The 143,153-nt window shown below is 36.4% G+C and overlaps 11 protein-coding genes and 1 pseudogene across 15 annotated transcripts; 10 read left to right on the plus strand and 2 right to left on the minus strand.

The window, feature by feature from the left end:
- Positions 1-434: 434 nt before the first annotated feature.
- Positions 435-3,912, plus strand: LOC107614118 (glucan endo-1,3-beta-glucosidase 5-like). Its single transcript, XM_016316346.3, has 2 exons — positions 435-1,247; positions 2,724-3,912. The coding sequence occupies exons 1-2, from the start codon at positions 904-906 to the stop codon at positions 3,832-3,834; spliced, it is 1,455 nt and encodes a 484-aa protein (XP_016171832.1). The 5' UTR covers positions 435-903; the 3' UTR covers positions 3,835-3,912.
- Positions 3,913-6,906: 2,994 nt separating this feature from the next.
- LOC148549932 (uncharacterized) lies at positions 6,907-7,650 on the plus strand (annotated as a pseudogene).
- An 8,747-nt stretch (positions 7,651-16,397) lies between these two features.
- On the plus strand, positions 16,398-19,539 carry LOC107613695 (basic helix loop helix DNA-binding superfamily protein). Of its 2 annotated transcripts, XM_016315803.3 has the most exons (4): positions 16,398-16,826; positions 16,949-17,155; positions 17,472-17,528; positions 17,631-19,539. In XM_016315803.3, the coding sequence occupies exons 2-4, from the start codon at positions 17,142-17,144 to the stop codon at positions 19,303-19,305; spliced, it is 1,746 nt and encodes a 581-aa protein (XP_016171289.1). In that variant the 5' UTR covers positions 16,398-16,826; positions 16,949-17,141; the 3' UTR covers positions 19,306-19,539. The 2 variants fall into 2 exon arrangements, with proteins under 2 accessions (XP_016171289.1, XP_016171290.1); XM_016315804.3 differs by having other exon boundaries at positions 16,398-17,155.
- Positions 19,540-21,168: 1,629 nt separating this feature from the next.
- Positions 21,169-29,874, plus strand: DCAF1 (DDB1-CUL4 associated factor 1). Its single transcript, XM_016314419.3, has 14 exons — positions 21,169-21,816; positions 22,009-22,090; positions 22,213-22,329; positions 22,410-22,588; positions 22,806-23,661; positions 23,753-23,850; positions 23,986-24,409; positions 24,484-25,086; positions 25,169-25,351; positions 25,487-26,050; positions 26,201-26,311; positions 26,815-26,933; positions 27,060-28,632; positions 28,976-29,874. Exons 1-14 carry the CDS (start codon positions 21,566-21,568, stop codon positions 29,678-29,680), a joined length of 5,865 nt encoding a protein of 1,954 aa, XP_016169905.1. The 5' UTR covers positions 21,169-21,565; the 3' UTR covers positions 29,681-29,874.
- A 2,411-nt stretch (positions 29,875-32,285) lies between these two features.
- LOC110266093 (uncharacterized) lies at positions 32,286-33,848 on the plus strand. Its single transcript, XM_021109959.2, has 2 exons — positions 32,286-32,891; positions 33,261-33,848. The coding sequence occupies exons 1-2, from the start codon at positions 32,286-32,288 to the stop codon at positions 33,846-33,848; spliced, it is 1,194 nt and encodes a 397-aa protein (XP_020965618.1).
- Positions 33,849-41,552: 7,704 nt separating this feature from the next.
- Positions 41,553-42,935, plus strand: NAGK (N-acetyl-l-glutamate kinase). Its single transcript, XM_016316448.3, has one exon. It carries the CDS (start codon positions 41,641-41,643, stop codon positions 42,682-42,684), a length of 1,044 nt encoding a protein of 347 aa, XP_016171934.1. The 5' UTR covers positions 41,553-41,640; the 3' UTR covers positions 42,685-42,935.
- A 154-nt stretch (positions 42,936-43,089) lies between these two features.
- Positions 43,090-47,400, minus strand: LOC107614502 (DDT domain-containing protein DDR4). The gene is made up of 11 exons (XM_016316695.3): positions 46,984-47,400; positions 46,692-46,802; positions 46,081-46,167; positions 45,950-45,987; positions 45,785-45,866; positions 45,547-45,653; positions 45,310-45,469; positions 45,134-45,226; positions 44,897-45,017; positions 44,289-44,331; positions 43,090-43,888 (listed from the first exon to the last, which is right to left on the minus strand). Exons 1-11 carry the CDS (start codon positions 47,089-47,091, stop codon positions 43,426-43,428), a joined length of 1,413 nt encoding a protein of 470 aa, XP_016172181.1. The 5' UTR covers positions 47,092-47,400; the 3' UTR covers positions 43,090-43,425.
- Positions 47,401-58,720: 11,320 nt separating this feature from the next.
- Positions 58,721-87,817, plus strand: LOC107612622 (zinc finger FYVE domain protein). Of its 4 annotated transcripts, none has more exons than XM_016314316.3 (36): positions 58,721-59,762; positions 63,059-63,203; positions 64,243-64,521; positions 64,737-64,904; positions 65,006-65,221; positions 66,462-66,556; positions 66,795-66,969; positions 67,707-68,131; positions 68,221-68,338; positions 68,508-68,582; positions 68,678-68,749; positions 69,107-69,244; positions 69,817-69,970; positions 70,153-70,526; positions 70,813-71,276; positions 71,715-72,050; positions 72,723-72,947; positions 73,333-73,423; positions 74,771-74,848; positions 75,075-75,365; positions 75,482-75,679; positions 75,875-76,363; positions 76,679-76,840; positions 77,021-77,350; positions 77,435-77,517; positions 77,656-77,760; positions 78,079-78,313; positions 78,513-78,881; positions 80,646-80,747; positions 81,422-81,565; positions 81,886-81,974; positions 82,542-82,624; positions 82,730-82,845; positions 83,690-83,775; positions 86,073-86,172; positions 87,020-87,817. In XM_016314316.3, the coding sequence occupies exons 1-36, from the start codon at positions 58,921-58,923 to the stop codon at positions 87,083-87,085; spliced, it is 7,518 nt and encodes a 2,505-aa protein (XP_016169802.2). In that variant the 5' UTR covers positions 58,721-58,920; the 3' UTR covers positions 87,086-87,817. The 4 variants fall into 4 exon arrangements, with proteins under 4 accessions (XP_016169802.2, XP_088352066.1, XP_088352065.1 ...); XM_088495940.1 differs by having other exon boundaries at positions 58,754-59,762; positions 63,064-63,203; positions 64,737-64,887; XM_088495939.1 differs by having other exon boundaries at positions 58,786-59,762; positions 64,737-64,887.
- A 2,929-nt stretch (positions 87,818-90,746) lies between these two features.
- LOC148549933 (uncharacterized) lies at positions 90,747-92,506 on the plus strand. Its single transcript, XM_088495856.1, has 3 exons — positions 90,747-91,101; positions 91,185-92,270; positions 92,481-92,506. Exons 1-3 carry the CDS (start codon positions 90,747-90,749, stop codon positions 92,504-92,506), a joined length of 1,467 nt encoding a protein of 488 aa, XP_088351982.1.
- Positions 92,507-101,865: 9,359 nt separating this feature from the next.
- On the plus strand, positions 101,866-108,171 carry LOC148549934 (uncharacterized). The gene is made up of 2 exons (XM_088495960.1): positions 101,866-103,315; positions 108,128-108,171. Exons 1-2 carry the CDS (start codon positions 101,866-101,868, stop codon positions 108,169-108,171), a joined length of 1,494 nt encoding a protein of 497 aa, XP_088352086.1.
- A 1,623-nt stretch (positions 108,172-109,794) lies between these two features.
- Positions 109,795-115,976, plus strand: KAT3 (potassium channel protein). Its single transcript, XM_088495857.1, has 13 exons — positions 109,795-109,949; positions 110,227-110,442; positions 110,672-110,833; positions 111,205-111,262; positions 111,365-111,682; positions 112,841-113,080; positions 113,154-113,252; positions 113,333-113,365; positions 113,889-114,074; positions 114,364-114,441; positions 114,892-114,961; positions 115,504-115,656; positions 115,873-115,976. Exons 1-13 carry the CDS (start codon positions 109,795-109,797, stop codon positions 115,974-115,976), a joined length of 1,872 nt encoding a protein of 623 aa, XP_088351983.1.
- Positions 115,977-116,189: 213 nt separating this feature from the next.
- LOC107611626 (polyamine-modulated factor 1-binding protein) lies at positions 116,190-117,069 on the minus strand. Its single transcript, XM_016313533.3, has 3 exons — positions 116,994-117,069; positions 116,413-116,464; positions 116,190-116,337 (listed from the first exon to the last, which is right to left on the minus strand). Exons 1-3 carry the CDS (start codon positions 117,067-117,069, stop codon positions 116,190-116,192), a joined length of 276 nt encoding a protein of 91 aa, XP_016169019.1.
- Positions 117,070-143,153: the final 26,084 nt, after the last annotated feature.

The following is a 143,153-nucleotide window of genomic DNA, read 5'->3' on the forward strand; positions in this document are numbered from 1 at the left end:
ACCAAATTAGATTAATTTAATAATTATTTTATTAGTTTAATTAAATAAATATTAAAAAATAAATTTTATTTTGTATATATAATAATTTATTAGTTAATGAGAAATTTTGAAATAAAGTTAAAATTTATAACAAGTTAGTCTTTTACATACCGGGGAGATACTATTAAACGAAAAAAAAGGCACATCTCCACGCTCCACTCTGACGTGCTCATCACTGTGGTTTGTGAAGTGAATTTCTTCTCATTTCATGAGAACAATAGTCACGTCAAAATAATAATAATAATAATAATAATAATAATAATAATAATAGTGATTATAAAAGCTGGTACTACATTACACGTAACCATGTGACATATTCTAGAATTTCTTTGAAAAAGTCTAATTACTACTACCACTCTTTGCTGTCTAATAAGCTTCCCTGCTTTGCTTACTTCACTTCATTTTCTTAAAAAGCAAAGATTCCATTCAACCTTCTTTCTCATTCTCTCTCTCTCTCTCTCTCTCTCTCTCTCTCTCTCTCTCTCGTTTTTAGTTCACAGAGGAAGCTTAATTACAAAGCAACTCTGCAACTTCGATTATCCAAATTCCAATCTGTCTTACTTTAGATTCTCGCTGTTCTTCCTTTTTGTCTTTGTATATATCACTCCACACTGCTTCAGTTTGTGTTTCTATATCTCTTATATTTTTGGTCTCTTTTATATATATGCAGAGTCTTAAAAAAAAAACAAACTTCAATTCTCAAAAATATAAACTCTGCTCTCTAAGCTATCATATAATTTCAATTAAGACTTGCTTTATTTATGTTTAAATGAATCACTAAAATTTAGGTGATGAAAAGTTGCTTTGAGCTACGAATTTAGCATACCATATAATATGCCAGCATTAGTTTGATTTATTTCTCCGATGGAAGGTGAAAAATCTAGTCTCTTTTTTGTTCTGTTGTTCTTGAATGTGATATGGTTAGTGGGTTCAGTGAGTGGAATTGGTGTTAACTGGGGAATACAATCAACACACCCTTTGCCACCATCCACAGTTGTGAAATTGCTGAAAGACAATGGAATTCAGAGGGTTAAGCTATTTGATGCTGATCCTGATATCTTGGATGCTATGAAGAAATCTGGGATGCAAGTTATGGTTGGAATCCCAAATGACATGCTTTATACACTTGCTAATAGTGTTCAAGCTGCTGAAAAATGGGTTTCAAAGAACGTTTCTGCGCATCTCTCTTCTGGAGGAGTTGACATCAGGTATCATGTATACATACACTGATTCACCCTATTTCCATTTTTTGTTGACAGATTCATTCTAATGATTCTATTCAACCATTTTGGATTGGTTCTAGAGTGCTGCTCCATGCAGTTAATTTTAACTGTTGTTTGACTTTATTGATTCATGAAAATTAGTTGTTTGGGACTAAAATGAGCAATTTTTTTTTTAAAATAATAGTTTGTGATCGTTGAAATTTTAAGGAAAATGAGAAGGAAAATATATGGGTCCTACATGATTTATGTTCTCCTTGTTAAGAAAAATAATAATGGGCGTAGGGATGAAAATGGCTGTCCAGTTTTGACTTTGATAGGTTAAGTCTAAGTCAGTTATTTTTTATAGACTTTAAAGTTCCACAAGCGCATGAACCTATTTAAAAATATGTTTTGTGAATTAGACTCCAAAAAATAATAAATTTAAAATATTTAAATAGAGATTAAATGAATTCTAAAATTTATAATTTATAATTTATAAAAAAAATAATTATATATATCGATTTTTATATCATAACCATATTTATAATTTATAAATTTTTTTTAAAAAAAAATTATGATCTTAATTAGCATTGACTATTGATTCTTTTTAGTGTTATTTTGTGTTTAATATAAGTAGATGTTTTTTTGTGACTAATATAATAAATATTTGAAAGTCTAAATTAAGAATAACTTCTTTTTACAAAGCAAATATTTTGACGAGTCGACTCAACGAATTTTGTTAATTTTTTTTAGTTTATGACATGACCTTTTTAACTAATAGGTTTCATAGAAGCTCAAGCCTAGCATGTTTAATAAAACGAGTCGAGTCACGAATTCCAGTTTAGTAGCCCGCCCAACTCGTTAGAGTTATTTATATTGTTATATTCTTTGAGTAATTATGGTGTGGATTTTGCTCATGCTGTCTCTTAATTTGGAAGTTCTAATTTTGTGTAGAAGTAGTTAACATTTTAAAATTAAACTAAATGTCATAAATTATCTGTATAAGTTACCAATTAAAAAATTTATTAGATATAGCCACAACTTTCAAGAACTAACAATTAAGCTTTCTTATTGCACTAATATAATTGTAGATTGTATGCGGATGCTAAGTTCAACTTGTTAGATAATTGTCATGGTTTCTTGGTTGTTTTAAGTTTTTAAAGTTTAGAAGAAGTACAGAGTTACAACTTAATTGCTTCCAAAATATCTTCCAATAATGATCTCTGTGATTTTTTTATCAGTTTGCTTTGTTTTGCCACGGGCTCTATTGCGTGATTACCTACGTTACCAACAAGAATTCTACTAACTTCTGCCAACTCTTGTTTATGATTGTGTTTAATGAAAGTGTCTTTGTAGATGTGTCTAATAAAAATGTCTCTTTTATAACTGTCTCTAATAAAAGTGTCTTTATAAATGTATCTTGGTACCTTATACTTTTCCTTAACTAATATAGGAACATTTTGATGTGATTTTTTTGCAAAGGTATGTTGCAGTGGGAAATGAACCATTCTTGTCAACATACAACGGTACTTATGAATCCACAACGCTTCCGGCTCTGCAAAACATTCAAGCAGCTCTGACGAAATCCGGTCTGAGCAACCGTGTCAAAGTAACTGTCCCTCTAAATGCAGATGTATACCAGAGCTCATCTGAGAAGCCTTCGGACGGAGACTTCCGGCCGGACATCCATGATCTCATGCTGCAGATTGTCAAGTTCTTGAGCCAAAATGGTGCACCATTTACTGTGAACATCTACCCTTTCATTAGCCTCTACTCTGACCCAAATTTCCCGGTAGACTATGCCTTCTTCAACGGCTACCAACCTGCCATCAATGACAATGGAAAAAACTATGACAATGTCTTTGATGCAAACCATGACACACTAGTTTGGGCCCTGCAGAAGAATGGTTTCACAAATGTCCCTATAATCATAGGCGAAATTGGTTGGCCTACTGATGGAGACAAGAATGCTAATCTTCAACTTGCGCAACGGTTCAACCAAGGCTTCGTGTCGCGCTACTATGTATCTCAAAAGGGTACTCCAATGAGGCCTGGTCCGGTCGATGCTTACTTGTTTAGCCTCATAGATGAAGATAACAAGAGCATTCGACCGGGTAACTTTGAGCGCCATTGGGGAATATTCTACTTTGATGGACAACCTAAGTACCAACTTAGCCTTGGACAATCGAAGGGGTTGGTAGCAGCTAGTGGTGTTGATTATCTGGCTAAGAAGTGGTGTGTGTTGAAGCCTTCTGCAAATCTTAATGATGACCAAGTTGCACCAAGTGTGGCATATGCTTGTGAAAATGCTGATTGTACTAGTCTTGGCTATGGAACTTCATGTGGTAACTTAGATGTTAAAGGTAACATATCTTATGCTTTCAATAGCTATTACCAGATTCATGATCAATTGGACAGTGCATGCAAATTCCCTGGCCTTTCTATGATCACTGATAAGGACCCTTCTGTTGGAACTTGCAAGTTTAGGATCATGATTCAGACAGATTCTGCTGAATGGATAGATGGGAGAACTTGGTTTCTAAGAAAAGTGTTCTTTGTGTTATTGTTTTATATTATTACTATTATTATGTAAACCTTGTAATTTGGCTATAGCCTTGATTTATTTTCTGTGGTACAAAATGTTGATAACAAATTCAATTACGCTTGATCCTATGTATCTACTGTAATCAGTGTAGTGCAGTTAGTTAGCCATGTATCTGTTTTTCTTTAGGGTCACACACATCAAGGAAATAACAATAGAGTATGTGGCATATACGTCTTTAGATCATAGTGATGCATGGTACACCATACTTTGTGTGGTCTACTACAACTTACGCCTACTTAAAGAAGCTTAGCTTCCTACAACACAAGTCCACAACCTATGTCTCAAGTTGTCGCTACTTAGTAGACTTAGATTTGTGTGGTAACCCTTTGCGTTTAGGAGAGAGAGCCATAGAGGGAGGGATCTCGTAGCTCATAAACAGTTAAAACCAATTGAGAGTACAAAATTTAAAATTTAGAATTTATTATTTAGAGTTTAGGTTTAGCTCATTTTTTATTTATTTTTTTTTCAACGTTGATAACAATGTTATTCTCTATATTTTATCTTTGGATTTAGATCCTCTAAAGTTTGAATTTCATTTTAGAGAGTAAAGTGTGATCTCTCACTATTAATTTTATAGGTGGGACTAAGAATAAATATGAAAGAGAAACTATTTAAGGATAGAAGATCACACTTTCTTCTCTAAAGTGAAATTCAAACTTTAAAGGATCCAAATCCTTTATCTTTTTATAGGTGTCTTTCACCTTCTATTATTATTTTGGGTAAAAAACCAAAATAAGCCATGGTTGGTTTAATATTACACGAATAAGCCAATGAAAAAATTGATTCAGCAATCAACCAATGTGCATAACTATGTAATTCGAATCACCACGATTCGAACTCAATTTGAATGTAGTTCGAATTAGTGCAATTCGAACTACTTACACCCATGCATCCAACGTAATTCGAATTGGCGCAATTCGAATTAGCTTCACTTAATTCGAAACATGCTGATTCGAATTATGCACGTTTCGCCACAAGTAGTAATTCGAATTGGGGTGTTTCGAATTACACTAGATTTTCCTATAAAAGGAGTTCGAATCCACCCCATTCGAACCACTTCCTCACTCTCAGACCCCACCAAATCCCAGAGAAAATGACCCAGTTTCGCTCCGATAAAGGCTGGAGCAGAGTATTTAGCTGATGGAGGACGATCCAGGCAGACTATATCGGTTGGATGGAGTGGCTCATGTTGCTGGGGTCATCAACGAGGAGGTTAGTTTTTTTTTTTGTGTTTTATTTTTGTGATGCTGCACATGGTTTTTGTTGGTGGTATTGCATGTGGTTTGTTGAAGTGGTTTTGTTTGTGGTTTGATAGGCGGTTTAGTTTAGCGGTTTAAGTTAGCGGTTTGTGTTAGTGGTTTTTTGTTAGTGAAATTGTAAGCGGTATTGTATGTGATTTATGTAAGTGGGTTTAAATGCGGTTTTGGTAGTGGTTTATTATATGGCTTTTGTATGTGGTTTATTATATTGCTTTTGTATGCGATCATTGTTTTGGCAGCCCCAGCGTTGCATCTCGAGCATGCGGCGGCAGCAGGGCATGCCACTGGATGAGAGATACGTTCCGTACCTACAGATGGCCGGATTATACCATCTTGCGAGGGTGAACGATAGATGGTTCTGATTAGATGAGCCCCTTGTTAGTGCATTCGTCGAGCGGTGGCGTCCGGAGACACACACCTTCCACATGCCGTTCGGAGAGTGCACGATCACACTTCAGGATGTGGCATACCAGTTGGGGTTGCCAGTGGACGGACGCTATGTCAGTGGTTGCCTTACGGATTTCCATATATACATCGAGGGTGGCCGTCCTGCCTGGGTGTGGTTCTAGGAGTTGCTTGGAGTGGTTCCTCTTCCGAGCCAAGTTCAGAAGTTCGCTGTAAACTGCACTTGATTCCAGGAGACTGTGCGGCGCTTCGCTCGTGCATATATCATGATGTTGTTGGGTACTCAGCTGTTTGCCGACAAGTTCGGCAACCGCATTCACATCAGATGCCTTCCATACGTTGCTTGGCTTGAGGAGATGGGTACCTACAGCTGGAGGTCTGCAGCACTAGCATGGTTGTACCGGTGCATGTGCCGAGTGGCGAACAGACATGTGGTAAAGTTAGCGGGCCCACTTCAGTTACTTCAGTCCTGGATCTTCTGGCGCTTTGCTAGGTTTAGGCCTGCTGGGTATGATACGTGCAGCTGGCCCTTGGCCTCGAGGTACCGTTCTTAGACCTTTCTATTTCAATTTAAAATAGTTGATTAAATGTTCGCTTCTTATGTTATACAAATCTGTCACACTTTTAATTAGCTGTGACACCGATGTGAGATGCAGGTGGTCAGGTTACAACCCTCCCGGTGGCGAGAAGGGACCTAGAGTGCAGAACTGGAGACTGAGGCTAGACATGTTACAGGCCACCGATGTGAGTATACTAACCGGCTATGTTTATTTAATTAATTAAACTTTATGACTTTAGATCATGGATTGAACTGAATGTTAGAATCTTTCTGCAGTTTATTTGGATGCCCTATAGCTCCCCCGAGGTACTGCAGGTTGTGCATCCGGAGGTGTTGGAGCCTCGGCATACGGCAATGTGGCGATCTGTGACATCACTGATCTACTTTGCCGTGATAGAGTGACATTAGATAGATAGGGTTTTACCGCAGTTCGGCGGAGTCCAGCCCTGTCCACATCCCGCCCTGAACATCGACTTTCTGATGTCAAAGGACGGGAGAGGGGGTGATCATTGGTTCCCGTTGGCTCTTCAGTTATGGCATCTTCATTGGGAGAGCCGTGCCGACCATGTTCTTCGGTTCGATGTTGTTGCAGACCCTGGACCATCACATGATTACTTGCAGTGGTGGAGTCAGCATGGAAAGAGGTTTCTGTCACTAGAGATGTATTTGGGTGATCCGAGAGCCGTTCCTATTCCTGTGGAGGCATCGCAGAGGGGTGCTGGGCGAGTTCCCGACATAGATCATGTTGACGACGTCCCGGATAGGCGTCGGGTCGAGAGGAGAGCTCGTGTGGGGACACGTCGGAGCCAACGCGAGTGGAGGTGGCTGGACCAGGCTATGGAGGAGGGTGATGGGGACGGCCGCCCTGGAGGAAGACGACGAGGCCACGGAGGCAAACGGAGAGGGCGTGCTGCGGCCGACGATCACGGACACCATGGTCATGACGACGACGACGATCAGCACGGGCCCGTGGGTGGGGACGCTGGAGGGCATGCTGCAGTAGGGGGTGTTAGTCCCCATCATATAGGGCATGGAGGTGAGTGATACGGCTCCGGTATGGGTGACGGGATAGATCAGGGTGATGGTGGACTTGGCTCAGGGCCGCTAGGCGATTACTTTGTTGGTGTCCCTGCCGATGATCAGACACTTTAGGAGAGTACGCCTTGGGTTAGCCCGGGTTCGATGTTTTCAGACTTCCTGGCAGCTGACGGGCTTGATGCGGCATACGACGGTTCACACTTTCTAGATGAGCTTACTACCATCATGCAGAAGGATGATGCGGCCCGTCGGCGTAGTCAGAGTTCCGGCACGCCTGCACCTTTAGCAGTCGATCTTAACGAGCCTCCTTCGATGCCAGCTACTGACCCTTTTGCATTGGGTGGTACTCCTCCTTCCGCCTATATTGCTGCGTCACATTCAGGTACCGGGCCGTCTGGGGCCTCCGTCCAGCCTAGGCCACCTACACAGCCTGCCCCGGACGAGGAGGATGATGAGATTGAGGACGAGGAGCCGCTTATCCAGAGAGGCCAGAGGACACGGGTACCCCGTCGTTGCTTCACCAGTTCGCATCTGTTTAGATGATTGATGTATCTTGTATGGCTTTTTTTCATGTTCATTGTTGTATTTTAGCGAACTTTATTATTGTATTTTGACTATTTATGTTTCAGTTCGTTAGAATTTTATCATGATGTTGTACTTTAAAAACGGCATTTCAATGCTACTTTCGGTAACTATGTTATTGTCCCCCACATGTATGCATTTAATTTGTAGAGCTTTTCTTTGCCTTATGTTTTCAACAGACTTCTCGAATAATTTTTTCTCTTAATCGATCCTCTGTGGTGAACCAATATTACAAAACGTGAACATCCTCACTAATTCGAACTAGCACATTTCAAATTGACCAATGTGTAATTCGAAACACCCCAATTCGAATTACTACTTGTGGCGAAACGTGCATAGTTTGAATCAGCATGTTTCGAATTTAGTGAAACTAATTCGAATTGCACCAATTCGAATTACGTTGGATGCATGGGTGTAAGTAGTTCGAATTGTACTAATTCGAACTACATTCAAATTGAGTTCGAATCGTGGTGATTCGAATTACATAGTTATGCACATTGGTTGATTGCTGAATCAATTTTTCTATTGGCTTATTCATGTAATATTAAACCAACCATGGCTTATTTTGGTTTTTTACCCTATTATTTTCGCTAATTTTATCATTTCATTTTTTTCATGTATTTTATCTTTGTTTATATGAATTTTTTACCAGTTATTTTTTTATATAGAATATTTTTTCTTTATATTATGATTCTATTAATTCTATTAGAATATTAAAGAGTAATAAGAATACTAAAAATAATATTAAAATTTATTTAAATATTTAAAATAAAATTATAAAATAATATAAAATAATTATTTAAATTTATATCATTTTTAATAATTTTTATTATATGTGATTTTAAATAATATTATTCAAATAACATTTAATTTATTATAATCTATTTTACTATAAAAATTATCAAACATAAATCACATTAATATCAACTTATTTTTTATCAAAATCAATTTTAAAAAATCAATTCCATACAAACTTTCATTTAAAAATTTTAATCCAAATACATATTACCTAATTAGTAATTACATATGAAGCACGAACACTTTGTTGAGTTGTCGTGTCCACGTGTCAGATCGGGCACGACACTCATCGACACTCGTCTGACACGCGTGTCTGCGGTGTCTAACCGTGTCTTAAAAAAATAAAAAAAAAATTTTCAGACATACTTGGACACACCTAAATACCATCACGTGTCCACGTGTCCAACTTTATTCTTAACATATATGGTTGAAATGAGTTTAGAAATAGGAAAAGTATAGGGAACTAAGTGTGTAACCAGCCAAGAATTGAACAACTCAATTAATTATAATTATTAATAATTAATTTTAAAATTTTTAAATTCAAAATTTAAATAATTAGAAACCGATTAATTAAACCTAATTAAAAACTATAAAAACCCTCTCCTTCTCTTCTATATTAACCTGCACACTCCCAACAACAATACACACAGATTCTCTCTCTCAAAAAGTTCGCCGCCGAATAAGCAAAACCATGCATAAAGACGATCTTGTTCTTGGCCGATTCTTTTGGAACACCAAACTCTTTGTACGCCAAACTGTTTCAGGTGCTTTTCTTGGATGCTGATGTTGTTCTACCCGATCTAACCACAGTCGTAGTGAATGATAATGCAAATGAAATTGAAAGTGTCTCCACTGAAAGTGCTTCACCTGAGGAGTTTTATGAAGTGAAAGAGATTTTTAGCAATGTAATTGATGGACAGGAAGGTAAAGGTGAGTATGATTCTCATGCTAGTAATGACAGTGCTGTCTTTAATGAAAATCATAAAGAGGTTTGGAAGGGGGAGTTGGATTCTCACGGCTTTCAGCATTGTACGCCAGATGATGGGCTTCAAAAACGGCTTGATGAGATGGATTCTGGTATTAATGAAGTAAAAGACATCTTTGTTGATGATGTGAAATACAAGCTTGATGAGAACATGGATTCAGATCCTCATGCAGTGAAGGACATTGCTGTGGATGATGGAAAAATTAAGTCAACCGCTGCAATATTTCCAGACATGAAAACAATTGCAAAAATATATTAAAAAAACATCCATTTAATATAAAAAAAGACATCCTAATGCTTAACAAAAGAAATGTCCAGTTATAGGATTTAAAAAAATCATTTAATTCTTAAAAAAATAGAAATATCTACATCAGTAATACAAAAAATTTGAAAAATACATTAAAAAACATCTATTTTGTAACACCCTATTACACAGAGCTTTACACCTAGGATGTAAAACAAAGGTGGCGAGGCGCTATGACTGCTAAAATAAAATACATACATATAATAGTAGAAAGAATATAATAAACTAGGAGCCTTGAAAAATGGGTAAAACAAAACTCGTAAAATAAAAAGCGCAACGCTCCGAAACGGAATAACTTGCGTACGAAGAAACCTGAAGATTAAAGATATGAATAAGTGAAAGAGTGAAAAGAGAGCCATGACTACAGCATAACTAGCTCCTGACTCAGCCTGCGAAGCCAAGGCACATATATATATATATATATATATATATATATATATATATATATATATATATATATATACACACACACGTACATATACAAGTATCCCAAAAGCCAAAATACAAAAATAAAGTCCTAACTCTCCTGTAATCTCTATGAGGAACAAAATAATTGAGTTTCATGGAGAGAAAGCTAAGTAACTAAGTACATATATACATAAGCTGATAAACCAAAATATCCCAGGACTACTCCGCTTCAGGAATCCAGACGCCTAGCGAGAAGCCTTTCTACCTACATCTGAAAATAACAACACAGTATGGGGTGAGAACCGGAGGTTCTCAGCATGGTAAATGTGCCACAAATATAATATATAAGGTCCTGGGAATGCCAGAGACAATCCTAGAACTCCAACATACAGTTATAAAACTTAAACTCTAAGCAGAAGCCATAAAAAGGGGTAGATGACCTAGATGTCCTAAACTTACTTACTTTAAACCTAACCATTCCACCATTTCCTCCGCGCCTCCATAATTCAAGGATTCAGCAAAGACAAATAACCAAACAAGTTCACGCACAAGTAGGAAGCAGATAGTACAGATAACAAATGTAACAATTAGCAGGATATATGATCAGTGAGGCAATCCCAAGTAATGCAAAGCAGACAAACAAACAAGATGCATATGATGTATGCCTATCTTATGGCTGATGATATCATCTGTCAGTTATATAGCCAACTCGACATGTCCTGGTAGCTAACCATGGACTGAAACACCCATGCAGAGTAAGTGGGTTTGAGCTACAACCCCCTTACTACTGCCCGCTTAACCCAGAGCCAGTGGAATAACCACTACTGCGGCTACTACCCAAGCGGATGTTTAAAAGCTGAACCTGGAGCAAGTGGAAGATCCACTACTGCTGCTACTACTCAGGCGTCACAAACATACAATTATTCAATTTAAATCAAGCATGATCATTATCAATTCTCAAACATTAACTTGGAACAAGCAGGACGAACCACCATCCTTGCTACTACCCAGGTGTCTCAAGCATACATTCATTTATTCCAAATGAGTTCAATCATCCATCAACATATCACTATTACAAGTGTTCATCATTTTTCATAACATTTTCACCCTTCTTATTCATAATCCATCATTTTAACCTTTATTTCACCCTCAAGTTACCTTAATTTCTTAACTCCAACTAATTACTAAGCTTACTAATAAGTTCTAGGGTTAAAAGGATAAAAATGGAAGCTTAGAGGTTCGGAACCATGTTTGAATTATAAAAATACAGGCGCTGGAAAGTCAGAGTACGTGCGGATGTACACAGGTGTGCGTGCGCACAAGTGCGTGCATGCGCACACCAGCCAGGAATTACTTGGTGTGCGTGCGCCTCACTTATGCGAGCGCCACCAACAGAAGGCATATCCTGGTGTGTGTGTGCGCACAAGTGCATGCGTACACACACTTTCTAAAAACACCAGGTGTGCGTGCACACAAAGGCGTGCGTACGCACAGGTAAAATTTCTGCTTCTGTTAGGTGCGTGCGCACAACAGTGTGCGTGGGCACACACCAGAAAAATCTGATTCTGCTGCAACATTAAAAATTTCAGTTTTTTGCACCGATTTTCTGGTGTCCATAACTTCCTCTACAGAATTTGGTTTTTCGCGAACCTTATATCAATCTCAAGCTTATAAAATATTCTTTAATTCAAAACAAACTTCATTTTCATCCAAAATTTGAGGAGCAAGTTATGGACTACCAAAATTCATCAAAAATCAAGTTTTACTAGAACATGCCAAACCCCATCTTTACCCAAAATCACATTCCTTTTTTCAAACTCAATATCCTTTAGCTCAATCATACCATAACTATCAATACAATTTACTCTTCACCATAACACAACAGTTCTTGCAACCCTTGCATTTTCTTAACTCAACAACACCTCATTGCAATCCAACTTTACAAGTTTTACTGATAAAGTCACAACTAACATATTATTTCATACACATGTTGTCACCATCATAAAATACTTCAACCATCATCACAACATTAATCAATATAACAATACCAACAAATCCACATAAACACCACTCAATCTCAACCATATCATTACATTGCCATAATTATAAATCCTTCATCCATCATCATTATACTAGCATACATATATATGTCTACATTCAACCCACATTATCAATTACTCAACACATGCCCACATCAACTTATCCATCAATATCATAAAGACTAATCATTTAACACATTTAATCACTTCAACTTATCCTATAGTTCTCTAGCCTAAGTTTTTACAAAACCTTATATATTAAACGCGCGAAACTTAAACCATACCTTGGCCGATTTCCGCGTATTTTTCCAAGGAAACCCACTAGGCAAGATTGCAAGCCTCAACACCAAAAATTCAGCATTTAGTTTCCAACTCCAAGCCTCCAATCAAGCTTCCAATGTTCTCAATTAGCTTCATACATATATACACCTCTCCTCACCAACAGAGAATTGGGACAAGACTCGGCAAGTCTACCAAGTTAATTTGATCCTTACGATGTACGGACTTTGTAGAATTCGACGCCGCGGACGCGTGACCGCAAACAGTGCGACGATCGGAGCTTCGGATCAAAAGTTACGTGAATTTGAAGTTGAAGTGAGGGTTAGGTTTTGCTTTTATTCTTCTCCCTCCATGAAATGTTTCCCAGCGTGAATAATGAAGAAGAAGAGAGATAAGAAGCTGTGTCTCTTTAATGGGTTGGGTTCGGTTGGGCCTTGGGCCCGTTTTGGATCCGGTTTAACCGGTCTGGTCCATCCGGCTCAAATTTGGACCAAATTCTTTAAAATTAGTGTCGAAATTCTCATTTTAACGAGCTCTATCTTATTTTAATATTATATTTACATTTTTAATTTTTCATATTAAAATTTAATTTATAAAAGTAGATTCACTTGGCTGTATTTTATGAAATTAAAGAGTGAAGCTAGTGAATTAGTCAAGAATTTTGTTAAAATGATTGAAACTCAATTCAGAGTAACAATTAAGAAGATCCGAACTGATAATGGAAATGAATTCAAACTGAACAATTTTTATGCATCCAAAGGTAATATTCACCAAACTTCATGTGTTGAAACTCCCCAACAAAATGGCATTGTAGAAAGGAAGCATCAACACATTTTGGAAGTCACAAGAGCTTTAATGTTCCATTCTAACATGCCAAAGAAATTTTGGAATTTTGCAGTAGCACAATCAGTTCACATTATTAATAGAATTCCTAGTGTGCTATTGCAAAATCATTCTCCTTATAAAATTTTGAAAGAAAAACAGCCTGATATATCTTACCTCAAAGTCTTTGGATGTCTAGGATTTGCTTCAACAAATTCAGCTCATAGATCAAAATTAGATCAGAGGGCTATTAAATGTGTGTATTTGGGTGTCAAAGAAGGTGTCAAAGGGCACGTTCTATATGACTTGAAAAGCAGAAATATTTTAATGTCAAGGAATATATCATTTTATGAACATGTATTTCCTTTTTCATTGCAAAATTTAGTTGACAATAACATTGCTATTGATCCTGCACCTATTACTACATTAAACAATCTAGCATTTGATGATCCATTTTCTGAATTTCATAGTAGCATTAATTCTCATGCATCACCATCAGTCAATCATTTAGATGAACATCAACATGAGAATATTATACCTGACATCATGCCTGCATCTTCACAGTCCAGTGATTCACCACATCTTAGCATGGCATCTAATTCACCTCAAGAGATTAGGAAGTCTACAAGAAATAGAAAGCCCCCTGCATATCTAGAGGATTATCATTGCATGCCAGCTGTGTCATACACCAATTGTTCCTCGAATTCAACTCTTAATTCACATCATTCTCATCAAATTTTCTTGGAAAATTTTGAAAACATGTTACATGAGCAAACAACAAATTTCTTTGATCAGTCCACAATTTTATTTTTTGAGTCAGAATCACCTTCACCCCTCCTCCCAATTAATGCATCTTCAATTCTATCCACCACACATACTTCTCAACTCAAACACAAAGAGCCAAAATGCTATGCCGAGGCCGTTTGTGATCCTAGTTGGCAGGAGGCTATCAATGCTGAATTAACTGCTCTAAAGGAAAATAGAACTTGGACACTTACCAAGCTTCCTGATAGAAAGAAGGCTGTCGGGTGTAAATGGGTGTTCCGGTTGAAACTAAAGCCTGATGGTTCAATTGATCGCCACAAGGCCAGGCTGGTTGCTCAAGGGTTCACCCAGACAGCAGGGGTGGATTATTTTGAAACATATAGTCCTGTGGTGAAAATGAATACCTTTCGAATCCTCATGTCCATTGCTGCAGTGAGAGGCTGGTTTGTCCACCAATTGGATGTCAACACAGCTTTTTTGCATGGTGATTTAGCTGAAGAAGTATATATGCGCCTTCCCCAAGGTCTCCAACTACCCTCACCAGATTTGGTCTGCAAATTGGACCGTTCTCTTTACGGCTTGAAACAAGCCAACAGACAATGGAACACAAAATTGTGCACCACACTACTTCAAGCTGGATATTCTCAATCACGACATGACTATAGCTTTTTCACAAAAACAAACAAGGGCAAATTCACAGCCATTCTGGTGTATGTCGATGATTTAATACTGGCTGGAGATGATATGTGTGAAATAAGGTTCATCAAGCAACATCTACATGATCTCTTCAAGATCAAGGACATTGAGGACCTGCAATTTTTTTTGGGACTGGAGGTAGTTCGAAGCAAGGGGGGAATTGCAATATGTCAAAGAAAGTATTGTATCGATCTACTCCAAGACTACGGGTTAATGAAAGCCAAGGCAATCTCAACTCCAATGGACTACACCAGCAAGTTGACAAAGAATACTGGAACTCCGCTTAGCTCAACATCTGAATATAGAAGGTTAATTGGAAGATTACTCTATCTAACCAATACAAGGCCAGATATATGTTATGCGATTGGAAGATTAAGTCAATTTTTGGAGTGCGCTACTGACAAACACTTTGAGGCAGCTATAAGGGTACTTAGATATCTCAAGAATGAGCCAGCATTGGGGCTGTTCTTTTCATCTCAGACAGATTTGGAGCCAACCGATTTTTCAGACAGCGACTGGGGCACCTGTTCGGACACAAGAAGATCAGTATCTGGTCATTGCTTCTTCATAGGTACTTCTATTGTGTCCTGGAAAAGTAAAAAATAAGGTACAGTAGCCGTATCTTCATGTGAAGCAGAATACAGAGCTCTTGCTATGGCCACTAGGGAGGCCCAATGGATTACTTACATCTTAGAGGATTTGCAAGTGAAACTTCAGAAGCCAATTGCTATGTATTGTGACAGCCAATCAGCCTTGCATATTGCGGCAAACCCCGTCTTCCACGAGAGAACCAAACATATAGAGATGGATTGTCATGTTGTTAGAGATAAATGGCAAGAACAAGTAATCAAGTTGTTGCCTATTACCACAATTAACCAAACAGCTGACATATTAACCAAAGTATTAGCTCCTAACATGTTTCAAAAATGTTGTAGCAAACTCAGAATGGTTAATGTCACCAATTCTGGTTTGAGAGGGGGTGTTACGTGAGCTAATGAGTCATGTGTAGTGGTTAGCAAGCCAATTAGTTAGGAGTTGCGGATATAGGCAGAAAATTAAAGTGAATCAATTCTTTTAGCAAGGCCCGTTTTGGATCCGGTTTAACTGGTTTGGTCCATCCGGCTCAAATTTGGGCCAAATTCTTTGAAATTGGTGTCGAAATTCTCATTTTAACGAGCTCTATCTTATTTTAATATTATATTTACATTTTTAATTTTTCATATTAAAATTTAATTTCTTGACTAGTTATTCGCTAATTTCATGGGGTTTACATATTTAGTATGAAAAAGAAACATCATAATATTTAGCATAAGAAATATCCATGTATATTAACTTACCTTTGTTAAGACGGGTTTCGAAATCGGATCCATTAAAAAGTTGGCAGAAATTGGCTAGACTCTAGTTAGTTCTCTAGCAAAACTCAATATTGTTTATTAAAACAAAAAATATTTTAGATACTTTTATATAGTTAAAAAAAGACATTAAAAACAGTTAAAATTATTTTATATTTTAACAGTAATAAAATATAAAAAATCATTATAATTTATTTAAAAAATACATATATATATATATATATATATATAATTTTAACATGTTGTGTTGTATCGTGTAATTTACTTTGGGCTGATGTCTCTGAAGGCACCGTCCATTCCAGACCTAATTTTGATCAAAGCCATTAGCTCTTCTCGCAGCCACCGGTTCCCGCCGCTTTAGTTCCTCTGCTTCTGCCTCTCCTCGCTTCTGTCAACCAGATTCTTCTCAACAAATTGAACCAAAAATACGACTTTTGGTGTTCTTCTTCTGTTCTTGATTCGCAGGTTTCGTGGTAGCCGAAAAGAAAATTAGTTTTGCATTTTATATTTCCTACGTTTTCAACTTCTAATTTTTTAGGAGGGGCCAGCATGGATAGTTGCTACCGTTGTAGCCATGGATGCTGGGAAGGATGAATGGTACTATAAATCTTGCTGGAGGTGTTCCAAGAATGCATGGGCAAAGGGAAGTTATTTCGGTGTGAAAACTGCAAGGAAGGTGCATACGTGAGGTACCTAAATTCATTATCAGTAGGTTTAACCTAGATATATACAGCAATGATTTAGATTTCAGAAATGTGGCCAATATGCCAGCATGGAGATTTTTCTAAATTAGATGTGGTTTCATTGACAGATATAAGTTGAATGTATATTTGACTGATGTCATTGGCAACTTTTGTACACTTGAATCTTTAACACATCCAAAAATGAAAACAAGGGATCAGTTTTGGGTCTTGCAACTGAAAGGAGTATAGAAAAATGGGGAGAGCTCCTTGCTGCTAGAAAATTGGATTCAAGAAGAGTAACAAATTATCAATTTGCATAAAATGCACAAAATTAGGTAAAATTCATCGGTTTCTTTTTGCAAATGATTGATAAAAAAATATTATTTGTAGTTGCAGGTACTAAACGAGGATAGAAATTGTATATCAATTGAGTTCTCTTTGTCATGGAACTTTTTAATTGAAGTGGGAAAGGAAGCCTCTTTTCTATTTGTGCTACAGTTTGCTTTTGTTTGCAAATTAATGTTTATGTTTACGGATGATGTGCTTAAAGTATACTTGCTTCTAAGATATAAAACCTACTTCAAGTATCATAGTTTTCTAAGGAGCTAATTAACCATTTCTGTGCACATGAAAATTGAAAACCAAATTAAGCATACAGGTACACTGGATCAAGATGCTTATGTTTGTGAATGTTTGCTACTCAGAGAGGTTGGATTAAGCTGATTATACCTTTTTCTTGCCTCAATTTAAGATATCTAAAGCAATGTTGCTTAAACACTGCTCAAATCCGAAACATATTTTTCAACACAGAAATGTGCACACCCTCAAGGAGACAATTCTTGGGCAGATAAAGGGATGTGTGACAACAAAAACACTGGAATTTGTCTATGCCTCCATGATCAAGACCAATGCCAACCAAGATTGCTTCTTGATGAACCAGTTTATAAGTGCATGTTCTCTATTTTCTTGCATAGATTTAGCAACTTCAGCTTTTACTTGGATGGAAAGTCCTAACGCTTGGGTTTATAATGCATTGGTCAGAGGCTGTGTTCATTGCTGTCACCCAAACCAAGCGTTACTTTATTATACACATATGTTGAGGAACAACGTCAAGCCTACCAGTTATTCGTTTTCATCTTTAGTTAAGGCCTGTACTTTGTTGATGGATTCAGTTTCAGGCAAAGCTGTTCATGCCCATGTCTGGAAACATGGATTTGATTCTCATGTGTTTGTTCAGACTACGCTCATCGAGTTTTATTCAATTTTAGCCGAGCTGCGTGACTCCATAAAGGTGTTTGATGCTATGAATGAAAGAGATGTTTTTGCTTGGACTACAATGATTTCTGCTCATGTTCGAAATGAGGACATGAATTCTGCGCGCCAGTTGTTTGATGAAATGCCTGAAAAAAATATTGCTACATGGAATACCATGATTGACGGGTACACAAAATCAGGGAATGTTGAGTCTGCTGAAATCTTGTTCAAGCAAATGCCTTCTAGAGATGTTATTTCTTGGACAACCATGATGACTTGTTATACTGGAAACCAAAGGTATGGTGATGTAATAGCACTTTTTCATGACATGATCAACAATGGAATGATCCCTGATGAAGTGACTGTGACCACTGTCATTTCAGCTTGTGCCCATCTAGGAGCTCTTGAATTGGGAAAGGAGGTACACCTTTATTTGATGCTGAATGGATTTAATCTTGATGTTTACATCGGCTCTTCGCTTGTTGATATGTATGCAAAATGTGGGAACATTGATAAGTCTCTTTTGGTGTTCTACAAATTGCAAAGGAAAAACCTGTTTTGTTGGAATGCTGTGATTGATGGGCTTGCAACACATGGATATGCAGAAGAAGCATTAGGTATGTTCGGCGAAATGGTGAGGAAAGGAATCCAACCAAACGCAGTTACATTCATTAGTATCCTAACTGCTTGCACCCATGCTGGGTTCGTAAACGAGGGTCGTCGCTGGTTTATGAGCATGATGCAGGATTATTGTATTACTCCTCAAATTGAGCATTATGGATGCATGGTTGACTTGTTGAGCAAGGCAGGGTTGCTTGGGGAAGCTTTAGAGATTATTAGAACCATGACATTTGAACCTAATTCCTTTATTTGGGGTGCCTTATTGAACGGGTGTAAGCTTCACAAGAACTTGGAGATTGCTCATATTGCAGTTCAGAATCTGATGATTCTTGAGCCGGGTAACAGCGGGCACTATAGTCTTCTTGTTAACATGTATGCTGAAGTAAATAGGTGGAATGATGTTGTGAAGATCCGGAAAACCATGAAGGATTTTGGCATAGAAAAGAAATATCCTGGGCATAGCTGGGTAGAAATCAATAAGAAAATTCATCTATTTGCAGCATCTGATAAACATCATCCATTGTACGGTCAAATTCACTTGTTGCTAGCTGAACTCGATGAGCAGTTGAGGCCAGCTAGCAATGTCTACGATATGGAGCTTTTTGTATAATGACTTGGACTCTTTAAGCAAGAGTCTTTAGGAGTTAGAAGGAATATCATTGTATCAAAGAAAGGTATAAAATGTGATGAAATTTGTACATAGCTAAACAGTTGAAGAGTAAGCCCAAAAGAATGCTTAGCTTCCTTTATGTGCTGTTAATTATTGTCTTTTGGCAGCTGATATAAGTTTGGTCTATACGAGGCTTTGATTCATTGTTTTATGAAAGACCTTGCATTAACGGGATTTATTATCTCGATGTATTTGATGATTGATATGTGAGTAAAGTACCAAAATTACCCACAAAGTTCATGTCACTAATAAAATTACTTCTAAAAGAATGTTGCTGAGAAAACTACTTATAAAAGCCAAAGAAAAATCGTCCAGAGCTCCCAAAACGTTTGATTTATCTAACAAGCTTGCTTGTGTTAATTGTGGCCTACAAATTAAAGAGACTTTAAATTTAAGAAAGTCCCAAATTTAATAGAGTTTATAGCCCATCCACAATAGATGGGTAGAAATTATAGAGGATATTAGCAAGTTTTATCTAATGAATACAATTATAAAAAGAAAAATCATAATTATGGTAACCATGCATGAAAAAATAGAGAAAATGGTGGTAACTAAAATAGAAATACTGATGTAAATTTTGTAATTTTAAGAAAAAAATATTTAACGAAAGTTGCAAATTAACATGTGATTATCACATGGTTAACAAAAATGTTATGTGCATACAAAAAAATCATTCACCAAATATTTGTGTATTAATACATATATTGTTTATCTCATTTTTAATATGTATTTTATATTCTAACATATAATCATGTATTCTATACAAATGACTAATTTAGTAATTGACTTTTTATGTACAAATAATATAATTACATAGTTATTCTAACAAAAAGCTAAATTTTGTTCTTCTAATTATAAGTTACTGTAATGTAACATTAAAATTTAGTAGCTAAATTAGTTTTATAGTTTATCAAATTAGTTTCTTAAAGTTAACATTAACTGGTCAATTTACAAAAATACTAATTACATTTACAATTCAAAATTAAAAAACTAGTTTGCTCAATTTAAAAACTAAAAAAATTAATTTAATTATCGCATAAAAAAACTAATAGACTAATTTAATTATTATCTCGTATGTATGAAAAAAACCACATTTTTTTTTTCATTGCCCATCCCCCGAAGAACAAGCATCCACTGATTCCACTCTTAACAAAAAACCCACTCAACGTACAACACTCTTTTTTTGGGTAGAGTGAGAGATACGGGATTTTGTAACACCATAGAGAGCGCACTTTCAGTATCAGGGTGTGGTTCAAAAACTCTAACTCTTACAACAATCTTGGTCACTGATTTTGATTTTGGATCCTATGTGTTTTTGGACAAGGATTTTGGCTATCTTAATTCGAAAATAGATTTTCTCAATTTCTTTTTTCAATTATTGGTAAAGCTTCATATTTTATCTTACATTTATTTTAAGTGGGACAAAAAAATATTAAATTATAAAAAATCATATTTTATCAAACAATTAAAAAAAAAATTGGAGAGAATTACTATAGAAATCCTAAGAATTTGAGCAGCAAATGTAAATGTATTAAGTTTTTGAGCAGCAAATAGTCATGATATGGTCCTGTAAGCAGAATATCTATTTTTTGGGAGTTTGTTTGTTTGGTCTTGTGTGTTTTGGGAACTTTGTTCAACCAAATAGAACATCAGCATTATGATATGGGCTTTCAGCGTATGGGCTTCACAAGTTCAGTGGTGGACCAGTAGTTGTTGGGCCTATTAGGGTAGGGTTCAGAACCGGGCGGGTTATATCGCGAAGCTTCCGACCCATCTATCATCATGCTCTTGGTGGTATCGTGCACTTTCTCACTTCCTCTATTTCCTTCTCCGTTTATACCAATTTATGCTCTTTTTTCTTTCTTTCTTTCTTCCTTGCTTCTTCTTCTTCTCCTGCTGTAACTCCCCAACAACACAAAAACCTCAATAACACAAACCACACCCTATCTCTCCCTTTATATTAACAACACCAGATCACTAATATTAATAATTAATCACCGAGTGGATCAAAAGGTTCCTTCGGAGCAAATAAATTTTCGCACGGGCTGGGGACATGATGAGAGCAGCAAATATGGCTCTGGAATGTGTACCTTATCACCCTAACTACTAGCTCTAGATCAGGAGAGGAAAGAGCCCTCGGTTTTTCTTTTCTTTTTAATTTTTTTATTTGCACTTTTCTACACTCTTTTTGATAAACTCCATGGAGGACCAAGCGAATCAGAACCAAGGCCAAGGTCCTCCACCGCCGCAGCCTCCACCACTTCCGGCGCCGGAATCTGAACCACCGGTGGAGGAGGAGGAAGAGGATGAAGAAGACGATTCCAAGAAAGAGGAGGAGGAACTTGTCGCCAAGGTTAACAGGCTCATGGAGAAGATTATCTCTGCGCCCGATAACCCTAAGCCCGCGGTTCTCCACGCCCTGGCCTCTATCCTCGAAACGCAAGAGTCACGGTGTGTTTTGGCTCTTTTCTTTCTTTCGTTCGTTCGTTCGTTATTGTTATTGTTTAAAATTCGCGGCGGTTTTCAGTGTATTCGTTGTGTTTAGGTTTTCATAGAAAATATGAATTCAATTGTGTTTTTATTGTACCTGTATATGATCATTGATGCTAATGTGCCGTTGATGATTTATATTTTGGAATGTAGATACATGGAAGAGAATGGTTATTCTTCTTCAAGTAATGCCCGTGCTGCCCATAACATTGGGCGCCTTGGGAGCTTAATTCGGGTATTTTCACCTAAATGGTCTTTTTTTAAAAAATCTCTTTGATGGAGCTTTTAATGGAGTTAAGCTTTGATGTTAAATGCTAAAATAGAAGTTATCTGATCTGACGTGACCATTGTCCACAGGAAAATGACGAGTTCTTTGAGTTGATATCTTCGAAGTTTCTGGCAGAATCGACGTACTCAACTGCCGTTCAAGCTGCCACTTGTAGACTTCTCTTATGCTGTTCACTGACTTGGATTGTAAGATTTATTTTTCATGCGTAGTCTTTTTTTTTTTCCAATGTATGTTACGCAAGATGTGATAGAGTGTAAATGCGCAGTATCCTCATGTTTTTGACGAACCTGTACTGGACTGCATCAAAGAGTGGGTGCTGGATGATAATGGTAGACTATCTGCTGAAGAGCAAAATCTGAAGCATAACTCAGGGAGAAGGGATGCCTCAGATTCTGAAATGTTGAAAACCTATTCAACAGGAGTTCTTGCTGTGTGTTTGGTTAGGTATGTTACTGAATCACTAGGCAATTTCTTAGAGTTTAATCACAAAAATCTGGCTTATTTTACTGTGATGTATTATTATTATTATTATTATTATTATTATTATTATTATTATTATTATTGCATGTAGTTCAAGTGGATGATGCTCCTTATCTTGCTTATCCATGTATGTTTAGTTCTAATTTTCTCAATTTTGCTTATTAATAATGAATGGTCTCAGCGGAGGTCAAGTTGTGGAGGATGTATTGACATCTGGATTGTCAGCTAAGCTCATGCGTTATCTCCGTCTGCGTGTGCTTGGTGAGACAAGTAGCAGCCAGAAAGAAATTACTCATGCAACAGATAGTAGGCATGCATCAGGGAATAGTTCAGTCAGAGTTAGAGATGATGGTCGTGGAAGATTTCGCCAGCTCTTGGAACCTTGTCATTTAGATGATTCACGGATGGTTGATGATAGATCTTTAGATGATGTATCTCTTGAAAGGGGTCTTGATAAAAGCATTAGTGGACAAGAAGATTCCTGGGTTGATGGCGAGCCCCCTGACTTGCTTGGCAAAAATGCTGATATCCGTGAGGCAGATGCTGATGATGAGGATAGATGGCACTGTACAGATATAAGTGATGGAAGGATGAAATATGGCGAGCATGATGACAATTTGAGAGATGATTCTTCGAGAAGGCGCACAAATCGTGGATGGGGAAGATCCAAAGGAAAAGGAAGGGTCAACGAAGGGACTGTAGAAAGTGAAGCCATTGTTTCATCACCTGGTTCTGGTAGTCGACTAGGGCAGGGACGTAGTGTCAGAGATAGGACCATGCAGAGGAATGTCGATGTTAGAAGGGTGCCTGATTCTAAAAAGAATGCTAGGACAACTTCAGATGCTTCTGTTTTGGAAAGAGGGGATAATGATGATTGCTTCAGAGACTGCCGTATTGGAAGTAGAGATATTTCTGATATTGTTCGGAAAGCAATCTGTGCTGCTGAAGCTGAAGCCAGATCTGCCAATGCACCTGATGAAGCTGTTAAAGCAGCTGGTGATGCGGCTGCTGACCTTGTTAAAACCACAGCTTCGGAGGTATGATAATATTTGGATTCAAATGCTAAAACTGTAGTAGTTTATACTTTGCATTCAAATGTTAAAATTGTTGCTTCTAATATTTTTTCAGGAGTTTAAATCCACTAATGATGAGGATGCTGCTGTTTTGGCTGCTTCAAGGGCTGCATCCACTGTTGTTGATGCTGCATCTGCAGTTGAGGTTTCAAGGTATCCTACGCATATTTCATTGTTTTATGTGCATGATCTCGGTGCTTACATGACAACTGCAAGGATAGTAGGATAATACTTTTAGTCATGGTAATTGCCTAATTGGTTATAATGTTCTTCTCTGGTTGGTCGCAGGAGCTCCATTAGTATCAATACTGAAACAGAGAATGTGAGTGGCGCAGAACCGGAAATTGTTGAGGATGTTGAAGAGTACTTCATCCCAGATATCCAATCCCTTGCACAATTGAGGGAAAAGTATTGCATTCAGTGCCTTGAGTTACTTGGAGAATATGTAGAAGTTCTTGGCCCCGTGTTACATGAAAAGGGAGTAGATGTATGTCTTGCTCTTCTGCAGCAAAATTCCAAACATCGGGAGGCATCCAAGGTTGCTTTACTGTTGCCTGATGTCATGAAGCTGATATGTGCTTTGGCTGCTCATAGGAAATTTGCTGCACTATTTGTGGACCGTGGGGGAATGCAAAAGCTGCTAGCTGTCCCTAGAATGGCTCAAACTTACTTCGGCCTATCGTCTTGTCTATTTACCATTGGTTCCCTTCAGGTACTTACTTGTTTAATAGTCATACCTGATGAGTTATAAGCCCAATAACACTATATCAAATCTTGTAATTTCAGGGAATAATGGAAAGGGTTTGTGCTCTTCCGTCAGACGTCGTTTTTCATGTTGTTGAGTTGGCTCTCCAACTCCTGGAGTGCAACCAAGATCAAGCGCGCAAAAATGCGGCATTGTTTTTTGCCGCTGCATTTGTCTTCAGAGCAGTTCTTGATGCTTTTGATTCTCAAGATGGATTACAGAAATTACTTGGTCTTCTAAATGATGCTGCGTCGGTAAGGTCTGGAGTAAATTCTGGAGCCTTGGGCTTATCAAGTGCAGGATCTCTTCGGAATGATCGATCATCTGCAGAAGTGCTGACATCATCTGAGAAGCAGATTGCCTACCACACTTGTGTTGCTTTGCGACAATATTTCAGGGCACATCTCCTTTTATTAGTTGATTCAATTCGCCCAAACAAAAGTAACCGTAGTGCTGCTAGGAACATCCCAAGTGTAAGGGCCGCGTACAAGCCACTTGATATCAGTAATGAGGCCATAGATGCAGTATTCCTACAATTACAAAAAGATCGGAAGCTTGGTCCTGCATTTGTAAGAACTCGCTGGCCAGCTGTGGAGAAATTCTTGGCTTATAGTGGCCATATTACTATGTTGGAATTGTGTCAGGTATGATACCTTCAGTTTGTGCATCAATGGATATTGTAATTATTGTAGTTTATCTATTTATTGTTCATTTGGTTGTTTGTAGGCCCCACCTGTGGAACGATATCTGCATGATTTGCTCCAGTATGCATTGGGTGTTCTGCATATTGTGACTTTGGTACCTAGCAGTCGTAAGATGATTGTAAATGCAACACTAAGCAATAATCGTGTTGGTATAGCAGTGATTTTGGATGCTGCAAATATTGTTAGTAGTCATGTGGATCCGGAGGTAAGTGTCTTACGGTAGCAACTTTAGTGTTTAGTACCCTAATTTTTTGTATAGGAAGTTGTTAGACATTTTTTTGTGCCTGTTCCTCTAGTATATGATATCTCATTTTCCTCAGCATATGCTTCTGCATTTCAGATCATCCAGCCAGCATTAAATGTTTTGGTCAACCTTGTTTGCCCTCCACCTTCAATCAGCAATAAACCTGCTTTGGCTTCACAAAGTCAACAGTCTGCTTCTGCCCAGACCTCAAATGCTCCACCCTTGGAGAGTAGAGACAGGACTGCTGAACGTAATAACCCGGATAGAGTGGCTGCTGTTACCAATCAGACTGATCCTAGAGAAAGGAATGGGGAATCCAGTGCTGTAGATCGAACAACAACAATATCTAGTTCACAAACACTGAATAACACTCCACAAACTCCTGGTTCTGCAACAACCTCAGGATTAGTTGGCGACCGGAGAATCACTCTGGGTGCTGGAGCAGGTTGTGCTGGCCTAGCTGCACAACTAGAACAAGGATATCGTCAAGCAAGAGAAGCTGTTCGTTCTAATAATGGTATAAAGGTTCTTTTGCATCTCCTCCAACCTCGCATATATTCACCACCTGCTGCTCTAGATTGCCTTCGTGCTCTAGCATGTCGAGTCCTACTTGGATTAGCTAGAGATGATACAATTGCACACATATTGACGAAGCTTCAGGTGAGAAACAATCACTGATTTTATTGCCCTTGATAATTCCGCTTAACTTCTACTTGCGAATCTGTTAAATTCTATTCTTATGATGCTTTTAGAAATTTGAAACAAAATATTGTGGAAATTCAAAATCCAAATTTGGTGGCTGTGTCCTAGGTTGGGAAAAAGCTTTCAGAGCTAATTCGCGATTCAGGCAGCCAGACAACTGGAACAGAGCAGGGCAGGTGGCAAGCTGAACTTTCCCAGGCTGCAATTGAGTTGATCGGGGTGAGCGTCTCCACTTTTTTGTTCAGGAGCTAAGTTGTGTTTGCTTCAATATTTTTCTTGTGCAATTGTTTTCATAAAAAAGTTTTCTCTCTTTTTTTCTTTTTTCAGTTTGTCTTTTTGCTGCAACTAATCCGATTATTTACCCCTTTTTTTACTTTTTTGGTATTGGGTTTTGATTGTTGTCAAGGAGAGTGTGTGTGAATTTGCTTTTCTATTTGTGGTCTTGAAAGATATTTGAACCATGCTGCTAGCTAGTCAGCTAGTCTCAGTTTTGAAATTTTAAACTCTTACTGCAAACTTGCCATAAATTAAGAAAGCTTATTGTGTCAAAGTCTTTATCACACATTTTAGGCGAAAAAAACTCAGTAGGTTATAGACATTCTAGGTTTTATGGGCATTAGAATTCAGAACTCATGCTTAACAAAGATATATCCATATATATATCTTCACTTCTAAGAGGCTGGAACTGAAATACTGACATTTATATTGAAATTTATTTGTAGATTGTGACTAATTCAGGGCGTGCAAGTACATTAGCTGCTACTGATGCAGCTACTCCTACCTTGAGGCGCATAGAAAGAGCAGCTATAGCTGCTGCTACTCCTATTACATACCATTCAAGGTATTTTTTTTTTTTCAGTTGATCATTCAGAATTTTGCAAGACTACTTTATCCCTCTTTCCCTCCTCTCCTCCTGCGTGTCCCTTTGTGACCCTTCTGATGTCACTGATATGTTTTTCTTATGCAGGGAACTTTTGCTCCTAATTCATGAACACCTGCAGGCATCTGGATTGTCACAAGCTGCTTCTACGTTGCTTAAAGAGGCTCAATTGACTCCCTTACCATCATTGGCTGCTCCATCTTCTCTTGCACAACAGCCAACAACACCAGAAGTTTCCTCAACATCAATTCAGTGGCCATCTGGCCGGGCCCCTTCTGGATTTCTCAGTAATAAATTAAAAGCTAATGGAAGGGATGAGGATGTCAGCTTGAAAATTGATTCTTTCTCTGCAAAGAAAAAATCATTGACCTTTTCATCATCTTTTGGTTCACATTCAAAACGTCACCTTGCTGATTCACAGCAGCCCCCATCCAGAAAATGGTTAAGTGCTGGGAAGGAATCTTCAGATACTAGTATTCTAGAGATGGCATCTGAATCCTCAGGGAAACATAACATTGATACTGGATCTCACTGTAAGACTCCAGTGAACATGCCAACAAAGCGCAAGCTTTCTGATTTAAAGGATATAGGAATGTTCTCATCATCTGCCAAGCGGTTAAATGTTGGGGACCAAGGACTTCGCTCTCCTATTTTTTCAAGTTCAATACGGAAAACTACTCAGCATGCTGATTTTGCCGGGCTTTCTACACCAATTTCTAACCTAAGAAGTACAGCTGACAATGGGGATGAGAACCAATACAGTATTTCAAATCCAAGTCAGATGATGCCATCCTCCCAAGTGTTAAATGATCTTCAGCCCAACAACCCAGAACGAGTTACCCTTGATTCTCTAGTGGTTCAATATTTAAAGCATCAGCATCGCCAATGCCCAGCTCCTATTACCACTCTTCCTCCACTCTCTCTTCTTCATCCTCATGTTTGTCCTGAGCCAAAGCGAAGCTTAGACGCGCCTTCTAATGTGACTGCTCGGCTTGGTACACGTGAATTTAAACTTGCATATGGAGGAGTGCATGGGAATCGCAAGGATAGGCAATTTGTTTACAGCAGGTTTAGGCCATGGCGCACTTGTAGGGATGATGCTGGTGCCTTGTTAACATGCATTACCTTCCTTGAGGACTCTTCTCATATTGCTGTTGGGAGCCACAATGGGGAGCTAAAATTGTTCGACTCTAACAACAACAACGTGGTGGAGAGCTACACCGGTCACCAGTCTCCTTTGACGCTTGTTCAGTCTTTTGTTTCTGGTGAGACGCAGCTGTTGCTTTCATCAAGCTCCCAAGATGTTAGGCTGTGGGATGCAGCATCAATTTTGACTGGTCCTACCCATTCATTTGATGGATGCAAGGCTGCCAGGTTTAGCAATTCTGGGAATGTCTTTGCAGCCTTGTCAACTGAATCTACGCGGCGGGAAATCCTCCTGTATGATATCCAAACTTGTCAGCTAGAATCGAAGTTGACAGATACATTTGCAACTTCTACTGGGCGTGGTCATGTGTATTCTTTAATCCACTTTAGCCCCTCTGACTCAATGCTGCTTTGGAATGGTGTCCTGTGGGACCGGCGGGTTTCTGGCCCTGTTCATCGTTTTGATCAGTTCACAGACTATGGAGGTGGAGGCTTTCATCCTGCTGGTAATGAGGTATGCAATCTTTTATCCGTCTTAAGCTAAAGTCCTAATTTTGTTGGAAGATTATCTGAAGATGACTAAAAGTGGTAAGATAGTTATATAGAAGGTATACGTAATCTCTATGGGAGGGATGAATTGATAAAGGATTAACTCAACTTCTAATGTGCATCCATAATGTATAGATTGTGGGGGCGGTTTATCAAATTCTGCCCAGTTATTTAGATGGTTGAGCTCAACACCAAGAAATGATTCTGTAGTTTGTTATTATTATTATTTGTTAAATTTACTTATATTTTATTATTTCTTCAAGTGTGTTTATGACCTTTCATTTATTGGGGAAAAAATGTTTAACCAGGTAATTATAAACTCAGAAGTCTGGGATCTGCGCAAGTTCAGGCTACTACGTAGTGTTCCTTCATTAGATCAAACATCAATAACATTCAATGCACGTGGTGATGTAATGTATGCAATCTTGAGGAGAAATCTTGAAGATGTGATGTCAGCAGTCCACACACGTCGTGTCAAGCATCCTCTTTTTGCTGCATTCCGAACAGTTGATGCAATTAATTATTCTGACATAGCTACTATACCTGTGGATCGCTGTGTCCTTGATTTTGCAACTGAGTCAACAGATTCATTTGTTGGGTTGATTACTATGGATGATCAAGATGAGATGTATGCATCGGCTAGAGTCTATGAAATTGGTCGCCGGAGACCAACTGATGATGATTCTGATCCCGATGATGCAGAAAGTGAGGAGGAAGATGAGGATGACGACGATGATGATGGTGATGTAGATCCACTGTTAGGCCCTGGTTTCCGTGGTGAGAGCGATAGTGATCCTGATGACATGAGCAATGATGAAGATGATGATAGTATAAGTGAACTTGATGATGATGAAGATGGTGACTTTATGTTGGATGATGTCGAGTTTGACGGAGGACCTGGGATATTGGAGATTTTGACGGAGGGGGAAGAGGAGGATGATGAAGACAGTGAAGTACTCGAATCCTTAAGTAGCGATGAAGAGGATTATGTGGGTAATGGCTTTGGTTATTAACTGTTAATCAAAGAGGCTGTAATTATTATTTCTTTCTTTTCATTATATTCATTTTTGGCCGAAAGGTTTTTCTTTTTATAATTTTTGCCTCAATTTTTCTGAGATCTCTTTCAAATGATGTCTCCTTCGAATTGATCACTATAGTTATTATTATAACAGAAAGGTCAAGAAGCGTAATTGTACATGTTTCAAAACAACATTTTTCCCCCTTAAGAACAACGTGGCTTCTTTTTTTTAGTCCTAATGTTTGAAACAGACATGTCCTTCCCGGAAGGATGTAATATTGAGAGGGAGAAAAATAAAGTAGTACTTCATAATACTAAATTAAGAGAGTTAAGTTTTAATGTAGTCTTTGAAGTTGCACTCGAGTTTTATAGTCTGAACTTAAAAATTATTCATATTCATCTCTGAAGTTGTACTTCGGGATTTAAACTTGTCCTTCCGGCAATTTCTGGCCATCTGGCGCTACCGAAAAGCTGAGCTGGCAGGCTTCGTGACACGTGAGCATTATAGAAACGATGCCGTTTTTGCTGTGGCGCCAAAATGACATGAAACGATGTCGTTTCATGCCGAAAATCTCCCCCCCTCAACGTTACACTAACATATTGTCTCCCTCCTCGCAAGACACAAAACAAACACAACACAAAGTGAGGTTTCTTCTTCTCCGATACAGTCACCAATGGCGCATGTGCGATTGCATTAACCGCACCGATTTCAGTCGAAAATTTAGGTTCTGGAGCATTGCTGTTGTCATCTTCTTCATACACAGAGTTGGGAAGGCTAGTTTCTCTGAAACAGGTAAGCCAAAAATGAAAAAAATATGTGGTTTCTCTGTTTTTTGATATTGTTATTTTAATATTCACAAAAGTTCAGGTCTTTTTTTTATTGTAAGTTATGGGTATGAACACTTCTGTTTTGTGCTCTGTGCTAGAGTTTGATTAGAACTGGGTTTCTTAGTGGTTTGGCCAACAAAATTATAGACTGGGAATGTTTCTTGTGTTTTGATGATATGGAAATTTGTTCTTTATGTGTTAGGGGTTTACTGCAGTTAGTTATGGAGTTTCCAAATTGTTAATGTGTTTCAGGACAATGACTCTGATCAATGAATTTTTTTTTTTTAAATTGCAGATGGGTGATCCATTGATTACTATCATATTTCACCATGGAGGGTTGTTTATCACAGAGACTGATGGAAGTATGTTTTACAACGGTGGAGAGATTATCCGAGACTATCACAAGAAAATTGGGTATGACAAGGTTAGCCAAACTTGGTGGCTGGTGCCTAATAGGTCTTTGCAAACTGGTTTAAGAGCAATAACAGATGATAAGGAGCTCATGGAGATGTGTTACCTGGCTCAGGAGAACAAGGGAGTTATTCATGTGTACTATGAACATGGAGTATCTGAACCTGTGTATATTGAGGAAGTAGAACCAGTGGCATCTAAAAGCAAGGAGCTGATGCTGATACCAACCATTTTTTCCACCCCAAAATCCACCACCAATGCCACAACCGAACCAATTCCACAACCGAACCAATTCCCACCACAACATCATGCACTCCAACTTCTGAACCAAAAAAGCCTACCGATACAACAAAACCAAAGGAGCCACCTTCTTCAGTTTCTGCTGGTAATCGAAACATACCAGAAAAAATTCCCCCCAACCCACTGCAAGTCTTGGATCTAAGCTCAATCCACCACCAAAAACAATGGCCCAACCTAGTAAAACCAAACCCAAAATTTCACAAAAAAAATGGCCCAACTCACTGCAATTTCTAAACCTTGGTCCAAAGGGAAAGAAACCAAGAAGGCTATACCAAAGAGAGGCTGTAAGAATGTAAAAATAGCAGCAGCATATGGAAGGAGGCCACTGACAAGAGCTGGTACTACTGGAAATATTGCAAGAACAATTTGTAAGGAAAAACAGCCAAAAACAGCCTTTGTTGCTTTGTCTAGCTCAGATGAATCCTCAGACAGCCATGACAGTGATGATAGTGCAGAGGATGAACCATATAGGCCTGGTGGTGATGAGGTGTCCAGTGAAGAAGACTTGCCTCTGGATAGATCAGCAACAAAGACTAATGTGAAACTGAGAACTAGGACAGAAAACTTACATAACTAAAGAAGGCTATTATGGTTGAAGATGATGGTCCTGTTTGTGCAGGCTCAGATTCTGAGGATGATGAAATAATTTTTGGACCGATTTCTAAGTTTGGATCATCAGTTGCTCCTTATCATGATGTGCAGGATGAAGCTTATAATGATTCTGATGGTGGAGAACTGGAGACTCATGGCACTCGGAAGAAATGAAGACTTCTTCGAACTCTGAGGATGAGTTGGAGGAAGTTGATTCAGATGACGTCTTCCTTGCATTCAAAGAAGGAGGGAGGTTTGGAGAGCTTAGGCTTGAGGTTGGAATGACATTCACTACGAAGATGGAGTTCAAAGAGGCTGTGCGTGAATATTGTATACAATAGGGTAGAAGGATTTGGTTTAAGAAGAATGATAACGTGAGGATGAGAGCTGTGTGTAAGGATGAGAGCTGTGGCTAGCTTGTGTATGCTTCTAACAATACTGAGAACAATTGCTGACAGATCAAGACGTTCATGGATGATCACACCTATGCAAGAGAGACCAAAAACAGACTAGCTAATAAGAAGTGGCTAGCCTGCAAATTGGTGAAGAAACTAAGAAAATATCCGAATCTGAGACACTTCGAGGCTGCACAATATTTTAAGACAAAATGTGATTTAGATCTAAACAAGTCTTCACTGACCAGGGCCTTAGGAGATGCTAGATCTATTGTGTACGATGATGCTGCTGCCCAATATGGCATGGTGAGGGATTATGGGCTGACACTGCTGAAGAGCAATCCAGGCTCCACTGTCACAGTTGGTGTTATACCTCAACCCAACCCTGATGATAATCCAATATTTGAGAAGATGTATGTTTGTTTGGAGGGATGTAAAAAAGGATTTCTGGCTGGTTGCAAACCCCTGATAGGCTTGGATGGAGCTTTTCTAAAGACTCGGCATGGTGGTCAGATCCTGTCTGCCATTGGCCAAGATGCAAACAACCATATATATGTGATTGCCTATGCAATTGTCCCTGTTGAGAACACTAAGAACTGGAGATGGTTCTTGGAATTACTTCATCAAGACTTGGGGGATTATAAGAAGAACAAGCTGTGTTTTATCTCAGATATACAGAAGGTATGCAATATTTGTTGTCTTTATTGGTTGTTACTTATTAGTTATTACTTATTAAGTGTGAATCTATTGTTACTTATTAGTTGTTACCTATTGGGTGTTCTTCAACATGTTGTTTATAAACTGGGCTGCTATTTATATATGATGAATTATTCCTGGGCTGATGGTGGTTATACATGCTGCATAATGTCCTGTTTGTATGTAACAGTGCTGTTTAGGGACTAGTCTGATGTCACTTGCATAAGTTTAAGGACTAGTCTGATGTCTCTTGCATAAGTTTAAGGACTAGTTTGATGTCACTTATAAAAGTGTAGGGACTATTTTGGTGCTCGAAAACAAGTGTCTGACACATTTTTTTTATATCTCAAACAGGACCTTATAAATGCAGTTAAGGAGGTTTTTCCAGATGTTCATCACAGATTCTGTGTTTGGCATTTGTGGAAGAACTTCAATAAGCAATGGAAGGATCTCCAGCTTAGAGGGCTACTATGGGATTGTGCAAGGTGTACTAGCCAAGATGGATTCCTTGAAATCATCAAAAGGATTGAGAAGGTTAATAAGGAAGCCTGTGAGTATTTGAACAAGTGGCCTAGAGACTCTTGGAGCCGGGCATTCTTCAGTAATGCACCTAAAATAGACAACATCTGCAACAATGTCTGTGAAGTCTTCAACTCTAGGATCAAAGATGCTAGAGCTAAGCCTATTATCACACTCTTGGAAGAAGTCAGGATGTATGCAATGAGGTCGATAGCTAGGAACAAGGTGAAGCTTAATTCAAACACTGAAATTCTACCTCCTATACAGCGCAGCAGGTTAGAAAAGATACGGAAGGAATCAAAAGTTGGGTCCCGATGTGGTCTGGTGACCCAGACTATGAGAAGTTCGAAGTTCATAGCTGGTCAACCAACATGGTTGTGGAATTGGGAAAGAGGCTCTACACATGTGGTTTCTGGCAATTGAGTGGTAATTTTTTTTAAATTCATTGTTTTAATCTTATTATCATTATCAGCCTTTGTTGTTGGCTTACTGTTGTTGTCTTTGTTGTTGTGTGAATTGTAAGACCCTAATTAGCCTAAGCCTTACCTCGCGTCGTAAAGCAAATGTTAATCAAAAGTTACGATAGTTCTAAGCTCATACATATAATATACAGAAAGAATTAGTACAATCTAGAATCCCGATGAAGGATATAGCTCAAAAACAAGATTTGAAAAGCGCAAAACGTACTAACAGAGCTACTAACTTAAAGCACAAGATATAGGTATAATATAACAAAAGATAAGAGTTTAATATCATAAGAATCTAGCCACGGCTCATGGAGTTTAAGCCGGCTAGCCATATATACAGACAAAACAAAATCTGAAGTTTAAAATAGCTTATACAAGTTTTTCTCTCTCACTACAAGCCTCTAGGAAAAAGCAAAATACAAAAGTGAGAGATATATAAATAAAATAATCAAAAAGACTCTAAAAAGTATCATGATCCTCCGCTTCTGTCATCATCCAAACAACTCACCAAGGTGGGTTGCGACCTGCATCTGAAAAATAACAACAGAATATGGTATGAGAACCAGGGGTTCTCAGTATGGTAACAGTGCCCAGTGATGTAAGATATAAGACCTCGGGACGCCAAAGGCAATCCTAGACTTCATATCCATCACAAGATTCAATCTTAGGGCATAACTAAAAACAGTAAAGCATATATAAAACCTTAACATAACTTAAAAGCTTAACATAACTTAAGGGGCAATCTAACTTAAGGGATTTTCTAGTCTAACAGTCCAACGCTGTCCCACAGCCTTCACCAACCTATCCTTCATGCGATCTCATCGCCACTGTCTTCTGAACCTCCTCAATCCCAGTAGAAAACACAATTAATTACAATGCAAGTAAAACACAAGTATAGGCATATATTTCAGGCAATTCAAGTAGGCAATTAGACATGTTATACAAATAGGCAATCAATTACAAGTCGGCAAAGCATACAAACAGATAGAAGATGCACATGATGAATGCCTGTCCTATTGGCTGTGATATCACATTGTCGGTTCAACTGCCAACCTGACACATCTCCATGGAGATGTCGCCCTTCAGAATCATCATTGGGAACCCTGAGATATAGTGCTTGGATCGCCGTCCAGGATTTTTTGCCTGCACACTCTATTGATCCGAAGGGATGCGAGCGGGATACTCTTGCCACAGACCTCACATCTCAACATAAGCGGGATTAACCACCGTCCTTACGCAGGCGGGATTAACCACCGTCCCTATCGGGCGCATAGCGTCTCAACAATCTCAGTATAAAATGATACATCAGTGGTTTTTCAGAAAACATTTTCAGTATATCATGGATCCATCATCTCTTTCCGAGTCCTCGACTTATCTCAACCACTGTCAAATTCAACATTTCCATTCCGAACTCATTAGTTCATCCCTTTCTCAATTCATACATCTTTTGCCCTTCTCAGTCCCCCAAATCCATCCTCAGTACACCAGAAACCTAGCCTCTGTTCTCTAACATTTCAAAGAAAATACCAACTAAAATCTCCTAAGACCTTTCCTATGTTTTAATGCTCGATATTAAACCCAAGAGTCTTAATTAGGTGTCATAGAAGTATACAAACCTGTTGGAAAAGTGAAATAGTTTAAAAACAAGGTTTAAGTTATAAAACAGGGTGTGTGCATACGCACAGGGGTGTGCATGCGCACGCTCAGGGAGAGTTTCAAAACGTGTGCGTACGCATAGGGGTGTGCGTACACACAAGTGCAATTTTTCACAATTTTGTTCGCTCGCACAAGCTGTGCTAGCGCCCCCAACAGACTGTCTTTCCCAACGTGTGCGTGCGCACAAGGCTGTGCGTGCGCACAGGTTGTAAATCTTCATTGGTTGTGTGCGCGCACAGGCTGTGCTAGCGCTGCCAACAGCAAGCCTTCCCCCGTGTGTGCATGCGCACAGGTTCGAAAAAATCACAGGGATGTGCGTGCGCACATACCAGAAATCACAAAATTCTGTAACTTCGCAGAATTTTAGATTTTGACACCAAAATTTGAATAATCATAACTTCCTCTACAAAAGTCCAAATTTTACAAACTTTATATCAATTTGAAGGGTTTTCAATGGACTTTAATTCTAAACAAAATTCAACAACTTTTGAAAATTGAGGCACAAGTTATGACCTGTCAAAGTTCACTAAAAACCAGTTTTTACCAAATTGAACAAATTCTCAATTCCTTGCAACACACAACCAAAACCAATTTAAACCATTCCAAACTCAATTTCCTATCAAAATCTACCCCTTGTATCATATTACACCATTCTTACCAAATTTTCCTTCACATTGCATTATTTTCAACCTCAACATTAAATGTATAACACTATAATCGATCCTCATTCAAATTTTCTGTCCACATTACCATTTCATCAACCTCAACATCACATATATCATACCAAACAACTTTTCAATCCTCACAATCATTCATCATCATTATCATTATCAATCATCATAATTAAACTAAAAAATCATCAACCCATCATAAATCATCATACATCATCATTCAACAACTCAACAACCATTTTAATTCAAATCTATCCTATGGGTCACTAGCCTAAGTGTCCATGAATACTATATACTACATAGAGAAAACTGAAACCATATCTTGGCCGATTTCCAATATGAACCAAAATCCCAAATTGAGCACAAGCAAGCTTTCAACCACAATCCAAGCCACCAACAATCACCAACAAGCTCCAACAATTTCCAATAATCACAACTTCAAGCTATAACACACATAATTTACAATAATTCAACCTAGGACTCATTATAATTAAAATTTCACAAGAGTTCAAGATCTCTTACCTTTTCCAACAGTTTCCATAACCAAAATTCAATGCTAATCAAAGGCTAGAGTGTACCCAAACACCCAAAACACAATATTTCACTCAAAACCAAACCCCGAAATTCGAATTTCACAAGGGCACGAAAACTGAGCAAGAAATCTCGAGAAAATTACCACAAGGTTTAGATAGAAGTGACGGGCTCGGCAAGAGCTTCGCGTAGCCGCTGACGGCACGCGAATCGGAGCACCGTAGCTCGAGATATCGCGGATTGAAGTGAGAAGTGAATAGTGTTTTCCCCTTCTTCTTTCTCTCTTCTCATGCAGCTGTGCGTTTGTGTAATGGAGGAGTAAATGAACTCATTTGGGTTCATTTAAGTTTATATATATGTTGGGCTTGGGCCCAACTTGGGCCCGGTCCAACCCATTAGCGTTTTTAGTTTGTTTGGCCCAACTTTGGGCCAAACTTTTAAAATTAACGCCCGGTTTTTTATTTCTAATATTTTTCTAAGGTTTTTTACTATTTTCACTTTTTCTCGCGCAGCACCGGGCAGACTTGAACCGATTCAACCGGTTCGACTATCGGTTTGCAGTTTTTTACGGTTTTTTGCCAAGAATACATTTTCTAACTTAGAAAAACCCACTAAGTCCAAAAATCACATTTAAATCCTTAAATTCTCACTCTAAATTTTCGGAACCTAATATGGACAACTTAATTATCTAATTAGGTGGTTAATTAGTCGCGGTTCTTACATGAATGCTGTTTAGGGATGCCATGTGTGCATGCGTGTGCTGCACTGGCAAGGGTTGGTAAGAGACCGGAGGAGTTTTGTCATCAATGGTTGACCATGGAAGCATATAATAACACATATGCCTTCCATATCAATCCAATTCCAAGTTAAGTACTATGGAAAAAGTCACCATATAACAGACCACAAACACCAAAATTTAGAAACAAGCCAGGACCACTTAAGAAAAAAAGAAAAAATGATGCAGATGAGGAGCCAAGTGGGAGTAAGGAGTTGAAGACCAAGATGAAAAGAATTTATAAAAAAAAGGTCGATGTCGTTATTGTGGCGAAACAGGACACACCAAAAGGAACTGTCCAAAAAGAGCTTCTGATGAAGAGGCTACTGCCGCTGCACAACCCACTGCTGCTAATGGTGGTGAAGGTGAGGCCAACTCTGCTGCCCCTGTCCCACAAGCCCCAACTGAAATCAATCTTGACCTAAGTGAACTACCCTTGGAAGCAACTGATGACTCTCAACAGGTTCACAAACTTAGATGACTTTGAATTTATTATATTCATATCCTTACCTAGTTTACTAACTATCTTACATATTTTCGCTGATGGGTTTTACCCTCACCGGTTAGGCCACCAAAGCTCCCTCTAAAAAGAAAGTTCGCCAAGCATCATGAAAAAATAGCTTCAGGGAGTAGCAATCCACTAGCAACCACCCCACCTGATGCTACCCCACCAGGAAGCAGTCAACCAGCAAGGAATCCCCCACTTAACCCTATGCAAGGTGCAACACAGGGGACTGCTACAAGGCTTGCAAACTTCATGAAGTTTGTACCCAACCCTGGATTCAAAGCATCCAGACACAAAAAATGAAGATTAGGATGATTATGTTTAGGGACACATGGTGTCTTTGTGTATCTATTTTACTGAAGTTTTTTACCATGTATGCTTTCTTAAACGTTGTCCTAGTGTTGGGGATTTTAGTATTTGAAACTTATGAGGTCAATATGTTAACAACTTTGATATACTTGGTGTTTTGGCTCTATAATGTCTTTTTGGATGAAACAGTACCAATATGAATTATGACTTTCTTGAATTGAGTTTTGTCAGCTTTTTGGTTATATTTTGTCCTCTGTTACAGACTTAAGAGTAATTCAAATCCTGTCTATTTTCATTTCATTGAACAGAACACCAGGAACAGAAGTATGCATACAATCAAACACTTTAATTTGCATTTCTTTCAAACAAAAGGACAGGAACAAGTACATGAACAACATATGCATATAACATGCATGTCATTTGTTTTTTGCTAGATACAGTTGACCATGTTGTCTATCCAACCTTAATACAAGAACACCAACTACAATCAGCAGCATGAACACAAACATCAAAATCTCCCCCACCCCCTCCCCCAAATTTTTAGAACCCTAATTTCAGCCTCTAATTTACCAAATTTCCAAGCAATCTTCATCTTCCATTCTTCATTATCAACTGAATATCTTGTTCTATCATCACATACTATGACATCTTCTTCCAAAACTTTATCAACCCACAAAAACAATCCACACCATTTTTTACCCACAGTCTGCACAGCCAAAAAAATTGAATCAACAAAATTTATATCCATAAATACAGCAGTCAACAACAATAATACTTACATTATAGTTTGGGCAACCCAGAAATGGTCTTCCTAGATTAGAATCCGTCCCTGACCACCGCAGCACTGGTCTCGACCCGCAGCCACCCCATTCTGGCAAACGCGCTTCTCTGTTTCTATTCATTCTCCTCATGATGCTTCCAAATGATCGTGGGTTGTTCGAGCTCCCAGCTGCATTGCTCGCACTTGCCATAACCGTCGGGTTTCAAAGATGGAGAAGACAAGAACCGCAGAAAAGAGAATAGAGTGAGCACTGTGGGCTTCAAAATTGAGGATTAGGGTTTTAACTTAATTTGAGGGACCAACTTGATTCAGGACAGTTTACTCTGCCACATCAGCTAGCCGTTGTAATGTCCACATGTCACGAAGGCTGCCAACTCAGCTTTTCGATAGCGCCAGATGGTCAGAAATTACCGGAAGGACAAGTTTGAGTCCCATAATGCAACTTCAAGGATGAATATGGGTAACTTTTAAGTTCAGGGACTACTATGAGACTCGAGTGCAACTTCATGGATTACATTAAGGCTTACCTCAAATTAAGAAAAGGAGTCGAAAATTCATGTATCAGTTCCTCACTTCCTCTACTAAAATAATCGGAATAATCATGTTATGTGAATAGGAAATTCTAGCAGGAAAAGAATTTCTCCTAACATGTCATTTGCTTAGAGTGCTGGTTATAGTGTAACGGTTCTAACCTCTTTTTTATTTTTTAAATGTTGGAGTTATTAGAATTTATTATTTTTTATCATTATTTAGCTATTAACTCAATTTTTTTAATCTAATTCTTTTAGTGTAATAATCTAATAATATATTTATTCATATTTTAACCCAAAAAACATAGCTAGACTAAAAAAGAATAAAAGCTCACCCAACGAAGGTGGCCTCGACAGTTCAACCTTATTTAAATGAGTAACTAACTCCTATAATATCTTCTATCTATCTAGAGGGAGATTTAAACAACTTCCCTAAAAGAGGGGAACGGTCATCTACCATTTTAGGTGGAACTCTATTCTTTTAATTTAATAATCTAACAACATATTTGTTCATACTCTGGTCCAAAAAACATAGCCAGACCCAAAAGGAATAAAAGCTCACCGATCCAACGAAGACAGCCTCATCTATTCCTATCCGACCTCATAGAGATCGGACGCGACGACAGCAATACAGTCTTACTTATAAGTAGCTAACTCCTAAGAATCTCCTATCCAACTAGGAGGAAAATCTAAATAACTTCCCTAAAAAAGGAAAACGATCATCCATCATTTTAGATAGAATTACTCTAAAAGGTGGTTATCTTTTTTATTATAAATATACTGACACATTTAGCTATATTGAGAACCCAATCTAAAAAAAAAAACTACTTCAAGTCCTTGTTAACTTAAGCATTAGAATCCCTTTTTCCCACCTGCTCACAAGGAACTCGGACGGCGGCACTTCGGCATCAGCAAAGTCGAATGATGCCCTAAAAGGAGTCTGGACTCTGGACTTCACGTTCAGGTCTAACTCCATCCGTTACAGATAACCATCAGAACAATACTTTATTCCATATTTTTAAATATTGATGGTTAATTAATGACCAAAAATAATAAATTCTGATAATCTTTTAATATTTTTTTATTGATTGATTTTCACTATAATTAGAAACTTTTGAGTCCCTTTTTAGTTCTTACTTTTGAAGAAAACAATTAATTTTTGTCGGAAGGATGAAAATGTATATAACATAACCAGTGAAACTTTAAAAAAGAAAGTTGGTAAAGTAAAAAATAAAAGTTTAATTATAATTAAAAATAATGTAAAATGCTAGGTAATTAATATTAGAGATTAATTAATGTTTTTATATTTTATTATATTTATATAATTACTAGTATATATAATAGTTACAATTATCTTTCCATTAAAAGTTAAAACTAAATTTTTCTAATGCAAAATCTCCGTTCAAATCCAATGCTTATGTTTAAAAAAAATGCTTCGTCAAATAATAAATTTCGTCTAATCAGGAAAGGTGTCAGTGAAACAACCAACAAGCAACTCGAGATGTAAAGTATCAAAATGATTAAACAAACAGAGACTCACGTGGAAGGAAAATGGCTTTAAATAAGAGATTTTCTTTTCTGTATATGGTGAATTTATTTTGAAAATAAAAGAGATAATAAGTTTTTATTTAAATAAATATATAATAAATGTATTAAAAATTTAAATTTATATATTTATAAAAAAGTTTAATAAATAATATTAGATGAAGTGCAATCGACTTTACGTGAAGTTGATATCTAAAAATTGTTAGATAATTTAACTGATTTAACTAAATTTTTATTTAACGTCTCTCAAATATCAAAAGCGACTTAGTTTTCACTATAATATTAAGATGTGTTCTTAAAATAAAAACACCTGTTAATCAAACATGATTTCAATGTAAGAATTTCTCTTTAAATGGTAAAAAGTTAACGGTGGTCACTATGTACGCTACTTGTAATTCTGAGCATATGCAACTTTCGCCTCATACTCTGACAGTGAGAAAACACAATGTTGGGAGTGGCACCAAAAACCCTCACAAATTTGCCTCCTCCTTCATTGTTCCCATTCAGCTCAAAAACCCAAACCACATTACCTTCCAATCTCTCTTTCCCTTCTTCAACTCGCTTCACCCACAAATACCCAACCGTTTCAGCCGTCTCCAACCCGGTTCACGAACCCAAACTCGCTGAGTCACTCTCCCCGGGTCAGTTCCGAGTCGACATCCTCTCTGAATCGCTCCCTTTCATTCAGAAGTTCCGGGGAAAAACCATCGTCGTCAAGTATGGCGGTGCCGCCATGAAGTCACCGGCGCTGCAGGCATCCGTGATCAACGACCTCGTACTTCTCTCCTGTGTCGGCCTCCGCCCCGTCATGGTCCACGGCGGGGGGCCGGAGATCAACCACTGGCTCAGCCGACTCAACATCCAGGCCGTGTTCCGCGACGGACTCCGCGTCACCGACGGCGACACCATGGAGATCGTGTCCATGGTGCTCGTCGGAAAGGTAAACAAGACGCTGGTTTCACTCATCAACAAGGCCGGCGCCACCGCCATCGGCCTTTCCGGCATGGACGGCCGCCTCATAACCGCCTGCCCCAGCCCCAAGGCGGCGGACCTGGGGTTCGTCGGAGAAGTGGAGCAAGTGGATCCGTCGGTGCTTCGGCCCCTGATTGCGAGTGGGTACATCCCGGTGGTGACGTCAGTTGCGGCCGACAAATACGGTCAGCCGTACAACATCAATGCTGATACAGTGGCGGGAGAATTAGCGGCGGCGCTGGAGGCGGAGAAACTGATTCTGCTGACTGATGTAGCTGGGATATTGGAGAATAAGGATGATCCAAAGAGCTTGGTGAAGGAGATTGATATAAAGGGAGTGAAGAAAATGATGGATAATGGGAAAATTGGTGGTGGAATGATTCCCAAGGTCAATTGCTGCGTGCGATCGCTAGCTCAAGGGGTGAGGACTGCCAGTATTATCGACGGCCGCGTGCCGCATTCTTTGCTGTTGGAGATTTTGACGGATGAAGGTGCTGGAACTATGATCACTGGCTAAATTTTTTAGATTGATTTTGTAGTGTTTCTTGTTTTTTATGTGATAAATGAAGCTTGCAATGAATGATGCAAGGTTTTGCTGCTTTTTGTGCCCAGCTTCTAGTAAATCGTTTTGTACTTCGCTTTTAGTAATGCATAAGGAAAATATTGATTTGGTTTCCTTATGTTTTCGTTATGAAGTTTTGGGTCTTTTGGTTGAACGAAATACTTGTTACTTGCAAATCATTTACCAGGAAAGTTTGTGTTCTTGCCTTTCGGTTCGAGTTCCAACTCTGAGGAAATTACAGTTACGGTTGCTCATCGAATGAAATTAATCCCTATATTGTATTGTAAGCAGTTAAAATTGGCAAAATCAAATTAATCGATTGCTTAGTAAAGGTTTTGTTGCTGATGAAAAAGTGCAAAATGCATACAAATGAAATCCTCGGATAATTAAAATTTAAACGGAGTATATACATCAGAACCAGTAGAAATTACCAGCATATAGGTTTTTATCCATCTACATTTATATCCCAAAATATAGTTCAGAAATATCTCGCACAACGCCACTTAAGCAAAGTGTGGTGCATGGATTACCAGACAATACTAGGTGCAAAAAATATCTAAAAATCCTAAATTGTGATTGACCTAATGCTGGTGTTTTTCAAGCTTACAAAAATGTGTTGACTGTTGATGCAAGCATATTCATAAAACCACTGCTAAGCTTGCATACTTTGTCAATATCTATGGTAATACCAAGGGCCTAATTGGACTCCGAAATGTCTTCATTCTCTTGTTCTTCATCATCTGAATCTGGAATAACAATAGATTCTAAGGCAGAATTTCGAGTGGGTCTCTGTCTCAGTCTTTGCTTTGAGACCAAACCTCTGCTTTCTGCAAGGGTATGGCTAGGGACTCCAGCTAACCGCTTGCTGTAGCGAACTCCCCTTGGATAAGAAACTGCGTGGCTTGAATGCACTTCCTTTGTATAAGGAGCTGCACGGCTTGAATGCGCTTCTGAATTTCCCAGCTCACTACTATCAGCATCATCATCTTGCTCCTCACTGTAACCACAATCCTCATGTTCATAACCAGTATCATCACTGTCTGATATGGGAACCACATCCTGTTTGGAATCACTCTCTGATGAATCATCCTTGCTGTTGGATTTATCTTCTGATCCTGTGTTTTTGTCTCGTTCAGTGCCTGAAGACCTTTTCCTTGTACTAATGTCAAACAAGGAAAGTAGAAAAGCAGCATTAGATTCAGAAATGAGGACATTATCTATTAGATAATTGGGATGAAAAATGACAGAATCCAAAAATATTAAATAAATAATATATGTTACACCAAAAACATCTTGGGCTAGCCAGTGCTAAACGGCCATGCCATTCAACAGTCAACACAGGACTATCTACTTGACTACTTCCATATCGATGTGTATGTATAATTACATATGTATATATAAGGCATGAAGCAACCCCGCAAAGTGTAGGCTGAAGATAAATTTAAGTTCGCTAATCTCTTTTTTTTGGTTTGGTTATTGACTTATTATCCAAACAAACCCCTGGACATCGTTAGAAGTAGAGCATGAACCAAATATATATATATATATACACAACATACTTTATTAACTGTATAGCTTCCTTCATGGTACGATCATAAGCTTCTGCAATATTTCCGAAAAAGAATTTCATTAGCTTCAAATATCCAATTCGCATCAAAAGATGCATAAAGAAGAAATCAATCATTCGCATCAAAAGATGCATAAAGAAGAAATCAATCAAGACAAGTTAGATGCAATTTCAATTGAAAATTCACTAGGCATTTAACAGAGAAAAATGTAAAATTCACCAGGAGAGTGTCAAGGAAAAATGGTTAAACAAATAAAATGTAAAATCCAAATTCATAGAGCGCCTTAATATTAGGCAACGTTCTCAACATACAAATTAATGCAACGGCAGCATGTCACAAATAATAGTCTAGAGAGAAAGCCGACATCTCGTTTATGCAGAAACATCTCACCCATTTAATTCACAAGACATACACACTACCAATGCAAGTAATACGTAAACCAAGAAAAGAACAAATTCAACTCCATTAGTATGCACTATGCAGGATGACGTTGACAACAGTATTGTGCATCAGAACAGGTAGATCACATTGATTTAGGAATCATCATTCATCAAACAAATGCGAATGCCACATAATTGAACATACAATACCCATCTTACCAAGTGAGTAATTAACAGGCCTGCGAGTGCGACAAGAGCGTGTATTTCCTGAGCAATAATTCCGAAAATCAGTTGATAGCATCTCCTGTCGTTGCTTTCGTATTGCTGCTCTTTCTTCATTCTGTGAAATTTGAAAGTGATGTTACTTCAAATCAATACAACAAAGATATGGACACGCCGCTAAGTATCATGAAAGACCTATCAAACACTAGACAAGATTACTAATTGCTATCATACCTTTTTAAGCTTTTCAAGAACAGGAATGACATCACTTTCAAGTTTCTTACTAATAGCAACTTCAACAGAAGATTTGCTACATGAAAATGTTTCCTGCAACCAACATTCAATGATAGTAAATTAAGAACTGAAATTTAGGATGTAGGAAGAAGATAGGGCAGTGAATTTGATCTTACAGCTGCTTTTGAAAATTCTTCCAGATTGGAGGCAAGTGTTTCCCATTGAAAATTGATGGGAATTGATAAACAGCCATTGACATCATTCTGTGAACTTGAGTCTGATGTGATTATTTCCCTATACAATCTGTGACTCTTGCATTTTGCATTTGCATCATACCTATGATCAACAAAGTGGTAATCAATATTTTGAGATTTAGAGAAATATGAAAAGACCAGAACATTTCTAAAGATTACCAAATGGAAGTGTCAGTTCCATCTCTTCCTAAGGCTACTTTGCGAAAAGAGGTAAGTTCTGTTCCTTCTTTTAAAGAATCATTAATGTATGATACTGCATCATTTTGCTGAAGATAAAAACAAACCAGCAAATAAAAAAGGGGACATTAAAACATAGACTTTGAGGATAGATTGTCTAGCCAGGAAAATGCAAAAGTATCCTATATATTAATGAAACCACAAGAGGAGATAAGAATACTTCAGCTCGAACTTCACATAGTGCTTTTAGCAGTCGCAAACGATCCAGTGGAGTAAGTTCCTTGTATTTGGATATCTCCTCTCTGCATAAACCATCCATGACATCAATTATTAACATTTTGCAGCAATCATTTTCAGCACAACATTATTGGTACATTTCCAGTACCCGTTAGACGGCACAAGTGGAATCTTCCCCTCAGCAACCTATGAAAAGGAGCCGAAAAGCATCAGTGAGACAATGGGAAGAGATAAAAAATAATTAAAATGTAAAAAGTCAAGTAACAAGCAAAGACTCACCCATGACCACCACATAGCTAGTTTCTTGCAAAGAGCAGTCACCCATTTGTCAGAATTAACCAAATTTTTATTCACTGGTGGTATCCCCTGTGAAAAATGCAAACAAAATTTAAAATTTAGAAAGAAACCAACGATGGACCAATATCCAAATAATGATAGTATAGGATAGGAATACTATGGACTTAAAAATACAAACCATAAAGGGTAAGGTAAGGATGGTTGGTTTGATTTGAAAAGTTTGCCAATTTATCATCATATTCATATTCATATCTTAGGCTTTCCTCCCAAAACATATATCCCAAAATAATAATAGAAATAATAAGAAAATAAACCCGGCTTATCTCCCTGCATCACTCCTTAATTTGGTGAAAATTGTCTTAAACAGTATTTTATCCAAAAAAAATTATGAACACAGTAAAGCTTTGAAGTTGATGAGTTCAATACATCCCTGTTGTAAAGGTGAACGCAAAAAATTAGCTCTTTTTTTGTACTAAAATGATTCGCTTGAAATGAAAAGAAATGAACAGTCACGTTGTTACTATAATCTATACAAAAGGTCATAAGTTTGATAAATTAAAAGATAAAAATAATAAATAAGAATAAGAAAGTACCTTCAAAAGTTGAATGTGAAGCTGAGCAAGTGCAGAGTCAGGCTTGACAATCCCAATTTCTAACTCTTCAGCAGAAAGCTTGAATTCTTTGCCGAGTATTGAGCTAAACACCTGAAATCACCAAAACCACCTTCACTCATTGATTTATACCCTACTCTCACACTGAATCCTACATTTTAACCCCCCAAAAAAATTAATAACAATTATAATAACAACGTCTACGATATCATGACCTAAGAAAAATTAGAAAACAACGATTTTTCTTTTCAGGAAGCGCGAATATGTTTCTTACGTCGAAGAAGTTGAGAACAGAAGCGAGTTCCCATCGTCCTCGTAGCCTCAGAATCTCATCCTCCATCGTATTCTCCTCGCCTCCACTGTGTTCTTCTGCGTTCGTCATTTCTCTTTCTCTCTCTTCGTTGCGATTTCTGAGAGAAGAAACGTTAGAGAATGATCGAATAATGGAGAATTAAAAGAAGAGGAAGCGTGATCGACAGGGCAAGACGCAAAACGGTGAGTTTTTTCTTTTTCCCGCCCGAAGCGCTTTTTACTCGCTTTTATTTTAACCTGCTCTGAATCGCAGTGGACAGTGTGGAGTGGAGTGGAGTGTTGGATTTTTTATTTATTTTAGGGTTAATTAATTTTGGGTCGCGCCCTTTTGGATCTTTTCCCTCGCGGCTTTTAAGGGTCGTGTATTGCTTGTTTGCTATGGGCCAAGGTGAAAATGAGATATGGGTCCTTTAATTATTTTCAGGATTTTTTTAACTAAATAAAATAACAGTTTTATTAGGTAACCAACTAGGATAATAGTTAATTGCACAACTAATATATGAACTGTAAAAGAAGTCCAATAAAAAATTACAAATTTTAAATCAAGAGTAATTTTAATTTCACTTTTACTTTTATTTATAGTGAAAAAATAATTACAAAATTTTTTTCCTTCTCTCCAGGTCTTTTGGTCGCACTATTTAGTATCACCTCTAACTACTTTAGTCACCGTGTCACGTAATAACTGTGCTGTTGCGTCAGGCCTTCCATCGCTCAAAGCGACAATAGACGTTTTTTTTAAGAATGTACAATAAAAATAAATAAATAAATTTTTTAAAATAAGACATCATTTTGGATGTTTTTTATACCTAGATTTCGGATGCTTAAATTTTAGAAGTATCGAATAACAAACAAAAATTCAAAACATAAGAAAAAGAAATATTTAAAAACTAAGAAAAAAAATCTAAAACTACTTAAAAAATAATCTAAAATTAAAAAAAAAATATTCAAAACATAAAAAAACATCTAAGACTTATAAAAAGACACATTTAAAATCTTGGAAAACGAAACATCCAAAACTATTAAAAAGAATCATTCAAAACCTAAAAAAAAAGCGTGGAAGCTGCTTTGAAAAAGAAAAGACGTAAATGAGAGACGGGAGATGCCAAAGGATTGAAAGGTGTTGCAGTGAAAGGAGTTACAGGCGAAAGGTGCAACAGCACGGCAAGACGAGTTAGAGGGGAAGGACGCGGCGAAAGGAGTTGGAGGAGGAGGTCACGACGTGAGAAGTTGGATTTGGGAGAGCGCATGTTTTTTTTAGCTCAATCCTAGTTTTCTTAAATTTTAAAATCAGTATTTTGAAAAATCTACTAAGTTAATTAGCTAGCTGCATATAGATTTGGTTATTTGTACTTTCTCATAAAATAAAGGATAAAGTATTAGTTTGGTCCTCCAACGTTTGAGCCAAATTCTAATTTTGTCCCTAACTTTTCAAATGTCTAATTTTTGTCCCAAAAAATTTCAAATTGATTCAATGTGTTATCCTATTGTTAAATTTGACACGAATAATTAAGAGAATGATTGACGTAGGTGCTAACAACTTTATTATCAAATATTTTCTTCTATGTATTAGAAAAACATAACCAAAACCTTTTCATCGATCTCCTTTGTGTAAAAAAATCCCAAATCGTATCAATCAATCATCAACGCTCTGGAATCAAAGAAAAATTTTATGTTAATGATTATTAGTGGATTAATTTTATTTAGGTATCGAAATCAAATATAATATTGACTCTTCAATATGTTAATTGTTTATTTCAAGTTTAATTGTGAGACAATATTGAACACATTTAAAATTTTTTGAGACTAAAATAAAAAATTTAAAATTTTTTAGAACTGAAATAGAATGTTTAAAATGTTAGATATCAAACTAGTACTTAGTCCAAACATTAAAAACTAAAATATTATTTTATCCTAAAATAAATTAATTGTTTAGATTGGATTAAATTATATATCATCCGATTTCAAGGTCTATTGTAAAGTGTTCTACCAAGGTCTATGTTTAAATAAATAAAAGCTCACAAAAATGGGTTAAATCGTGCTTTGAAATTATTTTAGATCTGAAACAAAAAATTTAAAAGTTTTTTAGTCTTTAGACTTATATACAGCAAAATGTGTTAGTATGTAGGTTTTGAAAACTTTGTTTTTGAAATTCTTTAAAATAGATCTTGAGATACCTTGATTTTTGTTAAACATCTTTTGAAATCTTACCAAGCTTGAGAAAAGTTTTAGAATGCTTTTTAATATATCTTACATTAAACTAGAAAAGTGAAACACCAACTTGTAAAATAATAAACTTTAAATGAACAAAGATAAGAGTTCAAAAAATATATACAAATCATATAGTAGTAAAATAGCTATGTCCAGCCTTCAATCAAACTTAAGAGTTTCACTATTAGAATAATTAATTATATAAGAGATATTGTTTTCCAAATCTTGTCAACCTAAATATTGACTTACGCTAGAGTGAAACACCACCTAGGGTCAGTTTGGCTAAATTTTTTAAATAAGTTCTTTTGAAATATAAGCTTAAAATATAAAAATTTTTATTAATAACAACTTTTAAATAAGTTATTTTATATTTAGAAAGTTATTATAGAAGTCCTTGTTTTAAAGTTGTGCATTAAATATGAGTGATAAAATAGCTTTTGAAAATAGAAAAAGTTACATTTTTTAACTTCTTCAAAAGCTCTTAAATAACTTTTTGAAAAGTTAAAAGTTTATCTAAAAAATTGTACCAAACACTATTAATGTAACTTTTTATAAGTCAAAAGCTAAAAAAATTAGCTTTTAGAGTTTCCCAAACGGATAACTTTAGATATTATCTCTTCAATAATCTTAGAATTTTAAGGCTGCGTTTGTTTCTAAAAACTAAGAGATTGAGATTCAGTATTATGTTCGGTAACTAGAGACTAGAACTAAAATTTCAATCTAGATACATAAAAGTTCAATTCCTTCAGTACTTGCAGAACGTGAAAATTCATGGGACTAAAATTTTTGGGAATAGAGACTAAAACTTTAATAACTTTTATTTACCAAAAATACTTATTAAACTTTTCAATTTTAAAGTCTATCCCTCATACACACATTAAAAATATAGAGAAGAGAGACATCATAGAACAGAGAGGGAGAAGAATGAGAGGAGGGAGAGGCGGTGGGGGGCCATCAGCCACCACCACCACCACCACCACTACCACTACGACTCCTCCTCTGTTGATTCCAAGCCATCCGCTTTGTCGCCGTGACGCGCCCCCTCGAGGTTCATATTTGTGTACGTGGGTCAAGAAGGCAAACTTTTCGTGATACCCGCAAGGTTCCTTAACTTGCCGGTATTCGCTAGTCTCTTCAAATAAACTGAAGAGGTTTTTGGTCTTTGATGCAGCAACAGTTCGCTCCTTCCTTGCAAACTTGTGTTCTTCAATAACATGGTGAAGCACCTCGAGAAAGACGAACACACGTACAACAAGCTTTTTTTAGAAGTTTTCGTGAAATTGTTTCTGACTCGGCTTCTCATTTTTGCTGCAAAGAAAGCATTGTTGCCCTCACTCCTCTCTTGCAGAAGTAAGGGTTTAGTTTCAATCCCACTAGGTAACCAATAGGAGTTTTGCCAACTCCTACCAACTTTTATTGGGATGGACTCTAGAGCCCATTTCAGGAAAAAAAAATATATGTCCAATCATCCATGGTAAACTTAATTCAACTCCAATTATCACTAGTAAACATAATAAACCCTATCTTTTACAATTCAAGTCTAACCTCATCCCCCAACCCTGACGGCTACCCCTTTCCGACCTCCCTTCTCCATTAGAAGACACACCCATTTAAAAGACACATCCACAAAAGACACCTCCATTAGAAAACACATGTATAAAAAGACACTTTCTAAAAACACGTGCATAAAAAGACACATCAATTAAAAGAACATTCATAACCCACATCAATTGATGATGCATTTGTTCCTTCTTCTCCAAATATACATTCCATCGACGAAGCTGTCGGAAGATGCAGGATTTTTGTTTGCGACTTTGGGACAACGTCGAGAGATACACGTTAGATGGCAATCGGGTGATGGAACACGCACGCGTTTTTGCGATATCAGATTTCACCGTCATGAAACGGCGGTGCACTAATGAACCGGCGACGCAGCGGTTATTGCGGCTGGAACGACAGCGCACCGCAGTGGCGGCGAATCGGCACCTGAGTCACAAGCTCAGCGTACTTCACCTTTCTAGGGAGGGCTAGGATGCTGAAGCCATTGTTACGGAGCATGGCATCTCTGAGCATCAAGCGCATGATAGCAAGCTACACCGAATTGAAGTATTAATATGTTGACCAGAACGATGATCTGGATGGAATGGGAACGAGAGCGAGGTCATCCTCTCCACGTCGCAAGAAAACGGAGCGATGAAACCTTGAAGGCCATGAATAACCATCATGCCGTTGTTGAAGAGATCAGGTTGCGTGATCTCCACCCCCTCCGAAAGAAGATGCCGCAATGATAGGAAGAAAACAGACGCTGATCACAGTGACCTTGTGGGCAGTTACTTAACACAATCCTTATTATTCAAATCTTTTATTAATGTCATTTTTTGAAAATTCAAATTTCTTAAAAATAATTTAAAATTATTAAATATTAACTGAGTTGTGAAAAATTGGCAGATTGACTCTTGGTGCCCAATACTTTTCCTGATAAAAATTTCTTATTTCTTTCTATTTTATTTTAAGAGTAATTATCTAAATCAGTCCCAATGATTTTAAAAGTTGACATTTTAGTCCCTTAAAAAATTAATATACAAAAATATCTCCAAAGTTTTACTCCGACAGACAAATTAATCTCCAATCTATTTTCCGGCGGAATAATTACCCAAATCAGTTTTCAAAGATTTTAAAAGCGAACATTTTAGTCCAAAAAAGAAATTAATACACAAATCAATCCCAACGTTTGTCTTTGTCAGACATAACAGTCTTCCATCAATTTTCCGACGTAAGTCACTAACGGAAAATACAAATTTGACACATTTTTTTATTAACATGATTTTGGCGCATATTATAAATCAAAGGAAAATAATTTGTATGTGCCACATGGATGTATATGTTAAGTTAGTCTAATTATGGAATAGAAATTCAGTTAACTTTTTAAATTAATTGATAATTTGGTGATCAAGTTAAGATTCAAGTGAAAATAGAAGAATAACTTTGATTATAATTAATTCCTAATTATCCGACCAAGCTAAGTTATATTAAATACAAAAATATTAAATGGTTTCAACCTTGAGTTTTTTTTTTTTAAATAATCTCTAATAACTTTATTGAACATTATTATTATTATTATTATTATTATTATTATTATTATTATTATTATTGAGTGACAATAAATATATATGTATATATGCTTTTTTATATTTTTTATCCATTTTTTTATATTATAAATATATATATATAAATTTAACGAATAAATTTATCATTATTTTTGCTCAAAAACATGCAAAAAATTATGGCACATTATTATTGTGTAATTACTAATAATAATAAGAATAAAAATTTTATTTTATTTTATTTTTTATGTAGTATAATTGATACTAATGAATATCACTAAATATGTCTTTGATGATGATGATTCTATAAGCATGTCTACTTATGACCAGTTTGGATAGATCCATAACCAATTTTTTTTTTTTAACTTGTGAAAAGTTATAACATTAGTGTTTGGTGCAATTTTTAAAACTAAATTGTAACTTTTTAAAAAGTTATTTAAGTACTCATGAAAAAGTTAAAAAAAGTGATTTTTATAATTAAAAACTTTTTATCACTCTTGTTTTAAAATAAGCACTTTTAGGACTAAAAAAAAATCAAACACAATATAATTTATCTATAAGTTATTTTTAATTTAAGCTTTTATATTTTAAGCCTTTTTTCCAAAATAGCTTAATTAAGTTGTTTGTCCAAACTAGTCTTTGCAATCTTACATAGTGCATACATATGTATATAATCAATGTTTGGGCCACTTCTTAATGAAAGACATATCTAACTTGGAATTAGAGAATACTCAACATAACAAAATGAAACGTACAAACAACAAAATATGAAACTAAACAAACCATAATAATATGCTTTTAATAGGTTAAGTACGATTTTGGTCTCTAACGTATAGGTCGAAAATTTTGTTCGTCCCCAACTTTTTTTACAAACAAAATCGTCCCTAAAGTTCGAGTTTGTTTTAAAATAGTTTTTTCGGACAATTTTACCCCTAAGTTCGTTAGTGTCCATTACTCATTGTTTTAACAAATAATTATAATATTCATAATAATAATAACACTAATAATAATAAATAGATAAATAATGAAATAAATAAATAAGGGAGCAGTTTGTGAAGAGGATAACATGATCGTCTTCTTCGGAAGCTCAACGGAGGGCAGCATCGCTAGGGTACAACAAAACAGAGGTAGGGAACAACAATCAGTCGTTCATGGCTTTTTAGAGTTCAAGATATTCTTGATTTCATTCACCTGCGAAAGAGTTGCTATGTAGACATGGAGAGAGGCCAATTCTATGAACTTTATCAACGAAGGATAACCCAGCGCGAAGATTTTGGGGTTGCGTATACTACGAGGTATGTTGTTGTTCCTCATTTGCGAATATGAGTTCGGGGATTTGAGGTTTTTTCACCTACATTTCTGGCTTGTGTCAGGTTCAGGATGGTTGTGATTTTTTTCGTTAGGTAGATCCGGAACCTGAAGGAGCTCAGCATCACACTGAAATTGCAAAAAACAGGAGAAAAATTATAAGCTTAAAATCAAGATTGAAGGAGGTTGAATGGAAGTTTAGGATTATTGTTGCTTTAGGGATTGTTGGCTGGATTGGATTTTTATTTTTGTTGCTACAAAATCTATATAAGTTAAGGCAACCATATGGAATGTACCCAAATTATAGATGATTAGTTAGGCAATTTTAGGAGATTGTTGTATTCTACGGATAAATTTTGAGGATAATTTGTGATGTTACAATAGTTTAATGTTGTATCATTTGTGAGCCTATTTGAAGCAATGAATGAAAGTGATGTTTAGGGGTGTATCATTTGTGAACATGTTTAATGGTGTATCATCTGTGATGTTTTAATTTGCAATCTTAATGCAGAAAAATAGTAAAGCAATATGTAGGAATGAGATTTGTAACTCCAATAATGACCTAATGACCAATTTCAATTAGAGACATGTTAAAACAAACACAAATCAACCTATAAATTACACAAGTCTAAATTGATACCATAGCTTACAATGGATGTCATGCCACTAAGACAAAAAAACAAGATTCAAAATAGTGTACTGAAATACCTAATACCAAAAATCAGGATTTAAGATAGTGTGCATAAAGCATTGTTTCCAACTAAATAACACAGTGAAAACAAAAAAATATAACAAGCAATATCTAAAGATTTTTCTATTCACTAGGAGATAATTTTGTCATTAGCTTGAGCTTCTGCAGAGGAACATATGGTGCACCAGTCTGGATGACAGAAAAATGTATCTTTCTCTCAGTTGGTTGACTAAGTGACTGTTTCTTGTTGGAAGAGGTTACTGCTGTTGTACTCTTGTTCTTGGGCAATGGTTGAGTTGAAAGTGCTTTAGGGTTGGACTGGAGTTGGTTGTTAGGCTGAGTTGATACATTCTTAGGTTGAGCTGTTGATTTTTAAGGCTGAGTTGCTAGAAGGTTGGGTTATGAGGATGAATTCTTTCTCTTCCTTCCTATCTGAATTGTTTAACTAGGAGGTTGTTTGGATGTAGGCTTCCTACCTCTCTTAGGAGCTTTGACAGCTTGTTGTGTTGAGATTTGGGCCTATGAAGGTAATGACAATTATATAGAAAAAATCAGAATTAAATACGTAAGTAAATAGTGAAATATATACATAGCATAATATAAACTAAACCTTATAATATAATGGCACATTCACTCTTGTTAGGCTTTATGCAGCCGGTCTTGTGTCCTACATCACCAAAGTTGGAGCATATTTGAATTTGATCCCTCTGTGACATGTGATTTTGGCTTCTGTTCTCCTTATCTCCAGGTCCTCGTTTTCTCTTCTTTACAAGTCTGTGATTTGGCCTCCTATATGGAGGTGGCATGACATTATCATATTGAATTCTCTTCCATAAATCCAATCCATTCACAGGGTGTATCACCTCCTGGTAGCACTTTCGGTAAGCATCCTTTTTGTAGCAGTCATCCATATAGGATTCCAAATCAAATCCTTTAAAGTTAATGCAACTGATGGCATGAGAACATAGAATGTCACTCATCAAAGCATACATAAAGTCTCTGGAATACGTAGTAATTCATGAAGCTTGGATTTTGGATCTCCTGAGCAAAATCCGGGAACCGAATCACTTTCAGGTAGACGGATGATTTTGGATTTTCTCTTAGAAGTTCAGAACAATAATCATTAATCCTTTCATACTGCTACCTAAATGCATCCTAAATCTGGCTTAATGCCTCTTGCTTGGTTTTTGCTATCATTGATTTAGTCACAATCAGATTCCATTTTTTATGTGTCTTTGTCACCAACTCATTTATCTTGATTATTGGATTTGACTCTACCTTCTTCTTAAATTGGTTGTCTAGCCATTTAAAGTGTATTATGCCAATCCTGTGTGTCTGCATGCAAGTGTGTTGTAAATTTATGCTTTTTAATTGCCATGTTGACTCCTATCCAATCCTGTGTACACAAAAAGAGCATTCTTTGTGACAAACAGGCTTACCCTTACCAAGTCACACTTCTTGAACTTGATATTCCTAGCTGTCTGAACTGCATTAGCTGCCACAGTATCCTTAAACTCTTGCCTAGATTCATAAAGTGTTCTCACCTCCCATTTGTAGTTAGTCATATTTTTTGAGGTTTATGGATTGAAAATCTTTGGCCCTCACATTCTGATCCACCATCAGCATCCTCCTCTGCATTATTACTAGGGGTGCACATGACCCGACTCGATCCAAACCCGAATACTTTGGGGCTATGTTGGTATGATTTCATCAGGTCTAGAACTGGGTAAGGGTCTCAAAATTAGACCCGGTCATTATTTAGGGTCGGGTCCGGGTCAATAGTTCACCCAGCCCATGTGTAATCTAGGGGACTAAAAAAGGTATATATGTTTTAAATTAATTCCAATATTATGTTATATTAATTATAAGCTTATTGTTTTGTTTTTAATCACATTTGTTGAATTAGGAAATAGATCAAAGAAGCATGAAATTAGAATTTATGGACAAATTCAAGTTCAAGTATGATTATCAACTTCTCTATAACAAGTATTTTTTTTAATAAATGAGTGCATCATACTTTTTTGACATAAAATTTATCAAGATTCGGACTTCACCCGGTCGAGACCCGATTTTAGTGTGGCCTAAAAGTAGTGTGATTTCACCAGGTCTAGGGTCAAGTAAAGGTTTAAAAAATAGACCCGGTCGTTATTTAGGGTCGGGTCCAGGTCAATCCAAACCTAGTTTCACCGGGCCCCATGTGCACCCCTAATCATCAGCCCCTAAGTTATCTCCACCAATCATATAGTCTACTTCCAATTCATCACTATCTGTCCCTTCCACATCACTTAGCTCACTTGTAACAACCCTCTTGCCCTTGGCCGTAGTGGCCATCTTTGGCACAGAATAATTTTTTTCAAATCCACAATCATATTCATACTCTTCCTCACTGTCAGTGAAGTTGATGTCTTTGGCAATATCCCCCTCCTCATTAGATGGCAAATATTCAGGGTCATCACTGTCTTCATCACTATTTTCATGGCGATCTCCTCCAATCTATCATTTACCGTCTAACTCTACTGAAACACCCTTATTCTGAAATTATATTTCAACCACATTCCCAACTGCATCAGTCACGGGATCATCATCCTTTGCTATCACATTCTTTTCTTGATCTCCTACAAATATCACTATCTGAAGACCACCACTATTAAGTTCCTCAGTTTCAACAACCCCAGTATCTCTCCCTACGTCAATATAACCAACTTTCGAAAATCCATCCGCATCCCCAACATCTGCACCACAATCAAATCCACTAAGCCCATCATCTCAGCTATTTTGCACATCGCAATTGCATCTAAGTCACCTTTCAACATCTTCAAGTTATTTTTAGAATCATTCGCAATTGGATCTTTACCATAATGCTGCAATGGCTGACTCCAAGTATTCAAAGTGCCTTAACTCTTCATATGCCTCAAACACATACCACCAATCGCCATCAATTTATTTGATGATTGTAGTTTGCCCATTCAAATACTTAAATACCCTGTTCTCATATCCGAATGCACTTCCATGATGCACCCTCATGTTAAAGTACACAATCTTCTACTCAAACAACCCTATTATTCAACACAATACATTACTAAAACAAACAAGAAAAAAATAGATCATCACAAACCCTAACTTTATTCACAGTCAATGCAGCCTACATTAAGCTCTATACAACTTAGATTCATCAACATTGTTCTAAACCTCAAACCACAAAAATGTAAGAAATAGTTGAGGTGAAACAACATTGCATGGATAGCAAGTTTACCTCAACAACGGCTATCTGTAGCGATGAAGATGAGTGACGAATGTGACAACACAACCTCGATCGAACTCCCAACAACACAATGTCTTCAACCAATAGCGTAGGTCGTCCTCACAGGAACGTTTTTGTAGGGTATGACGCAAACGTTTCAAAGACCAAGTGTGTTCTCAAACATTGTGATTTATTTGAGGAAGACGAAATGATTTCGCGAGAATAACATGAAGAAAAAGAAACCATCAAGGGCAAAATCGTCTTTAAAAAAAGTAATTTTTTTGTCCGAAGAACGATTTTAAAACCAACTCAAACTTTAGGGACAGTTTTGTATGCAAAAAAAAGTTCAGGACGAAAAAATTCTCGACCGATATGTTAGGGACCAAAATCATACTTAACTTGTTTTTAATTTAAGAGAATATGAGACTTAGTACATATCTTTTTTTTTATTATTTGAAATTGTGTATGTAATGAGAATGATTCAATATTTTTTTTTTTGAAAAAATACAATATTAGAAACCAAATAGATTTAACTTAACCTTAAAGGTTAATTTGATTATAATATCTACTAATATTATTTTTCTAATAAATACTTCAAAAATTTAGTGGTTATGCCGAAAAATGGACAGAAGACTATTATGTCTGATGGAAAAAAAATTAGAGATTAATTTGTGTATTAATTTTTTTGGGATTAAAATATCTATTTTTAAAACTTTTGAATACTGCTTTAGATAATTACTTCGTTAAAAAATAAATTGAAAACTAATTTGTCTGTCAGAATAAAACTTTAAAGATATTTTTGTGTATTAATTTTTTTGGACTAAAATATCTATTTTTAAAATTTTTACAAATTAATTTAAATAATTACTTTTATTTTCATATTTACTTTTCTTCTTAATTTATTTAAAATAAATATTCATATACAAATACCTTTGTAGAAAGATGATAATTAAAAATCGTTAAATAATATTTTAGTTAAATTTATTAAATTACCCTCTACTAATTTTTAAATATCAACTTCACATATTTCGTATACAAAAAAAATCAAGAAAATAAGGAATGTTTTGGGGATTCACTTTTTTCTTTAAAAAACGAGACTAAAAAAAAAATTAATAGTCAAATTCATCTCTACAAAATTACTTATTCCTTAAATTAGTCGCCAAATAAAAAAACCGGACCCAAAAAAAGAGGAATACTCTCTCTTACACACTCAGACACGCAAGTCGCTGCCCAGCAATACTCTCGCACACAATCACAATTCATAAAAACAAGATTCGGTAGAGGAGATTCATGCAGAAATTCAATCACAGCTTCGGATGAAGTGAACCGGCAACTACACCACAATCGATGTCGAAGGAAACGGAGTTTCTCTCTCGCCTCGCCGCGAACCACCTCCACCTCGCGCAATTCGAGCCCCTCCGCGCCGTCCTCCTCGCCCTCCGCCCTCGCAACCGCGACCTCGCCCGCCGCATCCTCCAAACCCTCGTTGCCCGATCTGGCCGCTTCCACAACATCCTCTGGTCCCCCTCATGCCCCTCCCCTTCCCTCCTCACATACCTCTCCACCCTCGAATTGCTCCAACTCGATAACGCCTCTTCCCCTTGGGGATTCGATTCCGAAACGCTGCGTTTTCGCGCCGAGTTTCTGCTTTTCGTGCAGAATTTGATCGACCTGGTTCCAGAACCTTCGGATGATGAAGAATTAAGGTGTAGGAGAGTTCTTGATGGTGTTTTGGAGCTTGGTGTGAAGAGGTTGAGAGTGGATGGTGACGATGATGATGTTGGCGTTGGGGATTTTGAGAGGAGTGAAAGTTCTGCTAATGCGAGCGTTGCGACTGTGGTTGAGGAAGGTGAGTTGATGAGTTTGAGGAAGATGGTTTTGGATCATGCGGGTGTTTTTGATGCTCTGTGTGGGAATGTGTATAAGCAGATTAAGCGGTGGGAGAGTGAGGACCGTGGATTGGAGGTCACTGTCAAGCGAGACGAGGGCGGCGGAGTGGTGGTGGAGGAGGAGGAGGAGGGGGCGGAGGAGGAAGGGGATGTTAGGGTTCTTGGTTGGATACTGAGGACTATTCAGGTTATTCATTTGGGTGCTATGAGAGAGAGTCTTGAAAAGGGGGATACACAAGGAGCGGTTTCCCATATTCGTTTTTTACATTTTGATTATGGAGTGGAGCAATCTGAGTACCGGTATGTTGACAATTTCCCCCCTCAATTTCCTTAACTTTTTGCTACATGGAGACTAATTCTGATGAATTTGATGTTTTTGTATACATGATGAGTTTAATTACTATCTACTGAGAGTGCAGAGATTGTTGGTAGATTCTATTAAATGTTTTTGTTTTTTTTTTTACACTGGCATTGTGTGCAAAATAAATCTATATATAGTATGATTCCCATTCAGATGAGGAATTCCAGTTAATCTTGGTGTGTAGTTTAGTAGTTTTGCTTCATATAATTATGCCTGTAAGGTAGGACATCTAGTTTAGTGTGGTATCATGCCCTTTTGTATCTTCTTTATTTGGGCTGCCCTACATTATCTTCTTTCTACGCATGTTTTGATGGCACAATAACTTCGTTTGATCTGTATGTTGTTGAATATAGACATAAGGGTATGCTTGGTTCTTGTTTTTAATTGTGTTTCATGTCTTTCGTGAAATAAGGAGTGAAAACATCTAAAACAATAAAATACCTGAGGAGATTTAAAACAAAAATATTGTTTCAATTTTCATCATTTCCTTCACAAATCTTGTTTTCATTATTTTCTTCAAAAATTCATAGAGCAACAACAACAATAAAACCTTTTCCCACTAGGTGGGGTCGATTATATGGATCAAACAACATCATTACGCCCTATCATAAATCATGTTAGAAATTAGTCCATCTATAAGTAAATCTCTCTTGATCGTCCTATTCAGAGACTTCTTAGGTCACTCTCTTGACCGGATGCTTTGATGGTCTTCTCCCAACAATCAACATGCTCAAACCACCTAAGGTGAAATTTTTCAATCTTTTTAACAATAGGTCCACTCTAACTTTCTCCCTCATATTTTTGTTCCTTATTCTATCCATTTGAGTGTGACTACTCATCTATTAAAACTTCCTCATTTTTTGCCACACTAAACTTATATTCATACTTATCCTTTACCCCCCTTACACTCTGGCCCATACAACATAATTGGTCTAATTAGAATGCGGTGAAATTTATCCTTAAGTTTCAGATAAACCTTTTTGGTTGCATATGAAGGAAAACGCATTCCTTCATTTTGACAAATCTGCTTGAATCCTTCAGTTCATATCGTCTCTATCTCTCAATTATATTCAATAATATAACCAAGATAGTTAAACCTCTTGACTTTTGTTAGGGTGTTTTCTCCAATTTTCATTGCAATGTTTGAGTTTACCCTTTGTTTGTTGCACTTACACTCCATATACTCCTTATTGCGGCTTATGCGTAAACCATGTATTTCCAAAACTTGTCTCTAAAATCCAATTTCTCGTCCAAATCTTCCCTCGATTCGCCTTTAAGGACGATATCATCGGAGAAAAGTATGTTCCATGGTATGGGTTTTTGTATATGCTCAATAAGCACTTACAAAACTAGTGTGGAAAGATATGTGCTTAGAGATGACTCCTGGTGTAATCCTACACCAATGAGAAATTTCTCTGTTATACCACGTGTTTTTCTTTTGGCAATTTCTTCTCACCTTTCACCAGACTCGGAAATCTATAATAAGAACCCTATGTTGAGTACTTGAGTGGTTTAGCTCTCTCCTGGATTAACTTAGCACTCAATTATTTGATTACTGCAAAGTTTCTATCAAATTTTCTCAACAAGAAAAAATCAATTTGAGAGCTTGTGAGTCTACTCTTATGTGTTATAAGGTGATCTTCTTGTTTTCTGAAGCGAATGTTTGCTATAAGAAACTCAAATGTTAAGGAGAAGTTCAAGATGACTTTACCCCGTGTTCACTAATCCAAAACCATGACCTTGGTGTATCCCTTTTGTACATGCTCCCATCCTTCCTATCATGTCCGTTTAAATCTCCTCCAAAAAAAAAATCTTATCTTCCAATGCCTTGGATTAAACCTATTGGATCTCCCTAAAACTTTTTTTTTTGTGGTCCTCTTCCAACCAACTTGTGGTGCATAGGCACTAATAACATTAAAGGTCTCCCCATCAATAGCCAGTTGGAGTGATGATCTGATCACCCACCTTTTTAACATCTACCACACCATTCTTCTAATGTTTATCAACAATAATGCCTACCTCATTTTGGTTCTTCTCGTTTCCTATTTGCCAAAGCTTAAAACTTGAGATGTCTAATTCTCTTCCTTTGCCCTCACCCAAAAGTTTTTTTCTGTAGGCACATAATATTTATTTTCCTTTTTGTCATGGTATCCACAGCTTCCATTGATTTCCCTGTACGTGTGTCTACACTCCATGTCCTAAATTGCGACTTACCCACCTTTACATTTGTGAATTAGCTTATTTACCCTTGCTTGTTTACGAAAACATCGGAACCCTTGCTCATTTTGCACTACATTTGCGGCATTGATGCAACAACCTTTACTCATTTGACACTGTATTCGAGCCATACAATGTGTTGCTTCTGAACAACATAGGTTTAGTGCAATCCTGTGTTTGATCTTTTGTTATTGGAATTCAACTGAGTTTTATGTTGGCTATTGATAGCCTAACACAACCCTTCTCTTTTATCCAGATTTGGGACCATGTAAAATGTTTGCAACAAAATGAAAATAGAAACCACGGAGTTCCTAGCTTCCCTTTTCATATTCAATAGAAAGATGAAACTTTAAATGCATGGTTTGCACTTGGGGACTTGATTTTATCATGAACTTCTATAAGCCTCATGTCTATTGTAGATACCTGTAAAAGCTTAGGGATCTAGGCTTATTTGACTGATGTAATTTGTAGTGGTAAGCACTTATTTTAGTGAACTACTTGTTTGGTCCTTGACAATTTCATTCCTCACTACTTCTATTATACTTTTAAGTCTCCAACCATGCAAATAATGGGACAAATAGTCTTCAAGATTTGAAAATAACGAGTTTATCCGCAACCACTTCCTAATTGAACAAGTGTATCTCATTATTAAAAAATGTGGACATATGAATTCTTCATTGTGTATGGCAGGACAAATTTGTCACCATTTTTCAATTGGTGGTGGATGAGTTTGTCATATTAAATCTTTAATTTGTCTCATGATTTATGGTTAGGGACTTGAAAGATAAAAAGGTTATGAGGGATGAGATTGTCCAGCCTGATAATTATCAGGGTCTAGTTGGGTCTTGCCTCTTTTTCTTTTTTAATATTTTTTTCATTCTTTTATTTGTTATTCATGAAGTGATGGAAGAGGTTTCTTCTTTCTTATTTAGTTAATTTGTTTTTCCCTCCTTTTTCTCATGCAAGCTTTTCCCTATCCAAGATGTTAAGATCTAAATGTTTTATAATCTTTTTGTAGCATAGTTTTGAAAGATCTCCTGAAAGTGGTTTTATCAAGAACTGAAGAGTTTGGGGACTCTTGGAATACCATGCGTAATCAGTTACTAGGGATTTTTAGTGAAGCTCTTTCATCATATTGCAATGACATCGTTCAAATGATACAGGTACAAGCTCTCTTTTTTTCATGAAGATATTATCAGAACAGAGCTTTTAGTGAGTAGCATATATTCATGGCACCATTGCTAATATGCTATTGGATCTCTTCGACAAATTGTATTCTTTTATTGCTTAAGTTTAGTTTTTATTTCTCTCCTGAGTTTTTCCCATGTATGGTAATTAAATTAACATTTTGGAAGTGCCAAAATTGGAGAATGACTTCATCATAGTATATTTGCTTCGCTCGGTTTGGATAGTGTCATAATAAATGAAACGGAGGGTGCTAGGAAGGTTACAGAGCATGTAAACTGTAGTAAATGCACCATGTAATCATAGGGTTAAGCTTGTGAAACTCCAGAAGCATAATAAAGCTGCTACTGTATAGCCTGTAGCTAGCTCCTACAGGTTGTCATAGTTAGTTAAACTAGGCTACTAGCTCGAGTCACTATCTAGTTAAAATCAACAGAAGTTTATATATTGAAATTCTCCATGTTTTACATTAGAAAGCCTCTATCTTTCTTTCTTTCCACCCCCCCCCCCCTTTTCTTCATTATACTTTCTTATCCTTTCTCACATTTTCTAATCAATCCAACAAGACTTTTACAAGTACATATATACTGTATGCACAAGACATTGCTTCAACAGGGAAGCATGAAAACAGAGAGCAGAAAATAATTAGAATTCTTGAGATGTAATTTTGAGATAGCTCATTTCAAAGAAGGGCAAGGCTAAATTATTGCTGAAGCAAACAGAATCTTATGGAAATGCTTATTTAGCCTTTTAAGAGGAAGTTTGACAATGTATTATAGCATTCCAACTTGATCAATGAGGCCTTTTTATCTAAAAAATACATTTTCTGGTATCTTTGACTTTCTTCTATGATGAAACCAACTAGCCAGAATCACTACTCCTGATGTAAAATTAGCGTCTAACAGTTGAGAAAATAGTTTTTTTATGCTATAATTTTTTCCATTTGACATTTTGATGTAAATGAAGAGTTTGCTCATTTAACTTCTTTAAATCCTAAATATCAATTATTCTCTCCAGGGTATTCATGACGAGCTACTGTCTGAAGAGATAGAATTGGATAGAGTTCAATCTGACAAGTTTATTCCACGTCCTCTTGTACGTCTTCAAAGATATGTAGCAGAACCAAAAGCTAGTAAGAATTTAGATGGTGAAGCATTATTCCCAAGTGAGGTAATCAGATCTTTTAAGACAGATATGTATCATTATGCTCGTGTTTCTGGACTCCATGTTCTTGAGTGTATTATGGATACAGCCCTGTCGGCTGTGGAGAGGGAGCAACTGGAAGAAGCAAGCAATGTATGTGCCTATATTTTTGTTACTCTGCCAATATGCATATGTATGAATATTGTCATTCTATTAGATGTTACATTACATAATTTTTTTCTGGTTGTGGGGTTTTTTGGAAGAGGGGGGGGGGGGGGATGGGTCATTTTTAAACTTCTGAACTACCTAATTTAACCTACCATGCGGCTGTACTTTCAAATTCAAAGTTATATGCTTCTTGTTGCCAGGTCCTCCAATTGTTTCCCCATCTTCAGCCTTTGATAGCTGCCATGGGTTGGGATTTGTTGGCTGGTAAAATATCAGCACGGAGGAAATTAATGCAATTTCTCTGGACAAGTAAGTCACAAGTAATTCGGCTTGAAGAATCTTCTCTTTATGGTAATAAATCAGATGAGGTATTTTTCATCTTTCATTTTCAAAACGTGCTTCATGGGTGCTAATTAACTAAATGAAGTACTAGGTAGAATTCTGCTGAAAATTTTGATATTTCTGACAGATGTCCTGTGTCGAGCATCTATGTGATACCTTATGTTATCAGCTTGATCTTGCTGCTTTTGTTGCCTGTGTGAACTCTGGACATGCTTGGAGTTCCAAATACTCATTAAGGTTCTCCGGAAAAGAACAACTGGAGCTTGGAGATGGAGATGTTTATTCTGATCCTTTTGTTGAGAACTTTGTCTTGGAAAGACTTTCGGTCCAAAGTCCTCTTAGGGTAATAATCTATGTCAAATGTATGATACTGTAATGAGTGAGCTTGATGTTTTGCAGTCTTTGAGTAATACAACATTTGCTTATTATGACAGATGTTATCGACTTATATGTTATTTTATTCCCCATCTTCTATAAAAGGTCACCCTTTATACTGAGCACTTGAACATTCGAGCTTTATGCTTTTAGTGATATATGATCTATCTAGAGTGGCAGTTGTGGTACTGTTGGGTTTGGTAGTAGAAAAGGGGCAAAGTTTCAGTGGCACTGTGTAGTTTTTGCCACTATTTGGTTGGAGCTGATAGATTTAGGTGAACTAGAGAAAAGGTGAAGAAGATGAAGAGAAGAGGTGAGAGCAGAGCAGAAAGAGAGAGAGAGATCCAGAAATGTGAGTGATGATTCTGTTATTATGATCAATGATACTGAGCTTACAGCTTTATATACATGGGGACCGATTTTAAGTTAGTTAGGCTCCTAATAGATTCTAGAAGCGACTTGCCTAATCACTCTCTAACTGCTCAATTTAGTTAGGGTCCTAATTCTGACTCGACTCTTCTAGAGCTTCTCTAGCTCACTCTATTAGGAGCTAATGCTTGCACCTTCAATGACATATTTACTGACAAGCATGTTTTGTGGGATAGGATTAGATGCTTAGCATCTTTTTGCTGTAAAGCTCATGATCTTTATAGGGGCTTTTCCTCTCAGACATGCTGAGAGATTGGAAAGTTATGTTTTTATAAATTGATCTGTTGGTTGTTTTTCTTTTGTATAGGGGAACCTTATTCCCAATAATAGTGATGTTGTTTTGTTACCTTTATAATCCTTTGGTAATACTTCTTGTCTCAATCTGTAACACGTTCTTAGGTGATTCTTAACCATGTAGTACTTGAATGTTGACTTGTGCATGGTAAATATACAAACTGGGATTTGAGAATTGATTAGGAAAATATATATTTGTTAATATGTAAAATACAAAGGACATCACTCAAACTTAAAAGATCTTCTAATAGATTGGAAAGCTATGCTTCATTGTTAGCATTTTGTTTTTTATTTTTGTTCCTGTATTAGATGTCTGTTGTTCTAGTCTTCTTATATTGTATCATTCTTCTTTCATACAGAAAAGAACGGTATATTGGTTTCTAATTAAACATTTCAGATTGGGATATATTATGCATGGATATTTTAATGTTCATATGCTAGTCTTATCTTCTGTTGTACAGTCCTGACTTTACAGTCTTTGTTAGGTACTTTTTGATGTTGTCCCAGGCATAAAATTCCAAGAAGCCATTGAGTTGATCAGTATGCAACCCATTGCCTCTACTCTAGAAGCTTGGAAGAGGTGTGCTTATGTTTTCCTTTATCTCTCTGCATGGTCTTTAGAGTCTCTTGAGATTAAGATGGATATTTGCAGTTAAGGTGGCTGGATGTCTTATTATTATTATTATTAATATTATTATTATTATTATGGATTAATTAAGCTACATGGGATTATGCAAGCCGTGTGTGGCTAGAATTTCTTGACATGAAATGTTAAAATACTTACTCTTGTGTTTACTCTTAACTGTATATGTGTGTAGGAAGCAAGATGTAGACCTCATGCACATGCGTTATGCTCTAGAATCTATTGTTCTTGCTTTAGGAGCGATGGAAAGGAGTACATCTGATGAAATAGAGAATCATCAAGCTGTGCCATTATCCCATTTGAAGGATTTGCAGAGCCATTTGGATGCAATTAGTAATCTTCCTCGCAAGGTTATTCTCTTTTTAGTGATCTTATCATTCTATTGTCCCACTTGCAGTAATTTTCTTCAGTTGGTTGTGTAAGGCAGGTTCTATTAATATATCTTATACTTATCAATCATGTTGTAATTTTCCTAGTTCTATCTAGTTAAATTTCGTTGTGTCATTCACACGGAACATACCACCACACACCAGTGATGTGAACTCATGTTGTATTGGCCATTGGGATCTTTTGTTGCTTTTTCCCCCATTTTAGACAAAAACAGTTGATTTGTTCCTAACTTACTTTTTGTTTTGAAATTTGTCTTTTTAAGTAGTAAAATATTCCAAATTCGTTCTATGAATAATACAACAAACAACAACAACAACAAAGCCTTGTCCTACTAGGTGGGGTCGGCTACATGAATCAAACGACGCTATTGAGCTCTGTCATGTATCATGTCTACAGAGAGACCGTTTACATATAGATCTCGTTTGACCACCTCATGGATGGTCTTCTTAGGTCTTCTTAGGTAACTGTAAGGAAAAAGTTTTGCAGGATATAATATGCTGTGTGTCGGGAACTGGATGTTTAGTAATTGATAATGAGCATCCATGCAGTAGGATAAACATTTTAAAAGGTTTCCATGTGCCATTGTTTTGATATTTCTGTGATTTAAACTGTAAATTTCAGTGTCATCATAAAGTGTTCAAAGTCTAGTAATTTTCTGTCAGCATACTTATCTTTTGGGAAATTTTCAATGATGCAGATTTTTATGGTGAATGTGATTATTTCGCTATTGCATATGGATAATGTTTCTATTAACTTGATGCATTGTGGATCACCATGGAGTGATTCTAAATTATCCAGTGCTTGCTCTTTGGAAGATGATTATCCAACCAGAACTGAAGGGGCAAATAAAATGGTTATATCTTTCACTTCTTTGCTACTTGATATATTGTCTCGCAACATTCCGACATCAGAGATTGAATTAGAGAACACACTATCTGATAGTGTTAATACAGCCACTAGACAGGCACTCGAGTGGAGAATCTCAATCTCAAAGCGTTTCATTGAAGAGTGGGAATGGCGTTTGTCAATTTTACAGCATCTTCTACCATTATCTGAACGCCAATGGAGATGGAAGGAGGCTTTGACGGTTTTACGTGCAGCTCCATCTAAGCTACTTAACCTGTGAGCTCTGCCTTTCTAATGTATAAAATAGCAAATAAAATGTATCTCATGTCATATTTGAGAAATCAAATCTTGTGTTTCTTCTGCAGTTGCATGCAAAAAGCTAAGTTTGATATTGGAGAAGAAGCTGTTCATCGATTTTCATTATCTGCTGAAGACAAAGCTACCCTTGAGTTAGCCGAATGGGTAGATAGTGCCTGCAATAAAGTATGCATATATTCTTTTCAATTTTATGTGACAAATGTAATCAGTATTAGCTGCTAAGAGTCGTAGCGGTTACAGTCTTTTGGATGCATTCCTATTTCCATTTCTTAATGGCCTTCGATTTCCTGTTCCCTGTCTTGGAGGATGATGTAGCATTTTCTTCCATATGTAGGAAGATGATGTGGTATCCCGTGTACATGATCTGGATTTTTCCTCTTTACGTTCCCAGTTGGGTCCCTTGGCTACCGTAAGTGCCTAAGCAGTTTTCATTTTGTCATTTCAACATAATAAAATGAGTAAATATGTATTTCGTTGGTTTTGAGCATTTGCATTTCTTTCCAGATTCTTCTTTGCATTGATGTTGCTGCAACTTCTGCAAAGTCTGCCAAGATGTCGCAGCAGCTACTTGATCAGGTGCTGCTATCCTTTGTTCAATAGATTCCACTCCTTTCAACTAAATTTTCCTTGCATTATAGAGGGAAGGAAGAAAGAGCAAATCATATGATGTAGGATAAAAGTAATCCCCTTTACAGAAGCATGATAACAAAACAGAGTGAATCCAATCTATTTCGTTAGTATTACACTTCTCTAAAAGAAAATTGGAATGCATAAACAAGGGGAAATAACTAGAGTGAAGGAAAAAAATTATATCACCCAGGCAGTTTTGTGTTCATCAATTGTTGAAACTATTACTAACTTTTATCTCCTGTTATTCTTTACTCTTGCAAGGTTTTGTCCTGCTGACTAAATCTTATGCTCAACCATTTGCAGGCACAAACTATGCTTTCTGAGATATATCCTGGAGGATCTGCCAAAGATGGATCCACTTATTGGGATCAGATCCTTGAAGTGGGAGTCATCTCTGTGTCACGGCGTCTTCTAAAGCGCTTACATGAGTTCTTGGAGCAGGTGAGGAATTTTGAGTACTATTTATTGGTCTAGGAATCATTTTCATGTTCAGCATTGTGGGCCTTGAAAGCTATAGTTTAAACCTTTCTGATTTTAGTCATTGGCATAAGCCAACTGTATCTCATTAGCTTTCCTACAGTGTTCCTCTTTTATGTTGTCTGGCAGACTCAAAAAAGATGAAAGTTCCAAGTTACTCATTCTACAACATCACATGCATTACCTAAATAACTCATTGATTGCAGTTCTTCATTAACTAATTTATTAGGCGAATTCTAGTATGCCTATGTTTATGGTGGCTATGAAGTGGTGTTAAAATTAAAATCACATTTTTTTTTACATTTTGGTAACACTTTTTTTTAGCAACACTTTTTAAAAAGCGTTGTTAAATAGTAAAAAAGCATTACTTTAATTTTAGCAACACTTTTTATAACACCAGAGTCACCATAGCCACCGTAGCATAGGCATACTAGAATAACTCAATTTATTATTACCCACATATCTACCATCTATATTTTTTCAATCTTGTAAGAAGGCTGTCTTGGCAATGATGTTTATATGTTCTTCCCCTTCAGGACAACCCTCCAGCACTTAAGGCAATCCTATCTGGGGAAATTATTATCACTTCCCCGAAAGAGTCTCACCGGCAAGAGCAGAGGGAGCGTGCTCTTGCTCTGCTGCATCAGATGATTGAAGATGCTCATATGGACAAGCGGCAGTTTCTCAGTGGTACTTCTTTCATGTTTCATTTGGCATGTTATTAGTGGTGTTATTAATTATTATGCAAAAATATGAATAATTTTATCTATAGGCATTTCATTCCTCATCTTCTTTGATTTAAGCAATTGGGTAGAGACCACCTGGTATTCCTCTCTTCTGATTAGAACACGTTTTTTATGCATAAATCATAGGTAAGCTTCATAACCTTGCAAGAGCTGTCGCTGATGAAGAAACTGAACCAAGTACTACTACTAGAGGTGAAGGACTGTATGCTGATCGGGGTGTTATTGCCACACACAGTGACAAGGACATTATACTTGGGCTTGGTTTAAGAGTTGCTAAACAAATACCTTTGAGTTCAAGTGGAGGAGAAACAGGCCAGCACTCTGCTGGTTATGATATTAAAGATTATGGGAAGAGGATATTTGCTCCCTTGACTGCCAAACCTATGACATATCTATCACAGTTCATTCTTCATGTTGCTGCGATTGGTGATATAGTTGATGGAACTGATACTACTCATGATTTTAACTTCTTCTCTGTCGTGTATGAGTGGCCTAAGGATGTAAGGTTCTCAAAATGTTTGAATTATTGACGGAACATTTACCATGATTTTGATTTACTTCAATGAGTACCCATTGCATGTGATGGTTGACAGCTTATCAATTTTGTAATCAGATGATGCTTGTTTATTCAGCTACCCCTCTTTGCTTCTTAAGGAAATCATAATAATTTATTTTAAAAGATATAATTATTATTTATTCATTTATTAATGTATTTTTATGTTTCATGTTATGAGCAATATTGCTTTAATTTAATCACCTGTGCTGGTTTTGCTTTTCTATTTACAGCTTTTGACCCGGCTTGTTTTTGAAAGAGGCAGTACTGATGCGGCTGGAAAGGTAGCTGAAATCATGTTTGCTGATTTTGTACATGAGGTGATTTCGGCATGTGTCCCTCCAGTTTTCCCTCCGCGATCTGGACATGGATGGGCATGTATTCCAGTTGTTCCTACATTCCCCAAGAGCTGCTCTGAATATAAAGTACTGTCTCCATCATCTAAAGATGCTAAACCTAGTTGCTATTGCCGCTCTTCAGCAACACCTGGTGTTGCTTTATACCCTCTACAGTTGGATGTGGTGAAGCATTTGGCAAAAATTTCCCCAGTGAGGGCTGTATTAGCATGTGTATTTGGGAGTACTATACTGTACAGTAGCAGTAGCTCTTCAATTTCAAGCTCCTTGAATGATGGATTACTGCAAGCTCCAGATGCTGATAGATTATTCTATGAGTTTGCTCTTGATCAATCTGAAAGGTGCATGCCCGTTCTTTCGATTTTTGTTGGCAAGTGGCAGTTTCATATAAACATGTGTCGAACTATTTCACTGGCAACAATCTTCTGGGTTCTTTGGGTTTGCTCAACACCCCCTATCTCTTTTTCTTCTTTTTCTTTTTTACCAAAAAGAAAAATAGCATTGAGTTGTGCATTCAACTTGTCTTGTGCATTATAGGATGAAAATTTTGTAGGTTAGAGTAGTGTTATATATATATATAACCATCCATTTGTTTCCTTAATTTGTTCATTTCCCATGTTTCCATAGGGTTTTGTTTCCTTTGCTTTTTGTAAGGGAGGAGTGTAACTAACTGTTTCAAGAATGCATCTCGCCCTCTTCTTTTAGTTTAATATACACGGTTTGTATGCTATCAGTCAGTCTGTGTTATAAATACTTGTTTATCCTTATCTTCTCTCCAGGTTCCCAACCTTAAACAGATGGATACAAATGCAAACTAACCTCCATCGAGTTTCAGAAGTTGCAGTAACTGGTCAAACAGCTGATGACAGCAATCGCGAGGCAAGAACTTCTATTAAGAGAATTCGTGAACATGACACTGAGACAGAGTCAGATGCTGATGACATTGTTAGTAGCAGTTCTATCCCTGTGGCTCTAACAGAACTGAATGGCCATGGAATTGAAGCCACAGATTTCTCGCACGATTCCTCAAAATATGAAGCTGGTCAAATTGATACCACAATATTCCTTTCATTTGATTGGGACAATGAGGAACCATATGAAAAGGCAGTAAGACGGTACAATTACTTCAAAATTTTCTTCCCTTTACTATATTCAATTGTTCTTGCATTAGAATTGTAGAATAAAGAGAATATCATATAATGTGTTAATTATATTTTAGAATATATTGATGAATATTTCGTTGGATTAGTTCTGATGTTTACTATTATTCTATGATTATTTCCTTATTTGAATAGGATTAGGGTTTCCCTATTATAATAAATAGGGATAGGGATAATGCCTTTCCTCTTGTAACATACCACACATCAATCATTTTGTATTTTCTTCTAACCTTTCCCTTCTCTCTTCCCCTGCTTTCCTAAATCCCTAATCTCGAGAAAGAATGTTGCCTACATTGTGTAATCAAGCAAAGCTCAGAGCTGTTGTATGAGGTTTTTCCCTAAATGACATGCTGAGGATTGGAAAGTTTATTTCCATTGTTTTTTAATTCTTTGGTTGCTTTATTTTCCTCTGTTTCCTGTTCCTTCTTTGGTTTACAAAAATCCCCCCCCCCCTGTTCCTCTGTTTTTTAGTTTATATGCTGAGGATGCCTAATTCTCCTCACTTTTATTCTTTCAATTCGTATAAAAAAGAAATTTTTTTTTTTAAACTGAGGCTTACTCTTTCTTTAGCGATTTACATGTTTCACGTGCTCTTTTCTTTTCTTTTCTTTTTTTTTTCTGTTGTAGACTTATTGAGGAAGGAAAACTAATGGATGCCCTTGCACTCTCGGATCGCTTTCTACGTAATGGGGCCTCTGATCAGCTTCTTCAGCTACTCATTGAACGTTCAGAAGAGATTCACTCAAATTCTGCACAGCATCATGGGTATGGAGGAAGTAATCTTTGGAGCAACAGTTGGCAGTATTGCCTAAGGTTGAAGGACAAACCGCTGGCAGCTAGACTTGCCTTAAGGTGTGTGAATAATTTCATTTTCTTGATTTAGCAGACTATATATCTGGTAAAGGATATATTCTGTTACCGTAAGTTCTGTTAAAAATATAGAACTGTTTCTTGTCTTCACCTAACAGCTTAAAAGTTTAGGATAGCTAGTTCTTAATGTAGTTTGTCAGTTATTCAAATCGATAGGGTCTTTCACTAAAGGCTTGATAGATATATGAAATCATTTATTGCAATCCTGTTGGCGAAGTAAGATATTATGTTTCAGCCAAACTTCTAGTGCTGCTTTCTCTTCATTTTTTTGGCATGTTTACATTAGAGAATATGATAGTTGCCTAATTGCTTTTTTAAATTCTCTCAGCCTATGATGGCATTCTCAAATTTCAGAATTTTATAATAGGTATGTGCACACTTGGGAATTAGATGCTGCTTTGGATGTTCTGACAATGTGCTGTTGCCACTTGCCTCAGAATGATCCTGTTAGGCAAGAGGTACTTTTCTTTTCCTATCATTCTTTCCATTAATACTATATTCTTACATCAACATCGCCATTATGGTGTGATGCTTGGATACTCTTTATAGTGTTTGTCATACCCATGCTGGATGCATCTCTGTTACGATTAACTGGTGGGTACTCAATACTCATGGATAGCTAGTTAGCTACACATGAGTATCCTATATATATGATTAACTCTACTACAAATATGTTGAGGTACATCTTGGTCAAGTCTTACCATGAGTTGATATTATCTAAGTAGAAGCCAGTGAATGCAAAATGTCCTAGTTGTTTGGTTTACTACTAAATATAGCAAACCCATAGTTTTTGAATTTTGATGGTGGATGGCGGCTAATGGCGGAAGGGTAAAAAACCGCCATGAGGTTATAGCGGATGGTGTTGCGTGAAATGGCAGATATGGTGGATACATTCAAAAAAATATAAATTATATACAAATATATACTAAATAATCTATAAAATTTAAATAAAACTACTAAAAGACAAAAGAAAATTATATCTAAACTACTAACTACTAATACTTTATCAGTAATAATGTGAAACTATTTATCCACAATCAATATTAAAGATTAAAACTAATATCAAATTGACATAAATAGTAATATCAACACAAATAAAGCAGTAGCAAAAGCAAATTGAGGGTTTTTAATATAAAGTACAAAAATTGAGGGGTGAGAGTAGAAAAAAAGAGATTAGAATGGAAAAACAAAAAAACTCTAGGGTTCAAAATATAAAGAAAAAAAGGAAGCAGCTTAGAGAAGCAGAGTTTCACAAACAACGTTCAATGTCGTCGTCTTCCTCTGCAGTTCGTGGTGCCGTCGTTGTCAATGTTCTGTGCCTCTGCAGAATAGCGGTGATGCTATTGTTGGTGATGAGTCGGGGTCACAAGTCTTCGTCTTCCTCAAGCAGCAGAGAGGGAAAGTGAACAACAAAGATTATAGAGGGGCGTGAAGAGGCAGTATACGAGAGCCAATGAAGACCCTCTAATTTTTAAAAAGAAAACTCCAAACCAACCCGCCATTTCTGCCATACCTGTATCAGACCGCCATGGTGCCACCGCAATTGCGGCCACCATTTCCGCAACACCACAAACTTAAAATGGCGGTTAGCCCAAAAACCGCCGCGCTATAATGTCATGTTCCGGCCATGGCTGCAATTTGAAAACACTGAGCAAACTACTGTCTTTCAAAAATTTTATCTGTTCTACGGTTTGATACTTTATTCTTTTTGTTTTTATATTTCCGTATTTACCTGTATTTAAAAAAAAAAATCTTTTGACATGCTTCATATGGTATTAAATTACGTTATTCTTTGTAATGTTTAGATTTTGCAAATGAAACAAGCTCTGCAGAGGTACAGCCACATATTAAATGCGGACGATCATTATACAAGCTGGCAAGAGGTTATATTCTCTTCTGTAAACTGTTAAAATGTCCAATGTATCAGTGCTTTTCTTTTCTTTTCTATTTTTTTTTATTTATTCAGAAGTCTATGTTGTTTATGTATACGGGTTTACATGAAACCACCAGTAAATGATGTATTAGGATTTAGGAATATGCTTATAGTAACTTATTTTTCTCTCTTGATTATGACAAATCTTGGCGTCATGAAAAGATTGTCTGTTTCAGGTTGAAGCAGATTGCAAGGAAGATCCAGAGGGGCTGGCACTTAGATTAGCTGGAAAAGGAGCTGTATCTGCTGCATTAGAAGTGGCAGAAAGTGCAGGGTTGTCAAATGATTTACGAAGAGAGTTGCAGGGACGACAGCTTGTGAAACTTCTAACAGCTGACCCTCTTAATGGTGGGGGACCAGCTGAAGCCTCACGCTTTCTTTCTTCATTACGGGACACAGATGATGCCTTGCCGGTTGCGATGGGTGCAATGCAACTGTTGCCCAATTTGCGTTCAAAACAGCTTCTTGTAATCAAACATTTATCTATCATATTGTTCCTTCATTTATTGATATAAATTGTTGTCTCCGAACTTTTGGAATTCCCTCAACATCCTGGTAAATTTTCTCTATGCATTGTTTGAAGGTTCACTTCTTCCTGAAGCGGAGGGAAGGAAATTTGTCTGATGTTGAGATTTCCCGGCTTAATTCATGGGCGTTAGGGCTTCGTGTGCTGGCTGTCTTGCCGGTACCGTGGCAGCAAAGGTGCTCTTCCCTGCATGAGCATCCTCATCTGATTTTGGAAGTGTTGCTCATGCGGAAACAGTTGCAATCAGCAGCACTGGTACTATAATTTAACTTTGGCTAGGTGCTTTAATTACATGCATTAGTATTCATTTTTCTTTTTATGACTTCTTTATATCTATTATTTTTTATAGGATATGCAGTATCCTTTTTGTTTTTTAAGAAAATCTTTTGTATTACTTATGTACTCATAAGTCACAATCAATGCAATGTTTGTTTGCCTTTGTTTCTACAGATATTAAAGGAATTTCCTTCCTTACGAGACAACAATGTAATTACTACGTACTCGGCTAAGGCTATTGCTGTAAGCATCAGCTCACCTCCAAGGGAACACCGGATATCTGTTTTAGGATCCAGGCCAAAGCAGAAGGCTAGACCGGGTGCCCCTCCCAAGATGTCTTTTACAAGCAGCCTAAGTAACTTGCAGAAAGAGGCTCGAAGAGCTTTTTCATGGGCTCCTAAAAACACTGTGGACAAAAGTGCTCCCAAGGATGTTTATAGGAAAAGAAAAAGTTCTGGATTATCCCCTTCTGATAGAGTTGCCTGGGAGGCAATGACTGGGATTCAAGAGGATCGTATTTCGTCCTTTTCTACAGAAGGGCAAGAACGGCTTCCTTCTGTTTCAATTGCTGATGAATGGATGCTTACAGGTGACCTTGTTAAAGATGAAAGCATTCGTTCATCTCACAGATATGAAAATGCCCCTGATATTACCCTTTTTAAGGTAGGTTATTTCTATTGAGTGTAGTAGTACATTAGATATATAACCATTCATGTACTTTCACTTGACAACTTAAGCTTTTAAGAATACAAACACACACACACACACACACACACACAAAAGATAAATTGTTCTAACTATCAATCTTAAAAGTGGTTCTTACATGAGGAGGTGTTAGAGCTACAACTATCCTTATACCTCTACCTGATGCCTTAAGCGCTTTTAGGAGAAATAGTTCATGTCATAGTAGAATATCTCTGCCATCTTTTTATTTTTTTATCGATGCCATTTTGTCTCTTCTGGATGCTTGTGTTGTAGGCACTACTTGCTCTTTGTTCTGATGAGTCCGTCTCTGCCAAAATTGCCCTTGACTTGTGCATTAATCAAATGAAGAATGTCTTGAACTCCCATCAGTTGCCTGAGAATGCTTCTATGGAAACAATTGGGCGAGCATATCATGCCACAGAAACATTTGTGCAGGTATTTATTCGAAAAGAGTAGTTTTGTTGAGTATAGTGGTTGATAAGTGAATATGCTCTAAGTATGGTTATTTGCTTTAATGCAATTTGTAAGATGGCATCATCATCTCTATTTCTGTCATTAGTTCATTAGAATTTTGATACAAATGAAAACACTACCATTCTAATATTGTATTTGCAGGGTCTGCTTTATGCGAAGTCCCTACTAAGAAAGCTCACAGGTGGAATTGATTTTTCCAGTAATCCTGAAAGAAATAGAGATACTGATGAGACATCATCTGATGCTGGTAGCTCTAGTGTGGGTAGTCAAGCGACGGATGAGCTATCTGAAATCTTGTCTCAGGCAGATGTCTGGTTGGGACGAGCAGAGCTTCTCCAAAGCCTTTTGGGTTCAGGGATAGCTGCTTCTCTTGATGACATCGCTGATGCAGAGTCATCTGCCCATCTTCGTGACAGGTTGGTTGTGGAAGAACGGTACAGCATGGCTGTGTATACCTGCAGAAAGTGTAAGGTAGATTATGCCTGTCAGTCATATAGTTACTGGAAGTGCTGATTTCCTTTACTGTGGGTTAAAACTAATATTTCCCTTCATTAGATTGATGTCTTCCCTGTGTGGAATGCATGGGGACATGCACTAATTCGGATGGAGCATTATGGACAAGCTCGTGTGAAGTTCAAGTATGTGATATATATATATATATATATAACTATTTTTAAAGATTTGAAGAATATTGCACAAGGACAGTGATAGGCATCACGAAGGACTTGAGTACAGACTCAATCTCAGTTACATATTATATATTTATTTCATTTCAGGCAAGCACTTCAGTTGCACAAAGGTGATCCTGGACCTGTAATTTTAGAGATTATTAATACCATTGAAGGTGGTCCACCAGTTGATGTCTCAGCTGTTCGTTCTATGTAAGTTGTCTGTTGCTATATTCTACCAGGGCTTTTTTGGTTCTAGGCTGGGCAAACTGTGCCTTTCTAGAGAACAGTGAAAGTATACAGATGCTGAAGGGTCACAGTTCTTCCCGTTTGAGGTCTTGTTCTGTGATAAAAACCTAAATGTGTTAATCACACTTAACCTTTGATTGTTCATATTGGTTAATATTTTGAAAGCAATTATTTTATGGAATAGGGTGAAAAGGATGAAGGCCAAGTGGGAAGAAATAAGAAGTAAAGATGCCCTTAATCTTGGTTATTATAAAACAGCTTCTAATTATATTTCTGCTTCAGGTATGAACATCTCGCAAAGAGTGCGCCCACGATCTTGGATGATTCTCTTTCTGCTGATTCATATCTCAACATTTTATACATGCCATCAACATTTCCCCGTTCAGAGAGATCAAGACGATCTCAAATATCTACAAATAATAATAATAATTCTGTATATAGCCGAGACTTTGAAGATGGTCCTCGAAGTAACCTGGATAATGTCAGATACACTGAGTGTGTAAATTACTTACAAGATGTGAGCATAACTCTCTTGTCTGCAAATAATGGCTTGTGAAATAAAATAATTATCCATTGGTTGTCACAATAGGTTTATGGTCTTTACTAGGAAGTATAGATTATATATTCTGCTTTGATTACTGTTTTACTATTACGTTTATCTTTTGTGATTTTCTGTTTAACATCTGGATTTCATGATTGTTGCTTGGACTTTGCAGTATGCTCGTCCGAATTTGCTTGGTTTTATGTTTAGGCACGGTCACTACCATGATGCTTGCTCTTTGTTCTTTCCTCCTGATGCTGTGCCCCCACCACCGCTGCCATCAACTTTAGCCCCGAGTGGAGTGCCTTCTTCATCTCCTCAGAGACTAGATTCTTTGGCGACTGATTATGGGACGATTGATGATCTCTGCGAAATGTGCATTGGTTATGGTGCTATGCCTGTTTTGGAGGAAGTCATTTCATCTAGAATGTCATCGACTAAATCGCAGGATGTAGCTGTGAATCAGTATACAGCTGCAGCCCTTGCCCGTATCTGCCTGTACTGCGAAACTCACAAGCATTTCAATTATTTATATAGATTTCAGGTAATATTTTCCTCTCTTAATGTGTTATTTAATTTTTTATCTAACAGAAAATTTTTAGATATCTGTAAAAAATAAACCAAAAGTAATGAACAAGGGTCTTTCTTGTGTGGGTAAAATACTTTTGGACACGTCAATCTGTTATATGTTAAGAGAACACATAAGATGAAACTGACCATAAGTAGGTCACCAAAGGAAAGCCAAAAAACTGATTGTATCCGAAAAGCAGGCTATAATTGAAAACGAATCATTCCAACTAGATAACCAAAGTACAGTATAATTCAAGGGCTGTGTATTGACATTTGGATATTCTCAAGAGCCAAAACCTATAAATTGGTTGGAAGTAAATCCATAGGGGCCTCACCATAGGGTGATGGTGAAAGAGATAAACTTCTGCTTCAGAGTCCAAACCAGATATAATATACATATTTTTAGAGACAAAGCAATGCCAGGCCTATGCTTTTGCTACATGTCATTTTTACTTATCCTGTTAAGAACAGTCAAAAAATATTTCTCTTATTGAAATCTTTCTTCCCTATATTTGTAGAGGAACCAAGAACTGAAATATAAATTTTACAGGAGAATTCTTATGAAATCAACTGTCCGAATTCTGAGTCACTGAAATTAGCAAAAATGTTTAAACAAGTAACCTTTATCATACAAATTTCTTAGAAAATGGAAGTTTTGAGAGACTCGGTTTTTTAATGGTGGAAAACTGACACGACAGGCATTATACAAAGGGGAACTTAAAAAGTCTAACAAAATTCCTTAGAAATGAGTAGTATGATTCAAATATACTTCCAAAATTAAATATTAGAGCTGTCTCCCGAATGTAACGACTACAGACAAGTAGGAGAAGGTAACCCTAATAAATGAATTTTGGGGGGCTAACAGTAACTATACCTTAGAATTGATGTCCCATCCATTTGAGGCCAACTATACTTTGAATAACTTGATGCCATGTAGGAGGAAAAAAACAGAAGTTACTTAGTTGTCAATGCCCTGTTCTCTAAGTCGATGCATTGTTCTTGGACACCATTTTCAGAGACTATGAAGATAAAAAGGGTGGTACAATTTTCTTTAAGTGATATAATTTCTTTAAAATATGATATACATGACTAGTAACCACTCATCATTGCATATTAATATTTTCGAATTATTTGGTTATATATTTACTTGTCACCCGAGTAATGAATCTATAAGGTTTGGATAATAGTTGTAAAGATAAGACGTATAATAAGATGTTTAGTATAGAGTCAATGTTAATAGGATATCAAACACAAAAGAAATATAATATCCACATACTTCCGAAAAATTCTCATGCTTTAAATTGGGACGTGTTCATGACATATATACTCTAAACAATGAAGCACATGTGCAATGCAACAAAATTTTGGCCTCCTTGTCCCAAAAACCAACAAAAAGTCTTCCATAAAAAGCCAGCAAGAAGATAGTGCAGAAACATCACAAGGGGAAATAGCCTTATGTTGCTTTGGAATTTGTAACAGACTATTGGTATTGTTTTGGTTTAGCACAATTGGTTTATGAAGGTGGAAAAATATTGTATATAGGAAATGAGTTAAGGAACTAAAAATAAGATTTGCATAATCCAAAGGGATCAAGGGATCTCAACCTTTTGTCCAAGCTAGCCGACAAAAAAAAGTATTATCAATGTCATATTGTAAAATAAATTGACCGTAATACTTCTATTTCTGGACAATTTTTAACTTACTATGGATGTTTTTCTGATGATCTACACACATTCAGGTAATTAAAAAGGACCATGTTGCTGCTGGATTGTGCTGTATTCAGCTATTTGTGAACTCTTCGTCTCAAGAGGAAGCCATTAAACATTTGGAACATGCTAAGGTATGTCCATAATTTGATAGAAGGGAAGGCTAGCGTGGTTAATTTTGAGCCTGCATAGAGTGAGTGAGAGAGAATTTTGGGAATTCTGCAGTTATGATTAGCTAAGTCATAGCTGAGCCAGTTTTCTGCTTATATACAAGATGAGAGTAGCTTCTGAGGGAAGCTACAGTAAGATTAGTATGGGGTATTACAATGTTTAGTTACAGATCTATCCTAGCTGACAGAGGCAGTTACACTGCCTCGATTTTACTCTACTCAGGCTTAGAGTCACTTACAGCTTTTCCTAACTGACACTATTAGTAGTGGTTTGTTTTTTTGTTGAGGGGATTAATTCATGCCAAGGTTCCAGTAGCTGATCCAGCTAGTTTTTAAGATATGGGTTGAACTGAGTTGGCTTATCAGTGTGGATTTAATATTTTAATGTGCATTTAAAACTGATTTATTGTTGAGGAAAGTTGATTAGTAAATAGGTTGATCCCTAATATGACAAAATCTGTAAAAATTGACACAAACAAAAGCATTTTTTAGCTGTCATCCTTGGATGCCTGTGCATTTGCATGATTGCATCCAAAAGAAATTTTTTTTTTTATTATAGTTAAATTATCATAACATGTTTCTTGTCACTTATGGTGCTGCTTTTGTCCAATAATCTCTGTTTTTAACTCATTGAATAGATGCATTTTGATGAGGGATTGTCTGCAAGGCACAAAAGTGGGGAATCAACCAAGCTTATTACAAAAGGTCTTAGAGGAAAAAGTGCCTCTGAGAAGCTTACCGAAGAAGGTCTTGTCAAATTTTCTGCTCGGGTATCAATTCAGGTAAATACTAAGGTTACTGGTCAAATAATTAATTTTCTAAGAACATGCTTCAATGCCAATTGGGAACTGAAACTGATATTAGAGACTTCCCTTGACAGTATTTATGGACACTATTTTGCTTTTGAAAACATATGAATATATGCTTAGCTATACAAATATGTGTTGGGAGTTGTTCTAGAGTATGAATCGAATTGACTCTTTGTTTTGGATTTCTTGAATAAACTTCTTCGAAGTTTCTGCATTAATATATTCCCCTATGGATTATTGTAAAGTCATATATTCATTTCTCAAGATTTCTTTGGATTTATTTTATTCTGTAGGTTGAAGTTGTTAAATCCTTTAATGACTCGGAAGGACCACAGTGGAAGCATTCACTATTTGGGAATCCGAACGATCCAGAAACTTTCAGGTTTGTTTATTTCTTGAGCTACCTTGTAACATTGGCCATCCATTCTCTCTTGATGTATTTTATACCTCTTTTCCCTTCTATTAAGTAGGGGTTATACTCACTTACATAAGGGGAGACAACCCATTACCCATGATGTTGGAAAAAGTACATAAATAGGTTTCGTAGTTACTTGAATGCTTTAACTGGGAATGGTAAGTAATCTTTTGTTCATTGGTGTGCAACTTGTAGATAACCAACAACGCTAACCCATTTTAGGTTTCCACCCCCAGCTCTTGCATACACAAAAACATGGGACCTTCTATCTCAACAGCTACTCTCTTTTCTATCTCTGTTTTCGGTGTCTACACCAAAAATGGGTTTAGAGTTAGTTATTGTTTGACTGTCATAGGGAAAATTTTTATTCTATACCCGAAGTCTTAACTATTAAGGTTACCCGTAGGATGCTATTAGAATTTCTCTACTGTACATGCTGTAAGCATGAAATATTTTTAAGCCGTGCCTTGTAGTATTTCATGTTTATGTACTGATGTACTATAAAAAAGGCTCATAATTTCCTAAAAATTTCAGACGGCGATGTAAAGTTGCTGAGGTCCTTGTTGAGAAAAATTTTGATTTGGCATTCCAAGTGATTTATGAATTCAATCTTCCTGGTAAATTTTTATTCTTTCTACAATCTGGTTCTGCAATCTTGTTTACTACCTTCACAAAGTTCTGTCAGCATATCTAAAGCCTGGTCTTTTAATTTTATCACACAGCTGTTGATATATATGCTGGTGTTGCTGCATCTCTTGCTGAGAGAAAAAAAGGCAGTCAATTGACAGAATTCTTTAGAAATATCAAGGGCACAATAGATGATGATGACTGGGACCAGGTATTTTTAATAAATTTTCTCTTTTCTCTTACATTTGAAAGGTTCTTATTTCAACTGCATGTGTAGAAAAATGTTGTTTAACTTTATATAGTGCAAAAGAGGTTACAAGCCAGAATAAATAGGCTAAAGGGAAAGTTGTAGTGTCCTATCCCTAAGTTGAGGGAGGAAATCACCTTCTCTTCAATTTAGATAAACTATAGATATTAACAACCCAAGAAAGGAAATATTTAATCACTCCTAGTTGCACAATATCGTTTCCTAATAAAGCAAGGGATTAAGCAGAATATCGTTTCCTGAAAAAAAAATGTGCTTAGTCGGAAGTTTTAATGCGGCTTCAAGTTAAATAACTAGGGCTTTTTCAGAATGCATTGAGTTGGTATAAAAAAAGTTGGGAAAACTGTGGTTGTAGACTGCAATGTCTGTGCATGGAAATTACCTTAATAAAAGTTGAGAATACATTTGGAAGTTCAGGGGAGTTAAATTCGGTTTTTGCCCCTAGTGTAGTTGAATGCTAAGTGCCTTGGTATGTTGGGAGTGCCCACACAGTTATGCCACCAAGATCTGAGGTTAGAAGGTGCCGCAGCATCACTTTTACTTCTTTTATGAATGCTATGGTAAAGGTACAACTTGAATCCAAAAAATCATCAAAGGGAAGTTGTGGCATGTAGACATGGGTTTTATATTGTCTAAAACAAATTAGGAAATTAAGATGTTGATTTTGTAACATGAGTTATGGTGCATTATCTGGAATTTTCAGTCCAGCTACTGGAATAAGAATGTCTTCGAGTAATAATTTGTGGACTTAAACAAATGTTGATCAGCTTGAACGTTTTGAATGCTGTAGGTCTTGGGTGCTGCAATAAATGTATATGCCAACAAGCATAAAGAACGCCCAGACCGTCTAATAGACATGTTAACTAGCAGCCACAGGTGAGTCCTTTTTCTTAATGCATTTTCAATTATATTGTTTTCTAGGGTAAAATATTTTGATGCTTTTTATGCATCATTATAGGCTCGTTCAGTGAAAAATATTTAGGCACAGATATTTGGATATCAATGATCATTCATTTTTTTTCTCCTTTGTTGGTGTTGGATATAAAAAACATTAATGAGTCTCTGTCCAGTTCAAACTTGTAGGAGGTGTCGAGGTAAAAGGTTAGATCAAACTACATATTTATGTGTACATATAGGCTGCGTTTGGTGTGCACCTGAGACAAACACTAGAGACACACACACAATATTTGTGTCTATATATTGCGTTTGGCAAAATAGATGGACAAGATACATAAAACTTTAAAAAGTCAATGATACCCTTTATTTAAAAAAGAAACAGAAAATGGAAAACTATTATCCTCTTCTCTATCCACCACAAAAGCTGTCTCTCACCTTTCCTGTAACCTCCATGTTCTTCAAAAGAAATCAATTTAAACAAAAAATCAAAAGAATGATACTAATAAATAAAAATAATAATAAGAACTGATTCATAAGAAATAACAAAAAAACCATAATCATTCATCGTCAAATTAGTTTCAGTATTTTTTTCTTTTCTTCTTTAACAATTTCAAAAATAAAAAAGAAACCAGAAAATACAAAGATTGAGACCCATGGCAGAGGAGCAAATGTCGTCAATGGTGATGAGAACACCAAGATTGGCAACAAGACAGGTAGGTGTGGCGCAGTGAGACAACGACAATGTGAGCACATGAAAGCTTACGTTGCATATCTGGAAGCTGATGTCTTGGTGCTTCTAGAAGTTCACATCGTTGCAAATATGGAGGTGTGAGACAAGATAGAGGGCGAGGAAGAGGGATGAGGAGATGGAGGCAGAAAGTGGAGGACTGTAGGGTAGAAGGTGGAAAGTGGAAGGAGGCAGAACGGAAGAGGGAGAGGGAAAAGGGAAGAGGAGAACACAGGCAGAGGGCGGAAGGAGGGTGGAGGAAGGAGGCAAAATGATGTGAGAAGAAAAACTAGTAAGGGACGAAAGTAGAGAAAAATTGTCTCGTCTTTTTTCTTAGTGTCCCAGCTTTGAGGTGGTACACAAATTGTATTTGTGTTCACTTGGGCCTTGTTTGGTTGGTGTCTTTCAGACCCAAGGACAAATATAATAGATACACAAATAGACGTAGACACAAATATATACAATTTTTTTAACATGTTTGGTGATGATATAAAAGACATTATTTAATTCCAACGATGACCACTTTTCACCACCACTACTAATGTTTCAACCTCAATCCAAATCAATATCATCAATAATTTAATTATCAATTCAACAATTCAAATTAAAAAAACTGAAACAGAGTAAAAAAGTTCAACAGTTAATATTAAAAAAAAAAAACTAATATAGAATAAGAAAAGGGAACAGAAATGAAGTTGAGAGGGATGTGGTGAGGGTTGAGGCAACAGAGGCAGAGAAGGTGATGGGGAAGGAGTTAGTGCAGACCTGGCCAGAAAAAAAAAAGGAGAAAGGGGGGGGGGGGGTCAGCGTAGAATTTGCCAAATGAAGAGTGAACAGAGTCAGAGCAAAGGGAGGAAGGGTGGAGCAAAGAGTGAGCGGAATCAGAGCATCTAAGAGGCAATGGAGCAGCAGAACTAAAGTGCAGAGCAGTTCAGAAAGGAGGCACTGGTGGCAAACTGAAAGGCCCAGGCGGCTTGGAGAGAAGGGGAGGATGAAGAGAGGAGTGCAGCGGTGGCTATGGCGGTGGCGGAGGGAACAGTGGAGGGAGAGGGAAGTGATAGAGGAAAAGAGAGGAGGGAAGAGGAAGAGCAAAGAGAGTTGTAAAAAGAGGGGTTAGCATTAGGATAAAATTGGCAATTTTAAAAATAATTAGAGATAAAAGTGTCGAAACTTGTATCTTATAGATTGTGTCTCAGTGTCCCGGTTTTAAAGAGGGACCCTGAAGACATGTATTTTATGTGCATTTATATGCCACCGCATCCATAAAAAATCTGTCTATTATTAGCAAACAAACAGTGGACATGTGCCACCATGTCCTTGTCTGTGATGGACATAGACACTAACCAAACACTGCCTTGTGTACTCCCGTGTCTCAAACATTTGTATCTCAGCACACCAAATACTAGACGTGTGTAACCGTGTCCGTGTTTTTGTTGGATATGGACCGCAAACACTGACATATAGCTGAGTACATGATGTGCCACTTGACTTCATATTTAAATTCATTAATCAAGGTAACGTATTTATTTATTCATTATTGTGTTTGCAGGAAGGTTCTTGCTTGTGTTGTTTGTGGTCGTTTGAAAAGCGCATTTCAAATTGCTTCACGGAGTGGTAGTGTGGCTGATGTTCAATATGTTGCTCATCAGGTTAACCTCTCAGTTTTGACATGGACTTCTGTATTATTTGATCATAATTTTGGAACAATTGACAAACTCTGTTAGATATGCTGCATCCTGAACTTCAAATTCATAGGATTCACCCTTATATTTTATATTCTGAACCCATTTCTACAAACTAGGTAGATCTTGCAAAATGCAAGGTGTTTTCTTAAATTGATCCTTGGGGGAAATTTTAGGGTAGAGCTTAATTTTTGTGTTCAGCAGACACAGCTCTTTTCCTAAGCATGGCGCACATTGCGTGTCTGCTCTTAATTTCTTTGATTCCCATTTCATCATCAAACAACATTGAAATCACATTTAAGACTATCCTTTCATCACCAAAGTCCAGCTGAGGCAGCTACTCCATTTCTCTGGCTTGGAGGTCCAACAGGTGCAAGTTCCAGCCATGGAGGGCAAAAAGAAGCAAGTTGCTGGTGGCTTATGTCTGGTAACTCCTTGGATAGAACCTCATGCCAGTTTCAATCCGAAGTAAATCTCAATGACTATCTTTCCCTTCTAAAGAATGCTTAGGCCACAAGACAAAAGAAAAAATAGCTGTTGGCTTAACCCATAGGTTCTCAACTGTATTGCTGTGCTATTAATTTGAGAAATTGAATAAACCGTTTTTTTTTCTTAGCGGTTCCTACAGTAGCTGTTAATAACATGCCCCAGGATTATCACTGATCAGTACCACCTCCACCTTTACCTCACATTTCAAATTTCATCGTCTCATTCATTGTAACGCATAAACTTACATTATTCTGTTTGATGGGTTATATTTGTTTGTCTAGTAACATATTCAAGTTGTCATATCTTATTATTAATGTTCTTGCAGGCACTGCATGCAAATGCACTCCCCGTGCTTGATATGTGTAAGCAATGGTTGGCTCAGTACATGTAACACATGCCAGAAGAAAGCACAGATAATGTTGATCGTCCAAGTATGCAAATTTTGGTCAATTGATGCACTAGATGCGTTGAAAGCTGGAGTTAGACCACTGTGATTCTTATGTGGAGTGGTTAAAACCAGATCAACAGGGATCAAGTGTTGTAATTGGTTCCTTATTTTGTGTCAATGTTTTTAAGAGTTTCTGGAGTTTTGAAGTTTATTGCGATCTTAGGCGTCCATGTGGTATTGCTAGGGTTGCCAATTTCAGAAGATTATCGGTAGCATGGCCTTTCCTGAAATCAGGGCCACCTACATGTTTGGAGTGCTCACTGAAGTTCTAAAACACACAATAGCATTGGAGAGGAGAACTCTAAGGATGCAAGCATCTTAGAGGATGTTCAGACTGTACGATAACGCTGGTTCATGATTTTTTTTTTTTTTTTCGGTAGACTGGTTCTAGAATTTTGACCAGTTACCAATTTAGCAATGGTTCAAGTCTTGTAGATAACTAAAGGTTAGCCCTAGGTGTCCCCCTTAATGGGCCTACTCGGCACAAGGCATAGCCGAAATCTAGTGAATTTTAGATGCCAACAGTTAATACCAAAAAAAGAAAAAAAGGAAACAGAAAATAGGAGAGAGAGAGAGAGAGAGAGAGAGAGGGGGTTGTTGTAACGTTCTTCGTTCACCCTTATCATTGATATGGTTTTTTATATCTGTATTAAATAACGTTGTATTTTTGCTTGACAACGAGATTGTCGACTAGTCGGTAGTCCAGTAGATAGAGATTGATAAATACAACTTAAATTTGTTGTGCGGAGAATAAGGAATAAGTCGGTTTCGAAGGCTCATGGTTTTAATAATGTGCATAAGTGAGAAATAGAAGCAAAAGGGTTATAAAAATTCAGTCAGATAAGTGCCTAAGCGGTAAGAAAATTGTGCTAATTATTGAGTATTTACTCTTAATTATTTAAGTTGGTATGTTAAATAGTAAAAAGCCAAAAGATTATGATCTTCGTATGTGTTTCAATATATTACTGGATTTAAATTCCCGCGATGCAAGAATAATATAAATGAGAAGATTTTTACGGTTAAAAAATATAATTCTGTTACATATTTAAGTTTTTTTGGCTATTAAATTTAATTAAGTTGGTTTAAACCCAACAAAAATCAGTTTTATTAGTGAGAGTGTGTCCACACGTTTCAATTTTTTATTAAGCGTTTTTTCTTCTTCTTCGCGTGTTTTTTTTTTCATCGCCGTTCTTTTATTGTCACTGTTGTTGCCTGTGTTTTATTTTTTTTTCTTTTTTTTCGTTTTTTTTATAATGATGATGAAGAAGAGAAGGAGGAAGGAGAGTTTTAAATTGTGCAAAATTTATTAGAAGAATAGTACTAAAATTTTTTAATCATGATACAAATTTTTGTTTTGATAAATTTCTTAACTGTGACGGAAATATTAAATTTTTTTAAAAAATATTACACATTTAATGAATTGAATGCTTATCTCATATATAAAATAACACAAAAATTTAAAAATTAAGATCGAAATGTCTTCATTCTAACATCAAAATGTTCAACTAAATGATGTGATAAAATTAAGAACTTATTTCATGAAGACTTGAATTGCAGATTCACAAATTTTGATAGAAAAGAGAATAAGTGAAAAAAATTGTAGATATTGCAGCGAAATTAAGCAGAACAAATGCAAAAATTTGAAAAATAACAAATAGTGGTATTTACGTATAAAAAGAAGACAATTTATCTAATATATAAAATAATACATAAATTTTTAAAGAATAACATTGAAATGTCTTCATTCTAATACTGAAGTTTCTAACTAAATGATGTGATGGAACGAAGAATTTATTTCCTAGGATTTGAGTCGCAGATTTATAAATTTTGGTAGAAAAGAAAATAAGTGAAAAAATCAATAGATAACACAGCAAAATTAAGTAGAACAAGTGTAAAAATTTGAAAGAGAATGAATAATAGTGTTATTTATATATAAGAAGACGACGAGGACGATGATAACGATAACAATGACGACGACGACGACGACGGAGGAGGAAAAGAAAAAATCAAATAAGAAACGGAGGAGGAGGAGGAAGTGGTGATAGTGGTGGTGACGATGACGAATACAATAACAAAAGAGAAAGATGAGAAAAAAGAAAGAGGAGAAGAAGAAAAGAAAGTAGAAGCAGGAGTGTGTAGGCAAGTGTTACGTTGGGTAACCGGAGATTATTGGGCTGGACTCGCTGGGTTAGCCCAATCGTCTGAGGAAGGAAGCCTTCGAGCGGGTTCGCGTCTTGGGGGCCTCCGGGTGGTACCTACAAAGACACTCCGATGCCTAAGTCAGCAAGGGTGTGAACAGGTCTAGAGAGTATTGGGACTTAGAGATACCTGAGGGGTGTCAGTGTACTTATAGTGGTGAACCAATAACCACCGTTGAAGTAGTTCCACCTTTTAAGGTGGATAACCGTCCCTTTATCTTAAGGGAATTGGGATATGGCTCCTGGAAGTGGGTTGAGAGATTTTAGGGGAAGTTACCCATTTGAATGAGTGTTTATCTGCCAGCTAACTCTCGTCCCCGACTTCTTTTAGAGCAAGACGTGGCTGGAACCGACTTCTTTAGGGGAAGGTTGGCGTGGGGTGAGGCCCAATCCTTTGGATTGGGTCTTTCGTTTGGACATGGGCCTTAGCGTTGGGCCAGGGTATGAACAGTGCCCCTACTCGAGCCCAATTTCTTTTAAGAATTGGGGTCGAGTATTTAACTCGGGGTCGTAGCCGACTTGTGAAGGAACCGACGTGATCGTTTGAAACCGACGTGACTTTCCGTGACTTTTGAATTTTCACAGTCGCGTCTAATCAAACGTCGCGTCCGTTAGAGGTTCGTGTATCTACACGTAGGGATTAATTACCTTGGTAACGGTGCGCCCATTAATGACTGCTTCTGCTTTTACGCTTTTGCCCCTAACGTGTTTATAAATACTTTTCCTCTCTTTCGTTGTTTCGTTTTTGCGATTTTTCAACTTATCTGTTTGTGGGAAATTCTTGTTTGAAGGCATTCATCTTTCTCTATCCTTTTTCCAGGCAAAGGTTAGTTTTTTCTCCTCTTCTCTTTTATGAAGTGCTTTCTGTTTGCATGCTTTTATTTTTTAGAGAGAGGGGTTGGCTTGTAGGCTTCTGTTTGAATCCGTACCCCTTAGAGACCCTGTTCTTGATCTTTTCTTTTTCCTTTTTAGGTTCCGTCATACCCTTTTAGGAAAGAATGTCTTCCATAGAAACCCTCGCTCAATGGGTGGATGTTACCGTTCTGGGAGAGGAACCCTTGGTAGACACTGAGTTTATTACCAATCTCCGTACTCATCATAGAATTTGTACTTCTGATGAGGATGAGCCAAAGTATGAGTTGGTTGTCCCGGGTCCTGAAGACCGGGTTTACTTCGCGAGGGCTACTGAGGCGGCCCCTCATTTTTTCTATATGTATGAGAGCATGATTACCCGTTTGGGTATTTTTCTTCCTTTTTCTGATTTCGAAATGACTGTCCTACGCCACTGCCGAGTTGCTCCTACCCAGCTTCACCCCAACTCTTGGGGTTTTCTAAAAATCTACCAGTTCATTAGCCATGCTTTAGACTTTCCAACGTCCTTGAAGATTTTCTTTTTCCTCTTCCACATGACTAAGCCCTTTAGTGGGCAAAACAACAAGCAACAGTGGGTGTCTTTCCGAGCTATACAAGGTCGGAGAGTCTTCACTCTTTTTGACGAATCTTTTTATGACTTTAAAAATTATTTTTTCAAAGTTCAAACTATAGAGGGTCACTACCCCTTTTTCCTAGATGAGAGTTCTTCTCCTCGCTTTCCTCTGTATTGGTTAGAGGCCTCCCCCAGTGAGAAATATAGTTTGGATGACCTGGATGAAGTGGAGGCAGCCATTGTGGGGTTCCTTCGAGAAGTGTGGGGGAGGGCCCCTTATCTGGATACCAAAAAGTTTCTCCAGGGGGCTCCGACCTTTGTCCAGACACAATTAGGTAGCCTTTGCTTTGTTTATGTTTTCCGACTTCGCTTCTTCCGACTTGTTTTGCTAACTTTAGCTACCTATTGTTTTTTACAGAGATGGCGAAAAAAAATTTCAGGGAGTCTTACCAGAGGGTTCAGGAGGCCAAGGCAAGATCCCGCGCCAGGGTTGGTGGTGCCAGGGTAACTAGCTCTTCCCTTCCTTCTCCTCCTCCTTCTTCCCGCAATTTGGGGACTCCTTCCCGACCTATTGTTATTCCTTCCTCGGCTCTTTCTCAGCCGTCTCCTCCTCCCCGATCTTCTCCTGAGCCAGAAAAGAAGAAGCGCAAGAATTTAGAGTCTAGCTCTTCTTTTGAAGGTGAGGCTAAAGTGGATGCGCCTCAGTTTGTTCGGAAGTACATCTATCCTCATACCCGTATAGGTATGGATGATGTTTCTATCCGGAACCATCTCACTATTCTGGCTCAGGAGAGTATCAGGGCAGCGGGGGTGTGCACAAAGTTCCTTGATATTTTTGAGAAGACTCCTCTTAGCTCTCTGGGTTCAACCTCGAGGGTTGAAGAGTTGGAAGGGAGGCTTCTCTTATATCAGGAGCAGGAGAAGGGGCTGAAGGAGGAGGTCGCCAAATTGAAGGAGGAGAGGGACGGCCTCCGGGAGAAGGAGAGTAAGTTGCAGGCCCAATGCAACATGGAGGAGGGCTTGAGGTTGAAGGCCCAAGAGAGCTATTCAAGTTTGTTCGAGGACCTTGTGGCGGTGAAGAAGGATTTGCTGAAGGCTCGGAATGACTTTACCGAGTTGGAGGACTCCATTGCTGACGGGGCCGAGGAAGCCTGGAGGATCTTTAAGGAACAAGTCGGAGTTCTTGCTCCTGACTTGGATCTCTCTCCTTTGGATCCTGACAAGGTCGTTATTGATGGGGCTATAGTCTCTCCTCCCTCTCCCCAATATGTTACCGAGTCAGATTTGAAGACTCGGGGGCAGAGGATAATGGAGTCTCCTCCCCGACTAAGGATGCTCCGAGTTCCTCGAAGGCTCCGGGAACCTCCACTCCTTCTCCTATGGACACTTCCCTCCCTGGTCCTGATGGCGCTCTTCCTGACTCCAGTGGTGCTCCGACTACTCCTTTCTGCTCTGGTGGCAATGAACTTTGAAAAATTGATTGTGGCTATATGGGGCCCGGCCTGTGGGTCCCCTCTTTTTAAACTATTTATTTTTATATTTGTGGTGATGGTCTGCTGACACATTTCTTGGCCTTTTAAGGCCGTAAACAAAATATTTTAGAAATACCCTTTTTTGGATAAGGGTTTAAGTTAACAAAAAATACCCCCTTTTTTGGATAAGAGTTTAAGTTACCTTTCGTTGTCTTTTTGTGTGCATGCTTTTCTGATTTTAGGTTTTTGGAAAACCCCTTTAATCTGAAAAACCCTTTTTCTTGGCCGACTGTCCTTTCTTTTAAGTTTCTTTTTTCTTTAAGAACTTGGGACAGTCTTTTGCTTTGGCGCTTTTAATAGGTTTTTCAATCTCTTTTTGGTATTCCTTATACTCAATTTTTTGATTTATTGAGTTCCTATGACTTTGGTTATTTTTGCGATGCGTTTTCTTTGCTGCTCGGTTTCCATTTCGACTTAGGAGTCGGATTGTTTCCGAGTTTCTCACGATCGACTTTTATAACCTCTTTACGCCGACTTGTACATCGTCGTTTTATCCTGACGACCATCTAGGTCGGTCATGAGATTTTCACGTTTTGTCGAGCTTAAGTCGGCGCGTTTCGTAGAAAGAAAAACGAAAAGGAATTTATAAGAGATAAAAGATCTTTATTTATTTGCGAAGGTACTTTTACTGCTACTAAGGGCTTTTCACTATCTATGACCCCTTAGTCTCTACTATGATGCCTCGTTAAAAACCCCCTTTCAGAAAAAAACCCTCTTTTGGGAAAAAATCATGAAGTTGGGAAAAGAGTACATCAGGGAGTAGAGTTCGCTTTTAACTGTAGTACCTTTTCATGTTACAAGAATGCTAAGACCTAGGTAACTCGGCTCCGCTTAAGTCGGTCACTTTGTAGTAACCCTTTCCTAGGACTTCACTAATTTTGTATGGTCCCTTCCAATTGGCAGCGAGTTTTTCTTCCCCAGATTTGTTGACTCCAATGTCGTTTCTGATCAAGACCAAGTCGTCTGGGGTGAAACTCCTTCGAATGACTTTTCTGTTGTACCTGGTGGTCATCCTTTGTTTCAACGCTGCTTCTGTTATCTAGGCTTGCTCTCGAACTTCAGGGAGCAATTCAAGCTCCTCTTTGTGCCCCTGTATATTTCCGACCTCATCATGGAGGATCACCCTTGGACTTTGTTTGCTGATTTCTACTGGTATCATGGCTTCTATGTCGTAGACAAGTCGGAAGGGTGTTTCTCTTGTGGCGGATTGTGGCGTCGTCCGGTAGGCCCATAACACTTGCGGGAGCTCCTCAGTCCAAGCTCCTTTTGCATCTTGTAGTCTTTTCTTTAGTCCTGCCAGTATGACTTTGTTAGCTGCCTCAGCTTGTCCATTTGCTTGTGGATGTTCCATCGAGGTGAACTGGTGTTTGATCTTCATACTGGCCACTAGGTTTCTAAAGGTAGAGTCGGTGAACTGGGTTCCATTATCTGTAGTAATGGAATAGGGTATCCCATACCTTGCGATGATGTTTTTGTAGAGGAACCTCTGACTTCTCTGGGCAGTGATAGTGGCCAATGGTTCTGCTTCTATCCACTTTGTGAAGTAGTCTATTCCCACAATTAAGTATTTGACTTGTCCTGGGGCCTGGGAAAAAGGTTCTAACAGGTCCATCTCCCATTTTACGAAGGGCCATGGAGAAGTGATACTGATTAGCTCCTCTGGTGGAGCCACGTGGAAATTTGCGTGCATCTGGCATGGTTGGCATTTCTTCACAAATTCTATGGTATCTTTCTGCAAGGTTGGCCAATAGAACCCTGCTCGGATTACCTTTCTTGCTAGCGACCTGGCTCCGAGGTGGTTTCCGCAGATTCCATTATGAACCTCCTCTAGTACTTCAGTTGTCCTTGAGGTCGGTACGCACTTTAGCAATGGTGTTGATATTCATCTTTTATAGAGGGTAGTTTTCACCAAAATGTAGTATTGTGCTTCCCTCCGGATTTTTTTGGCCTCTTTTTCCTCTTTGGGGAGGATGTCGAATTTTAGGTATTCAACCAAGGGATTCATCCATCCGAGGTTTAACCCGATCACTTCAAGGACTTCCTGTTTGTCCTCTGTTTTCACCACAGAAGGTTCTTGGAGAGTTTTCTGGATCAAGCTTCTACTATTTTCCCCTGGTTTGGTACTTGCTAACTTGGAGAGGGTGTCTGCTCTGCTATTAAGATCCCGAGATATGTGTCTGATCTCGGTTTCTGCAAAGTGCCCGAGATACTCCAGAGTTTTTTCCAAGTATCTTTTCATATTCGGGTCTTTGGCCTGATACTCTCCATTTATTTGGGAGGTCACTACTTGGGAATCGCTGAATATCAGCACTTTGGTTGCGCCGACCTCTTCTAATAGCTTTAATCCTGCAATCAGGGCTTCATATTATGCCTGATTGTTAGAAGCTGGAAATTCAAATTTGAGGAAAACCTCTATCTGCGTTCCCCCTTCATTGGCTAGTATTATGCCCGCACCGCTTTCTGTCTTGTTTGAGGATCCATCTACGTATAGTTCCCATGTAGTTGGTTTTCCCTCTTGGTCTCCCGCGTACTCCGCTCTGAAGTCGGTAAGGCATTGGGCTTTGATCGCGGTCCGAGTTTCATACTTCAAGTCAAACTCGGAGAGCTCTATCGCCCACTGAACCATTCTCCCTGCAACATCCGTCTTTTGGAGGATTTGCTTCATAGGTTGATTCGTTCGGACTCTTATTGTGTGGGCTTGGAAGTAGGGCCGTAACCTCCGTGAGGCTATTACTAAGGAGTAAGCAAACTTCTCTAGTTTGTGGTACCTTTGCTCGGGGCCCTGTAGAACTTTGCTGGTGAAGTACACTGGATGCTGTCTGACCTCATCCTCTCGTATTAGGGCTGATGCGACAGTTTTGTCTGCTACAGACAAATATAGGACGAGTTCTTCCCCAATTAGAGGTCGGGTGAGGATTGAAGGTTGGCTCAAGAACTTTTTGAACTCTTGGAATACTTCTTCGCATTTTGGAGTCCATTCGAACTTGCATCATTTTCTTAGCAGAGAGAACAGTGGAAGGGACCTTAATGCTGACCCTGCCAAGAACCTGGAAAGGGCTGCAAGTCGGCCATTCAGTTGTTGGACCTCTCTCAAACAAGTTGGGCTTTTCATTTTTAGGATGGCTTTGCACTTGTCGGGATTTGCTTCGATCCCTCTTTGGGTTAGCATGAACCCTAGAAATTTTCCGGCCTCCACCGCGAAGGTGCATTTTGCGGGATTTAGCCTCATCCCATGCGCCCTTATGGTGTTGAAAATTTGTGCGAGATCCGTAAAGAGGTCGGCCTCTTCCCGAGTTTTTACCAGCATGTCGTCTACGTAGACCTCCATTAAGTGCCCGAGGTGGGGAGCGAACACTTTGTTCATCAGCCTTTGGTACGTGGCCCCTGCGTTTTTTAATCCGAAAGGCATGACCACGTAGCAATAATTTGCTCTAGGCGTGATGAATGATGTCTTTTCCTGGTCTGGCTTATACATCGGGATTTCGTTATATCCCGAGTAGGCATCCATAAACGACAAGTATTGATACCCTGAGCTGGAGTCCACTAGGGTATCAATGCTTGGGAGCGGATATGGGTCCTTGGGACAGGCCTTATTCAGGTCGATATAGTCGACGCACATCCTCCACTTGCCATTTTGTTTCTTAACTAGCACTACATTTTCTAGCCATGTTGGGTATTTAACTTCTCTGATGAAGCCGGCTTCTAGGAGTGCTTGTACCTGCTCTTCTACCGCTTGAGCTCATTCTGGGCCGAGCTTACGCCTTTGCTGCTGTACAGATCGAGACCCTGGGTGGACTGAGAGCCGGTGGGACATGAGCTCGGGGTCTATCCCTGGCATGTCGGAAGCTTTCCAGGCGAAGAGGTCAGAATTTTCTTTTAGGAGCTTTGTCCACCTTTGTTTTAAGTTTTCTTCTAGGTTAGCTCCTATGTTGGTATTTTTCCCTTCCTCTTCTCCGACCTGTATTTCTTCAGTTTTTCCTCCTGGTTGTGGGCGCAATTCTTCTTTGGTTCTTGTGCCACCGAGCTCTATGGTGTGGACTTCCTTGCCTTTTCCTCTCAGGTTCAGGCTTTCATTGTAGCATTTTCTCGCCAACTTCTGGTCTCCTCGTATCGTTGCTATCCCCGCAAATGTCGGAAATTTCATGCAAAGATGAGGGGTAGACACCACCGCTCCGAGTCGATTTAGGGTAGCTCTGCCAATCAAGGCATTATATGCTGACCCCACGTCGATGACTATAAAGTCTATGCTCAGGGTTTTGGATTTTTCCCCCTTTCCGAAGGTCGTGTGGAGGGGTAGAAATCCCAATGGTTTTATCGGCGTGTCGCCCAATCCATATAAAGTATCGGGGTAGGCTCTTAACTCTTTTTCATCTAACCCTAATTTGTCGAATGCGGGCTTGAAAAGGATATCTGCCGAACTCCCTTGGTCTACTAGGGTTCTGTGGAGATGGGCATTGGCTAGGATCATGGTTATCACCACTGGATCATCATGTCCAGGGATTACTCCTTGCCCATCCTCCTTTGTGAATGAGATTGTGGGGAGGTCGGGTGATTCACTCCCGACCTGGTAAACTCGCTTGAGGTGTCTCTTGCGAGAAGACTTGGTGAGTCCCCCACCCGCAAATCCTCCCGAGATCATATGTATGTGTCTCTCGGGGGTTTGTGGCGGTGGGTCTCTTCTGTTGCCATCCTCTCGCTTTCTCTTCCCATGATTGTCCGACCTTTCCATGAGATATCTATCAATCCGACCTTCTCTGGCCAGCTTTTCTATCACATTTTTAAGGTCGTAGCAATCATTTGTTGAATGACCATAGATCTTATGGTACTCACAGTAATCGCCGCGGCTTCCTCCCTTTTTATTTTTAATGGGCCTGGGAGGCGGCAGCCTTTCAGTGTTGCAGATTTCTCTGTATACATCCACCATGGAAACCTTTAGAGGAGTATAAGAGTGATATTTCCTCGGTCTGTCGAGACCGAGTTCTTCTTTTTTCTTGGGCTCTCTCTCTTTCTCTTTTGTCGAGGGGGCGTGCCCGGACCACCAACTCAGCTCTCGTAGTCTGGTATTCTCCTCCATGTTGATGTACTTCTCTGCTCTTTCTTGTACATCGCTCAGGGAGGTGGGGTGTCTTTTTGATATGGACTGTGAGAAAGGACCTTCTCTGAGTCCATTTACTAACCCCATGATGATTGCCTCGGTGGGCAGGTCTTGAATTTCCAAACACGCTTTATTGAACCTTTCCATATAATCCCGCAAAGGTTCTCCGACCTCCTGCTTTATTCCCAGGAGGCTCGGTGCGTATTTTACTTTGTTTTTCTGGATGGAGAACCTCATCAAGAACTTTCTCGAGAGGTCCTCAAAGCTGGTGACCGATCTTGGTGGGAGGCTGTCGAACCACTTCATCGCTGCTTTTGATAAGGTGGTCGGAAAAGCTTTGCAGCGAGTCGCATCAGAAGCATCAGCCAGATACATCCGACTTTTGAAATTGCTTAAATGATGCTTCGGATCTGTGGTTCCGTCATAGAGGTTTAGATCAGGGCTTTTGAAGTTTCTTGGAACTTTTGTCCTCATGATGTCCTCACTGAACGGATCTTCTCCTCCCAAGGGCGACTCTTCTCGGTCGCCAAGAGAGTTCCGACTTCTAAGGGAGGATTCTAGTTTTAAGAGTTTTTCTTCTAACTCTTTTCGTCGCTCTATCTCTTCCCTGAGATTTCGCTCCGCCTCTCGTTGTCGTTCTAACTCCTGTTCCAACTGTTCCAAACGGCCTTGGTGGCTGTGGACCAACCCCATTAGCTCGGTTGCGTGGGGTGGCCCTTCCTTTCCTGACTCCCGTCCATCCGAGGAATTCACCTTCGGATTTTTAAGCCCGGAGGTGCCTTCCCGATGTTGATCGCTGGCTTCCTGGTGGGGAGTTGGGTTTGCGTCATTGTTTCCGGTATCCGGATTTTTCTGTTCGGAATCAGATGTCGTGTGACCATCTTCCGGTGATTCATCTGCCATCACTGGTTGATCTCTTGGGTCCCCGGCAACGGCGCCAATGTTACATTGGGTAACCGGAGATTATTGGTCTGGACTCGCTGGGTTAGCCCAATCGTCTGAGGAAGGAAGCCTTCGAGCGGGTTCACGTCTTGGGGCCTCCGTCCGACTTGTGAGTATGAACGAATGGGGGGTGGTACCTGCAAAGACACTCTGATGCCTAAGTCAGCAAGGGTGTGAACAGGTCTAGAGAGTATTGGGACTTAGAGATACATGAGGGGTGTCAGTGTACTTATAGTGGTGAACCAATAACCACCGTTGAAGTAGTTCCACCTTTTAAGGTGGATAACCGTCCCTTTATCTTAGGGGAGTTGGGATATGGCTCCTGAAAGTGGGTTGAGAGATTTTAGGGGCAGTTACCCATTTGAATGAGTGTTTATCTGCCAGCTAACTCTCGTCCCCGACTTCTTTTAGAGCAAGACGTGGCTGGAACCGACTTCTTTAGGGGAAGGTCGGCGTGGGGTGAGGCCCAATCCTTTGGATTGGGTCTTTCGTTTGGACCTGGGCCTTAGCGTTGAGTCAGGATATGAATAATAAGTAAGTAAAAAAAAATGATAAAAAAAAGCGCGTGTATGATATGAAAAACGATTATAATAATTTGGTTGGAGTTAATTAAATAATTCACATATTATTGCAAAAGTAACAATTTAAAATTATTTAATAAAATCATTTTTATGTCATTAATTTTACGTTAATACTTTTTTGACCTTTTTTATTATAATTTTTATAATTTATAAAATAAAATTTACTCAATAAATAAAATATGTAATATTAAAATTTAATTTTTTAATAAGAATTAACATTTTTTTATAATATACACTTTTTAATATATAATGGAAGAATCTAATATGAGAAATTATAAAATTGATTATAGGTTAGTTATATAAATCATAAATGTCATTACTTTACTTTAATAATATTTTGATTTTTATCTTTTATATGATTTTCATAATATAAAATAAAATTTACTTAACAAATAGAACATATGCAATATTAGAATTAGGCTTTTGATATAAATTAACATCTTTTATAATATAATTTTTTTAATCATGAATAGAATAATTCTTCACCTCCAAGCAATTTTATATTTAAGTTTATCTAAATGATTTGATTTACGCGTTTCTTTTTTCCGTTTCTTCTTTTCGTTTTTTTCTTTTTCTCCTTCACTCTGATCCGGATGCTACTTCTTCTTCTTCTTCTCCTCCTTTTTTATTATTTTTCAATTTCGTTACCGTTGTCACCAACAACACCTCTTCCTCTTCCTCCTCCTCCTCCTATTGGAATTTTGTCTCCTATTTCCTTTTCATCTTTCTCCTCTATCATCATCATCATCATCATCATAATCATCATCGTTGTTGTCATTATCTTCTTCCAATATGTATCATCGTTATCCTTATCATCGAATTCAAATGTAATAACCGAGAGAGTGTGAGGAAAAAAAAAAGAGAGAGGGGAGAACACGTGGGGGGCACATGCCCCCACTTAAAATTTTATTTCTCTCTTTTCCTCTTCTTCGACACTCCCCCCTCCCCTTCAGTTCTTCTTTCTCTTTCTTTTCCTTTCAAAAATCAAAATGTAAAACCCTCATTTCTCTTCTCTTACTAACTAGATTTCTTCATCTCTTCTCCTTGCAACCAACCACCCAATATCATCAAACTCACCTTTATCATCTTGCTTTCTTTTCTTCTCTACTCTACCTCTACTTATTCAAAATCTCATTTTCTCAAAACCACCAAATCATGTGATTTCAACTTAATGAGTGAAGGAAGCATTCAACTTTTGAGTTCTGATTATTATTGAGGTTTCAAGGTAACTCTTTGACTCAATAATTAGCCATATCTCCAATTTTTGTCATCCCTATATTTATGGGTAGGTATAAATCCGAATTAGGGTTAGGAAATTTGGGGCTTCTATCATATTGAGTAAGATTTTGTTAATTGACAACATTAGTAGCTCACAAATATTATTATTGTCATATTTTTAGAGTTGTAGAGTTATTGGACATCATTTGGTAGCTCGTTGACACGCTCAGAGTTGCTTCCGGTTCTTTGAAATCAAGTTGTGAGTGGATATTATGTCTATAATTATTTTTAAGTGTATTATTATCAATATTTAAATTGGATCATTATTTTTAGACCTTGAAAATATTCGATTATTGTGATTTTTAAATTTTTGAAATAAGTATTGATTTGTGAAACCTATAATTTTATAAAAATACACACGAGATGATATTTATATATTTTGTAAAGCATATCTGTTTTCTTATTTGACTTTATTGAATTTTAATTAAATTTTAGTATACATTCTTATATATATATTTGATTTACTATGGAATTTAGTAATATGTTAAAGCATTAGAGATTTTTATAAGCGAGTTGGTTTGGATTGGTTTGGGAGACTCTGACTAGAAAACCGTAGTTAACGGCGATTATGACGTTAACCTAGATGCATCTGGCTCAGACCTCAGCTAGCAGGGGCGTTACTAGCCTAACGTGTAGGCCACACGTTGGATCTGTTATACCGTACGGGCACACTAGAGGAAAGGGCTATCCTTAGAGGTGGAGCCGCCCTAAGTGTGTAATATTCTATTTGATTTGACTTCTGGAATGAGAACTCCCATTTTAGTTCATTCTGCTTAATTATTTATCTATTTATTTGCATAATTAATTTATATGAATTCCTCATCTTTGGAAAGAAATATAATTTTCATGGTAAAATTTGTATTGTCTCGTGTGGGTTATAGATGTAATGTTTGCTCACTGAGTTGCAAAACTCACCCTATTATATTCCCATATTTTTCAGATACAGGAGTCAATCCAGGTTCCGTTCCACCTGCCCCTCAGTAGATTTTAGTCATTTTGGTGAGCCCTTCTTCTTTCCAAGGGCTAAGTAATTATGTAATGGAATCTCTGCTCAAAAATTTAGATTATGTCAATGCTCCATATGTCACAGGCAGGATCCTCGTGTGGGTTATGTTATTTTGAATCTTGAACTGTTTAGATAGTAATTATAAGTTGGTTATGTAAGACTTATGGATTTAACTATATACTCTAGTTATCAACTTGATATATATATGATGCGTATTCTGGATATATTTGGTTGTGGATATGGTTGAAATATGTTGTTGTTGTTGTTGCTTTGGAAATGGATGTTTATTATTGATACAGGGAGTTAATATTTATATTGGTAAGGTCCTAGAAACAAAGGAGGTTCTGTCCATTTTTCTGAAAATTTGGTCGTTTGGCTTGCTGAGGAACTTGTCCCTTAAGCGCCAGTCATGGCTTGGTTCAGGCCAGTGGTATCAAAGCCTTAGGTTTTCCTGTGTAATATGGAGCAAGTGTCCTTTAGTAAGATCACAATTGTGCAAATGGAAGCCGGCCCATTTTCACAAAGTGTGATGTTACTAGAGGCCTATAGGAAGTCATCCTCAATCTTTTGATCTCATAATTCTTTCTGTCTGTCCTATTGTCTTTGAACTGCATATACATATGTCGTTGGTGATCCAATCACTCTATTTACTCAATAGTTGGAAGATGCCACCTAAGAAGAGACGTGGTGGAGCTGTTAACGCTTCTGATACTGCTGAATCCAATAGGGCAGTTTCTCCGCCACTTGGAGCCCTTCGACAAAGACCAAGGAGCCAAAGAATAGCTGATATGCGCAGAGAAAGGATACCCCGTGAGGGAGTTCAAGAAAATTCCGCAGTAGGAGTGGCTCAAGCAGACTTGACAGCTGAGTTGAGGGGAATGAATCAAACCCTTAATGCGGTATTACAGGTCCTAACAAATCAAAATAGGGGCGAAGCAGGAATTCCTAATATGCCAAATCCTCAGCCTCATAGAGTTCATCAATTGTTTGGGGATCAAGAGCCGCCAATTGAAAAGTATTTGAAGTTGAATTCGTCCACTTTCAATGGAGATTCATTGGATGAAGATCCACAACAATATCTAGAGGATGCAAAAAAAGTTATTCGAGCTCTCAAGTGCACCAAAGAATGGGCTGTTAAGTTAGTATCCTACAACTTGCGTGGTTCAGCAAGATATTGGTATGAGTCTCTTCTTGAGAACAAAGAAGCAGCTGGACTTCCTCCTCCTTCTTGGGAAGAGTTCACTGAAGAGTTCCTCGCTCGATTTTATCCAGCTAACAAGCAAGCAGAAGATGCAATTGCCTTTGAAAGATTAAGGCAAGAGAATATGACAGTGACTGAGTATGCTAAGGAGTTTACTAGACTTTCTAAGAGTGCTCCATACTTGGTAAATTCAGAAGAGATGAAAGTACGTCGGTTCGTTCGTGGGTTGGCAGAACCTATGTTCACTACTCTTATGCCTGAAGTCGGACGCATGTCTTTTAAGGATGTCCTAAATTCTGCTTATGGAATTGAAGCTGGGATAGTGGAGAGAAATGCTTTTAAGGATGTTGGTAAGAAGCCTAAGATGAAGGGACAATTTTCTGGTGGAGCTAGTTTAGGAAGATTTCAGTCTCATCATGGTCAGACTAATCAGCAAGGTTATTCGGGATATCGAGCTCGTCCTCAAGCATCTTTTGGTGGGGTCACTTCTTCTGGATCTGCTCCCATGAGTGTTTCGAATCCCAGACCTTTTGTTAAAAGCACCTCTCAATCTAGTGCACAGGGTTCAAATCAGACAAGGCCAGCTCAGCCCTATTGTCTTCAGTGTGGGAGTTACCATTCTGGTATATGTTTCAAGGCTACTGGTGCATGTTTTGGTTGTGGTCAATCTGGTCATCTTAGGAGGGATTGTCCAAATCCAAGAGGAGGCTTTGCTCCAGGTGTTGCACGTCCTACAACACCAATGCCATCATCTTCAGCTATGTCTATTGAAAATTCTTCTGGTCCTAGTGGCAGAGGAGCAGGTGGCAGGGGTCAGACTTATAACAGAGGAGGGAGCCAAAGAGGAAGAGGTCAGGCACGTGTGTATGCTTTAACACGTCAAGATGCTCAAGCTTCTAATGCTGTGGTGGCAGGTACTTTACAAGTTTGTTCTTTAGATGCGCGAGTGTTATTTGATACAGGTTCTCATTATTCATATGTATCTCCACATCTTGCATCTCGTTTCGATAAACAACCTGAACTGTTATCCCACTCATTTCATGTTGGCACTCCACTTGGAGTCTCCACGGTGGTTCGAGTCGTGTTTCGGTCTTGTGTTGTTAGAATTAATGCGATTGAAACCTTAGCTGATTTGATCCTTTTAGAACCAATGGAAGATATTGATGTCATCTTAGGCATGGATTGGTTAGCAGCTTGTCATGATGATGTGGGCTGTTACTCCAAAACTGTGAAGTTTGACATACCGGGTACCTCACCTTTTGTTTTTAAAGGTGATGACTGTCCCACTTTAGCTAGCATCATCTCATCTATGAGTGTTATGCAATTGATGAATAAGGGAAACCAAGGACTTCTGGCAGTTGTTAGAGATGTTGATGCCGAAGTGCCTAGTCTTGATCAGCTTCCTATTGTTAGAGAATTCCCTGACGTGTTCCCTGATGAGCTACTGCGGATGCCGCCTGATCGTGAAGTTGAGTTTTCCATAGAATTGGCTCCGGGAGTCCAACCTGTGTCGATTCCTCCCTATCGTATGGCTCCAACTGAGTTACGAGAATTAAAAGTTCAATTGGAAGATATGCTAGAGAAAGGCTTCATTCGTCCTAGCACTTCTCCATGGGGAGCTCCTGTTCTATTCGTAAAGAAGAAGGATGGAACGATGCGACTATGTGTGGATTATCGTCAACTCAATAAGATAACTGTTCGTAATAAGTATCCATTGCCAAGGATTGATGATTTGTTTGATCAACTTCAAGGAGCTACTTGTTTCTCAAAAATTGACCTGCGTTCAGGGTACCATCAATTGAAGATAAAAGAGGAAGACATTCCAAAAACTGCTTTTCGTACTCGCTATGGGCACTATGAGTTCTTAGTAATGTCCTTTGGTCTGACGAATGTGCCTGCAGCTTTCATGGACTTAATGAATCGAATCTTCAAACCTTTCTTAGATCGCTTTGTTATCGTCTTCATCGATGATATCCTGGTGTATTCGAAAAGTGCTACGGAGCATGAGTATCATTTGAGGATTGTGTTACAAACCTTAAGGGATCACAAGCTTTATGCTAAGTTTCTAAATGTGAGTTTTGGCTTGATCAAGTGGCATTCTTGGGACATGTGGTATCAAAAGATAGAATCATGGTGGATCCAAAGAAGGTTGAAGCCGTTCAGAAGTGGCCAAGGCCTGCTTCAGTGACAGAAATTCGTAGCTTTCTAGGGTTGGCCGGCTACTATCGGTGATTCATCAAGGACTTCTCGAGAATTTCGGCACCATTAACCAAGTTAACTCAGAAGAATGTGAAGTTTCAATGGTCAGAAGCTTGTGAGGAAAGTTTTCAGACACTTAAGGCTCTAACCTCAGCACCAATTCTTGTTTTACCTTCTGGATCTGGGGGATTCTCAGTCTTTTGCGATGCATCTCGGATAGGACTTGGTTGTGTATTAATGCAGCATGGCCGCGTTATTACCTATGCCTCGCGACAACTCAAGAAGCATGAGCAGAATTATCCAACTCATGACCTGGAAATGGCAGCGGTCGTCTTTGCTTTAAAGATTTGGAGACACTACCTTTATGGTGAGACCTGTAAGATCTATACGGATCACAAGAGTTTGAAGTATATATTCCAACAAAAGGATTTAAACTTAAGGCAACGGAGATGGATGAAGTTGCTAAAAGATTATGATTGTACCATTTTGTATCATCCTGGAAAGGCAAACGTTGTAGCAGATGCCCTAAGTAGGAAATCTATGGGTAGCTTGGCCCATATCACTCTTGGAAGGAGACCAATTGTTGAAGAAGTCCATCAATTGGAGGCCAGTGGGATTCAATTTGATCTTAGAAAATCAGGAGTTTTCTTAGCACATGTTCGAGCCCAATCTTCCCTGATAGAACAAATCAAGGTTACACAAAGTGATGATCCGAAACTAAGAAAGCTTATGGAAGATGTTCACAATGGGAGGAACTCATACTTTTCTCTTGATCAAGATGTATTACGTTGCGGTCAACGCTTATGTGTGCCAGATAACCCTGACTTGAAGAAAGCTATTTTGGAGGAGGCTCACAATTCTAAGTACACAGTTCATCCGGGTTCCAATAAGATGTATCAAGATTTGAAACAATTATTTTGGTGGGAAGGCATGAAGAAAGACATAGGAGTTTTTGTTTCTCATTGCTTAACTTGCCAACAGGTTAAAGCTGAACACCAAAGGCCTGCTGGGTTATTGCAATAGATTGAGATGCCTGAATGGAAATGGGAAAGGGTTACGATGGATTTTGTAACAGGTTTACCTCGTACTTTTAAAGGTTTTGATTCAATTTGGGTAACTGTGGATAGAATGACGAAATCACCTCACTTTCTTCCGGTGAAAACAACTTTCAGTGCAGCTCGGTATGCTCAACTTTATGTTGATGAGATAGTTAAACTACATGGAATTTCAGTGTCCATTATTTCAGATCGCGGACCTCAGTTCACCTCTCATTTTTGGAAATCTTTTCAGAAAGCGTTAGGAACTCGTCTGGATCTCAGCACAACTTTTCACCCTCAAACCGATGGGCAATCGGAGAGAAAGATCCAAACTTTGGAAGACATGTTAAGGTGTTGTGTTCTAGATTTTGGTGAGAATTGGGATAGCTATCTACCTTTGATCGAGTTCTCTTATAATAATAGTTATCAAGCCAGATAATGGACACAACACCTTAACAGTTGATGAGGTTAAGCTTTTGGGGTCAAATTTGGTACAAGATGCAGTTGAGAAGGTTCGCATAATAAGAGAACATTTATTAGCAGCTCAGAGTAGGCAGAAGGCTTATGTTGATAACAGAAGGCGTAACTTAGAGTTTTCAGTAGGTGATCAAGTGTTTCTTAAGGTGTCGCCTATGAAGGGAGTGATGAGGTTTGGAAAAAGAGGGAAGCTTAGTCCTCGTTATATTGGTCCATTTGAGATATTGGATAGAATAGGTGCAGTCGCTTATCGCTTGGCACTACCGTCTGAGTTGTCTATGATTCATCCAGTTTTTCACGCATCAATGTTGCGCAAATACCTTCCCGACCCATCTCATGTGCTTGCACCACAAGCCATAGAGCTAAAGGAGGATTTATCATTTGAAGAGGAACCAGTGGCTATAGTTGATCGCCAAGTAAAGAAACTACGTTCTAAAGAGATAGCATCGGTGAAAGTTGTTTGGAAGAATCATTCGATAGAAGAAGCAACTTGGGAAGTGGAAGATGCTATGCGCGACAAATATCCGTATTTGTTTGAGTCTGAAGGTAACTATCACACTTATCACAGTTTATGAGTTTGAAATTCGGGGACCAAATTTTTTAAGGGGGAGAGAATGTAATAACCGAGAGAGTGTGAGAAAAAAAAAGAGAGAGGGGAGAACACGTGGGGGCACATGCCCCCACTTAAAATTTTATTTCTCTCTTCTCCTCTTCTTCGACACTCCCCCCTCCCCTTCAGTTCTTCTTTCTCTTTCTTTTCCTTTCAAAAATCAAAATGTAAAACCCTCATTTCTCTTCTCTTACCAACTAGATTTCTTCATCTCTTCTCCTTGCAACCAACCACCCAATATCATCAAACTCACCTTTATCATCTTGCTTTCTTTTCTTTTCTACTCTACCTCTATTTATTCAAAATCTCATTTTCTCAAAACCTCCAAATCATGTGATTTCAACTTAATGAGTGAAGGAAGCATTCAACTTTTGAGTTCTGATTATTATTGAGGTTTCAAGGTAACTCTTTGACTCAATAATTAGCCATATCTCCAATTTTTGTCATCCCTATATTTATGGGTAGGTATAAATCCGAATTAGGGTTATTAGGGTTAGGAAATTTGGGGCTTCTATCATATTGAGTAAGATTTTGTTAATTGACAACATTAGTAGCTCACAAATATTATTATTATCATATTTTTAGAGTTGTAGAATTATTGGACATCATTTGGTAGCTCGTTGACGTGCTCAGAGTTGCTTCCGGTTCTTTGAAATCAAGTTGTGAGTAGATATTATGTCTATAATTGTTTTTAAGTGTATTATTATCAATATTTAAATTGGATCATTATTTTTGGACCTTGGAAATATTCGATTATTGTGATTTTTAAATTTTTGAAATAAGTATTGATTTGTGAAACCTATAATTTTATAAAAATACACACGAGATGATATTTATATATTTTGTAAAGCATATCTGTTTTCTTATTTGACTTTATTGAATTTTAATTAAATTTTAGTATACATTCTTATATATATATTTGATTTACTATGGAATTTAGTAATATGTTAAAGCATTAGAGATTTTTATAAGCGAGTTGGTTTGGATTGGTTTGGGAGACTCTGACTAGAAAATCGTAGTTAACGGCGGTTATGACGTTAGCCTAGAGGCATCTGGCTCAGACCTCAGCTAGCAGGGGCGTTGCTAGCCTAACGTGTAGGCCACACGTTGGATCTGTTATACCGTACGGGCACACTAGAGGAAAGGGCTATCCTTAGAGGTGGAGCCGCCCTAAGTGTGTAATATTCGATTTGATTTGACTTCTGGAATGAGAACTCCCATTTCAGTTCATTCTGCTTAATTATTTATCTATTTATTTGTATAATTAATTTATATGAATTCCTCATCTTTGGAAAGAAATATAATTTTCATGGTAAAATTTGTATTGTCTCGTGTGGGTTATAGATCTAATGTTTGCTCACTGAATTGCAAAACTCACCCTATTATATTCCCATATTTTTCAGATACAGGAGTCAATCCAGGTTCCGTTCCACCTGCCCCTCAGTAGATTTTAGTCATTTTGGTGAGCCCTTCTTCTTTCCAAGGGCTAAGTAATTATGTAATGGAACTTCTGCTCAAAAATTTAGATTATGTCAATGCTCCATATGTCACAGGCAGGATCCTCGTGTGGGTTATGTTATTTTAAATCTTGAACTGTTTAGATAGTAATTATAAGTTGGTTATGTAAGACTTATGAATTTAACTATATACTCTAGTTATCAACTTGATATATATATGATGCGTATTCTGGATATATTTGGTTGTGGATATGGTTGGAATATGTTGTTGTTGTTGTCTTTGGAAATGGATGTTTATTAATGATACAGGGAGTTAATATTTATATTGGTAAGGTCCTAGAAACAGAGGAGGTTCTGTCCGTTTTTCTGAAAATTTGGTCGTTTGGTTTGCTGAGGGACTTGTCCCTTAAGCGCCAGTCATTGCTTGGTTCGGGCCATGACATCAAATTTATGTAATGGACAATTTTCGGTTCATTTGATATTATACAATGGTTTCGTTTTGAGCTAATTTTTAGTTCATTCAAGACGCAAGTGTTTCTAAATTCGAATTTATATAATGGACAATTTTTGATTCATTTGATATTATATAACAATTTCGTTTTGATAACATTTTCGGTTTATTCGAGACGCAGGTGTTTCTGAATCCGAATTTATATAATAAACTATTTTCGGTTCATTTAGTATTATACAATGATTTTGTTTTGATAATATTTTCGATTTATTCGATCACCACAGAGAATTAGACTCAATAAAGATGTTAGCAAAATGTTGGTGATGATGATAATGATGATGGAGGAAGAAGAAAAAAAGGAAGAAGGAAATCAAAGAAATTAAAATAAAAAAGAAACAGGAGGAGGAGGAGGAGATGGATGTGGTGGTATGGTGGTAGTGACCATGGCTATAATGAAAAAAAGAGGGAGGAGGAAGCCCCGTAGCATAAACTAAATGACTTAGATAAACTTAGATGTAAAATTGTTTGAAGGTGTAGCAAAACTCATATTAATATAAAAAATTGTGAAATTGATAATAGATTATTTACATAGATGCTATTTATTATTATATTCTACGGATGGTTATATAAATAAATTATTTTCTATATGTTGTTGTTACAAACCAAATTTAATGTTGACATGGAAAATTCATATAAAATTTAGAAACTTAGTTGTCATTAGCTTGTTAAATATTATTTTGGTCTCTTTTTATATATTACAATAGATAGATAGAAAATAGAGAAATAGATTTCAAGTTTATTGTGTTCTAAATAGTAAATACACCGTAAAGGAAAATCCATGACATCCAAAGGTTTCAGTTTTGTTGTTCTCCATGTTGACAAGACCCTGGATCGCTTGCACCTCTAGTCTCCATATACCATAACCAAGAGTCTGTGAAGGCTTGCATTGTTATCTCAGATTCTAGTGCTTAGGTAGAATTACAAACAAGATAATTAGCTTTGTTGTTATCTAATATGTAGCCTAAGGCTTGTCGCTTTTGCATGTATGTATATATTACTGTGCTATTACGGTATACCACAACGTTGATAACAAAGATTCAAAGAAGGATTGATATTTGTTATCTATCAAAGGAAGCCATTTTGGAATAACGTGGCCCCAACAATGTTGCCATTTGTAGCTAGAAGTAGTTCTAGGAGCGAAATAAACCACTTCGCCTCAGTTCCCAGCAGCCTCTTACCAGCATTTGGCACCAACTTTGATGAAGGGTATTTGAACCTTAGAAAATATGTAATAGCTCCGTATAACCGAAGATATCGGTAGGAATATTAATTTTCTTCAAAAAATTAGTTGAAAACTGTTTTGTGCAATCATTCTGTCTTCAATATTGAGTCGAACAAAAGCTTCTCTGCTATAGGTCATGGTATGTGTGAGACTTAAATGAACTTCACGTTCCATCTTATGGTAAAAGCCGAAGTGTGTGTCTCGACTCAATGTACAAAACATGAATAATAAATCCAGATCGATAAATATCTATTATTAGTTATTTTTTAATTAATTTATGCATTACTATGTGGAATTGCAATCCATGATTAGGTTGTGGCAAACGTTCTTAGTTGCATTGGTGGTTTACTCTGCATGGGCATCTCCATTCGAGCTAGCCTTCAGAGAACTGTCAATTGGGTCGCTGGTGCCAGTTGATATCATTGTGGATGGCTTCTTTGCCATTGATATTATCCTTACTTTCTTTGTGGCTTATTTGGATAGATCAACTTATCTCCTCGTTGATGACCATAAGAAGATTGCTATAAGGTGGGAACATCTTATTACTGTGATATATCCTGGTTTTGGTCATTTACTTTCTTATTACGTGCTCTCTTAGTTTAGTTTATGTCAAAGATAACCAAATCAATCAAAGCACAATGAAAATATGTTTGTTCAGTTTAAGTCATAGATAACCGAATCAATCAAAGCATTATGAAAATATGTTGGGTTTCTTCTATCATTTTTATTCAAGATTTTTGCATTTTCACTTTGTCAGATATATTAAAATGTTACACTTCCCAATGGATCTAGCATCCACTCTCCCTTTCGACCAGATATACCAAATTCTGACAGGCAAACGACACGGGCCCGAGATCTTTGGTTTCCTAAATATGCTTAGACTATGGCGACTGAGACATGTTAGCGAATTCTTCTCAAGGTACATTCATAAGAATGATATTAGATCAAAAGCAAATCAGAAAAAGAAAATGAAAATGCTCCCAGGTTAGTTTGATAACTGACTTCAAATACAAAAACAAAATGATATCATAATATCATGTGTACTCGACCACGTAACCAACCTTCTATAAGAAAAATTATTGTGTAAGCACACTTAGTGAGACCTCACAAATGGGTGTATATTTTGAAGAATATAAGTAAAACTCACTTGTATTATGCTTAAATATGATATATGAAAACTATGTCAACTTAAGATTTCCTAAGAATATTTGGTAAATTTTCTTGTTTTCCCATATGTAATAACTAATACGGCTACCCATGTGTAACTAAATACTGCTAGTTATTTTCCAGGCTAGAGAAAGACATACGAATTAGCTACACTGCAACAAGATTTTGTAAACTTATATGTGTAAGTGAATAGATCTTCTCTTTGGGCATAAATCCGAATAAGAATATGTAGAGTGACTAATCTAGGTTCATTCATGCTTTATTTGTCGCTGGTGTATCATAGGTTACGCTATTTGCAGTTCACTTCGCAGGCTGCATGTATTTTTGGTTGGCTTTCCATCACAAAACACCCGAAAATACATGGCTCCACAAGGAACTACCGGATTTTAAATATAGGAGTGTCTGGTTGTGTTACATCTATTCCATGTACTGGTCTATAACAACTCTTACCACTGTTGGCTATGGAGATCTGTATGCAGTGAATACAGAGGAGAAGGTTTACAGTAGTTTATTTATGCTGTTCAACATAGGCCTCACGGCATATATAATCGGAAACATGACTAATCTGGCAGTTCATAACACCGTCCGAACCTTTGCAATGGTAATATTTCGTTTTTTCCAATGAATATTTATGGAATTTTAATTCCCTTGACTAAGCATTATATTTGATAACACTGTCATCCACATAGTTGGCTTTAAATCTTATGCACAAAATAAAAATTTTAACGGTGAAGTATATTTTTGGCGCCTAATGTTTGCGATTTTTTTTTAAAATATTCTTAATGTTTAATTTAATTCAATTTTGTTTCTAACCTTTTTTGATTCATTCAATTTTAACATTTTTTTTTTATTTGTGTCAAAACTATCTTTAAAAGTTTTTAATTGTGTCCCTAACATTTTATATTGAGTTAACATCCAGAAATAATTTTGACAAAAAAACAAACAAACCGTTAGGGACAAAATTAAATGCAACTAAATGTTTGAGGTATTTTTGAAAAAAATTGCAGAACTTAGAAACAAAAAGCACACTTTATCCAAATTCAAATAACCAAAGCTTTCCCAGCTGCCTAAGTTTGGTTGCCTCCTGCCTTCTTAGAAGAAGTCAAAGGAACAAAACAGACACATAAAGGAACAAAACATTAAGCTATAATTCCACATTTATATGTTTTAGTTTTGTTGTACTGGGACTCTCCTATATATAAAAACTATCTAGACTAGATGCTTAAATTGATCTTCAAACATAAGGATATTAAGGGCTTGTTTGGGTGAGCTTCTAAGAAAAGATCTTTTTTCGAGTTATCTTTTTTTAAAAGATCTTATGGAGAAGTAAAAGTAATTTTATGTTTGGATATCTCATATAAAAAGATCTTTTTATCTATCAATTATGTTTGGGTATAACAATATAAAAGTACTTTTTTGTTTATTTATTACATGAAAAACATCTTTTTTTTAAAGAAAAAAGATCTTTTAAAAAAAGATGTAAATTACAGCTTCTCAAAAAAGATCTTTTTTTTATTTTACTAATGCTTTTACTTTTACTACTAGAAATTTGCCAAACACGCTAAAAAATAAAAAAAGATATTTTTTCATTGAAAAAATATCTTTTTTTAACAAAATAATGGCGCCCAAGTAACATGCACTAAGTTCATTTAAAATATAGAAGTAATATTAAGATCAATATTAATTTTATCTTCTTATATGATTTTCGGCATTAGTCTAATTTTCTTTTCTTTTTTTTTTTCCGCTCCGGGCTCGACAGAGGGATGCCTTTAACAGAGTGTTACGATATGCAAGCAAAAGTAGACTCCCAAAACGTTTGAAAGAACAAATGTTGGCGCATAAAGAATTGAAACTTAAGATGGAAGAGTCACAGCAACAAGAAGTGCTACAGGACATCCCTAAAGCAATTAGATCCAGTATTGCTCAACATCTTTTCAGCAATGTAGTTGATAAAGCATATTTATTTAAAGGAGTCTCTGATGAGTGTATCATTCAGCTGGTAAAATCTTTTTCTTGTTATCTTCTATGCTGTAATAAAGTGGATGGTAATCTCATGACACTTAATCACACAGGCGTCAGACATGAAAGCAGAATACTACCTACCTAAGGTTGACATTATCTTGCAAAATGAGATGCCAATATATTTCTACATTCTGGTATATGGATCACTGGTAAGGACATCTGTATATCTTTCTCAAATCCTACCCTTACACCAGGCTTAACTGAAAACCTGAACTATTTCTAACTGTAGGATCTATTTATACACAAGAATGGAAGCGAACAGGTGAGTTGTTTCTCAACTAACCATTTTCTGAGTAAAATATCATTTTCTAACGAAAGGAAAATGTTAATAGTGCAAACTCCTAGTGATTTAGAAAGAGCACTACGTAAATCCCAACAAAGTATAATGCTGAAGAAAAAACGATCAAAAGAGGAAAAAACGATAACATGAGAATGAACTATAGAGAATGGAAGTGTCCCACAGACCTGGAAGACACCATATGCATCAACCTGAGATTAGAAGTATTTTGAAAGATCATGTCTTCTTCAACAACTCCCTGGTAACCTGTGCAAGCAATTCAAACTTAGTCTTTGAACTGTGATTTCAGAAAACCTTCATCAAAACTGTAAATCATAAAAGTGAAAATGTAATAAGTATCATGCATAACTGTAGAGAGCAATAAGCAAGTCAGCCTACTAAAGAGATTAGCAGAATTAAATTTGTTGGGATTCTGGAATTGAAAGTAGTATCAATGTTTCCAACCTAACATTTCATAGACGAGCTCATAGAAAAATTTTTTTTCCAGCTTTTGTTTGAATTAGAACCTGGAGGCATGGCTGGAGAAATCGGCGGGATGTTTAATATTCCACAACCTTTTACAGTTAGAACTAGGAGGCTCTCCCAGGTCATACGAATCAACCAACATCAGTTCAAGCAGATGATGCAACCATTTAATAATGATGGGAAACAAATCATCAACAACTTCATTAAGGTTTGGAGATTTATAAGTTGATAAAGATAGAAAACAGAATCACAAATGCATACACATTACTGTTTCCATTTGAAAGTCGACTTTAATAAGCACACTTCAAGAGCACTCCCCATATTTTTTTACTAAATTTATCAGAATATAAAATGTTGGTCCAAATAGCATTTTGAGCCACAAAAAAAAATGACGGAGAAATCAATCCCAATTTCCTTCATCCAAACCTCATTTATATCCCTGTTCAAATGGCTTTAGCTATATTTTTTTATTTTAACATTGGTACTTATACTCCCAGTACTTGAGGGAACAAAGAGGCAGCGTGCTAGAAGAAATACCATACTTATCAGAATTACTAGGAGACCTGTATCTCGAGGTATATCTTTTACTACTGAATATCAACAAGTAAAACTTTTGATTGATTTAGGCAAGAAACCTGAAGTTTTAACTAATTCACAAACATAGTACAAATTCAAAATGAAAAAGATGCACTGAGATCATTGGGTAGTGTGGTTTCATGCTCATGGCTAAAACCTTTTACAAGTTGTTTTGGAAGACTATTGTATTTAGAGATTAACTTCAATACAGTGTCCAACAAAAAATATTTTACATGGTCATCTATTGTAAAAGTTAAATAATTTTTGCAAATATGATAATACATTTATTTGGTATATAAAAGGACAGGCTAATGCAAAGCATCCGATGTTACGTAGGTTTCAAGGAAGAATTTATCTGTAATAAAAATATTTAAAAATGAAAACAACATTGAAAATTTTTATCAAAATTAAGACATTATATTTTATGATGATAACCGTGTTTCTTGCAGCATATAACACAAAATGGGGACTCACACGATGAAGTTTCAAGATATCACGATGATGGACCATGTAAAGAAGGTAGACTTAATCACGCCTAGTAAAAACATTAAGCTATTAACAGTCTTAAGTTTAATCTAAACTCTAGAGTAGGAACTTTGCAAAATCATTTAGCTAAAAACGAGCATTCAGGATTCTGTAAAACTGATCCAGGGAAACATTTATGTGCATGTTCATGTTTTGTGAAACAGAAAGAAATATTGGATTATGGTATGTTAGTTGTTTACATGAACTGGTAAAGGCGCACAAAAATCAACCGGAGGTTATGCACAAAAGCATCATCTTGGTTGTAGCTACCTATCTAAACCTTGGTTATGAATAAAACCAGCTTCATCACAATCTTAGTTCAGTGACAAACAAATCAAACTCTAAATAACAAGAATTGTCTGATACGTATGATTTTCAAGGTTGCTTTCTACAGTTTCTGTGTTGAACCACTTCTCCAAAAGATAAGGTTAAGGAAGTTGTCAAATATTTCACCAAGAGATTTTTTTAGTTAGAAGGCTTTAATACTGCTTAGCCATATTTGCAGCATCGGCTCATGCTACTGCTACTTATTTCAGGAAGGACTATAAATTCCGATCCACGGTCAAGCCCAGCTTCCACTAGAGTAATAATCCATGGTCATCATCCCAATGAAAAGAAAATGGGAAAAGGAGACACGAAAAAGCTCATACTTCTCCCGAGCTCAATAGAAGAGCTTTTCAGAGTAGCAGGTAAGTTTATTTAGAGCATTTTTCATATCACCAATAAACCATCTGATTCAATAGAAGTTACTCCACAGTAAAGGTCAAGAAATTGATGCACAAGGAGTGATGTTCTACAATGAAAAATTGTTGTACTGGCAACATTTGTAACATTATGATTTTACCAGTTAATTGTGTTCCTAGAATCAAGAAGACTGAGCTGAATTTTGTCATCTATGTCTGCAGAGAAAAAGTTCGGTAAAAGAGCGAGAAAAATTCTTATGGCGGATGGCTCAGAAGTAGAAGAAATAAACGTCTTAAGAGATCATGACGAGTTATACATCTTCTAATGATCAAATTCAAGACATCTAGATGAGGCCGTTTTGGTCTTTGTGATATGATGCTGTGTTTCTAGACGGTTTAATCAAACAAGCCCGGGATGCACTGTAAGTAACTATATTAGAAATTTACAATGACAAAAACAGGTATCCATTCAATATCGAGGAATTAATTTGTTGTATAAGCATAGAAAAATCCAGAGTGATACCTTTGGCTAGAGTATATCAGTCTCTGTTGAGCATGTCAAGAACAGCATAAGCAGCCTTTTGGAAATGATTCTTCTCTTCATCCAAAGTTCGTTTCTTATCCAGAGCAGAGCCTTTACATTTCTCTATCTCTTCCTCTATTAGAACAGAATTTTGATTGATTTCACTGTAACCATAAAGGAACATAAAATTTCAGAACATATATATCACTCTCTAACAAATAAGTGATTAGCCATCTCACGTGATCATCTTAAGCATGTTCTCCATGATCGCTTGTGCTTCGTGTGATATCTCTTCACGGTAACCATGATCCAAGTCAAACAGAGAAAAAAATCAGTGATCGGTGTCAAAAACCTAACAGCTCAATGTTGCTAAAGATTCTGTGACGCCACGCTTTTGAGACAACTCAAGTTCAGTTAGAATGAAAGAGAGTTCGTTAAATTGTAGCTGAAGTCTTCTATCTCAGCTAATTTATTCAGCAACACTTGAAATCAGATTTATCAATAGTTTTTTTTTTTTTTATCCAGAAAGGATCTATCTCGAACTAGATCTAAAAATGTGAATATGCTTCATATTCGAATTCTCTATAGATTTTCTTTATTACATTTCCTTGCATGTTTTATCTTCTCATAATCGGAAAAACGAAGCATAACTAAGAATTCCTTCTGTAATCTTAAAAACGCAATGATTCATCTCGAATTTACAAATTCAAAATCACATCTCCTGAGATTTGAAGAAACAATTACGTTTTAGTGATTTACAGCAGTTATTAGTGAAATGAAAACTAATTAACGAGCGCGCGCAGATGAAAATGCTTCTCACCGTAGACGAGAGAACAAAGTTGATTTTCAGGTTCTGGTTCGTGAGGTGGCGGAGGAACTGCATCTGAAGACGCCATCGTCGCCGATAAGATTTCTCACTCTGCTTTTCCGCACTTGGTTATCGGGATGGGAGATTCAAATAACAACTGAACGCGCGTTTTTGCTTTTGTTTCGAATTTTCCGCAATTTATAGGGTAAAAGACGTGGTTCAAGAGTTTCCTATTTTGCCCTTATAGGGTTTTGTCTTGCTCGCGGCCCATATTGTTACAGAAACAGTTTTAATAAAATACAATTTGGTAAATATTTATCATTATTTTGTTGTAAAATAAATAAATAAATAAATAAAATAAATATAAAATAGAGAAGTGTGAATAAAATATTTTAGTATTAATATTTTTTAATATTATTATCTCAATATAACTGAGATAATTTATTTATTTTTTGATAATTCACTCTTTTATATGTTGTAACGTACATATATATAAAAAAAAGTGTTTTATGTTAATCTTGTGTGTGTTTTATTTCAGACCATGCTCTCCCTATTTATACAGATATAAAGTTTACATTTTCAAACTTCATTAAGTTAATTCATTTTAAGAACTTGAGTCTTCTACTATTGAAAAAAGTGAACTGTCTATATTATAAAAAAAAAGTCACGTATCATTAAATAGGTTATCACAATATTTTTCATTGAATGTCTATTTAGGATCATACCTCATTAAAATCTTACTAAAAAAATCTAATGAAAAAGAACTTTAGTGAAGGAAAAAGAATTTAATATCATTTGTGATGAAGATTGTCTCATTAAAAACCTTGTTAAGAAAAATCTAATAGGGATAAAAACCTAACCAAGAAAAAGAGTACAATCTCTCCTTCTTGTCGATATTATTTAATATCTCGAAATCGGCGCATACTAATCTGATGTACCAATCTTTCAAACGAAGATTTTGGAAGTGACTTTATAAATAAATCTATCAGATTATTACTTGAGCGGATTTGTTAGATATTAATTATTTTTTTATTTTGAAAGTCATGAGTGAAGAAGAACTTGAGAGAAATATACTTTGTTATATCACCTTTGATGTATTCACCCTTAAGTTGAGCAATGCATGCAGTATTATCTTCAAACAGAATAGTTGGAGCTAATATTTCACATGATGATAGAATATATTGTGTTGAGTTAAGAAATTAACTAACATAATTGATGATGACAAACATTAGATTATTGGGTTAATTATCCAATTAGTTTTAATTAAATTTGGTTAAGTGTTGCAGGCCAAAAAGAAAGAAAGAAGCAGTCCAATAGGATGGAGATAAAACCAGAAACACAAACGGGCTATAACTCACTTAAAACCCAAATTGATTGAGCAAGGAATTCAAAATGGGCTGAATGGTAAGTGAATATAATCCAAGCCCAAGTCATTCCTCTCAAGCTGAATTCTCCAAGGAGTAAAGCAAAATGAATCAGACGGGCCAAGCAAATTAAACCCGATCCAAGCCCGATTGCTTCTCTCATTCAAACCCTTCCAATTTGCTTTCACCAAAAGCAACGTACACTTTTTCCTAATCAGTCAGAACTCAGAAAGAGAAAGAGAAAGAGAAAGCTTAGTCCCTAAGTTGTTCACCAAAGAAGCAAGAAAGAGAAGGTTAAGTAAAAGGTTGAAGTCTAATCACCCACATCAAACTGTATCAAGAAGTCAGAAGTTAAAAGGTGATTTCATTTCCTTATACATGCATCATATCTTCTTCTCTTCATTTTCAACATTCTGTCTATCCATTATGGGTTACCTGGGAAAGATGATCTCTACTCTTCACTGCTGTGCATCTACGGTCATAAGTGTGTCTTGAGGACCAAGTTGTTTTTCAATGGCCAAGATATGGGTTTACCATTGAAGATATCTGTTTCTGCTGTCCTGTGGCTTTCGGTCAACAAGAGAAGGTCAGAACCAAAGTTTCTACTTTGAGGATTAATGGGAAAAAGTGAGATGGTGAGTTGGTGAAGCACAAAGCTCGAGAGTTGACCTAGGAGAGAGCAAATCAACAACATGCAAGGAGATACAAAAGAAGTTGGTTCACCATTCAGAAGCCAAGGAAAGATAACCAGTGTTCTTGAGGTGTATGTTCTGAGAAGAGCTCTCTGAAGAAGTTCATCTACTTAGACAGTGCTTTCTAGTCAAAGGAGCATTCTGCCAGAATGAAGAACTGAATCAGAGGCTAGCAAATCTGGTTTATCACATAGCAAAGAGGCTGTTGAAGAGTCAATCTCCTTCATGTTTTACATATTGTAATTTACTTTTCAATGTTTATCTTTCTGTAATTTCTTGAGGTAAAAGGTTGAATGAGAGAGTCATTGAAAGAGCCTAAGAGAGAAAAAGACAGAGAGATATACCTGAGAGAAAAGCCTAGAGTTATTTCATATTTCTTTAGGTTAAGTCTGTGTCTTGTATCTTATACCTGTGAGGTATCTCTTTCTTAGTTGGGTGAGTACTAAGAGTGAATAGTTAGGTGTTAGCATAACCAAGTCAAGTTAGGTTAGAACTTGAGTGTGAAAGGATTGTGTCAATCCTGTGAAATTGGTGTATGTAATACTTTAACTATAGTGAAAATTTCACATTGTTGTGGTGGAGACTGGACGTAGGTTGCATTGCACAAAGGCAACCAAACCAGGATACATGATGGTGTCAGCTTCTCTCTTCTTTGCTCTGTTCTGTTTTCTGATATTCATGAGACAAAATGAAATTGTCTAATAAATTTTCCGCTGCTGAGTTCAAACAGATTTAGATTGCAAGTTTGTTTTAAAAGGGTTATTTCAGTAACTTAAAAGAAGGTCATAGATTCAACCCCTTTCTCTAAGCCTTTTACAACCTTCATATTGGATTAAACTCCTTAGCCAAAATACTCGCGACTTCCTTCATGTATCGCTAATATTTCATCATGATTAGAGGATGTTGTTGCTATCGTCTGTTTTGTAAATCTCCATGATATAGCTGTATTACCATATGTGAATCTTGTTTGAGATCTTTTTTTGTGTAGATCAGACAAGTATCCTGCATCTGCATAGCTAACTAATTGTGATTTGGATTTATATGGATAAAACAGTCCAATATCAACTGTTCCATGAATATATTGAAATTTGTTTCATTCTATTCTAATGTCTTCTAGTTGGAGAGAAATTATATATTGCTAGTAAATATGTCAGATCATGTATTATTAGCAAGATAAATTAGTGCTTCAATGATACTGAGATATGGTACTTCAGGACCAATGATATCTTCATTTTCTTCCTTAGGATGGAATTGATCCTTTTTCACATCTAAAGACCTTACGATCATTCGAATACTTAATGGATGTGACTTATCCATATAAAATCTTTTTAATATCTTTTCTGTATAAGTTGTTTGATGGATAAAGATCCCATTGTTTGTATATTTGATCTACAAGTTGAAACAAAATTTAGTCTTTTTAAGATTTTTCATTTCAAACTCTTCTTATAGAGCTTTTATAATTGTTAGAATCTTTTCAAGAGTTCCAATGATATTTAAATCATCAACACACATAGCAGTTATAATAAATCCAGATGCAGATTTCTTTATAAAAATATATGGGTAGATATCATCATTTTTGAATCTTTTTTTGGTCAGATACTCAATAAGACGATTAGACCATATTCGTCTAAATTGCTTTATACTATATAAAGATCTCTACAATTTGAATAAGTATAACTCCTAAAAATATTCATTGGATAGTTTAGATATCTTTAGTCCTTCAAGAATTTTCATATAGATATCATGATCTAATAATCCGTATAAATAAGTTGTCACCACATCTATTATATGCATATGTAGTTTATGGTATGCAGATAAAATAATCAAATAACGCAATGTTATTACATCTACTACAGGAGAATATATTTTTTTTATAATTTATACCGGGTCTTTATGAAAAATCTTGTATCACAAGTCGACGTTTGTAACGTATAACTTCATTTTTCTCATTTCGTTTTCTCACAAATATCCCTCTATATCCAACAGGTTTTAAATCTTCTGGTGTACGGACTACAGGTTCAAAAACTTCACGTTTTGCAAGTGAGTCTAACTCAGCCTTCATAGCTTCTTCCCATTTCGGCCAATTATTATTTTGTCATTATTCGATTGTTCTTGGCTCAATATCCTTACTTTCATACATGATGTGTAATGCCACATTATATGCAAATATGTCATTGATAATTATTTTATTTCAGTTCTATTTTTCTCCTATAAAAATATATTTTATTGAGATCTCATTATTTTCACAATTTTTCAGGCACTTGAACCTCTTCTGGCATCAAAACTATATTAGAATTTTAGATAATTGTTAATGTCATTTCTATGTCTTTATCTTTTTTAACAGGAGTACTATTTGTCTTGGTAATATCAAATGCCTCTCTTCTTTTTCGAAGTTTTTTATTTTTGGAACCAATTGGTCTACCACGCTTCTGGCATGTACTTGTTTCAGTAGATATTTGTCCAACTGAAATATCAATTTAAATTGGGACATTTTCAACTAGTATGTAGGATTTGGTTATCCTATTTTGATAAAAAAATGCATCAAGTAATTCAATTGTTAATCTTGTATAATTTTTTGAACTTCTAGTTCACACTGTCCTAATCGTGAGTCTAGATGCATTAACAATGATATATTTCAATTAAGTTCTTTTTTTCAAGTGGCTTATTCTCCACCCGAATGTTGGAAATATTGATTCATTAAAATAACAATCTGCAAATCGAACTTTAAACATATCTCCTATTTGTATCTCAAGATACCTCACTATAGAGGGGGAATCATATTCCACTTAAATTTTCAATTTCTTTGGAGTTTCATTTTGGTGAGAGAAGGTGTGGCAATTGGGACATATATCGCACATCCAAATATTCTCAAATAGAAAATATTTGACTGCTAGCCAAAAGCTAATTGCAGGGGAGAAAAATGATAGTAACTTGTTGACCTCTGTAACATCCCAACTTTTTGAATCAAGTCATTTTTTAATAACTAATTAATTAATTAAAATGGTAATGATTTAATATTTGAATTTAAAATTAAACATATGAAAACACTAGTGGTAGTAAATCTCTAACCGACAATAAACAACCTTTTAAAATATAGTCATAATTAATTCTATATTTATTAAATTTGAATGATATTTAGTTATATAAAAAGATAATAATACTAGCTCTATTCTTTAAGTTCAGTATAAAATCAAATTTAAATTAAATTAGGTAGATAAATCAGTTACAAGTTCATAGTAGAAAATCACGCTTTTAACAGCTAACCTGATATACTAACAGTATTTCGAGAATATCTCAAGCTGTGGTTATCCGATTGACTTTGTTTAAGATTCGTTTTAAAGCTAATTCAATTCTCTATAAATTAGTCTCTAATAGCTATTTCCAAATTCTAAACGTAGAAAAAGTTATAGGGATCATAAAGTGACAATCCAGATTGAAGATTTCACCTAAATGCCTCCTAACATAATCTGCACATACCTGAGAGCTATTTGATCATTCATTTCTCATTCTATTCCCTTTTTCTATACAAAAAATTCTAGTATACACAAAGTCTAGCTATGGAACAAGTCTCTCTTCACTAACAAACTGCATCTATTTGCATCGGAATACCTATCGGAACTTCACTCGAGGTAGGGGGTTTTATGCTAATTTTTATGTCATATGTTAAATGTTTTTAGATATAGATGTTAGCATTACATGTCATGATATAATGTCTCTTTCCTTCATACGCATTATGCATTATAATAACAATCTTATGTGCATTAAAGAACTGAGGGAATGATCTTTTGATAAGGGAATGTGACCCCCAAAGATAAGATAATCGAGATGATTTTTCGGTAAGGGAAGGTGATCGAATTGAGATGATCCTTCGGTAAGGGAAGGTGATCGATAAACTTTTGGGAACCTTCTGTAAGGGAAGGAGACTCCCATCAATTTTATAATAATATATATCTTAGTTGTCATAACTTCCTTCATGTGTATGTCTAAATAACCTTGATTGTAAATTGAACTGAGGGAATGATCCTTCGGTAAGGGAAGGTGACCCCAAAGACAAGATATCGATATGATCCTTTGGTAAGAGAAGGTGATCGATCGAGATGATCCTTCGGTAAGGGAAGGTGATCGCCAAAACATTTGGGATAAGAACCTTCGGTAAGGGAAGTGGACTCCCACCTTTTATACCGGTTTGAGCTCAATACCTTCCATAAAAGCTACGAGAAAAAGTAATGAAAAGTGTGATCATGATTGTTCTTCTTTTATCTTTTTTTATTTATGATTTTGTTTATTATTGCATTCAAAGATCCTTCTTTTTTCCAAAGTTCTTTTTGTATGATGTATGATATTGTTTAAGATATTTATTTTATTCAGATCTATTCTGTTTGACTTATCTATGGCAATGTTACTATTCTTCTCTTATTTATTATTTATTTTGTCTTGCTTTATGGCCTATGAGAACATCATACCAAGGTTTATGAGTTTACCTTTATATGTTTTAACGCTATAGGCATTTTGTATGCATCACACATGTCATAACATAAGTAAATGAGAAGCATCTAAAAGTCACACCACTCTGACTAACAAGGACTTTTGAAAATAATAATTGAACAACATTGCATTATCACTGTTTTTATTTTAAAACTCGAAGTGGCTGGAGATGGATACGATGACACCATATAGATAAACTACTGAGAAACTTTTGTTTCTCACCCCTCTCTCCGTACCATCTTCAGGAAGGATGCGGCACAAAGCAATACACTGCTCAGTTGAGGTGAAAAAATAAGTGCGCTATTAGGAGCGAGCTATCAAGAACGTAGATACGAAACATTAAGAGTTTATCTTAAGAAGGAAGAATAGGCGATTGTTTCAGTCATATTTAAACAAATTAAGAGAATTAGGATTTCCTATGTGTCTTGTTTTATCCTTATTGACTGATTACAATTGTAACTATGATGTTTCTTGTTATGATTATTTGATATGAGTAAAGCTTGTCATTGTTGTGCCTTCATAGTTTAGCACACCGATTTTTCATGTTAGTATTTTCAAATCCACTTATATTTTTTAACTAGTAACTATTCTAATAAAAACTAATTATTCAATATTTTTATCTATAAATTATTTTATATAAATATTTCACATTTGTTTTAAAAGAAAAATTTCGCAAGGTTTTAAATATCAGCCACTAAATATAACCCAAATAAAACTTAACTCAGTTTAAAAGCATTAGGGTGTTACAGCCTCAAACGAATAAGTGCCGCAGTATGTAAAATTGCATACCCCAAACAAAAATAGGGATATTTGTTCTCATAAATAAGGATCTAACAATTAATTAGAAGTGTTTAATAAGTAATTTTACTAACTCATTTTATGTATGAACATGATCTACTAAATGTTCAACACTTATTCTGTTAGCCATACAATAAGCATCATTACTAAGGCGAATTATTTTGATTGAATTTTCTGGAAAATGTACTTTTATTCAAACAATTTGAGTAAATAATCTTGCAAATGCTAGGTTGCGAGAAGACAATAAACACACATGTGACCACCTCAAGGATGCGTCTATTAGAAACGTAAAGTATCTAAAAGATCCACATAGTAGATGAATTAATCTACATATGTCTCCCTGAATTCTTTCTAGAAATTCAGGGGACTTAAATCTAATTTTTACTGGTGATGGCCTTATAATTATTTTTCTTTGAGAACATATATCACAATAGAATTTACTAAATTGAAGAATTCTTACTCTTTAGTGAATGTCCATGGAAGTTTTCAATAATTCTCCGCATCATAATTGTTTCAAGATGACACAATGGATCACGCTAAATTATGAATTCATTTGGGTTAGTAAACTTCTAGTTTACAATGACATGTGATTTAATTGCACTGATTTTAGTATAGTATAATCCCAGAAGAAAGTGGTGGTAACTTTTCCAATATAATCTTTTTATTTGAATCATGAGTTATGATACATAAGTACTCATGATTTTTCTCATTCATTATTTTAATATGATATCTATTTCGGCGAATATTTTTAAATCTGAGCAAGTTCCTTAAAGACTTAGTAGATAATAGTGCATTATTTATTATGAATTTTGTTCCTTCGAAAAATAAAATTATAACTCTTGTGGAGTCTTCTATCATATTGGCTGAACTAATAATGATATTAACACATTCTTCTTTTGATATAAGATGAGTAAAATATATATATTACTTTTGATAATAGTATGTAAACTTGCACTATCCACAAAGCCTATATTTTTATTATATATTCTCACAATTTTTTTAAAGACAAATAATAATAATAATAATAATAATAATAATAATAATAATAAGTAAAGGTGTATGCGTGATAAAATTGTATTCCTGAATGAAGCTATTTGTTTAAGTAGTACTATACAAAAGAATAGCATCATATATTATTATTATTATTATTATTATTATTATTATTATTATTATTATTATTATTATATTAAAAGTTGACACATTTAGTGATTTTTAAATTCTTAAATAAGTCACCAAAAAATATTTAGTCACCAAAAAAAAAAATTCTTAAATATAAATATTAATATTTTATTTAACATTATTTATACACATCATATTTGAAATTTAAATATATGGAAAATAAAACTTAGCAATAAGTTTCTTACATTATTTTATGACATAATTACTTAACGAATTAAAATATTAAATTTTTTCATAATTCATTAAATGACCAATATTTCTTTTAGAATTCTTAAAGAAATCAAATACTTCATAATAAGTGGTATAATTTTCAACAGCATCCTATTAAACAAAATTTGTCTCATTTTTTCTTAAGAATGCTTGATAAAGATCAATTAAGTGCCTTTGGGTACGACATGTATGTAACCAATGGTCCTTTCCATTATAACAGAAACATTTATCCTTTATTAATTTATTTTACTTATTATTTCTTTTTTGTCCCACTTCTGGTAAGATATTTTTGTGTGAAAATAATTTTTCTTCCTTTCATAATTTTTCTTTTTACCAACACCTTGTCATTTACCTCTTCTGGATTATAATTTGTCGCATTTGCTTCAGAAAATGGGCGGTGCCAACTGGGGACGCTTCATAATTTCTTAAAGCAATTCATCATTTCGTTTAACAACAAGAAGGCAAGAAATTAGAGTAGAATGTTTTTTTTAAATTATTTTTCTTGATACTGTTGCTGCAGGAGTACATTCGAGGTACAGAAGGTCGAGAAAGTTTTCGCTAACATGTCATTATCAATTATCTTTTTCCTACATAATTTCATTCGTGATGTAACTCGAAACACTATTGAATCGTATTCATTTATGGATTTAAAATCCTGTAGACGTAAATGCATCTATTCATATTGAATTTGAGAAAGTATCAATGTCTTTTCATGTTTATACCTTTCTTCAATATTTTTTCAAAGATTTGCCTTTTTAATGTGAGATATTCATTTTTTAGTCCTTTGTCAATATGACGATGAAAAAAGATAATGGCTTTAGCTTTATCCTTCCGGGATATTTTATTATCAACATTAATAATATCTCCAATATTCATTGAATCAAGATGGATATTGGTATTTAATATCCATGATAAGTAGTTATCTCCAGATATATTAAGAGTATTAAATTCAAAGTGAGAGAATTTTGATATAATATATACATTTATTACACGTGTCTTTTTGAATTTTAATCAGAGTGCCGTGCTGATAACGTGTTGTAAAATAAATAAATAAGGAAAAGAAAATAAATATAAAATAAAAAGTGTAAATAGAGTACTTTAGTATTAATATTTTCTAATATTATTATCTCAATATACCTGAGATAATTCATATGTTTCTTGATAATTCACTCTTTCTTTTATATATATATATATATATATATATATATATATATAGAGAGAGAGAAGTGTTTTATGCTAGTCTTGTGTGTGTTTTGTTTTAGACCATATTTTTCCGATTATACACGTACAAAGTTGACATTTTTAAACTTCACTAAGATAATTCATCTTAAAAACTTGAACATTCTACTATTGAAAAAATGAGCCGCCCATATTATGAAAAAAGTCTCATATCATTAAATGGGTATTCATATCACAACACATTTGATGAATTTATTAATTAATAAATTTTTTTAGTTATTAATATATGAAACTTAAAGTTTGGTCATTATTTCTTTAAAAAAATCTTTCTAAAGAACCATTATTGTGATTTTTTTTTGTCAAATTAACTCCAAGAACTAAAATTTAAATTATATTTAAAATTCATCTTTATATTTTTTTAAGTAATTTTATCATATAATATTAAAAGATATTTTTCATTCAATCTCTTTTTGAGTAAACTATTAAAATGGTATCTAAAAGTTTACATTGCTGACAAAAAGAATCCTAAAAAAAATCTAACGACAAATAAGTTCATGAAAAATTTAAGAACGCCACAAAAAGAACTAGATATTAAATATATATTCCAAAAAAAGGTTTTAGAGAACAGATTTTAATGTAAATTTTTGTAATCATTATTAAAAAAATAAGATATTTTCATCCTTAAAATTTGTAATTTTATGTCGAGTGAATTTTTAAAAAAATTATTGTGAATAACTATATTTTTTTGAAAAAATAGAAAGAAAAATCTAGAAATCAAATTTTGCTCTGAATTTTTTTGTGCAGCTTCTAAATATTTATTCAAATGCTACCACAAAAAAAATCAAATGAAATGGATAAGTCGTTTGCTAAATATGAAAATTTTTTTGTCACTTATAAAAAAATACAATATTTATTAGTTATTTTGTCATATATTCAAACCATTCATGAATTGTTTTGTCGATAACATCTTTTAAGAATATTTTTGTCAGCGACAGAATCTTTTAAATACTGAATTAGTAGTTAATCCAATTCTTTTTATTTTTGGTATGGGTAAATTTCTTTTGGTGATAGGTATAGTTGAATTTTATTTATTTTTGGTCAGATAGATTGAACAGCACAATTTCAAGTATTACAAGATATTCATACTATATACAGTTTGCCATTTGAGCTAAGGCAGTTGCTTAGTTGAATTTTATTTACACACATCTAATATGTATGCTACTTTTCTTATTATTACATGTTCAATAAATTACTATTTGTATCCATGAAAGATACAGATGGTGACAAATATACCCATATAAGAATATAACGACAATTATAACCACGAAAGATGGCCTTTGTGTGCCAAGAGTACCCGGACGTTGGGTACGCAATTGGTCTATTAGGGTACTTTTGGCACACGTAAGTCATCTTCCGTGGTTACAATTGTCGTTTTATTCTTATATGGGTACATTTATCAGCGTCTGTATCTTTCATGGGTACAAATGGTAATTTATTCACTAAGAAAAATATAAAAATAAACCCAAAATTAGTATGATCTGGATGAAATATCTTTATTTTTAATTTTTTTTATCGTATCCACTCGCCAATAGATTGCTATCTCATATTTAAGGCAAAACTCAAATTTCAACCCTTATTTAAATGGGTAAGTGAGATGGTTACTCGACCAACTCAATTTCATTTTTTTTAGTTTCTCACGATATCTCATAACCTGGCAGGCAGTAGGTCGAGAACTAATCCACAATGGCTCTAAGCTTTATTAAAGGTTTGTCACTGGCCAAAGGATTGTATACACAAAATAGAATTCAAACTCTCGACACTTATTTAAGTGAATGAGTAAAGAGACCACTCGACCAATTCAAAATTTAAATTCATTACTTATTTTTCACATTTATTTGCTTCTCTTTTCTTTTTTCTTTTTTTTAGGGAAATTGCTTCTCTTTTTATCTTTAGGACATGATCTATTTGCTTCTCCGTTCATGCCTTACAATAATTTTTTTATATATTTTTTTTGGACAACAACAAACTAATATTTACCCATCTAACATATGGGCTTATGACTAATATCTAATAGGAACATTGAGGTAATGTCCAAAATAGTCTCCAAAATTTTTAACTTGCTTCAATTAAGTCTTCTACTTTCTAAAAGTATCCTTCACTCTCAAAAACATGAGTTTTCGTTAGTCCAAATATCATTAGTCGTTTTAATGTTATTGATGTATACAGTTAAGTAACAACTTGACAATTTGCTACAAGCTGACATAAACAAACAATGAATTTAACTCAAATTAATGTCCTAGATTTGTTTAAAATATTCAAATTAGTCCATATACAATTATAAAATTCTGACTCTTAAATCTTCGTCTTCATCATTTGTTCTTCCTCCCCTGTTCTATACTTTCCTTCTCCTTATCTTCATCATTCGTCTCTTCTCACACTCACTCACCCTCTCATTTCAATCGCTTCCTCTCTTCTCCTTTCGCCTCCTTTCACTTCTCCCCAATCCACACCAAACCCGTTTTCAAGTCCATTTTCAGTGCCTCCATTAGCACCAACAACTCCACTTCCAAAATTATTCTCTAATTTTAAGCCACGTCGTCATTTAGCGCACTCCCATTTTAGCCAGCTCTCAAAGACAATGATGAGCTTTTTGGAAGGGTTTCTTCCTCTCCGATGCAATCGAGAGCATAAGGGAGAGGACCCGCCTCTAGCCTCGGTGTTCCTTTCTTGGCACTGCTGGACGGGTTGTATGTGAAGAAGAAGCGGAAGAAAGGGATCCTCGGACTTAGGAAGGTGTTCCATCAAAGAAGCCTCTCAAAGATGAAGTGGCCATGGGTGATGCCCATGCTGAACTTCGTCGAGAGGAAGGAAGATCCACTGGAGACTGAAGGAGGGAGTGGGGCTGCAGCATCAAAGGTGGAGAAGGGTGAGAGCAATGTGCAATGGGCATTAAGGAAGGCAGGGGAGGATCATGTGCACATGGTGGTGTCAGAGGAGCAAGGTTGGTTGTTCGTAAGGATCTACTATGGCTTCAATGACCCCAACACGCCGTAGTTCTTAATGGGTCACCTCTACCATTGCTGTTCACAGTGAGTTTCAGAAATTCTTTTGGAAAGTCGAATTTCTTACCTTAAATTTTGTTCTTGATTCTGTACATAAGAGTGTTGCCTTTTAGAGTGATGATACAACAACTACACAAATCAACAACCATTTCAATGTTGTTGAAGTCAGCTTGTTGCTGCCAACCTCTACATGCAACATTGCTTCTGAACAAGGTTGGTTCATTTTTTTTCGTTTTTTACTTCATCAAACGAAATTGAAGTGAAGTGAATGTTCCTTCTAAGTTGATGATATTTGATCATGAATTTGTATTATGTATTGTTTATTATTCTCTATCATATTGCTTATTTGGTTTGAACTATGTAGTGCTATCGAAAGAAGAGGAGTCTCTAGAATAAGTCCACAACTATGGACTCTGCTACTCTCCAAAGAACCATGAAAAAATGAATGCTCCATATATACTTAAAATCCTTGAAAATTGAAAGAGACAAAAAAAAAAAAGTAAACTTGATAGCATTGAGACAGCGCTATGGCAAGAACCAGGTTCAATTCAAACGATGAAGATGAGGAAAAGGAGAACATAGAATATTGGATGAAGAACAAATGATGAAGATAAAGATTTGAGAGTTAGGGTTTTATAATTGTGTATGGACCAATTTGAGTTAAATTTATTGTTTGTTCACGTCAGCTTATACCAAACTGCCAAGTTAACACTTAACTGCACACATCATCAATGTTAAAACGGTTGATGATATTTGGACTAACAGAAACTTATATTTTTGAGTAAAGAATATATTTGGTCATTTTAAAAAATAAAGGACTTAATAGAAGTGAGTTAAAAATTTCAATGACCATTTTAGACATTACTTCTAGAAATATTAGATTTGATCAATTCATCAGTGAGCTAGGGGTGTATATGATCCGGCCTGGCCCAAAGGTCCGGTCCGGTCCCGAACACTTTGGGGGCTAAGTTGGTGTGATTTCATCGGGTTTAGGGTCGAGTAAGGGTCTCAAAAATAGACCCGGTCATTTTCGGGTCGGATCCGGGTCATAGCTCGGGTCACCCGAAGTCGGCCCGGTGGCCCGGTCATCATACACAATTAATATTTTGTGTTATTAGTGATGGATCATGATTATTCTTATGTGGAATTTAAGTATTGTAAATCTTAATATTTTGTGTTATTAGTCATTATAAGACTATAAGTTAATGTTTTATGTTTAGAATGCACAAGATTTTAGACTAATGCATAATATTGTGTTATTTGTATTAATTTAAATATTTGGTATTATTAGACAATATTAGCATTGATTGTGGTTATGTTTTAGTATTGATTGTAGTTATGCTTTAATTTTGAAGAAGGGTTGGTTCTTGTTATATTTTTATAAGTGAATTTTACCATGTTAAATAATGGTTGGAGTCTTGGAAATTTGGATATTTTTACATGCTAGCTTACAAGAAGGTATCAACGTAATGTAATGTTAACGGCCCGGTTTTCACCCGATATAATTGTGGCTCGAAAGTGTATTGGTTTCATCGGGTTTATGGCCAGGTTCGGGTCTAATAAATAGACCCGGTGTATATTTCGAGTCAGGTATGAGACACATCAAACCCGACTTCACCCGACCCATATGCACCCCTACAGTGAGCTATGAAAATAAAATTAATTTCAAAATCGACACAGTTAATTAAGTGGCATCTTTTACATATTAATTTACCTCACCCAATTGAGAGGTGGGAACTACCGTTTGATGTATATTTCAAATTGACGATGTTGTGATCTTCCTGTTATCTTCCAAATCTTTCAAACAAGGATAAGAATCCCTACAAAAATAACAAAGATTCAATATTTAAGTACTTGATTTGGGATTTGAATGCCAAAACCAAATTTGCATTTCGTTCTGCCAAACAAATCCATTGCATTTGGAATAAAATCTAATAAACTATTGCTAATCACGAAGATTACTTAAGGAGCATATCATGTTTATACTTTAATTTCATGTTCACGTGTATTCATTCATCACTAAACTGACGGCAGTTGTTACGAAACCATACAAAATTGCATAAAATAATGCTTCGCTTCATAATACCCCTGCGAGAATATTTTGGTACTTGGGACTTGGGAGCATAGGGGGGGCTCACATAGAGACGTTAAGATAATAAATAAATGATGATCGCATTCCACCAAAAGAATAAATATATTAGGGGGAAATAATGACGGCAGAAAATAAATTTTCCTTTATTATACTGATGAAGTGGTTGGTAATATCTTTTATTTTACTATCTTTTTGTCGTTTATCGTTTGTGTTTGGTAATTGCCCTACCGGTTCATGTTTGTTTAATTTAGATGAATTTTTTTAAAAAAAACTTATAATATTTCTCATCCCGGTAAATTAAGGGTTAATAGGCTGCAGTTCTGAATTTTTTGTCACTAAATAATTTGTTATATACACAATAAAATTCGAACCTCACACTTTAAACAAGTAATTTAATTACTTAATTAATCTAAATTAAATATAGTAGATATTCTTTTATTAATTTGTGTTTTTCTTAACGGTCTATTTTAAAATTTTAATGGTATGAAATTAAATTAAATTCTATTAAAAATTAAATTTCAATCTGAATTAAATTGAATTTCAGGGTTTGAAATAAATTAATAAAATTATAGAATTGAATTAAATTTTAATATTAAAAATATTTATCAAATGAATTTAAGTTTTATAGTGAATAATTTTATCCTTTATTAACATAATATAACTATACTTATCATTAAATTATATAAAATAATTAAAAAGGTTATATTTTTTAACTAAATTTTTTTTCAACTAAAATTATTTACCTCTAATTTTCTTCAACTAGTATATTAATTAATAGACATTAATGTGTTTATCAATTTAATAATAATAATAATAATAATAATAATAATAATAATATAATATTATTATTATTATTATTATTATTATTATTATTATTATTATTATAAATTTAAAATTATCCAAGATCAAAGTAACAAAATATTTTATTTTATAAATTATATATAATAAAAATATTTTAAAAAAATAAATTAGACACCAAACAACTCTCATATATATATATATAACAATTTTGTTGAATTTCAAATTATTATAATAAAAGTATTTTTTAACAGATTAAAAAAAGGCTGAAGTTGCCAATGAGTTATAGTTCAAATAGTATAATCTCCTCATACTCAATTAAGAGGTTGTGGATTTGAGTCTCTTATCTTTGGTTAAAAAAAAAAAGGCTGAAGTTACGAACATGCTTGGTTGATCCAACCATAAATTAAGATTGAAAACTTATGAAGATTGTCAATAAATGTTGATTTTTTTTTAAGTCGAGTTATGTGGAGGCGAGTAGTGAAAGACACTTACACACAGTAATTTTAATAGTATACATTTGACAAAAGTAATTATTGGACATTCGAAGAACAAATAATTACCAGAATAATTTGATGGTGATAGAATTATAATTTTATAGTTGTTAAAATTGCATATAAATAGAACTCATATATTAAAAAAGGGTTGAATTTATTTGAAAAAGAGAGGCCAGGTTAATGGAGACCAATATTGCAGCATCAAAGTAGAGAAAGGTGAAGAAGGAGGAGTAAGAAATAGAAGTGTTTAAAAGAATTGGTTTAACTGAATTGAATTAAAATTGTTTTAAATAAATCAGTTTTTTTAATTAAAAAATTAAATTGAAACTATAATTTTTATAAAAATTGATTTTTTAAAAATTGATTTTTATGATTGAATTTAGTTTTATACTAAATAAAATTAATTTTATTCAAACTTTAAAATTAATTTTTAATTTTTACATATTTTTTTCTCTCTTTCTCTTTCTCCCTCTCTTTCTCTGTCCCTCTCTCTTCATCTCTCTATCCTCTTTTTTTTCTCTTTTTTTTTTCTTTTTTTTTCTCTCTCTCTTCCTCCTTTTTCTTTCTCTCTTTTCTCTCTCCCCCTCTCCTCTCTCCTCTCTCTTCCTCTTTCCTCTCTCTCTTTCTCGGACACGGATTCGGTACGCCGGCCTTCTTTTGGGCACCGAAACGTGAAAATTTGTTTGGCTTATTGGTGCGTTTTTTTTACTGAGGAGTCGTTAGATCTTTTATATTTTTTAGTCCAACAGTCAAGATCATTCTAAATATAATTTGATGTGATTGGCTAGCTAATAATTTTTTGCAGCTTTTATGTCAGTAGAATTATTTTAAAAATATTATTCTTTTTGATGGTTATTGTTGTTATATCAAAAATATATGTGAGTTTATATCAAAAGATTAGAAATATGTTAATTTAAATTAATTAAAATTAAGTATCTCCTGTTATGTTAATGTCACCTTCAACTCCTTCAAGAAATTTCCTGAAAATGGTAGTGTCCAAGACCATGCTTAATCTCCCACTTGAACTCCCCAACATACTTGCTCCCATCATCACAAGTATGAACTCCACAGCCATGGCTCTACCCACTCGACCACTCCCCGGCATAAACATCCCTAGTGTAGAATATATAAACCCCGAAACCGTGCCTCAATCCCATTTTAAACTGCCCTTTATACCTGCTCCCTCTTGCCATGTCTCCACCCCAAAACCCTCATACTTCCCATCCACCCAATCCCCTTCATACCTTCCACTCATACTATAATAATAAACCCCACTCCCCTAACACTTCCCTTTCCTTATCTCCCCTGGTAAACGTCGTCATTCGAGAACACCTGCTCCCAAAAATCTGTGGATCCACCGTAGGAGGAGCCCTGCTGTTTCTGTTTCTTCTTCCCCACGGCCCAAAAGACTGGCAGCAGCGGCCGCGGCCTGAATCGGACGTGCCTGATAAGACGCTGCCGAAGCCACCATGATTGAGTGGGGGGAAGGAGTCGGCAGCGCGACGACAGAGCGAGTAGGAGAGGCGGTGGGGAGGTATCAGTCGTTGTCGGCGAACGGAGAAATAATGGAAGGGGCGGTGCTTCCGACGGCAGAGAAGAGGGAGGAAGAGAACCTGAAAGAAGAGAGAAGCGATAATAATAGTTAATTAAATAATGAGTATAACTAACTTTAATAATTAAGTTAAATATATTCACTTAAAAAATTAAAAAAACTGACCCTTTATTTTATAAAGAATTGCCAAAAAAGACTCAAAAAAAATAAATATTTTTATTTGATACTTTATGGCTGATCGGTGTGCCAAACAAATTTTTGGTATTTCGGTACACAAACGTCTCCTGCGTACCGAATCCGTGCCCCTCTTTCTCTTCCTCTCCTTCTCCTCTTTCTTGTCTTCCTTTTCTTTCTCTCTTATTCTCTCTTTTCTCTCCTCTCTTTCTCTCCCTCTCCTTCTCCTCTTTCTTGTCTTCCTTTTCTTTCTCTCTTATTCTCTCTTTTCTCTCTTATTTTCTTTCTCATCTCTTTTTTTCTCTCTTTATTCTTTCTAAAGAAATAGAAAGAGGAGGAAGAGAGAAAAAAAGAGAAGAGAGAGAAAATAATGAAAAAAAGAGAAAGAGAGAGAAGGAAAAAGAGGAGGAAGAGGAGAGAGGGAGAGGAGGAGAGAGAGAGGAGGGAAAAAGAGCAGAAAGAGAAAAACGAGTGAAAAAATATAAAAAAAAAGTAATTAGGTTATAATGATAGTTTAGATATTTTATAATTTAAATAAATTTTAAATTAGATATATTTGAATGAGAATTAGTTTTGAGAGAAAATAATAAAATTAAATTAAACACTTTGTAAGAATTATACATTGGATTTTACTCTTTTTATTCTATATGATGGACAGAATGGAAACTACACCAGCAAGCAAGCAAAGAATTTTGAGTTAAGTCTCAAAGTGATCCCTGAAATTACACTCGAGTTTTAAAGTTGTCTTTAAAGTTAATAGTTATTTAATTTTGTCCTCAAACTTGCACTCCAGTACTCATACTAGTTCCTAAATCGCTTTTCGTTCATCGGAACACTAAAAATGACGTCGTTTTGTATTTATTAAAAAAAAGAAGAAAAAAAACATGCTCCCTTCCCCTTCTCCAGCCCTTTTCCAGTTTCCTTTTTTTCCCCTTCCACACTCCCTTTCCCCTTCCCCAGTTTCATTTTCCTTTCCCTTCCATGCTCCCTTTCCTCTTCCCCAGTTTTTCTTTCTCTTTCCATTTCCTTTCCCCTTCTCCTTTCCCAATCTGAGCCCTTCCCCTTTCCCTCCCCCTCCCTTTTCCCTCCCCCTTCCCAAACCTGAGGTCCTTCCCCTTTTCATTCCCCTTCCCGTTTCCCTCCCCTTCCCTAATCTGGGGCCTCTGCCACCGCCTCTCGCTGATTTTCATCACAGTGCTACGCTGCTCGTTCTCCTTCTCAACCTAGTCTCTCCTCTCTGCTTTTTTTTATGTTTTTTTTTTTAATTTTTTTACTACAATGGAGTTATTCTGTCACTGTTGCATAAAAATTTGAACTTGATAAATAAATTTTGTGGTTTAAGTGGAAGATGACTTTGAGTTGAGTTTGTTGAAATGGTGTGTATTGATGAGTAATGAGAATATTTAGTTAATTTATTTGTTAAAATTGATGGTTGGTTGTATATGAAGAAAAATAAAATGAGGTAATGGAGGAATTAATTTTGGGTTCATGGAGACAAAGAGAGACTGAGAGGAGACAAGAGAAGAGGGAGGGCATAGAGAAATAGAGAGGAGACAATAGTGTAAAAGACTAGGTTGAGGAAGGGGGCGTGCGGCGCGGCGTGGCACCGTGACGGAGACCAGCGAGAAGCGGCAACAGAGAGAAAGGGGAAGGGAAGGGAAGGGAAGGGGAAGGGAAAGGGGCTCGGGTTGGAGAAAAGGAGGCTCGGGTTTTCTTATATATACAGACTACAACAGATGCGGGGGATGCCTGTGGCGTATTCCCTGCGGTGCCACCAACGGCAGCAATTCAGGATGGATAAATGCGATCCCATCCCAAACCAGCCAACCGACGCCAAATCGCTCTGATTTAGTGTCGAACCCACCAAACCCGCCGCTAACCCTAAACCATCTAGTGATGATTTTACTCAAATTCAAGTCAGAATATCCAAAATCAAGAATTCGAGGAACCCGCCAAAGGAGAGTGCAGAGCGCGCCAACCTCTTTCCTGCTCCACCGTGCCCCAATCTGTCACTGTGGACTCGCGTGGCTTTTGATCCAATCTTCTCCCCCTGCCGTCGACCCTTCCCAGACTCAGATCTGTCGACCCTGCCGCGCGCGAATCCCTGCCGCTGTTCCCCTCCGGCCGCCAGTACTAGTTGCATCGCGCTTCCTGCTACCAGAGGGTCCATCGCCGACCAGTTTCGTCGATTTGCCTTCTGGTATGTACAAAACCTCTAATCGTTAATTAGGTTCCTGTTTGTTCTTCATTTGTACTCACTTTCTACCATATGCTTTTTTTCTTTTTAATTTTTGTTAAATTAATTAGTATCTGAACAGGGTATATCACAGTTTTTAGAAATCTCCTCCAAAGATTAAGGTTGAACACTTGTAAAAGAGCATACATACTAACAATTAAAGCTCAAATCCAGTTATTAAGAACATGAGAATTTATATAAATAAATAAAGATAGAAGAATTTTTTTGGATATTGTTTGGTAACATTTTACTGTATTTCAAAATATACCGAGTTTGAATTTATTGTTGTTTCGAACCTACGCGATTTTATAATTCTGAAAAGAAACCATGTGTGTATAGGTTGACTAATGAGGTTGATCAATAAATCATACATCTCTGTATAAACAACTCTGCTTCTTGCAAGCATTGCTTGTAATATAGTAACCTTTTTCCCAATTATTCATTGACACAAACTTGACCTTTTATTTTGGGTGACGTGTGTGACCTGGGATCAAATTAGCCTAATCTTTTATGTTGTGAATGTTTACATCCAAAATTTGTATTTGAATGAATTTTAAAAAGCATCAGACTGTGGACCAAGATATTAAAAATTATTCACCCTTGACAATACTTGCTATTGTCTCATAAACATAAGAAAAAAGCCGAAATTTAGGTTGGTGTGAAATTGCATGCTTCTTCTAATGTTATTCTCCGCATTTGTTGTAGTGACAAATAAATATAAAACAATGTCATTTTAGTGTTCCGATTAATGGAAAGAGCATTAGAAATTAGTATGAGTTTTGGAGTGTAAATTTGAGGACAAAATTGAGTAACTATTAATTTCAAGAACTACTTTAAAGTTCAAGTACAACTTTAAAAATTACTTTGAGATTTAATTAAATGGAAAAATTCTATTGAGATGCAAAGCTGTATCCTTAATTCATTATCACTGCAAATTCTAACATCTTAAACTTTTTGTCACTAAATATTCAAATAAATTATTTCAAAATTTGTAAGTTGGTTAACTCTTAACTTTAAACATTGATATTATATTGAACTTAGAGAATTCAAATACATTTAAAACAAACTCTATATGAGTTAAAAACTTCAAAATTTAGAATAGACATTGATAATATTTTACCAAAAATATTGAGACTAATTTCATATCCCAAAAATCTTTTTTTTTTTTTTTATATGTGATTTCTTTCTTTTAAGCGATGTTTATTAGACTCTTTCCCTAAGTTAGTTCATTTTAGCATGAATATTAACTCGTGTTAGGTAGGAATCTCGAACATGAATATTTGGGGTATAGTCATGTAAATTTAGGACAAACTGATAGCAATTGTTTCTTTAACTATTACTTTCAAGTAATTTATCAACAATAAACTCAACATAATATTATTATGGATATTGTTAATAGAATATCAAAGGTCAACTACTAATTAACTGTCATATATAAAGACTAGTTTTCGGAAAAAATTGATTATACTAATATAAAAATTTTAATATTTTATTACAACAGATTTAATTAGTTTGTGAGTTGTGAAATAAAATATTTTATATAATTATTTAATTATGTTAATTCTTCTAAAAGTTATTTATTTATTAAACATAAAATTAAATATATTTATAAAATATCTTTCCATTAACACTACGTTAGGGCAAATTATATTAATAAATAAATTAAGACTCTAAATTATACAACTACAATAATTAAGATTTCCTTACATGCGATCGAGCGCAATTTTCTTTAAACTGCAATGAGTTGTGGTAGTTTATGCTCCAAGTGTAATTTTCTACAAGTTGTAGCGGTTTATAAATGTGGATTGCTCTATAAATACTAGTTGAATATTATTATGATGTAGAATGAATAAATACAATGTTTAGTGAAGATACTTTTTTAGCTTTTGTACACTATACTAAAAAAGATTCAGAAGAGCAAAAGAGAGAGTATACATTTTATAAACAAGGAAGCATTGAGTGTTTTTATTCGTTCATTAAATAGTTTTGTCGATGTCCAAAGCAATATACTGCAAAAACTTGAGGTGTGTAGAACGAAGCAGGTGGAGAAATTAGTTTACAAGATTCCCATTGCCATTGTGTAAAGTGGTGTGAAGTACGATACGTTTGTCATAGGGTCTGATGAAGATCTGCAAGTTCTTTTTCATTGTTAAAGAAGTTTTTCAGAGGTGAGAATCCATGAGTTGTTTGCGAAGTTGGAAGATGTTATCACCAGTTCAAGTTTGCGGTTGATTTAAACTACGATGATGGGATGCATGTGGTATCGGATATAATCGTTCCTTTGGTGAGCTAGTGGTTGTGATGGCTGGTAGTCCTCACATGATTGCTGTTGGTGAGGGTGATAGAGAACCACCGGGTTGAAAATGCAATGAGAGATAATGATTCGGAGGAGGAACCTGTTGAGATAGTGATGAGAATCAAAGGAGCGATCCACGTACATAGCATGGTCCATCAAGTTCCAGAACACTTTTCGACACTAAATTTGGATGCGATGGCACAACACTAGACTTTGAGTCTGCTTTTGATGGCTAGAGATTGCATGGCACAAATGCTCTGACAAAATTTATGATTGGGTAGTCATTCCAAAATAAAGAGGAAGTTGTTCTTAATGTCAAGATTTATAGCTCTGTTGTGCAGTAGAGTGCAGAGTGACAGAATCATACCATCTTAAGTACTATAGAAAGTGCAAGGAGTTTGGTAGATGCTGCAATTGGTTGATACGAATCTCACTTTGGCAAAGAAAAGAAACCTAGGAGGTTAGGAGGTATAATAGACCTCACACTTGTTTGGCCACGTTGATATCAAGCAACCACAAATAGCTTGATTATCATGTGATATGTGCTTTCATCTTTCTGTTGATCGAGGCGGATGCTGTGATAACTATAAAGGTCTTGCAGCAAGCAACGGATGCAAGTTATGGTTTCAAACCTACTTACAGAAAGGTTTAACTCACAAAGCAGAAGGTAATAACACAGATATGTGGCGATTGAGAGGAGTCTTACGACGAGTTGCCACGATGGATTCTCGATGTGCACTGCAGTCTACCATGCCAGGAAGCATTGCAGTGTTAAAGACTTCTCCAATTAGAGTCGGTGATCAGGTTGATGATTCTACAATGTACTTTCATTGTCTGTTCTGGATGTTCCCTGTGTATCAAGGCCTTCTAACATCGCAAGACACTTGTAAGCATCGATGGAACTCATTTGTATGGCAAGTATGGAGGTACTTTTCTAGTGGTAATTGCACAGAATGGGAACTCGAATATTATTCTGGTTGTGTTTGCACTTGTTGAGAGTGAAAATGTAAAATCGTGGTCCTTTTCTTGTCCAATCTTTGCCAATACGTGACTCCGTAGCAGGGCATTCTTGTTATCTCTAATAGACACAATGGGATCAAGGTTGCTTTGGAGGCCCTGATGGTGGTTGACTTCCTCCGAGTGCTTATCAAGCATTATGTATTCGCCATATCGTAACAAACCTTGCTTTGAGTTTTAAGGGTAAAGATGCAAAAAGGCTACTCGTCAATGCAGCATATACAAGAGATGGAGGTTGAGTTTGACTACTGGTTTGATACTATAAGGACCTGGCTATGTGTGATTGGACAAACAGAATAGACTACGACAAATGGACCAAGCATCAGGATAGTGGGAGGCACTTCAGACACATGACCACTAGTATTTCCGAGTGTATTAACTCTATTCTGAAAGGCACAAGGAATCTTCTAGTAACTTCATTGGTGAAGTCCACCTATGAGAGACTTGCAGAGGTATTTGTTCTCCAAAGGCAAGCTACAGAGGCACAACTAGGGACTAGTCATGAGTTCTTTCAGGTCCTAACAAAGGAAATATAGCGCAACATGAGGGATTCAAGATGCTTCACAGTCATTTTGTTTGATAGGTATCACTTTGAGTACACTGTGGTTGAGATGACTCCAACCGGTAACTTCTCGCTTGTCTCATACCAAGTTTCACTTAGGGACCATACATGCGATTGTAGGTATTTTCAGGGCATCCATTTCCCATGTTGTTATGCCATCGCATACTGTGCTCACTCGCGACTTAACTGGGCGACATATGTTCATGATGTATACCGTATGACTGAGGTGTTCAATGTGTACAATATGGTCTTCACCCCCACCCATTCTAGAAGGGTTTTGGCCACCGAATGATGGGCCCATCGTCATTCCTGATCTTTGAATGAGACGTGCAAGTGAAGGGCGTCCAAGAACCACCAGAATTCATAACAACATGGATGAGGCTGATCCTAACTAGCACAATCGATGTGGTCTCTTCGGTAGCCTGGTCATACTCGGAGGAACTGTGACCAGCGAGGATCCACTGTAGGCAGTAACATTTAGTTTATGATTTTTGTTTTTATAATTTATGTACTTGTTGTAGCCTATTTTTGTACTATGTAGGTTTTTTTTTATGGTTATGTAGTTGTTTCACTTTGTTTATCTTTTGTACTCCTAACTAGCTTTTTAATGGTTATGCACTTCTTTCAATTTGCTCCAATTTTTATCCATTTAGACCTGAATTATTAATTTAACATGCGACTCACATAACTTATAATCACATGCCAGCGACATAGTATTTATCATAATAATATTCATAAATGCATAAACAAAGTTCAAACATAACAAAAATACATAATAGGACATGTATCAACAATAAATTAAACATAACAAGTGACTGAGAAACTAACAACCTTAGACAGCCTACTACTCATCATCATCATTGTCGTCAGCATCATGCACAACTCCAAGTAGTAAATGAGACCTGATGCCACATCTAGGTGGTCGTCTCACCCTCTGGCCTCTCTGTACTTGATATCAGTTGCTAGTGGAGGAAATAGAGCACCAAATGCTGATGGAGGCGTCCCCCGCCCTAATGCAAATCCTATGTCATATGGACTTGTGACTAGCTCATTCAGGTCCGCTATGAAATGTGGCTACAACTCCGGTATCTGTGGCTACACCTATGGCATATGTGGATGCACCTCTAGCATCTGTGGTCTATAATGTTGTCCCTCGTCTTTTCGTAGCATATCTGCAATCTCCGCATAGAATTGAGAACCTCCATATTGCTCCTCCATAGGGCTAGGATTATCGAAATCAGCGAACATCATATTAGAAAGGTTGCTGAACAGCTGACTGCTAGACCCCACAAACATCTGACTATTAGCTAGAACCTGCAAACATCTGTCTACTAGATCCACCAACTTTGAATGTGCCTCCATCATAGCCAATCTCTACAAGACCTTCACTGGCTCCCACATCGCCACCAACATCACCTTGACCGCCTCCCACATCTTTTTCCACTTTGCTTTGTCTCATCATAAACCATTACGAGTAAAAGAGGTATATGCATTGTTACGCTTTCAAAGAAATCCGCACACATGTCACTGTAGTTTACATGAAAATTAGGGTTGCACACGGCTCAGATATAACTAAAATCTCGATTCGATCCTCAACAAATTCATCAGATCTGATTCGATCCGTTCCGCACATTTTTCGAATCGAATATCGAATATATCCGCAAAATAGAAAATATTTTAAAAAACTTATTTCTAATAAATTTAGAGCATTACAAATTAGAAACTTTATATTAAAAAATTATATAAAATATAAATATAGGATAAAAAATATCATTTCGCTTAAAATTAAGTAGTTATCTTATTAAAAATTATTTTAACAAATGATTTTTATAAAACAATTATACTATTAAATAATTATTATACTTTTTTTTAACAAACGAATTCAACACAATAAAGTAAAAAAAAAAAGACGAATTAGGACACAAAATCCGCAACCAAATTAAACAAAATGTGAGATATATATCTCGAATATCATCTTC

This window comes from Arachis ipaensis, chromosome B8, assembly GCF_059453495.1.
Source record: "Arachis ipaensis isolate K30076 ecotype BB chromosome B8, ASM5945349v1, whole genome shotgun sequence".
Taxonomy (NCBI): Eukaryota; Viridiplantae; Streptophyta; class Magnoliopsida; order Fabales; family Fabaceae; genus Arachis; species Arachis ipaensis.

Excerpts from the sequence above, each read along its gene's own strand:
- LOC107614118 (XM_016316346.3), top strand. The coding sequence starts at position 904 with ATGGAAGGTGAAAAATCTAGTCTCTTTTTTGTTCTGTTGTTCTTGAAT. Across the intron at positions 1,248-2,723 it reads TCTGGAGGAGTTGACATCAG|GTATGTTGCAGTGGGAAATG; the intron begins GTATCATGTATA and ends TTTTTTGCAAAG.
- LOC107613695 (XM_016315804.3), top strand. Across the intron at positions 17,529-17,630 it reads AATGTTTGCTACTCAGAGAG|AAATGTGCACACCCTCAAGG; the intron begins GTTGGATTAAGC and ends TTTTCAACACAG.
- DCAF1 (XM_016314419.3), top strand. The coding sequence starts at position 21,566 with ATGGAGGACCAAGCGAATCAGAACCAAGGCCAAGGTCCTCCACCGCCG. Across the intron at positions 22,589-22,805 it reads CTTGCTGTGTGTTTGGTTAG|CGGAGGTCAAGTTGTGGAGG; the intron begins GTATGTTACTGA and ends GAATGGTCTCAG. Across the intron at positions 24,410-24,483 it reads TTACCATTGGTTCCCTTCAG|GGAATAATGGAAAGGGTTTG; the intron begins GTACTTACTTGT and ends TTGTAATTTCAG.
- LOC110266093 (XM_021109959.2), top strand. The coding sequence starts at position 32,286 with ATGGATGATCACACCTATGCAAGAGAGACCAAAAACAGACTAGCTAAT. Across the intron at positions 32,892-33,260 it reads TTATCTCAGATATACAGAAG|GACCTTATAAATGCAGTTAA; the intron begins GTATGCAATATT and ends TATCTCAAACAG.
- NAGK (XM_016316448.3), top strand. The coding sequence starts at position 41,641 with ATGTTGGGAGTGGCACCAAAAACCCTCACAAATTTGCCTCCTCCTTCA.
- LOC107614502 (XM_016316695.3), bottom strand. The coding sequence starts at position 47,091 with ATGACGAACGCAGAAGAACACAGTGGAGGCGAGGAGAATACGATGGAG. Across the intron at positions 46,168-46,691 it reads TTCACATTCAACTTTTGAAG|GGGATACCACCAGTGAATAA; the intron begins GTACTTTCTTAT and ends CATTTTTCACAG. Across the intron at positions 45,654-45,784 it reads TATGTGAAGTTCGAGCTGAA|CAAAATGATGCAGTATCATA; the intron begins GTATTCTTATCT and ends TTTTATCTTCAG.
- LOC107612622 (XM_016314316.3), top strand. The coding sequence starts at position 58,921 with ATGTCGAAGGAAACGGAGTTTCTCTCTCGCCTCGCCGCGAACCACCTC. Across the intron at positions 64,522-64,736 it reads AACTGGAAGAAGCAAGCAAT|GTCCTCCAATTGTTTCCCCA; the intron begins GTATGTGCCTAT and ends TCTTGTTGCCAG. Across the intron at positions 69,245-69,816 it reads TACATGAGTTCTTGGAGCAG|GACAACCCTCCAGCACTTAA; the intron begins GTGAGGAATTTT and ends CTTCCCCTTCAG.
- LOC148549933 (XM_088495856.1), top strand. The coding sequence starts at position 90,747 with ATGACTAAGCCCTTTAGTGGGCAAAACAACAAGCAACAGTGGGTGTCT. Across the intron at positions 91,102-91,184 it reads CTTTGTCCAGACACAATTAG|AGATGGCGAAAAAAAATTTC; the intron begins GTAGCCTTTGCT and ends TGTTTTTTACAG. Across the intron at positions 92,271-92,480 it reads GGCTATATGGGGCCCGGCCT|GTTTTTGGAAAACCCCTTTA; the intron begins GTGGGTCCCCTC and ends TTCTGATTTTAG.
- LOC148549934 (XM_088495960.1), top strand. The coding sequence starts at position 101,866 with ATGCCACCTAAGAAGAGACGTGGTGGAGCTGTTAACGCTTCTGATACT. Across the intron at positions 103,316-108,127 it reads TTCTAATGCTGTGGTGGCAG|ATACAGGAGTCAATCCAGGT; the intron begins GTACTTTACAAG and ends CATATTTTTCAG.
- KAT3 (XM_088495857.1), top strand. The coding sequence starts at position 109,795 with ATGTTGCCATTTGTAGCTAGAAGTAGTTCTAGGAGCGAAATAAACCAC. Across the intron at positions 113,253-113,332 it reads TTCTGGTATATGGATCACTG|GATCTATTTATACACAAGAA; the intron begins GTAAGGACATCT and ends TTCTAACTGTAG. Across the intron at positions 114,442-114,891 it reads TAGGAGACCTGTATCTCGAG|CATATAACACAAAATGGGGA; the intron begins GTATATCTTTTA and ends TGTTTCTTGCAG.
- LOC107611626 (XM_016313533.3), bottom strand. The coding sequence starts at position 117,069 with ATGGCGTCTTCAGATGCAGTTCCTCCGCCACCTCACGAACCAGAACCT. Across the intron at positions 116,465-116,993 it reads ACTTTGTTCTCTCGTCTACG|AGATATCACACGAAGCACAA; the intron begins GTGAGAAGCATT and ends GTTACCGTGAAG. Across the intron at positions 116,338-116,412 it reads AACATGCTTAAGATGATCAC|TGAAATCAATCAAAATTCTG; the intron begins GTGAGATGGCTA and ends TTATGGTTACAG.